A 142,181-nucleotide genomic window follows, 5' to 3' on the forward strand; every position below is an offset into this window, starting at 1 on the left:
TATATTCAGGGAGTACCAGTACCAGATCAATGTGCATCTATATACAGGGAGTACCAGTATCAGATCAATGTGGAGCTATATTCAGGGTGTACCAGTACCAGATCAATGTGCATCTATATTCAGGGAGTACCAGTATCAGATCAATGTGGAGCTATATACAGGGAGTACCAGTACCAGATCAATGTGGAGCTATATACAGGGAGTACCAGTACCAGATCAATGTGGAGCTATATACAGGGAGTACCAGTACCAGATCAATGTGGAGCTATATACAGGGTGTACCAGTACCAGATCAATGTGGAGCTATATACAGGGAGTACCAGTACCAGATCAATGTGGAGCTATATACAGGGAGTACCAGTACCAGATCAATGTGGAGCTATATACAGGGTGTACCAGTACCAGATCAATGTGGAGCTATATACAGGGAGTACCAGTACCAGATCAATGTGCATCTATATACAGGGAGTACCAGTATCAGATCAATGTGGAGCTATATACAGGGAGTACCAGTACCAGATCAATGTGGAGCTATATACAGGGAGTACCAGTACCAGATCAATGTGGAGCTATATACAGGGAGTACCAGTACCAGATCAATGTGGAGCTATATACAGGGAGTACCAGTACCAGATCAATGTGCATCTATATACAGGAGTACCAGTATCAGATCAATGTGCATCTATATACAGGGAGTACCAGTACCAGATCAATGTGGAGCTATATACAGGGAGTACCAGTACCAGATCAATGTGGAGCTATATACAGGGAGTACCAGTACCAGATCAATGTGGAGCTATATACAGGGTGTACCAGTACCAGATCAATGTGCATCTATATACAGGGAGTACCAGTATCAGATCAATGTGGAGCTATAAACAGGGAGTACCAGTACCAGATCAATGTGGAGCTATAAACAGGGTGTACCAGTACCAGATCAATGTGGAGCTCTATTCAGGGAGTACCAGTACCAGATCAATGTGGAGCTATATACAGGGAGTACCAGTATCAGATCCATGTGGAGCTATAAACAGGGAGTACCAGTACCAGATCAATGTGCATCTATATACAGGGAGTACCAGTACCAGATCAAGTTGTAAAGTTGTAAAGAGGGCACGGCAGTGCCTCTTCCTCCTCACGAGGCTAAAAAGATTTAGCATGGATTCTCGGATTCTCAAAAGGTTCTACAGGTGCACCATCAAGAGCATCTTGACTGGCTCCATCATCGCTTGGTATGGAAAATGCACCGCCCTTGATTGCAAAGAGCTACAGAGGGTGATGCGGACAGCCCAGTACATCACTGGGGCCAAACTCCCTGCCATCTGACACAAAACAAATAAATATATATTACACACACTTTTACACTCATCATTTGCTGGTGCTGCTCTGTTCTTAACTTACTCTTATTATCTATCCTGAAGCCTAGTCACTTTACCCTGCCTTCACTTTTGAGCCAGGAGAGGTTGACATGCATATTATTAATATTGGCTCTCTGTGTACATCCAAGGGCCAGCCATGCTGCCCTGTTCTGAGCCAATTGCAATTTTCCTAAGTCCCTCTTTGTGGCACATGACCACATGACTGAACAAAACAAAACTAGAGCCTGTAGGACCTGCCTTGTTGATAGTGCTGTTAAGAAGGTAGAGCAGCGCATTATTATGGACAGACATTCATCTTAGCTACTGTTGTGTCAATATGTTTTGACCATGACAGTTTACAATCCAGGGTTACTCCAAGCAGTTTAGTCACCTCAACTTGCTCAATTTCCACATTATTTATTACAATATTTACTTGAAGTTTAGGGTTTAGTGAATTTGTCCCAAATACAATGCTTTAATTTTTTTATTTTATATTTAGGAACAACTTACCTTGCCACCCATTCAAAACTAATTGCATGTCTTTGTTAAGTGTTGCAGTCATTTCAGTCTCTGCAGTAGCTGACATGTAAGGTGTTGAGTCATTCGCATACATAGACATACTGGCGTTACTGAAAGCCAGTGGCATGTCGTTAGTAAAGATTGAAAAAAGTAAGGGGCCTAGACAGTTGCTCTGGGGAATTCCTGATTCTATCTGGATTATGTTGGAGAGGCTTCCATTAAAGAACACCCTCTGTGTTCTGTTAGACAGGTAACTCTTTATCCACAATATAGCAGGCAGTTTGCTGAACACATCTGCAAGATAGGAAAGGAGGGCTCCCCAATCTGTGTCCTCGAACACAGCCACAAGGGGGTGTGAGTGCTCAGACAGAAAATAACTTATTTTGGCACGCAGCTCAAAAAGCCTCTTTAGCTTTTTCCCTCTTGATAGCCAATGGACATCGGCGTGAAGCAGTAACTGCTGGTGCTCAGTCCCACTGTCATCACAGAGCCTTTCAAACAGTCAGTGATTCAGAGGCCTGGATGAGATAAAGTGAATCACTTTCACTGCGTCATTCAAAACCTAATGTAACCTAGGACTCATTCTCTTGCTAGCCAATTCCTCTCTGTGAATGATACAGTGGGTTTGACCTTTTTGTGGGCAATTAATCATTTCACTCTCCCGTGCATTGATGCAACACGATCGGTGCACACATGAACACAGGATTTCCAATCCTGATTGAACTCTGAGAAAGAGCAGTCAATAACGTGAAACACATCTTCACCTGTCGTTATCTCAGTTAGCTTCTTGCAGAACAGAATGTATTCATTAATTTGCGAAATGTCTCTGTATCGCACAAACGCAATCAACTGGGCTTCCCCACTGACATCAGTTGATTCATCCAACCGCAGAGAAAATGGACAGGATTTTTTTTTTTTTCACCTATTGATCAACAATATCAACGCCCATGACGTCGATCCTATGGCACACCGTGTTATTGGACAATGGTACAGTCTGCAGTGCATCAGGTGCTGTCTTATCATCCATAGTTTCTATAAGGATAACAGCAGCAGGCACTCAAGCGCCCGGAGCAAAGCATCACTTGTGCACTTAGCAGAAGCAGAGGATCAAACATTGAGCCAACGGGCGCGCGCAGAGGCCAGATAGACAGAGCAATGCGCACAGACCAAGACTAAAGTCAAAAAGTAGGCCTATAAATATAAAATAAAACTACAGATTTTACACGAGTGCCCTCAGTAAATGTTTTCCTGACTATTAAAATTGAATTAAATTGAATATATTGTTTGCGGTAATATTTTTCAAAATATTTAGTTTCTTCACATTTTAGAACATTTTCTCAAGTACACCCTGGAGACTGCTTTTTCACCTCCTCTCCTACACCCACTCCTGCCTGTGTGTGCACCTTTGCTGTGACTTCTGTTGCAGAGACAGCTTCCCCACTCTCATTTATGGCACAATTGAGTAGGAAAAGTCGCTAAATGCTACCAAAGCAATAGCAATAATCGGTGTCAAAACTCCACAAAGGCACTGAAAAGTAGATGCATTTGTCGCTTGCCTCTACCAAATAAAGTCGCTGGAGGGGTCTGAACTCAATCCAAAGTCACCCAATTGGAAACACTGGTGACCGTTGGTCAGATTGAGGCATGCTCATGTTTTAAATGTTGATAACGTGTATAATTGCACCGGAGTCAGAACCTATAATGGCATTTTAAGTCAGAACCGTCCAGAGTAGTGATGCTAGTCGGGCGGGCTGGTGCAGGCAGCGATCGGTTGAAGAGCATGCATTTAGTTTTACTAGCATTTAAGAGCAGTTGGAGGCCACGGAAGAAGTGTTGCATGGCATTGAAGCTCGTTTGGAGGTTTGTTAACACAGTGTCCAAAGAAGTGCCAGATGTATACAGAATGGTGTCTTCTGCGTAGAGGTGGATCAAAGAATCACCCGCAGCAAGAGCGACATCATTGATATATACAGAGAAAAGAGTCGGCCCGAGAATTGAACCCTGTGGCACCCTCATAGAGACTGCTAGAGGTCCGGACAACAGGCCCTACAATTTGACACACTAAACTCTACCTGAGAAGTAGTTAGTGAACCAGGCGAGGCAGTCATTAGAGAAACCAAGGCTGTTGAGTCTGCCGATAAGAATACGGTGATTGACAGAGTCGAAAGCCTTGGCCAGGTCGATGAAGACGGCTGCACAGTACAGTCTTTTATCGATGGCGATTATGATATCGTTTAGGACCTTGAGCGTGGCTGAGGTGCACCTGTGACCAGCACAGAAACCGGATTGCATAGCAGAGAAGGTACGGTGGGATTCTAAATGGTCGGTGATCTGTTTGTTAACTTGGCTTTCGAAGACTTTAGAAAGGCAGAATTAGGATGGATGTAGGTCTGTAGCAGTTTGGGTCTAGAGGGTCTCCTCCTTTGAAGAGGGGGATGACCGCGGCCACTTTCCAATCTTTAGTAATCTCAGACGAGCAGTTTCGCTATCCAACAGGCAACACAGCACTTCTACAATAACAGTTTTAGTAAAGAGAGTACAGTATGAAGATGGGCTAAAACTGCTTTTCCAATAGAAATCCCTGATCACACTTGTGGGCGATATCATGGCAATGTTGGCTAGCTAATGCTCAAAACAACTGGGAACTTGGAAATCTCAGACTTCAGTGCCTTCAAGATAACTGGGAACTCGGATTAAAAAAACTAACCCCTCCGACTGGGGAAAATAGTTTTAAAAGGTCATCAAACTCGGGAACTCTGGCCTCTTTTTAGAGCTCGTACTTTCCGACCTGAAGATCACTGACATCATGATTGACCACGTATTTTTCAGAGTTCCCAGAGGTCTAGAACACACCATAAGCTCAAGTGTAGAAATACGTCATTGTGTCTAACAGTAGTGTAGCGCCGAGCTGCACATGTGCAGGCCGTCAAATCAAAGGCACTCCTTCAATATAAAGTTGTTTTTGATGAAAATGAAAATGTGTCAGTTTGTCACATTCGCAAGGTTGGAGTAATAACATGTTCAACTACATAAGACATTGGCTTGAATATAGGTTGTGCCTTTAGATTCAGAGAAAATTAACAACTTAGGAAGAATTCTTCCCTTCTCTCATTGACTTCTCAAACCTTGGCCTGGTTCCCGAAAGGCTTGCGTTGTTCAGTGGTGTAAAGTACTTAATTAAGCAAAAAGTCATTTTTTGGTGGTGTCTGTACTTTACTATTTATATTTTTGACAACTTTTACTTTTACTCCACTACATTCCTTAAGAAAATAATGTACTTATTACTCCATAAATTTTCCCTGACAAAAGTAGTTGTTAAATTTCAAATGCTTAGTAGGACAAGAAATTTGTCCAATTTGTTCAAATTTGTCCAATTCATACACTCACACGCATCCCTGGTCATCCCTACTGCCTTTGATCTGGCAGACTCACTAAGTACAAATGTTTTGTTAGTAAAATATGTCTAAGTGCTGGCTACTTGTACATTTATTTTTGTATTAATAAAATCATTCCATAATATAAGGATTGTGAAATTAGTTATACTTTAACCTTTGATACTTACATTTTTTAAAAACCAAATATTTGTAGACTTTTACTCAAGTAGTATTTTACTGGGTGACTTTCACTTTCACACTTGAGTAATTTTCTATTAAGTTATCTTTACTTTTACTCAAGTATGAAAATTGGGTACTTTTTCCACCACTGGTGTTGTTGCGCTTCTGGGTTTAGAAACTCTGATGGTTCTTTCAAGACAACTGGGAACTCAGGGGGAAAAACATGTCTACTCATGACATCAGCGGTCTTCAGGTCAGATTTTTTTTTTCAGAACTGACCCCAGCTAGACCAGAGCCGGTCGTTTCCAATGGGCGCAAATGAATTATAGTGGACAGAACAAGCACTGTGATTGGCAGAGCCAAGCATGAGCTAGTGACATCCTATTGGCGCGTTCAACCATTTATTTGCATATGTCTGTTAGGGAACGCCTAACAGTGTGCGAGTGTGTAATAACTCAATTTGTCCTTGCACTGCTAAACAATGTCATTTTTAAGAACTTTGACAAAGGGGAAAGTCTACAAATGCAGTCCACTCTGTTTGTTACAGATTGTAGTTTTTGAAACACAAAGGCCAAAATCCATCTCGCTCCATCTTCTCCCACTTCTGGCCACTGGGTTTCCTCTCATCACCATATTTGGCAGTGAGAAGAAAAGCCAAATGGATTTTTCACCTTTATACATCCAGTGAAATATCTAGCTCATTGTTATATCTGTGGTTGGATGAACGTTCAAAATGTTTTTTCTCAGTTGGTGATAGTTTTTTCAGAGTCTCAGTGGTCTTGAAAGCACTGAAATTGGAAATGACAAAATAAACAGACCACAAATTTCCGATTGGCTATACTTAAACTCTTTAACATCATCCGCAGCTCTGGAATTTCCACCAATATTTGGAACCAAGAACTGATTTGACCCCAATAACTACTCATGGTGTAATTGTGATAACTTACAGGAACTTTTGTCCTTTTGTTTACCCAATCTAGAATACCTCACAATCAAATGCCGACCGTATTATCTCCCAAGAGAATTCTCATCGATTATAGCCACGGCTGTGTATATCTCCCCTCAAGCTGATACCATGACAGCCCTCAAAGAACTCCACTGGACTTTATGCAAACTGGAAACCACATATCCTGAGGCCGCATTTATTGTAGCTGGGGATTTTAATAAAGCAAATTTGAGAAAAAGGATGCCGAAGTTCTATCAACATCTATCAACGACTGTAGTACTCTCACTGCAAAAACACTCGAACCACTGTTACTCCAACTTCTGGGATGCCTATAAGGCCCTCCCCCGCCATCCTTTCAGCAAGTCTGACTACGATTCCATTTTGCACCTCCCTCCTCCCTTAACCATGGGAATATGGCAGAAACTCAAACAGGAAGTACCCGTGCTAAGGACTATTCATCGCTGGTCTGACCAATCAGAATCCACACTTCAATATTGTTTTGATCACACGGACTGGGATATGTTCCGGGTAGCTTCCGAGACTGACATTTAAGAATACACTGATTTGGTGACTGAGTTTATCAGGAAGTGTATAGGAGACGTTGTACCCACTGTGACTATTAAAACCTACCCTAACCAAAAACCATGAATAGATGGCAGCATTCACACAAAACTGAAAGTGTGAACCACCTCATTTAACCATGGGAATATGGCAGAATACAAACAGTGTAGTTATTCCCTCCACAAGGCAATCAAACAGGCAACACATCAGTATAGAGACAAAGTGGAGTCGCAATTCAATGGCTCAGACACGAGACATCTGTGGCAGGGTCTACAGACAATCACAGACTACAAAAGGATGACCAGCCACATTGCGGACACCACTGTCTTGCTTCCAGACAAGCTAAACACCTTCTTTGCCCGCTTTGATGATAACACAGTGCCACCGGCGCCAAGGACATTTAAGCGTGTTAAACCTCGCAAGGCTGCCGTGCTAAATGGTATCCCTAGCCGCGTCCCCAGACCAGCTGGCTGTTGCGTTTATGGACATATTCAATCTCTCCCCATCCAAGTCTGCTGTCCCCACATGCTTAAAGATGGCCACCACTGTTTCTGTACCCAAGGGAAAAGGGAAAAACTCCCTAGAAAGTTCGGAACCTAGGAAGAAAACTAGAGAGGAACCAGGCTATGAGGGGTGGCCAGTCCTCTTCTGGCTGTGCCGGGTGGAGATTATGACAGAACATGGCCAAGATGTTCAAATGTTCATAAATGACCAGCAGGGTTAAATAATAATAATCACAGTGGTTGTAAAGGGTGCAACAGGTCAGAACCTCAGGAGTAAATGTCCGTTGGCTTTTCATAGCCAATCATTAAGAGTATCTCTACCGCTCTTGCTGTCTCTAGAGAGTTGAAAACAGCAGGTCTGGGACAGGTAGCATGTCCGGTGAACAGGTCAGGGTTCCATAGCCGCAGGCAGAACAGTTGAAACTGGAGCAGCAGCACGACCAGGTGGACTGGGGACAGCAAGGAGTCATCAAGCCAGGTAGTCCTGAGGCATGGCCCTAGGGCTCAGGTCCTCCGAGAGAGAGAGAGAGAGAGAGAAAGAAAGAAAGAAAGAAAGAAAGAAAGAAAGAAAGAAAGAAAGAAAGAAAGAAAGAAAGAAAGACAGAAAGAAAAAAAGAGAAAAATAATTAGAGAGAGCATAGTTAAAATAAGTTCACACAGGACACCGGATATGGCAGGAGAAATACTCCAGATATAACAGACTGACCCTAGCCCCCCGACGCATAAACTATTGCAGCATAAATACTGGAGGCTGAGACAGGAGGGGTTGGGAGACACTGTGGCCCCGTCCAACGATACCCCCGGACAGGGCCAAACAGGCAGGATATAACCCCACCCACTTTGCCAAAGCATAGCTCCCACACCACTAGAGGGGTATCTTCAACCACCAACTTACCATCCTGAGACAAGGCAGAGTATAGCCCATGAAGATCTCCGCCACGGCACAACCCAAGGGGGGGCGCCAACCCAGACAGGAAGATCACGTCAGTGATTCAACCCACTCAAGTGATGCACCCCTTCTAGGGACGGCATGGAAGAGCACCAGTAAGCCAGTGACTCAGCCCCTGTAATAGGGTTTGAGGCAGAGAATCCCAGTGGAGAGAGGGGAACCGGCCAGGCAGAGACAGCAAGGGCGATTTGTTGCTCCAGTGCCTTTCCGTTCACCTTCACACTCCTGGGCCAGACTACACTCAATCATAGGACCTACTGAAGAGATGAGTCTTCAATAAAAACTTAAAGGTTGAGACCGAGTCTGTGTCTCTCACATGGATAGGCAGACCATTCCATAGAAATGGAGCTCTATAGGAGGAAGCCAAGCCTCCAGCTGTTTGCTGAGAAATTCTAGGGACAGTAAGGAGATCTGAGTCTTGTGACCATAGAGTACGTGTAGGTATGTACGTCAGGACCAAATCGGAAACATAGGTAGGAGCAAGCCCATGTAATGCTTTGTAAGTTAGCAGTAAAACCTTGAAATCAGCTCTTGCCTTAGCAGGAAGGCAGTGTAGAGAGGCTAGAACTGGAGTAATATGATCTTTTTTTTTGGTTCTAGTCAAGATTCTAGCAGCCGTATTTAGATTCATTCAACACCATAGTACCCTCCAAGCTCATGATTAAGCTTGAGGCCCTGGGACTGAACCCCGCCCTGTGCAATTGGGTCCTGGACTTCCTGACGGGCCGCCCCCAGGTGGTGAAGGTAGGAAACAACACCTCAACTTCACTGATCATCAACACTGGGGCCCCACAAGGGGGCTTGCTCAGTCACCTCCTGTACTCCCTGTTCACCCATGACTACGTGGCCAAGCACGCCTCCAACTCAATCATCAAGTTTGCAGATGACTCAACAGTAGGAGGTTTGATTACCGACAATGACAAGACAGCCTACAGGGAGGAGGTGAGGCCCCTGGGAGTGTGGTGCCAGGAAAATAACCTCTCACTCAATGTCAACAAAACAAAGGAGATGATCGTGGACTTCAGGAAACAGCAGAGGGAGCACCCACGATCCACATCGACGGGACCACAGTAGAGAAGGTGGAAAGCTTCAAGTTCCTCGGCGTACACATCACTGACAAACTGAAATGGTCCACTCACAAAGACAGTGTGATGAAGAAGGTGCAACAGCGCCTCTTCAAATTCAGGAGGCTGAAGAAATGTGGCTTATCCCCTAAAACCCTCACAAACATTTACAGATGGACAACCGAGAGCATCCTGTTGGGCTGTATCACCTCCTGGTACAGCAACTGCACCACCTGCAACCGCAAGGCTCTCCAGAGGATGGTGCCCAACACGTGTACCTGTCCTCCAGGACACCTATGTACAGGAAGGCCAAAAAGATCAGGACAACAACCATCCTGTTCACCCCACTATCATCCAGAAGGCGAGGTCAGTACAGGTACATCGGCTGGGACCGAGAGACTGGAAAACAGCCCAAAGTGTAGACTGTTAAATAGCTCACTTGGCTGCTGCCTATATAGTAGACTAAATTCCATTTTAATAAATGGAACACTTTTGTGACAAACTCTCATATCAATTGGGGGAAATACCGTGTGCAATCACAGCAGACCTGTTGCCACAAGAAAAGGGCAACCAGTGAAGAACAAACAGCATTGTAAATACACATTTTTATGGATAATTTCACTTTTGTTTATTATCTATTTCCCTTGCTTTGCCAATGTAAACATGTTTCCCATGACACTAAAGCCCCTTATATTGATTTAATTGATAATCGGAGATTTCCGAGTTCCCAATTGTTTTGGAGACTAATGTGGTTAGCTGATAGGTAAAATAACTATCCAAGCGTTGTAGCTAAGATATTGCATGTAACAGCAACGCCTGGGCAGAGGAACGCAGTTTGGTTTTGACCTTCCAAAGATGGCGTATTTATCATTTCGGCCTTTGCAATTGACGCAATGACGTCCCCCACCGTACAATCAATTCGCGTATGAAAACAATAAACAACCCTGAGAGACGGTGAAACGCGAGATATGCAAGAGGACCTGTCGCCAAGTTTAGACAGAAATACCGTTAAAAGAGGAACTGAAACAACAAGTATAACGTCTTGTAAAACGACGTTGGACTCATCGGTCCTGACACAAAGGATTTCCGAGATACGGGTTACCCCCTTCCTTAGCCACCTACTAGGCTCTAACGTTAGCTAGTAGCTCGTTCTTCGTTAGTACACTTTGTTTGATTTGTTATGCAGTTGTCGGAGGACTATTTTCGCATTCGTTTTCCTCCATCGCCTCATCGCTCCCTCACCCTGAACTCGCTGGCCCTATGTCTCGCTGGCTTTTCCCCTGGTCAGGCTCAATCAAGAAGCGGGCCTGTCGGTACCTCTTACAGCATTACCTCGGTCACTTCTTTCAAGAACGACTGAGTTTGGAACAGCTGAGTTTGGACCTGTACAATGGTAGTGGTGTCATCAAAGAAATCAACATCGATGTTTGGGTGAGTTAGTCAATGTAGTAAGGCAGTTTTAACTGTCAAGGAACAACTGGTCCCTTTTGTGTGTTCCCAAGCACTCCGACCCTCAACTTTTTTGCAATTTCAGGACTTGAGTATAACAACAGTATCAACGCCTCTCGTGAGTTCAAGGAACAGCAGTTCTGATAAATATTTTTGTCAGCATCTGATTGGAAAATAACTCCTCATCCAGTGTCCCTGCAGTTCAGTTGAAATATACTGTATATGACTTAGGTCTCACCAACTGACTCACTTTCAATCTGCACATCAGACAAAACCATTGCCTGATGCCATTTCCACCAGCTGTTTATTGTAGGACAAGGTGTTTCTTTTTCCAACATCTTCCACTCATCTCTATTCATATCTCATCGCCCATTTCCTTCCTTCCCTCCCCCCAGGCGGTCAACGAGCTCTTGGAGTCTCTTGGGGCTCCACTTGAGATTGTGGATGGGTTTGTGAACAGCATAGAGGTGACAATTCCCTGGTCAGCTCTTGTCACTGACCACTGCACCCTCCTCATCTCAGGCCTTCAGATAACATGCAGACCCAAGTACAGGACCAGTAAGTCTCAGTCTGACAGCCAGTCTTACCTTGTTATTGCTCCTGTTCCTGTCACTGCCTCAGGCCTATCAGGTTCAGGAAGGAAGTTGTGGTAACCATTGATTAGCTAGCTACCTTTAGAATGTCATTGTCAACTAAGACAAATACAGTTGTCTAGTACTAGCTAACTCTTTGTTGTAAACCAAGAGAGGATGTGTTGCCCTATCCCAGGCCCAACATTTTTCAGAGCCAGCTACAAACCAATTAACAAAATGACTGTTGCTCAGTCATACAGTATGTCCATGAGTCATCACTTAGCATTGATTACAGTCACTGAATAATGCCTTGTTTTTTTCCGTTTACGTGTAGGTGGGGGTTTGGACTCCCAGGGCTGGTCCACATGCATGACCTCCAGCATGCAGCTGGCCCAGGAGTGCCTAAAGGACCCCCCTGAGGCGTCCGAGGAGCCGCCCGCTCCACTGGAGGGCTTGGAGATGTTTGCACAAACTATTGAGACTGGTGAGTCAATGTGTAGGCCTTGTTTGCACGTGTGCATGGCAGTGAAAAGCACTGTGCCTTTTTGAAGATAACATATTTGTTCAGTTGTTTTCAAACTGCTGAGTCAGTTGTGTACCATCAAGTCCAAGCTTGTGAAATAAGGACTCATATCACATCACTGGTGTCCCTTGTTAGTGTCTTTGTGACCAATATGCTTAGTGATAATGGATGTCCCTTTTTGTGTTGTGTTGCAGTCCTGCGTCGGATAAAAGTCACCCTCCTGGACACCATCGTCCGAATCGAGCACCAGCCCCTAGACATGGAGACGGGCATTGCCTTAGAGGTGCACATCAAACGGTATGTTGGTTCTCACCACACTGACACTCACACTTCCTGTGGTGGTCTGTTCACCTTTGACTGGTTTAGAAGTCAGGATGGAAAGGAGATAAGGCAACACTTGATTCAAACTTGCAATGCCAAACAGTCACTGGATTTGTCTGTAGATCCAAAGAGAACCTTTGAACCTCAGAGAAGCTTCACTATCTTTGGTAGAGCTTGTATGGTGAATGTGTGTGTGGTGGGTGATTTGGCTGAGGTTGAAGGTTATCTAGCATTATTGTGCTGAGTGCTCATCTCTGCCTCCGGTGGCTGTGTGGTGCGCTGTAGGCTGGAGTACTGTGACGAGGCGGTAAGGGACCCCAACCAGACGGTGCCTGTGGACATCCACCAGCCCCCTGCCTTCCTGCACAAAATCCTCCAGCTCAGCTCTGTTCAACTGCTGTACGAGACCACCGGAGGGCCCCAGGTAAGCATACAGTTTCACATTGACCATGGCACTTATCAACCCCCTCATGTACACTGTCACTCTCACATGCATATACTCACATTGGGTCCCAATATAACACACACCTCTTATATAGACGAAATATTCACTTAGAAACTACTCACATACACTCATACAGTATTTCCTCTCGCTCTCCTTCTAGTGTGAGAGGCAATATGAGACTTGGGGCTGACAGACTATCAAGCAGTGGTGCTAAGGGTTAACCCTGGTTATCTTTCTCTCCTCAGGGTCCTTTAAGAGCTGACACCCCTGGCTCAGCCTCAGCCAGCGAAGAGGAAGTTGAGGAGGAGGAGACTGACCCTCCAGCTGCACCCACCTCCCTCCCTCCGGCCACCCAACGGCCCCTCCTCATCGGCAGCTGCTCTGGCTTCATGGAGACCATGGTCAAGATCAAACAGAACGACATGCTGCCTGGACCTAAGGTGTGTGTGTGTGTCTGTCTGTCAGTGTGTTTGCATGGGGTTTGGTTCACTTCCTGTGTGCTTAACCTAGTTTTTAAGAACACAGTTTTGCTTTTGTCTTGTTCTGTCTCTGTTATTACAGCCAATTGTCTCTCCTTATCTTTCAGTTGGAGCTGGATGGGAAGGTGGGTTGCCTCCACCTGCTGCTCTCTCCAGACCAGATCACTCACCTGACTGACCTTCTGTCTGGCCTCTGCATCGACACAGGTGAGGAAAGATGGTGGTTTACTTGTACCTCCCCACCTGCATTCCACCTACACTGAGTATACAAAACATTAGGAACTGTTCTTTTCATGACATAGACTGACCATGTCAATTCAGGTGAGAGCTATGAGCCCTTATTGATGCCCCTTGTTAAATCCACTTCAAGCAGTGTAGATGAAGGGGAGGGGACAGGTTAAAGAATGATTTTTAAGCCTTGAGACAATTGAGACATGGATTGTGTATGTGCCATTCAGACAGTGAATGGGCAAGATAAAATATTTGAAGTGTCTTTGAACTGGGTTTGGTAGTAGGTGCCAGACGCAGCGGTTTGTGTCAAGAACTGCAACGCTGCTGGGTTTTTCATGCTCAACAGTTTCCATGTGTATCAAAGAATGGTCCACCACCCAAATGACATCCAGCCAACTTGACACAACTGTGGGAAGCATTGGAGTCAACATGGGCCAACATCCCTGTGGAACACTTTCGACACCTTGTTGAGTCCATGCTCTGATGAATAGAGGCTGTTCTGAGGGGCGGTGAAACATAATATTAGGAAGGTGTTCTTAATGTTTTATACAGTTAGTGTATGTGTCTTAGTTCCACATCCTAATGTCATTAACAGTGGAACAAAACTCTGCCTTTTAACCATGTACATCTTCATCCACACTGTGTACTGCAGAGCCTGTATGATTCCTCCCTGTCTATCCTACCAGAGTCTGTATGATTCCTCCCTGTCTATCCTACCAGAGCCTGTATGATTCCTCCCTGTCTATCCTACCAGAGCCTGTATGATTCCTCCCTGTCTATACTACCAGAGCCTGTATGTTTCCTCCCTGTCTATCCTACCAGAGCCTGTATGATTCCTCCCTGTCTATCCTACCAGAGCCTGTATGATTCCTCCCTGTCTATCCTACCAGAGCCTGTATGTTTCCTCCCTGTCTATCCCTACCAGAGCCTGTATGATTCCTCCCTGTCTATCCTACCAGAGCCTGTATGTTTCCTCCCTGTCTATCCTACCAGAGCCTGTATGTTTCCTCCCTGTCTATCCTACCAGAGCCTGTATGATTCCTCCCTGTCTATCCTACCAGAGCCTGTATGTTTCCTCCCTGTCTATCCTACCAGAGCCTGTATGTTTCCTCCCTGATTACCAGAGCCTGTATGATTCCTGTCTATCCTACCAGAGCCTGTATGATTCCTCCCTGTCTATCCTACCAGAGCCTGTATGATTCCTCCCTGTCTATCCTACCAGAGCCTGTATGATTCCAGAGCCTGTATGATTCCTCCCTGTCTATCCTACCAGAGCCTGTATGTTTCTCCCTGTCTATCCTACCAGAGCCTGTATGTTTCCTCCCTGTCTATCCTACCTAGAGCCTGTATGATTCCTCCCTGTCTATCCTACCAGAGCCTGTATGATTCCTCCCTGTCTATCCTACCAGAGCCTGTATGATTCCTCCCTGTCTATCCTACCAGAGCCTGTATGATTCCTCCCTGTCTATCCTACCAGAGCCTGTATGTTTCCTCCCTGTCTATCCTACCAGAGCCTGTATGATTCCTCCCTGTCTATCCTACCAGAGCCTGTATGATTCCTCCTCCCTGTCTATCCTACCAGAGCCTGTATGATTCCTCCCTGTCTATCCTACCAGAGCCTGTATGTTTCCTCCCTGTCTATCCTACCAGAGCCTGTATGATTCCTCCCTGTCTATCCTACCAGAGCCTGTATGTTTCCTCCCTGTCTATCCTACCAGAGCCTGTATGATTCCTCCCTGTCTATCCTACCAGAGCCTGTATGATTCCTCCCTGTCTATCCTACCAGAGCCTGTATGATTCCTCCCTGTCTATGTATGTTTCCTACCAGAGCCTGTATGATTCCTCCCTGTCTATCCTACCAGAGCCTGTTCCTCCCTGTCTATCCTACCAGAGCCTTCCTCCCTGAGCCTCTATCCTACCAGAGCCTGTATGATTCCTCCCTGTCTATCCTACCAGAGCCTGTATGATTCCTCCCTGTCTATCCTACCAGAGCCTGTATGATTCCTCCCTGTCTATCCTACCAGAGCCTGTATGATTCCTCCCTGTCTATCCTACCAGAGCCTGTATGATTCCTCCCTGTCTATCCTACCAGAGCCTGTATGATTCCTCCCTGTCTATCCTACCAGAGCCTGTATGATTCCTCCCTGTCTATCCTACCAGAGCCTCTCCCTGTCTATCCTACCAGAGCCTGTATGATTCCTCCTCTATCCTACCAGTCTATTCCTACCAGAGCCTGTATGATTCCTCCCTGTCTATCCTACCAGAGCCTGTATGTTCCTCCCTGTCTATCCTACCAGAGCCTGTATGATTCCTCCCTGTCTATCCTACCAGAGCCTGTATGATTCCTCCCTGTCTATCCTACCAGAGCCTGTATGATTCCTCCCTGTCTATCCTACCAGAGCCTGTATGATTCCTCCCTGTCTATCCTACCAGAGCCTGTATGATTCCTCCCTGTCTATCCTACCAGAGCCTGTATGATTCCTCCCTGTCTATCCTACCAGAGCCTGTATGATTCCTCCCTGTCTATCCTACCAGAGCCTGTATGATTCCTCCCTATCCTACCAGAGCCTGTCTATCCTACCAGAGCCTGTATGATTCCTCCCTATCCTACCAGAGCCTCCTCCCTGTCTATCCTACCAGAGCCTGTATGATTCCTCCCTCTATCCTACCAGAGCCTGTATGATTCCTCCCTGTCTATCCTACCAGAGCCTGTATGATTCCTCCCTGTCTATCCTACCAGAGCCTGTATGATTCCTCCCTCCTACCAGAGCCTGTATGATTCCTATCCTACAGAGCCTGTATGATTCCTCCTATCCTGAGCCTCTCCCTGTCTCCTACCAGAGCCTGTATGATTCCTCCCTGTCTATCCTACCAGAGCCTGTATGATTCCTCCCTGTCTATCCTACCAGAGCCTGTATGATTCCTCCCTGTCTATCCTACCAGAGCCTGTATGATTCCTCCCTGTCTATCCTACCCTGTAGAGAGCCTGTATGATTCCTCCCTGTCTATCCTACCAGAGCCTGTCCCTGTCTATGATTCCTCCCTGTCTATCCTACCAGAGCCTGTATGATTCCTCCCTGTCTATCCTACCAGAGCCTGTATGATTCCTCCCTGTCTATCCAGAGCCTGTATGATTCCTCCCTGTCTATCCTACCAGAGCCTGTATGATTCCTCCCTGTCTATCCTACCAGAGCCTGTATGATTCCTCCCTGTCTATCCTACCAGAGCCTGTATGATTCCTCCCTGTCTATCCTACCAGAGCCTGTATGATTCCTCCCTGTCTATCCTACCAGAGCCTGTATGATTCCTCCCTATCTACCTACCAGAGCCTGTATGATTCCTCCCTGTCTATCCTACCAGAGCCTGTATGATTCCTCCCTGTCTATCCTACCAGAGCCTGTATGATTCCTCCCTGTCTATCCTACCAGAGCCTGTATGATTCCTCCCTCCTACCAGAGCCTGTATGATTCCTCCCTGTCTATCCTACCAGAGCCTGTATGATTCCTCCCTGTCTATCCTACCAGAGCCTGTATGATTCCTCCCTGTCTATCCTACCAGAGCCTGTATGATTCCTCCCTGTCTATCCTACCAGAGCCTGTATGATTCCTCCCTGTCTATCCTACCAGAGCCTGTATGATTCCTCCTGTCTATCCTACCAGAGCCTGTATGATTCCTCCCTGTCTATCCTACCAGAGCCTGTATGATTCCTCCCTGTCTATCCTACCAGAGCCTGTATGATTCCTCCTGTCTATCCTACCAGAGCCTGTATGATTCCTCCCTCCTACCAGAGCCTGTCCTATCCTACCAGAGCCTGTATGATTCCTCCCTGTCTATCCTACCAGAGCCTGTATGATTCCTCCCTGTCTATCCTACCAGAGCCTGTATGATTCCTCCCTGTCTATCCTACCAGAGCCTGTATGATTCCTCCCTGTCTATCCTACCAGAGCCTGTATGATTCCTCCCTGTCTATCCTACCAGAGCCTGTATGATTCCTCCCTGTCTATCCTACCAGAGCCTGTATGATTCCTCCCTGTCTATCCTACCAGAGCCTGTATGATTCCTCCCTGTCTATCCTACCAGAGCCTGAAGCCAGTGGTGCTGGGGTTCACAGCCGTCCCCTGGACTCTGAGGACCTGCGTCTGATAGAGGAGGACTTGAGCAAACAGTTGAGCTCCAGCCCCGGAGATAGAGATCCGGACTGGGATGAAGAGCCTGACATGGAGCCCTACCTCACCGGTCTGGAGAACGGGGGTACGTGGGTTAGTGGAGGGAAGCTATAGTTGGAATGCAATATGGAGGCTAGTGAATTTGAGGTCACATTAGCTTTTGTTTGCTGATGCATAATTTGCGTTCTTGGCATTTCTGTGAGAGATTAGTTGAACTAGACATGTGAAGCATAATGCACCTTTTCTCTGTTTACACTCTGTCTTTCAGATATGTTCTTCTCCATGGGTCCTGGTATGACAAGCAGTGCGACGTCAGCTCTCTCTGGCAGCTCTCTCTCCGACAGCATGGTGTCGTCTACACACAGCCAGGCTAGCTACGCCCAGGGCCTTCCACAGGGTCCCAGGTGTTATCCTGTACCAGGATCACTATCCAGCCTGCCCCAGTGTAGCAGAATACCAGGTAACTCTCACAGCATCTTACTACATTGTTTTGTACACATTTCACAGATAACAAAAACTATATTATACAACCTATCTTCCTGATTCATCTTATTAACCCCTCCTCGTCCAGGGCGAAGTAGCCAATCTGAGCCCCTGAAACCAGAGGCATTGCTCCGCCTCTCGCTTGGCGGGCTCACCCTAACCCTACTGGAGCAGGAACCACACCCCGGGCCGGACGGAGTGTCCTCATTGACCCAGGTGTCTCAGGTGTTCTTCCGGGAGCTGGCCTTCTTCAAAGACAGCATGTTCAGCGAGAGAGACTTCCACCACCTCAGAGCTAGCTTCGCTAAAGCATGCCCGCACTCACACCTAAGGTACAAACACACAATAGTCTCTTCAACATTGGCCACCACTCCTCAGATATACCAACAAACCTGCCTGCCCTACATACCCATAAATAATCACTTGCTCTATCTCTCAGGATGACTGGAGCAGCGGTACAGGTGGCGTGTGAGATGCGCAGTGCGGGTCGCCACTCCCGTGCTGTGACCTCTGACCTATCTTTCAGTAGGCTAGAGCTGCTTGAGTGTCTCTGGGAGCCAGGAAAGCCCCAATACACTGAGGTAGGACAGGGGCTGTTATTTGAGATCATCTGAGGATTTCTACACACCAGTCAACATAAGTGTGCTACAGCATGGGCTAGCATTGCCCAGGATATAACTCTTCACTCCTCTTTCCTCCTCCTCTAGTTGCTCCAGTTCCAGCGTGCTGGGATGTTCACAGTGGGAGATACAGCCAGACCCTGTGCACAGCTACACTACAGTCTCACAGAGAAACACCTGCGCAAGGTAAACCATGACAGTGTCCATGTTGTGTGTTGGCGTCATGTTCAAAAGCTAATATATCATTAATTCAGTCTGTTTTGGTTTCCTCTGTTAACCTGCTACCCCCTCCTCCTGATATGTCAATGTCCCTGTATTGCAGGGGAGGCAGCGTGTGCAGCGTAGAGACAGTGTAGTGAGGGTAGAGTTGGGAGAGCTGAGTGCTGAGTTGGACCTGGACATACTGAGTCGACTGGAGCCTCTGAGCAGAGCCTGCAGCCACTGTCCCACACAGACGGGAGGAGGACCCGTCCACACACAGGTAAACACTTAGCAGGCCACCAGCCAATAAGAGGACCCGTCCACACACAGGTAAACACTTAGCAGGCCACCAGCCAATAAGAGGACCCGTCCACACACAGGTAAACACTTAGCAGGCCACCAGCCAATAAGAGGACCCGTCCACACACAGGTAAACACTTAGCAGGCCACCAGCCAATAAGAGGACCCGTCCACACACAGGTAAACACTTAGCAGGCCACCAGCCAATAAGAGGACCCGTCCACACACAGGTAAACACTTAGCAGGCCACCAGCCAATAAGAGGACCCGTCCACACACAGGTAAACACTTAGCAGGCCACCAGCCAATAAGAGGACCCGTCCACACACAGGTAAACACTTAGCAGGCCACCAGCCAATAAGAGGACCCGTCCACACACAGGTAAACACTTAGCAGGCCACCAGCCAATAAGAGGACCCGTAAACCACACACAGCCAATAAGGTAAACACTTAGCAGGCCACCAGCCAATAAGAGGACCCGTCCACACACAGGTAAACACTTAGCAGGCCACCAGCCACTAAGAGGACCCGTCCACACACAGGTAAACACTTAGCAGGCCACCAGCCAATAAGAGGACCCGTCCACACACAGGTAAACACTTAGCAAGCCACCAGCCACTAAGAGGACCCGTCCACACACAGGTAAACACTTAGCAGGCCACCAGCCACTAAGAGGACCCGTCAGAAAGCCACTAGCCACTAAGATGAGCCATTTGATAATGGTTGATAAGGATTTTGATATGCCTGCCTCACAATGGAAGTTAAATTGCAGGTTTTCTTTGTTTAGATTTTTTTATTTGAATATTCTCCCCTCTTTTTCCTCCAACTCTTCTCCCATCCCTCTCTCAGACCCAGAGCAGTGAGCTGCACTCCTCTCTCTCCCTCCTCTCGCCCCACGCCATCCTTAAGCTCCGCTTCCCCATCCCAGACCTCCGGCCGCTCCCCTTCCGACGCCCGCCTTCCCAGAGAGCCATGCGGCAGGAGACCCTGGTACTGGAGCTGTGTGACCTGGATATCTGCTCCCAGGAGGGCCTTGACCTCCAGCCAGATCACCATGCACCCCCTGGCCCCTCCCACAGCTCCCTCACACAGCTATTGGAGGCCAGCTTCAGTGACATGCACGGTGAGGAACACACACACACTGTCGAATATACATACACACACAGTAACGGTCACATTTTGAGCAATTGTTTGTTCATTGTCTCTCTCAGGAACGTATGAGGGCTGGGAGGGAGGCTCCTTCCCCTGTATCAGAGTCAAGAAGAGTCAAGACTCCATGGCCAAGTGAGTGTGTTTCTGGAACATTTGTTTCAGGAGAGTTTGTTTCACTTGCTGTGTCACTTGAATTGAATGTCTTTCATCAAAAACCTACTGTACACCAATTCCACAGCTGTATAGTATATATCTCCCTGTCTTTCTTTGTCTACCTCCCTCCCTCTCTCCAGATTGTCAGTGCGTGTGAGTGGAGGAGAGGGTCTAGGGTCAGCGTTAGGGGGGGTAGGGGTGGGTCTGATGAGGGACCTGGGGTCCATGTCGTTTGAGAACCCCTGTGAACTCCGAGAGAAGACCAGCTCTCCCTTCTCCTCCAACCGCACCATGTTCGAGACTGAGGAGGTACCGCACCATCCCATCACAAACACCTCTCTCACAACTGGCCATCCCTCTCTCACAACTGGCCATCCCTCTCTCACAACTGGCCATCCCTCTCTCACAACTGGCCATCCCTCTCTCACAACTGGCTATCCCTCTCTCACAACTGGCCATCCCTCTCTCACAACTGGCCATCCCTCTCTCACAACTGGCCATCCCTCTCTCACAACTGGCCATCCCTCTCTCACAACTGGCCATCCCTCTCTCACAACTGGCCATCCCTCTCTCACAACTGGCCATCCCTCTCTCACAACTGGCCATCCCTCTCTCACAACTGGCCATCCCTCTCTCACAACTGGCCATCCCTCTCTCACAACTGGCCATCCCTCTGCATGTAAATCTCTCATGGCTTAAAGTGGAAGAGATTGACTTCATCCATACTTGTTTTTGTAAGAAGTGTTGACAAGCTGAATGCACCGAGCTGTATGCTTAAACTACTAGCACACAGCTCGGACACTCATGCATACCCCACAAGAAATGCCAACAAAGGTCTCTTCACAGTACTACATAGAGCCATGGCTACATTGAACTTTTCCACATCAGGTACTTTTCCACAACTATTCCACATCAGGTAACTGATATAAGCAGTAGAATAAATTTTTTTTTTTAAACTGATCAAAATACACCTTATGGAACAGCAGTGTCTGTGAAGAGACATGCGCGCACACACACACACACACACACACACACACACACACACACACGTAACAGTACCAGTCAAATGTTTGGACACCTACTCATTCAATGGTTTTCTTTATTTTTAGTTGTAAAATAATAGTGATGACATCAACATTATGAAATAATAAATATGGAATCATATATGGAATCATCATATAAACATGTATGGAAATATGGAATCATATATGGAATCATCATATAAACATGTATGGAAATATGGAATCATGTAGTATCATGTAGTAATCAAAATATATTTTAGATTCTTCAAAGTAGCCACCCTTTGCCTTGACAGCTTTGCAAACTTGGCATTCACTCAACCAGCTTCACCTGGAAGGCTTTTCCAACAGTCTAGAAGGAGTTCCCACGTGCTGAAGACATGTTGGCTGCTTTTCCTTCACTCTGCGGTCCAACCCATCCCAAACCATCTCAATTGGATTGAGGTTGGGTGATTGTGGAGGCCAGGTCATCTGATGCAGCACTTCATCACTCTCCTTCTTGGTCAAATAGCCCTTATACAGCCTGGAGGTGTGTTGGGTCATTGTCCTGTTGAAAAACAAATGATAAGTGCAAAACCTAAGTGCAAACCAGATGGGATGGTGTATCACTGCAGAATGCTGTGGTAGCCATGCTGGTTAAGTGTGTCTTGAATTCTTAAATAAATCACCGACAGTGTCACAAGCAAAGCCCCTACACACCACCTCCTCCATGCTTCACAGTGGGAACCACACATGCAGAGATCATCCGTTCACCTACTCTGCATCTCACAAAGAGAACCAAAAATCGCACATTTGGACTCAGACCAAAGGACAGATTTCCATCAGTCTAATATCCATTGTTCATGTTTCTTGGCCCAAGCAAGTTTCTTCTTCTTATTGGTGTCCTTTAGTAGTGGTTTCTTTGGAGCAATTGGACCATGAAGGCCTGATTCACGCAGTCTCCTCTGAACAGTTGTGTTTGTTGCTACATTTATTTGAGCTGTAATCTGAGGTGAGGTTAAGTGTAGGTTAGGTTAGGTGTACTTCGCCAGACTGCCAAGAACCTTGCCCTCATCCAGGCCAAGGTGGCGAGACATGGTAGTGATGACACCATAGGCCTTGTTGATCTGTGCACCAGACAGGATGTTCTTGCCAGCATACTTGGGGTCCAACATGAATGCTGCTGTGTGTACGGGCTTCAGGCAGAAGTCTTCACGCTTTTTGATGTATTTCAGAACTGCAGTTTCCTCTGCTTGGAGCAACAGTGAAGTGGGCAGGGCAGTACAGATTTCTTCTCTTACATCTGCAAGCAGAGTCTGAACCTCAGACAGGATGGCATCAATCTGTGCAATTTAAAAAAATAAAAAATAAAAATGTTTAAACCTTTTAATTAACTAGGCAAGTCAGTTAAGAACAAATTCTTATTTTCAATTATGGCCTAGGAACACTGGGTTAATTGCCTTGTTCAGGGGCAGAACAACCGATTTTTACCGTGTCAGCTTGAGGATTCGATCTTGCAACCTTTCAGTTACTAGTCCAACACTAACCACTAGGCTACCCTGCCGCCCCAATGGCCACTGCTATAGGTTTCGGGAGTTTCAGGCTGCTTACCACTCTCTCCCAAAATGCATCATCCAGGAGGATCCTCTTGATGGCGCTGTCCATATCGGCAGACTGTGATATGGCCATTTCTTGGAGAGACTCCTTCCCCTCCAGGAGACTGTCAAACATGATGACAACACCATCCCAATGGGTGTTGCTGGGCAGCTTCAATGTGGTGCTCTTATTCTTCTCACTTTGGTGAGGTAGATTTCTGCTCTAACTTGATGGCCCTTCACATACCTAACCATTTCCTTGGCTCTCTTGTAGAGTGTATCCATTGCATGAGCAGCACAGCCAATGGGTGAGATGTGAGGGTAGGACTCCTCCACTTTAGACCAAGCAGCCTTCATGTTCGCAGCATTGTCTGTCACCTGTGCAAATACCTTCTGTGGTCCAAGGTCATTGATGACTGCCTTCAGCTCATATGCAATGTAGAGACCAGTGTGTCTGTTGTCCCTTGTGTCTGTGCTCTTTTAGAATACTGGTTGAGTGGTGGAGATGATGTAGTTAATTATTCCTTGCCTGACCATCCCGCTCTCTCACATAATCTCACTCTTCCTGAAGATATTGGGTTTTTATTTGACCCATTTTCCAAAAGTCGCATTCTAATCTTTTCTCATTCTCCCTCTCCTCTTCATCCTTCTGTCTACTTTCATTGCCCCCCCCCCTCTCAGATGGTAATCCCAGCAGACCCAGAGGGGATGCAACAGTTCCAGTCTCAGTGTGTTTCTCAGTGTCAGTGTGTAGTAGATGTCTTTCTGCCCCTGGCCTACATCTTCCTGCCCAGCAAACAGGCCTTCCAGAGCATCTACAACAGGTCTGTGGGTCTCTTTTTCTGCTAGTTTGCTTATTTGTACAAAAAAATCAATGTACAGTTGAAGTCAGAAGTTACACTTAGATTGGAGTCATTAAAACTTGTTTTTCAACCACTCCACAAATTTCTTGTTAACAAACTATAGTTTTGGCAAGTCGGTTAGGACATCTACTTCATGAATGACAAGTAATTTTTCCAACAATTCTTTACAGACAGATTATTTCCCTTATAATTCACTACATCACAATTACAGTGGGTCAGAAGTTTACATGCAGTAAGTTGACTGTGCCTTTAAGCAGCTTGGAAAATTCCAGAAAATGATGTCATGGCTATAGAAGCTTCTGATAGGCTAATTGACATAATTTGAGTGTACCTGTGGATGTATTTCAAGGCCTACCTTCAATCTCAGTGCCTCTTTGCTTTACATCATGGGAAAATCAAAAGAAATAAGCCAAGACCTCCAAAAAAAAGTCTGGTTCATCCTTGGGAGAAATTTCCAAATGCCTGAAGGTACCACGTTCATCTGTACGAACAATAGTACGCAAGTATAACCACCATGGGACCACGCAGCCGTCATACCGCTCAGGAAGGAGACGCGTTCAGTCTCCTAGAGGTGAATGTACTTTGGTGGGGAAAGTTCAAATCAATCCCAGAACAACAGCAAAGGACCCTGTGAAGATGCTGGAGGAAACGGGTACAAAAGTATCTATATGCACAGTAAAACGAGTCCTGTATTGACAACCTGAAAGGCCGCTCAGCAAGGAAGAAGCCACTGCTCCAAAACTGCCGTAAACAAGCCAGACTACGGTTTGCAACTGCACATGGGGACAAAGATTGTACTTTGGTCTGATGAAACAAAAATAGAACTGTTTGGCCATAATGACCATCGTTATGTTTGGATGAAAAAGGGGCAGGCTTGCAAGCCGAAGAACACCATCCCAACCGTGAAGCACAGAGGTGGCAGCATCACGTTGTAGGGGTGCTTTGCTGCAGGAGGGACTGGTGCACTTCACAAAATAGATGGCGTATGAGGGAGTAAAATGATGTGGATATATTGAAGCAACATCTCAAGACATCAGCCAGGAAGTTAAAAGCTTGGTCGCAAATGGGTCTTCCAAATGGACAATGACCCCAAGCATACTTCCAAAGTTGTGTCAAAATGGCTTAAGGACAACAAAGTCTAGGTATTTTGGCAGAACTGAAAAAGTGTGTGCGAGCAAGGAGGCCTTACAAGCCTGTCTCAGTTACACCAGCTCTGTCAGGAGGAATGGGCCAAAATTCACCCAACTTATTGTGGGAAGCTTGTAGAAGGCTACCAAGAACGTTTGACCCAAGTTAAACAATTTAAACAATTTAAACAATTTACAAATTGAGTGTATGAACTTCTGACCCACTGGGAATGTAATGAAAGAAATAAAAGCTGAAATAAATAATTCTCTCTGCTATTATTCTGACATTTCACATTCTTAAAATAAAGTGGTGATCCTAACTGACCTAAAACAGGTATTTTTTACTAGGATTAAATGTCAGGAATTGTGAAACTGAGTTTAAATGTATTTGGCTAAGGAGTATGTAAACTTCCTGCTTCCACTGTATACACTCACTACTGTAAATCTCTCTGAAGAAGAGTGGTCTGCTAAATGACTAACGAGTCAATGTGAACATTTTACAATCTCTCATTCTCTTTTTCTGTCCTTTCCCTCTGTCCTCCTCCTCTCCATCCCTGTAGGATCAATAATGACCTGTTAATGTGGGAAGCCCCTCCCCCCTTAGGTTCTAAGAGCGACCACAGCCCCCTACACCGTCGCCAAGACGATGACAACTTCCAGCTTTGCAAGTCTGCCTTCAGACTAGGTGAGACCCCCATACTGAGACTTGTAAACCACTTCAGACTGGTCAGACACTCATTCAGAATTGGGTAATCCCTGGGTAGCAACTTGTTGACATCTTTAGTTTATTTAAATCTCTGATTTAAGATGGCTTGCCAAGTAGTATGAGTTGAGCATCTCTTTAGTCGGCACACCTGCAGACCATCTGAAATGTGTTGTTGCTCAGCAGTTCTATAACTGTGACATTTCTGGTCTCTCAGACTCTGATTCGGAGGAGGAAGATGCTCAGTTCTACACAGCCGGTGAATCAACCAGACGCAGTCAGTCAGAGCCCCGCCCTAACCACACTCTCAGCCTGCTCTCTCTCACCATTGTCATAGGAAAGGGCCGCCTCCAAGCATTGACGGACAGCAAGGTGAGCCATTGATGAACCAGCTACATCTTACAATGGTTAACTAGGGATAGAGACTGGAGAGATTTTGGATCCTGGTTCAGTTCCTGACTGGACCTTACATAATGAGCGATATTAGAGCAAACATAAATGTAATTTGAATTCAATAGCTTGGAATTTGAATTACAAAAATTGAATGATTTGAATGTATATATACTATGACGCTTCTAAAGAAGACACTTGCTTAAATACATCGTTTTTTTTGTTTCTCCTCTCCTACAGGGAGAGACGGGAAGTCCGGAGGACCGGTGTCATGGTGAGCTCCTATTGGACCTGGAAGGGGGGAAGATGTTCAGTGTGGTGCAGCATCAGAACAACCCCCATCTCAGCTTCCTGTGCCTGGAGAGCAGGAGGGTGAATCTCTACCACAAAGGTGAATGGAATGACCGTGTGATATCAGGCTTTAGGTCTGGTAGTACCAACCTAATCATGTGTAGTAGTGTGATAATCCATGTGTTATCATGTAGATTTTAGTCATGAGCTAATCTCTACTAAATGACTGACAGCCCTTTCCTTTCTGGCCACTAACCCTTTTCCTACCTCTCACAGCTGTAGAGAAGGACTCCCCTGTCCCCGGGCGGTTGGAAATGCCCAGCTTCAATCCCCCAGGACATCTAGACCTTACCATTTACCCCACAGAGGTGGGGCTGAGCAGTGTGAGTGGCAGGGAGACTGAGGTCCAGATGTTATCCACAGCCATCAAAATCACCCTGGACCCTCAGAAGAATGTCAAGGTAACACGCATATCTTCTCAATTATTCTTTGAATGAAATATCACCTTTTGATTGTGCTTGTAGGTTAGCTGTGCTTATGATGAAGAAAGCTTAAGAAATATCATTAACTTTAATTCTCTGTGTGTTTTACAGGAGTTTCTGGTTGCCCTTCGTCTCCATGGTGCCACTATGCGACATCGCATGGCACAGACCAATCACAGCTGGCACGAACAGGTATGGGGGATCCTAATAAATACTAAATCTGAGATGCTTCAGGCACCTAACATGATTTGACTGTTTGGGTGTGTGTTTGGTTCGTGAGTCTTGTTGATTAGTCTGTTTTTCTTCATGACAGCTGGTTGATTTTTTGGATGTCATTGATGACCCGATCCTGGGCTACACATCTCCTGTAGTTATTACCGTCCTACACACACACCTGGCTACCTGCGTCGTGGACTACAGGTACACACACACTCACACACACCAGATTTACGTATGTGGACAAAGGAAGATAATACATTATTAACATAATTATTTTTCACTTCTCCCTTCTCTCCCCTTTCTCTTTCTGTCTTTCAGGCCCCTGTATCTTCCATTGAGGGTGTTGTTCACAGCAGAATCCTTCTCTCTCTCCAGTAACATCATAGTAGACACTGCCACCTTTCACCTCAGGTACAGTAACAGTGAACCTCAAAATATGTTCTTCCTTTAGTTCATTAATGGCCAACTGGTGGCCCCCCTTTTTGTAAGCCCAATTAAAATAAATAATCTATATTTTTTTGGAACTCAGTCGGGGTCTCAACCGACTGTTGAGAGTTAGAATAATAGAATACACAAGGCGCAATTTCGAAATTTGGTTGTGCATCAGCAGTCACTTAATTAGGCCATCAGTTAGTCTAGCAGCCAGCTATCTAAACTTGGAGTAAGCATGCTTGAATTACTGATCGATCGGGTTGCGACCAATTGATCATCAGTTAGTAGCAAAAATTGTATTGCTAGCCTGAGGTAGAGTACTTGATGAAAAGCTGTAGACCACGCCATCTACCAAGAGTTTATCCAAAGTTTTCCTATCTGTCTATTTACCACCACAAACCGATGCTGGCACTAAGACCGCACTCAACAAGCTGTTTAGGGCCATAAGCACACAAGAAAATGGTCATCCAGAAGCGGTGCTCCTAGTGGCCGGGGACTTTAAACCTCTAGTGACACCCCATCCTGTGAACGGGACCGTTATCATCATCTGACACTAATTAGCAGAACGCAACGGAAATAAATCTTCCTAGAAAATATTCCTATTCATGAAAATCACAAGTGAAATATATTGGAACACAGCTTAGCCTTTTGTTAATCACCCTGTCATCTCAGATTTTCAAAATATGCTTTACAGCCAAAGCTAGACAAGCATTTGTGTAAGTTTATCGATAGCCTAGCATAGCATTATGCCCTGCTAGCAGCAGGCAACCTTGTCACGAAAATCAGAAAAGCAATCAAATTAAATCGTTTACCTTTGATGAACTTTGGATGTTTTCACTCACGAGACTCCCAGGTAGATAGCCAAAGTTCATTTTTCCCAAAATATTATTTTTGTAGGCGAAATAGCTCCGTTTGTTCTTCACGTTTGGCTGAGAAATCGACCGGAAATTGCGGTCATGACAACGCTGAAATATATTCCAAATTAGCTCCATAATATCGACAGAAACATGGCAAACGTTGTTTAGAATCAATCCTCAAGGTGTTTTTCAAATATCTATTCGATAATATATCCACCGGGACAATTGGTTTTTCAGTAGGACCAATTGGAATAATGGCTACCTCTGTACTTTACGCAAGGTTTTCTCCGGGAGCATCATGTGACCACTTGCACAATGTAGCCCCCTACGGGTATTCTTCAACATAAATGCGTAAAACTACATCACAATGCTAAGCTGGTTGATGGCACATTCACAGCTCAATAGGGATTTATTGGCACTTCCGGATTGGATTTTTCTCAGGCTTTCGCCTGCAACATCAGTTCTGTTATACTCACAGACAATATCTTTACAGTTTTGGAAACGTTAGTGTTTTCTATCCAAAGCTGTCAATTATATGCATATTCTAGCATCTTGTCCTGACAAAATATCCCGTTTAAAACAGGAATGTTTTTTTTTCCAAAAATGAAAATACTGCCCCTAGAGTCGCAACAGGTTAATGCAGGCAAACTTATATTAGTTTTACCTAATTTCTACCAGCATGTCATGTGTAGCCAGAGGGGGAAAAAAACTCTTGACCATCTTTACTCCGCCAACAAAGCTCTCCCTCACCCTCCATTAGGAAAATATGACCATAATTCTATCCTCCTGATTCCTGCTTACAAGCAAAAACTAAAGCAGGAAGTACCAGTGACATGCTCAATACGGATGTTGTCAGATGACAGATGCTACGCTACAGGACTGTTTTAATATGTTTCGGGATTCATCCAATGGCATTGAGTATACCACCTCAGTCACTGGCTTCATCAATAAGTGCATCGACAGTGATCATACGTACATATCCCAACCAGAATTAATGGGTTACAGGCAACATCCACAGCGAATTAAAGGCTAGAGCTGCCGCTTTCAATGACAGACACTAATCCGGATGCTTATAAGAAATCCCGCGATGCCCTCAGACGAACCATCAAACAGGCATAGCGTCAATACAGGACTAAGATTGAATCCTACTACACCGGCTCTGATGCTCTCCTGGTGTGGCAAGTGACACAAGCCTACCAGACAAGCTAAATTACTTTTTATGCTCGGTTCGAGACAAGCAACACTGAAGCATTCATGAGAACATCAGCTGTTCCGGATGACTGTGTGATCACGCTCTCCGTAACCGATGTGAGCAAGACTTTTTAAACAGGTTAACATTCACAAGGCTGCGGGGCCAGACGGAATACCGGGACGTGTACTCAGACGTGCGTGGACCAATTGGTAAGTGTCTTCACTGACATTTTCAACCTCTCCCTGACCGAGTCTGTAATCCCTACATGTTTCAAGCAGACCACCATAGTCCCTGTGCCCAAGAAAACTAAGGTAAAGTCCTCCCCCTGCAACTGGATCCTGGACTTCTTGACGGGCCGCCCCCAGGTGGTAAGGGTAGTTAACAACACATCTGCGTGCGCTGATCCTCAACACGGGGTCCTCTCAGGAGTGTGTGCTTAGTTCCCTCCTGTACACCCTGTTTACCCACGACTGCGTGGCCAAGCACAATTCCAACACCATCTTTATGTTTGCTGACGACACAACCGTGGTAATCCTGATCACCGACAATGATGAGACGGCCTATAGGGAGGAGGTCAAAGACCTGGCAGTGTGGTGCCAGGAGAACAACCTCTCCCTCAACTTGAGCAAGTCAAAGGAGCTGATCGTGGACTACAGGAAAAGGAGGGCCGAACATGCCCCCATTCACATCGACGGGGCTGTAGTGGGGCAGGTCAAGAGTTTCAAGTTCGTGGTCCAAACACCAAGACAGTCATGAAGACAGCACGACAACACATTTGCCCCCTCAGGAGAAAAATATATATTTGGCATGGGTCCCCGGGTCCCCAGGTCCTCAAAGGTCTACAGCTGCACCATCGAGAGCATCTGACAGGTTGCATCACCTGGTATGGCAACTGCTCGGCATCTGACCGTAAGGCGTTAGAGGGTAGTGCATACGGCCCAGTACATCACTGGGGCCAAGCACAGGACCTATATACAAGGCGGTGTCAGAGGAAGGCCCAAAATATTGTCAAAGACTCCAGTTACCCAAGTCATAGACTGTTCTCTTTGCTACCGCACGGCAAGCGTTAACAGAGCGTCAATTCTAGTTCCAAAAGGCTCCTTAACAACAGCTACTCCCAAGCCATAAGTCTCCTGAACAGCTAATCAAATGGCTACCCGGACTATTTACATTACACTGCTGCTACTCACTGTTTTTATTATCTATGCAAAGTCACTTTACTCCTACCTACATGTACAAATGACCTCGACTGACCTGTACCCCTGCACATTGACTCGGTACCGGTACCCCCGTATATAGCCTCGTTATTTTATTGTGTTACTTTTTATTTCATTTTTTACTTAGTAAATATTTTCTAAACTCTTTCTTGAACTGCATTGTTGGTTAAGGGCTTGTAAGTAAGCATTTCACAGTACTTAGCGCATGTAAAAAAATAATGTTTGATTAGAAATGTGTAGAATTGAGGGACGGGGACGGGGGGGGGTTAGGAATAACCTAATAGTTGGCTATTGAAGTTTGTGATGGTATTTCCTCCTCAGGTTTATCCTGGATGATTCTGCCTTGTTTCTCTCTGATAAGTGTGAAAGTGACGTAGTGGACCTGAGACGAGGTATGACACATAATTAACTGTACCGTGTGTGTACATCTACATCTGAGTGTGTTTACAGTTCTAATGCTCTCTCTTTCTCTCTCTCGCTCTTTCTCTCCTCAGACTATGTGTGTGTTCTGGATATTGATCTGCTAGAGCTGGCCATCACCACATGGAAAGGCAGTGATATAGGGAAACTGGTAAGTTCTTAGCCTGACAATTTTATGTGATTACACATCTGTCGGTGTGTTTGAACTCAAATCTACGGCCTCTTTAGTTCTTACCTCTTCTCCTCGCCAGTGAGATGACGCCGGACGGAGAAGGGTGACATCTTACGAGTTCTAACCAAACTTTGCTAATTAGTTTTATTTTGTTATCTTTTTTTGTACAAAAAGTTCATACTATCACATATCAAATGTTAATATTTACATACACATATTTAGCAGATGTTCTTGCGGGTGTCCCGAAATGCTTGTGGACATCAGATCGACAGTTAGTAACCTCGATTTCGACTTCAAATACAACTTCAACTACCACAGCTCTTCATACCAGACACTGTTCCATGAGCCACCAAAACAATGCAGGAGTCCTGGTGAAATTAAGGTGAAGAGAGAACCGAATGGTGCTCCCCTCCATTCTATTGGCAAATGTCCAGTCACTCGAGAATAAGACCTATGAGCTTTTTTTTGAGAGTTTCCTGTCAGAGCAGAGAGTTTCCTGTCAGAGCAGAGAGTCTCCTGTCAGAGACTTGAAAAGCTGCAATATTATGTCTTACTGGAACGTAGCTGGATGATGACGCAATGCACGTAGTACTCTGTGGATTCTCCATGCAGCGGAAGGATCGGACGGTGCCTTTCTCCATAAATAACAACTTGTGTACTGCTTCCAGTGGGAAGGAAATCTCAAACTTTTGTTCACTTGATATAGAATACCTCATGGTAAGCTGCAGACCCTTTTATCTACCAAGAGTTCTCATTCGTATTACCACGGCTGTCGACATCATGCCCCAAGCAAACACCACTCTGGCCCTCAACAAACTTTATAGGGCCATAAACAAACAAGAAACCGCTCACCCAGAGGCAGCGATTCTGGTGGGTGGAGACTTTAGAATTAAAACTGTCCTACTTCGCTTCTACCAACGTCTCCTGTGCCACTAGGGGCGCTAAAACTCCAGACCACTTTTATTCTACCCAGAGAAACGCATACATGACCCTCCCTCGTCATCCCTTTGGTAAATCTGACCATGATTCCATTCCAGTGATATCAGTGATGCGCTCAATATAGAAATGATTGGATAGCATTGAGGAGTTTACAACAACAGTCACAGGCTACATCAATAAGTGCAAAGACTATGTCGTCCCCACAGTGACTATAAGAACGTATCCAAACCAAAAACTATGGAATACAGGGCCTCCTGGGTGGCGCAGTGGTCTAAGGCACTGCATCGCAGTGCTAGCTGTGCCACCAGAGATTCTGCGTTCGAGCCCAGGCTCTGTCACAGCCGGCTGCGACCGGGAGGTCCATGGGGCAACGCACAATTGGCCCAGCTTGTTACGTGTTAAGGACGTTTCGACTGGCAGGGATATCCTTGTCTCATCGTGCACTAGCGACTCTGTGGCGGGCCGGGTGCAGTGCACGCTGACCAGGTTGCCAGATGTACGGTGTTTCCTCCGACACATTGGTGCGGCTGGCTTCCGGGTTGGATGTGTGTTGTGTCAAGAAGCAGTGCGGTTGGGTTGTGTTTCGGAGGACGCATGACTCTCGACCTTCTCCTCACCCGAGTCTGTGCGGGAGTTGCAGCGATGGATACCACGAAATTGGAGAGATAAAAGTGGTAAAAAAATAAATGAATATACTACTGCGACGCAAACAACAGAGTTACACATGGATTAAACAAACGGACAGTCAATAACACAATAGAAAAATACAGTGTGTGCAAATGAGGTAATATTAGGGAGGTAAGGCAATTAATAGGCCGTGAGGTAAGGCCGTAGTGGCGAAGTAATTACAATTTAGCAATTAAACACTGGTGTAATGGATGTGCAGAAGATGTGCAAGTAGAGATACTGGGGTGCAAAGGAGAAAAAAATAATAACAATATGCGGATGAGGTAGTTGGATGGGCTATTTACAGGTGCAATGATATGTGAGCTGTATGGGGCCATTAAATATACAGTAGGAGGAAGGTGGAACCCGATTACACCGGGTCTGATGCTCGTCATATGTGGCAGGGCTTGCAGACAATAACGAATTACAAAGGCAAACCCACCCATGAGATGTCCTGTGATTTTATTTTTGATTTAACCTTTATTTAACTAGGCAAGTCAGATAAGAACAAAATCTTATCACGGCCTATCGGGGAACAGTGGGTAAACTGCCTTGTTCAGAATGACAGATTTTTACCTTGTCAGCTCGGGGATTCAATCCAGCAACCTTTCGGTTACTGGGCCAACGCTCTAACCACTAGGCTACTTGCTCGCTTCGAGGAATACAACACTGGGTCTCGCTGCCGGGCAAGATGGAATACGAGGTCGCGTTGTCAAAGCATGAGCAGACCAGCTGGCAAGTGATTCATGGACATTTATTTAGATCAATTTCTTTTTGTTCTTTTTTTTTTGTCTTTATTTTTTAAACCCTTTCTTGTGATATCCAATTGCGATCCAATTCCAATCTTGTCTCATCGCTGCAAGTCCCCAACGGTATCGGGAAAGGCGAAGGTCGAGTCATGCATCCTCAGAAACATGACCAGCCAAACCGCGCTTCTTAACACCCGCCCACTTAACTCTGAAGCCAGCTGCACCAAGGAGTCAGCCTGCAGGCGCCCGGCCTTGGCCCTGGATGAGAGCAGTGGTGTAGTTGTTGATATTCTTACGAGACATAACCTCAGACTTTGAAATTACAGAGGAGCTTGCTTCAGTGCAGTCAATGAAGAGCACAACCACAGGGAAAGATTTATTGGAGGAGGTTAATAAGTGTGTGGCAAAGCTGGGACTGAGTTTTGAAAAGTTATCCAGTGTGACCACTGATGGGTGCCCAAACTCGACAGGAAAAAACATTGTCCTTTGAAAAGGATACAAGATCAAGTAGATGAGCTGAACCAGGATCAGAAAATTATTTTCCTGCATTGCATTATTCATGAGCAGGTTCTCTGTAAATGTGTTCTGAAAATGAGCCATGTTGTGGATACAGTCACTAAAGTGGTAAACTTCATAATAGAAATCTTTAAACCACAGGCAGTTTGTCTCTTCTAACAGTGAGACCGAGTCGGGTCATGCAGATCTCCCCTACAACACAAACGTGAGATGGCGAAGGTGCTTAAAAGGGTGTGGGACCTGAAGTCGGAGATTGCTGAGTTTTTGAAAATGAACTGCAAGATAAAGAATGGTTGGCTGATTTTTTTCCTTCGCCGTGGACATCATGGCCCTCATGAATTAACTGAATTCCAAACTACAAGGGAAGGGCCTTTTTTGCACATCAAATGTACAGCCTTGTCAAAGCCTCCAAGGGAAAATTACTCCTCCTGACCCACCAAGTAGAAGCCAACAATCTCACCAACCTTCCGACACTACTAGTCTGTTCCCTAACAGATGACCAGCGGGAGAAGTATACATCACTGCTGTGTGCTTTGAACGGTGAGTTTTCTCGTCGTTTTAAGGATTTCAAAGTGTTGGAAAATGACATGCTGTTGGTTTCCTCTCCTTTCACCTTTAATGTGGATAACGCTCCCACTGACCTGCAACTCGATCTTCTGTCTGATGCTTAGAGAAGTACTCAAAACAATGTCACTGCCGAGGTTCTATGCATCTCTCGATGAACAAAACTTCCCAAGATTAGGAGTTATGTTCAGAAGATGTTTGGTTCAACCCATGTATGTGAAGACATTTTCAGTGATGAAATATAAGTCAAGGCACAGATCATCTCTTACTGACTCTCACCTCTCAGCAATCCTGCGCATAGCAACATCAGAAACTATACTTTCACTGCTCTAGTCAATGTCAATCAGACTTCACTCCTCACACTGATTGAGTAGTTTAAATATAATGTTGAGCTCTCTTTCTTGTCTTTTTGTGCATACCCATTAACAAGAGTTCTGTCTGTGGTGCTGAATGCACAGTGTACTTTTCCTTCAATGTATCTCATTGCATGTTTAATAATGAAAATACCTACCAAAAGGAGAACATGGATGTGGTTTATTTCTGTGCATGTTAAAACATGTAAAAAAAGTACCATATCTGGATGTGATTTACAGTAGATATATCTGTCAACATAGTCATACATATGATGTATAATCCTGTAATATGATTCTGGCCCTCGATGGCAAAAATATATTCTAATGTGGCCCTCCATGGAAAATAATTGCCCAGGCCTGCCCTAGACCCACTTCAATTCGCATACTGCCCCAACAGATCCTCAGATGATGCAATCTCAATTGCACTAAACACTGCCCTCTCCCACCTTGACAAGAGGGGAAGTAACTGTGAGAATCCTGTTCATAGACTACAGCTCAGCATTCAACACTATAGTCCCCTCCAAGCTCATCACCAAGCTAGGGATCCTGAAACTGAACCCCTCCCTCTGCAACTGGATCCTGGACTTCCCGATGGGCCAACGCCAGGTGGTGAGGGTAGGCAACAACACCTCTGCCACGCTGACCCTCAACACGGAGGCCCCTCAGGGGTGTGTATTTAGTCCCCTTCTGTACTCCCTGTTCACCCATGACTGTGTGGCTACGTAGAACTCCAACACCATCAAGTTTGCTAACAACACAAAGGTACTAGGCCTGATCAGCGATGGCGATGAGACAGCCTACAGGGAGGAGGTCAGAGACTTTGCAGTTTGGTGCTGGGACAACAAAACCTCCCTCGACGTCAGCAAGACCAAGGAGCTGAACGTGGACTACAGGAAAAAGAGGGGAGAACCCCATCGACAGGGCTGTTGTGGAGCAGGTCAAGAGCTTAAGTTCCTTTGCGGCCACATCACTAAGAACCTCTCCACAGTCGTGGAGAGGGCACGGCAGTGCCTCATCCCCCTCTGGAGGCTGAAAAGGATTTGGGGTGGGTACTCGGATTCTCAAAAGGTTCTACAGCTGCACCATCAAGAGCATCTTGACTGGCTCCATCACCGCTTGGTATGGAAAATGCACCGCCCTTGACTGCAAAGAGCTACAGAGGGTGATGCGGACAGCCCAGTACATCACTGGGGCCAAGCTCCCTGCCATCCGATACAACACAAATACACATACAGTTGAAGTCGGAAGTTTACATACACTTAGGTTGGCGTCATTAAAACTAGTTTTTCAACCACTCTACAAATGTCTCGTTAACAAACTATAGTTTTGGCAAGTCGTTTAGGACATCTACTTTGTGCATGACACAAGTAATTTTTCTAACAATTGTTTACAGACTGATTATTTCACTTATAACTCACTGTATCACAATTGCAGTGGGTCAGAAGTTTAGATACACTAAGTTGACTGTGCCTTTTAAACAGCTTGGAAAATTCCAGAAAATGATGTCATGGCTTTAGAAGCTTCTGACAGGCTAATTGACATAATTTCAGACAATTGAAGGTGTACCTGTGGATGTATTTTTGTATTTGAAGGCCTACCTTCAAACTCAGTGCCTCTTTTCTTGACATGGTGAAATCAGCCAAGACCTCAGATAAAATATTGGTTCATCCTTGGGAGCAATTTCCAAAATCCTGAAGGTACCACATTCATCTGTACAAACAATTGTACGCAAGTATAAACACCATAGGACCACGCTGCCCTCATACCGCTCAGGAAGGAGACGCGTTCTGTCTCCTAGAGATGAACGTACTTTGGTGTGAAAAGTGCAAATCAATCCCAGAACAACAGCAAATGGACAATGACCCCAAGCATACTTTCAAAGTTATGGCGAAATGGCTCAAGGACAACAAAGTAAAGGTATTAGCGTGGCCAACACAAAGTCCTGACCTCAATCCTATAGAACATTTGTTGGCAGAACTAAAAATGCGTGTGCGAGCAAGGGGACCAACAAACCTGACTGTTATACCAGCTCTGTCAGGAGGATGGGCCAAAATTCACCCAACTTATTGTGGGAAGCTTGTGGAAGGCTACCAGGAACGTTTGACCCAAGTTAAACAATTTTAAGGCAATGCTACCAAATACTAATTGAGTGTATGTAAGCTTCTGACCCACTGGGAACGTGATGAAAGAAATAAAAGCTGAAAGAAATCATTCTCTCTGCTATTATTCTGACATTCCACATTCTTAAAATAAAGTGGTGATCCTAACTTACCTAAGACAGGGAATTTTTACTAGGATTAAATGTGAGGAATTGTGAAAAACTGAGTTTAAATGTATTTGGCTGAGGTGTATGTAAACTTCCGACTTCTATACATACATACATACATACATACATACATACATACATACATACATACATACATACATACATACATACATACATACATACATACACACACACACACTTTTTTACACTCATTTGCTGGTGCTGCTCTGTTCTTAACTTACTCTTATTGTTATCTATCCTGATGCCTAGTCACTTTACCCTGCCTTTACGTACATATCTACCTCAAATACCTTATTATCTATCCTGATGCCTAGTCACTTTATCCTGCCTCAATGTACATAACAATAAGGTATTTGATGTAGATCTCTATCCTGATGCCTAGTCACTTTACCCTGTCTTCATGTATAGTGGGGAGAACAAGTATTTGATACACTGCCGATTTTGCAGGTTTTCCTACTTACAAAGCATGTAGAGGTCTGTAATTTTTTTTATCATAGGTACACTTCAACTGTGAGAGACTGAATCTAAAATAAAAATCCAGAAAATCACATTTGTATGCTTTTTAAGTAATTAATTTGCATTTTAAAATGACAGACTACATTACATTAGGAAACACTGCCGATTTTGCAGGTTATCAAATACTTGTTCTCCCTACTTTAGCTCCACATTGATCTAGTACTTCCTATATAAAGCTCCATTTATGTGCATTTTATTTTATTCCTCATGTTACTATTTTGCTTGTATCATTATTAATGATCTGCAGAATTGGAAAGGCCCCTAAGCAGTGGTGTAAAGTACTTAAGTAATACTTTAAAGTACTACTTAAGCAGTTTTTTGGTGTATCTGTACTTTCATTTACTATTTATATTTTTGACTACTTTTACTTCACTACATTGGTAAAGAAAGTAAGTTTTTACTCTATTTTCTCTGACACCCAAAGTACTCGTTACATTTTGAATGCTTAACAGGACAGGGAAATGGTCCAATACACCTACTTATTACTGCTTCTGGAGGACTTACTAAACACATGCTTTGTTTGTAAATGATGTCTGTGTGCTGTAGTGTGCCGTCTGGTTTGCTTAATATAAGCAATTTGAAATTATGAATACTTTTACTTTTGATACTTAAGTATATTTAAAACAAAATGATTTTACTTTTACTCAAGTAGTATTTTACTGGGGGACTTTCACTTTTACTTGAGTCAATTTCTTTTAAGGGATCTTTACTTTTACTCAATTATGACAATTGGGTACTTTTTCCACAACTGCGTGTAAAAAAAAGTATTTCACGGTAAAGTGTCCACCAGTTGTTTTTGGCGCATGTGACAAAAATGATTTGATTTCTATTCCAATCCCCTCACCTTCTTTCAATCTCTTCCCCTAGTCCCAACCTCTGTTTGAGCTGCGTTGCTCCAACAACGTGGTCCACCTCCACACCTGTGCTGACTCCTGTGCTGCCCTGGTCAACATGCTGCAGTACCTGGTGTCCCTGGGAGACCTGCACCCGCCCCCCCGACACACATCACTCACTGAGATCGCTGGACAGAAGCTGCCGGTAAGACAGACAGGCCAGTAGACCAATAGACTAGTAAACTAGTATAATATTACCTTCTTTAAGGTCTGGAACAGATGTTGTATGTTTGTTCAGATAAACGTTGTGTGAGAACAACTGAAGAAAATGAAACTGGAGCGACTGGAAAGGAGCCTATCTGAACCTCTCAACTATCTGTTGTCTGTCTATATTTGACTTGTTTTAGTTGTCAGAAAGTCCCGCCTCCTTGCCACCCTGCCTTCCAGCTGAGACTGCTGAGATCAACCAGTATGATCTCCTTGATGCTTTGATTGACACAGAGAGGAGCCATCCAGATGAGGATATGGACTCAGGTAAAACGGGGGTATTAAATGATAGTGTAGTTCAATATCTCCAATTATAAATCCCTTCTGTACATTTGATAGATGAAATGGATGCCATTAGCTATTCCTGTGTGTATTTCCTATTTCTAGTGCATATTACTTTTCACTGTAAAAATGGAGTCTTCTAAATTAACATTTCTATGCCTAGGATCTCCCACTGTCCCGCGGGGCTCACCTGTTTCAGTCTACCTGTTTCCTGGGGAGGACCCTAAGCTCCGCCCACCAGTTGTCATTGAGGGGGAGGACTCAAAGCTTGACAGACTGGTAGCGACAGCCACTGAGGTGCAGGTGGATATGATGTCAGAGGAGGGCTCTGATGGTTCAGAGGACAACGAGGACTTCTGTATCCTAGAGGCTCCTGGGATGGGTATACCTGTGAGTCTATCTTTATTTCATTATGTTTCTATACGCTCTCTCTATACGCTCTGTACTCTCGTTCTGTTCTCTCTCGCTCTGTTCTCTCTCGCTCTGTACTCTCTCGCTCTGTACTCTCTCGTTCTGTACTCTCTCGCTCTGTTCTCTCTCGCTCTGTTCTCTCTCGCTCTGTACTCTCTCGCTCTGTACTCTCTCGCTCTGTACTCTCTCGTTCTGTACTCTCTCGCTCTGTTCTCTCTCGCTCTGTACTCTCTCGCTCTGTACTCTCTCGCTCTGTACTCTCTCGCTCTGTACTCTCTCGCTCTGTACTCTCTCGCTCTGTTCTCTCGCTCTGTTCTCTCTCGCTCTGTACTCTCTCGCTCTGTACTCTCTCGCTCTGTACTCTCTCGCTCTGTACTCTCTCGCTCTGTACTCTCTCGCTCTGTACTCTCTCGCTCTGTACTCTCTCGCTCTGTACTCTCTCGCTCTGTACTCTCTCGCTCTGTACTCTCTCGCTCTGTACTCTCTTGCTCTGTACTCTCTTGCTCTGTACTCTCTCGTTCTGTACTCTCTCGCTTCTGTACTCTCTCGCTCTGTACTCTCTCGCTCTGTACTCTCTCGCTCTGTTCTCGCTCTGTACTCTTTCTCTATACTCTTTCTCTATACTCTCCCTATTCCCCCTCCATACTCTCACTCTATATGTGTGTGTGTGTGTGTGTGTATATATATATATATATATATATATAACATTTTTTCACTTAAAATTCACTATCACAATTCCAGTGGGTCAGAAGTTTACATACATACACTAAGTTGACTGTGCCTTTAAACAGCTTGGACAATTCCAGAAAATTATGTCATGGCTTTAAAAGCTTCTGATAGGCTAATTTACATCATTTGAGTCAATTGGAGGTGTACCTGTGGATGTATTTCAAGGCCTACCTTCAATCCCAGTGCCTCTTTGCTTGACATCATGGGAAAATCAAAAGAAATCAGCCAAGACTTCAAAAAAAAAATTGTAGACCTCCACAAGTGTGGTTCATCCTTGGAAGCAATTTCCAAAAGCCTGAAGGTACCACATTCATCTGTACAAGCAATAGTATGCAAGTATAAACACCATGGGACCACGCAGCCGTCATACCTCAATCTCACACAAATTATCAATGAACCTACCAGGTACAATTCCAAATCCGTAAACAACACGGGCCAAATCCGTAAACACGTCATCCTAACTAACTCGCCCTCCAAATACACATCTGCTGTTTTCAATCAAGATCTCAGCGATCACTTTGTAACTTTAGTCCATCCCCTCGCCCATACCTGGGCTCGAACCAGGGACCCTAAGCACACAGACAACAGTCACCCACGAAGCATCGTTACCCATCGCTCCACAAAAGCCGCGGCCCTTGCAGAGCAAGGGGAACCACTACTTCAAGGTCTCAGAGCATGTGACGTCACCGATTGAAATGCTATTAGCGTGCAACACCGCTAACTAGCTAGCCATTTCACATCGGTTACACTTGCATCCGTAATGGGTCTGCGACCAAACGACCACCCCTCATCACTGTCAAACGCTCCCTAAAACACTTCTGCGAGCAGGCCTTTCTAATTCACCTGGCTGGGGTATCCTGGAATGACATTGACCTCATCCCGTCAGCAGATGATGCCTGGCTATTCTTTAAAAGTGCCTTCCTCACCATCTTAAATAAGCATGCCCCATTCAAAAAAATTAGAACTAGGAACAGATATAGTCCTTGGTTCACTCCAGACCTGTCTGCCCTTGACCAGCACAAAACCATCCTGTGGCGTTCTGCATTCGCATCGAATAGCCCCTGTGATATGCAACTTTTCAGGGATGTTAGGAACAAATATACACAGGCAGTTAGGAAAGCTAAGGCTAGCTTTTTCAAACATAAATTTGCATCCTGTAGTACTAACTCAAAAACGTTATGCGACACTAAAGTCCATGGAGAGTAAGAGCACCTCCTCCCAGCTGCCCACTGCTCTGAGGCTAGGAAACACTGTCACCACCAATAAATCCACAAAAATTGAGAATTTCAATAAGCATTTCTCTACGACTGGCCATGCTTTCCACCAGGCTACCCCTACCCCGGTCAACTGCCCGGCACCCTCCACAGCAACCCGCCAAAGCCCCCACCATTTCTCCTTCACCCAAATCCAGATAGCTGATGTTCTGAAAGAGCTGCAAAATCTGGACCTTTACAAATGAGCCGGGCTAGACAATCTGGGCCCTCTCTTTCTAAAATTATCTGCAGAAATTGTTGCAACCCCTATTACTAGCCTGTTCAACCTCTCTTTCATATCGTCTGAGATTCCCAAAGATTGGAAAGTTGCTGCGGTCATCCCCCTCTTCAAAGGGGGTGACTCTAGACCCAAACTGCTACAGACCTATATCTATCCTACCCTGTTTTTCTAAGGTCTTCGAAAGCCAAGTTAACAAACAGATTACCGACCATTTTGAATCCCACCGTACCTTCTCCGCTATGCAATCTGGTTTCAGAGCTGGTCATGGGTGCACCTCAGCCACGCTCAAGGTCCTAATCGACATCATAACCGCCATCAATAAGAGACATTACTGTGCAGCTGTATTCATCGACCTGGCCAAGGCTTTCGACTCTGTCAATCACCACATTCTTATTGGCAGACTCGACAGCCTTGGTTTCTCAAATGATTGCCTCGCTTGGTTTACCAACTACTTCTCTGATAGAGTTCTGTGTGTCAAATCAGAGGGCCTGTTGTCCGGACCTCTGGAAGTCTCTATGGGGGTGCCACAGGGTTCAATACTCGGGCCGACTCTTTTCTCTGTATACATCAATGATGTCGCTCTTGCTGCTGGTGATTCTCTGATACACCTCTACGCAGACTACACCATTCTGTATACTTCTGGCCCCTCTCTGGACCCTGTGTTAACTAGCCTCCAGACGAGCTTCAATGCCATACAACTCTCCTTCCGTGGCCTCCAATTGCTCTTAAATGCAAGTAAAACTAAATGCATGCTATTCAACCGATCACTGCCTCCACCTGCTCGCCCGTCCAGTATCACTACTCTGGACGGCGTTGACTTAAAATACGTGGACAACTACAAATACCTAGGTGTCTGGTTAGACTGTAAACTCTCCTTCCAGACTCACATTAAGCATCTGCAATCCAAAATTAAATCTAGAATCGGCATCCAATTTCGCAACAAAGCATCCTTCACTCATGCTGCCAAACATACCCTCGTAAAACTGACCATCCTACCGATCCTCGACTTCGGTGATGTCATCTATAAAATAGCCTACCACACTCTACTCAACAGACTGGATGCAGTCTATCACAGTGCCATCCGTTTTGTCACCAAAGCCCCATACACTACCCACCATTGCGACCTGTACGCTCTCGTTGGTTGGCCCTCGCTTCATTCTCGTCGCCAAACCCACTGGCTACAGGTTATCTATAAGTCTCTGCTAGGTAAATCCCCACCTTTATCTCAGCTTACTGGTCACCATAGCAGCACCCACTCATACCACGCGCTCCAGCAGGTATATCTCACTGGTCACCCCCAAAGCCAATTCCTCCTTTGGTCGTCTTTCCTTCCAGTTCTCTGCTGCCAATGACTGGAACGAACTGCAAAAATCTCTGAAGCTGGAGACTCATATCTCCCTCACTAGCTTTAAGCATCAGCTGTCAGAGCAGCTCACAGATCACTGCACCTGTACATAGCCCATCTGTAAACAGCCAATCTATCTACCGATCTCATCCCCATACTGTATTTATTTATTTATTTATCTTGCTCCTTTGCACTCCAGTATCTCTACTTGCACATTCACCTTCTGCACATCTACCATTCCAGTGTTTAATTGCTATATTGTAATTACTTTTTTATTGCCTTAACTCTCTAATCTTACCTCGTTTGCACTCACTGTATATAGACTTTTTTTGTTTACCTCTAAGAGTTACACATGGAATAAACATACCCCACTCTTCCACCAAGGCACCTGCAAGTTCACAGACATTTCTGGGGGGAATGGCCCTAGCCCTCACCCTTCGATCCAACAGTTCCCAGACATTTCTGGGGGGAATGGCCCTAGCCCTCACCCTTCGATCCAACAGTTCACAGACATTTCTGGGGGAATGGCCCTAGCCCTCACCCTTCGATCCAACAGTTCACAGACATTTCTGGGGGAATGGCCCTAGCCCTCACCCTTCGATCCAACAGTTCACAGACATTTCTGGGGGAATGGCCCTAGCCCTCACCCTTCGATCCAACAGTTCACAGACATTTCTGGGGGAATGGCCCTAGCCCTCACCCTTCGATCCAACAGTTCACAGACATTTCTGGGGGAATGGCCCTAGCCCTCACCCTTCGATCCAACAGTTCACAGACATTTCTGGGGGAATGGCCCTAGCCCTCACCCTTCGATCCAACAGTTCACAGACATTTCTGGGGGAATGGCCCTAGCCCTCACCCTTCGATCCAACAGTTCACAGACATTTCTGGGGGAATGGCCCTAGCCCTCACCCTTCGATCCAACAGTTCACAGACATTTCTGGGGGAATGGCCCTAGCCCTCACCCTTCGATCCAACAGTTCACAGACATTTCTGGGGGAATGGCCCTAGCCCTCACCCTTCGATCCAACAGTTCACAGACATTTCTGGGGGAATGGCCCTAGCCCTCACCCTTCGATCCAACAGTTCACAGACATTTCTGGGGGAATGGCCCTAGCCCTCACCCTTCGATCCAACAGTTCACAGACATTTCTGGGGGAATGGCCCTAGCCCTCACCCTTCGATCCAACAGTTCACAGACATTTCTGGGGGAATGGCCCTAGCCCTCACCCTTCGATCCAACAGTTCCCAGACATTTCTGGGGGAATGGCCCTAGCCCTCACCCTTCGATCCAACAGTTCCCAGACATTTCTGGGGGAATGGCCCTAGGCCTCACCCTTCGATCCAACAGTTCCCAGACATTTCTGGGGGAATGGCCCTAGCCCTCACCCTTCGATCCAACAGTTCCCAGGCATTTCTGGGGGAATGGCCCTAGCCCTCACCCTTCGATCCAACAGTTCCCAGGCATTTCTGGGGGGAATGGCCCTAGCCCTCACCCTTCGATCCAACAGTTCCCAGACGTGCTCAATGGGATTGAGATTTGGGCTCTTCACTGGCCATGGCGGAACACTGACATTCCTGTCTTGCAGGAAATCACACACAGAAAGAGCAGTATGGCTGGTGGCATTGTCATGCTGGAGGGTCATGTCAGTATGAGCCTGCAGGAAGGGTACCACATGAGGGGGGAGGATGTATTTCCTGTAACGCACAGCTTTAAGATTGCCTGCAATGACAACAAGCTCAGTCTGATGACGTTGTGACACACCGTCCCAGACCATGACGTACCCTCCATCTCCAAATCAATCCCGCTCCAGAGTACAGGCCTTGGTGTAATACTCATTCCTTCAACGATAAATGCAAATATGACCATCGCCCCTTGTGAGACAAAACAGCGACTCGTCAGTGAAGAGCACTTTTTGCCAGTCCTGTCTGGTCCAGCGACGGTGGGTTTGTGCCCATAGGCCACGTTGTTACTGGTGTTGTCTGATGAGGACCTGCCTTACAACAGGCCTACAAGCCCTCAGTCCAGCCTCTCTCAGCCTATTGCGGACAGTCTGAGCACTGATGGAGGGATTGTGTGTTCCTGGTGTAACTCGGGTAGTTGTTGCTATCCTGTACCTGTCCCGCAGGTGTGATGTTCGGATGTACCAATCTTGTGCAGGTGTTACACGTGGTCTGCCACTGCACGGACGATCAGCTCTCCATTCTGTCTCCCTGTAGCGCTGTCTTAGGCGTCTCACAGTACAGACATTGCAATTTATTGCCCTGGCCACATTTGCAGTCCTCATGCCTCCTTGCAGCATGCCTAAGGCACGTACACGCAGATGAGCAGGGACCCTGGGCATCTTTCTTTTGGTGTTTTTGAGAGTCAGTAGTTTTTATTGTCCTAAGTTTTCGTAACTGTGACATTAATTGCCTACCGTCTGTAAGCTGTTAGTGTCTTAATGACCGTTCCACAGGTGCATGTTCATTAATTGTTTATGGTTCATTGAACAAGCATGGGAAACGGTGTTTAAACCCTTTACAATGAAGATCTGTGAAGTTATTTGGATTTTTACAAATTATCTTTGAAAGACAGGGTGCTGAACATTTTATTTTTTTACGATAAAAAAATAAAATAATCCATTGAATAAGTAGGTGTGTCCAAACTTTTGACTGATACTGTATATACTCTCTCTATATATACAGTGAGGTAAACAAGTATTTGATCCCCTACTGATTTTGTACGTTTGCCCACTGACAAAGAAATGATCCGTCTATAATTTTAATGGTAGGTTTATTTGAACAGTGAGAGACAGAATAACAACAACAATATCCTTATATCCTTAACAATATCCTTATGTGCATATTCTTTATCCCCTTACACTGTGTATAAGACAGTAGTTTTTTGGAATTGTTAGTTAGATTACTTGTTCGTTATTACTGCATTGTCGGAACTAGAAGCACAAGCATTTCGCTACACTCGCATTAACATCTGCTAACCATGTGTATGTGACAAATAAAATTTGATTTGATTTGAACAACAAAATCCAGAAAAACACGTCAAAAATGTTATAAATTGATTTGAATTTTAATGAGGGAAATAAGTATTTGACCCCCTCTCAATCAGAAAGATTTCTGGCCCCCAGGTGTCTTTTATACAGGTAACGAGCTGAGATTAGGAGCACACTCTTAAAGGGAGTGCTCCTAATCTCAGTTTGTTACCTGTATAAAAGACACCTGGCCACAGAAGCAATCAATCAATCAATCAGATTCCAAACTCTCTACCATGGCCAAGACCAAAGAGCTTTCCAAGGATGTCAGGGACAAGATTGTTGACCTACACAAGGCTGGAATAGGCTACAAGACCATCGCCAAGCAGCTTGGTGAGAAGGTGACAACAGTTGGTGCGATTATTCGCAAATGGAAGAAACCCAAAAGAACTGTCAATCTCCCTCGACCTCCATGCAAGATCTCACCTTGTGGAGTTGCAATGATCATGAAAATGGTGAGGAATCAGCCCAGAACTACACGGGAGGATCTTGTCAATGATCTCAAGGCAGCTGGGACCATAGTCACCAAGGAAACAATTGGTAACACACTACGTCGCGAAGTACTGAAATCCTGCAGCACCCGCAAGGTCCCCCTGCTCAAGAAAGCACATATACATGTCCATCTGAAGTTTGCCAATGAACATCTGAATGATTCAGAGGACAACTGGGTGAAAGTGTTGTGGTCAGATGAGACCAAAATGGTGCTCTTTGGCATCAACTCGCCGTGTTTGGAGGAGGAATGCTGCCTATGACCCCAAGAACATCATCCCCACCGTCAAACATGGAGGTGGAAACATTATGCTTTGGGGGTGTTTTTCTGCTAAGGGTACAGGACAACTTCACCGCATCAAAGGGACGATGGACGGGGCCATGTACCATCAAATCTTGAGTGAGAACCTCCTTCCCTCAGCCAGGGCATTGAAAATGGGTCATGAATTGGTATTCCAGCATGACAATGACCCAAAACACACAGCCAAGGCAACAAAGGAGTGGCTCAAGAAGAAGCACATTAAGGTCCTGGAGTGGCCTAGCCAGTCTCCAGACCTTAATCCCATAGAAAATCTGAGTTGCCAAACGTCAGCCTCGAAACCTTAATGACTTGGAGAAGATCTGCAAAGAGGAGTGGGACAAAATCTCTCCTGAGATGTGTGCAAACCTGGTGGCCAACTACAAGAAACGTCTGACCTCTGTGATTGCCAACAAGGGTTTTGCCACCAAGTACGAAGTCATGTTTTGCAGAGGGGTCAAATACTTATTTCCCTCATTAAAATGCAAATCAATTTATAACATTTTTTTTCTGGCTTTTTTTGGTGTTCTGTCTCTCACTGATCAAATAAACCTACCATTAAAATTATAGACTGATCATTTCTTTGTCCGTGGGTAAACGTACAAAATCAGCAGGGGATCAAATACTTTTTTCCCTCACTGTAGATATACTCTCTCTCCCTCTATACTCTCTCTATATATAGATATACTCTCTTTCCCTCTACAAACTCTCTTCTTTATCTCCCTCTACTCTCTATATGCTCCTTTTTTATATGCACTCTCCCTCTATACTCTCTTAATACTCTCTCTATACTCTCTCTACACTCTCTCTTAATACTCTCTTTCCTTGTACTCTTTCTCTACTCTCTCTATACTTTCTCTACACTCTCTATACTTTCTCTACACTCTCTTAATACACTCTCCCTCTCTACACTCTCTACTCTCTATTCTCGCTCTCTTTCTCTATACCCTCTTTATACTCTTTCTATATTCTCTCTATACTCTCTCTCTACTCTTGCTTTTTATTTGATATTTTTCTGTCCTCTGTATCTCACTTTTAACTTCCTGTCCCAGTGTTCCTATTAGTTGTAGTTCACATGGAATTTAATTGTGACATAAAGTACTAAACCTGTTCATTAATTCACCCACTCCCCAGCCCAGAGACGGGGAGCCTCTTGTGACAGTACTAGCTGAGGGTCCTATCAGGGTTAGGGAGGGCCACTTCTCCCGGCCGCGGGGCAGCTCTGACCTGCTGCGGGCCCCCAGCCGCTTCCCTGTCCCCGAGAGCAGGGTGGTGCTACGAGAGGTGTCTGTTGTCTGGCATCTGTACGGAGGGAGAGACTTCGGGGGCAAGGCCATGTCTACACACACTCAGCATGGAAACAGGTCCCTATGCACACATGTACACACAACCCAGCAACAGGCACTTGAATTTGGAAGATTTCTCTCTTACTGATCATCAAGCTCCTTTCTCCCTCCCTCTCTCTCTCCTCTCCTCCCCTACCCTCTCGCTCTCTAGGGGTCGCTCTGCCCCTTCTGGGATGCGTGGATCCCCGTCCCGCTCCACTGCTCCGTCCCGGCCTCAGAACTCGTGGCGCTGGGCTGGAGGTGGTGGACGTCAACACAACTTGCTCATGGAGATCCAGCTCACCAAGGTAGGGAGAGTATGTACTCTACATAACAGAAAGTATGTAGACACCTGCTCATCGAACATCTCATTCTAAAATCATGGGCATTAATATGAAGTTGGTCTATAACAGCCTCCACTCTTCTGGGAAGACTTTCCACTAGATGTTGGAACATTGCTGCGGGGACTTTCTTCCATTCAGCCGTGAGGTCGGGCACTGATGTTGGGCGATTAGTCCTGGCTCGCAGTCAGCGTTACAATTAATCTCAAAGGTGTTTGTTGGGATTGAGGTCAGGGCTCTGTGCAGGCCAGTCAAGTTCTTCCACACCGATGTCGACAAACCATTTCTGTACGGACCTCACTTTGTTCACGGGGGCATTGTCACGCTGAAACAGGAAAGGGCCTGCCTCAAACTGTTGCCACAAAGTTGGAAGCACAGAATCGTCTTGAATGTCATTGTATGCTGTAGCATTAAGATTTCCCTTCACTGGAACTAAGGGTTCTAGGCTGAACCATGAAAAACAGCCCCAGACCATTATTCCTCCTCCACCAAACTTTGCAGTTGGCACTATTCATTTGGGCAGGTAGTGTTTACCTGGCATTCACCAAACCCAGATTCGTCCAAACGTGATTCATCACTCCAGAGAACGCATTTCCACTGCTCCAGAATCCAATGGCGGCGAGCTTTAGCATTGTGCATGGTGTTCTGTGAGCTTATGTGGCCTACCACTTCGCGGCTGAGCCGTTGTTGCTCCTAGACATTTCCACTTCACAATAACAGCACTTACAGTTGACTTGGGCAGTTCTAGCAGGGCAAAAAATTTGATGAACTGACTTGTTGGAATGCTTGCATCCTATGACAGTGCCACGTTTAAGTCACTGAGCTCTTCAGTAAGGACATTCTACTGCCAATGTTTGAGTATGGAGATTGCATGGCTGTCTGCACGATTTTATACACCTGCCGACATGCAAAACATGCAAAACATTTTGGGACTATATAAACAATGGACTAACGAAACAAATACCAACATGTTTTTTAGGGTGGAGTTTTCCTTTAACCATAATGTGAGTGTGTGGTAATAAAGACATAAGACCTGAATGTGACAGAGGTGATAGAACATTTATGCCACTGTAGTGGTTGAGGGTTAACTAACCATGTTGTAGTGGTTGAGGGTTAACTAACCATGTTGTAGTGGTTGGGGGTTAACTAACCATGTTGTAGCGGTTGGGGGTTAACTAACCATGTTGTAGCGGTTGGGGGTTAACTAACCATGTTGTGGCGGTTGGGGGTTAACTAACCATGTTGTGGCGGTTGGGGGTTAACTAACCATGTTGTGGCGGTTGGGGGTTAACTAACCATGTTGTGGCGGTTGGGGGTTAACTAACCATGTTGTGGCGGTTGGGGTTAACTAACCATGTTGTGGCGGTTGGGGGTTAACTAACCATGTTGTGGCGGTTGGGGGTTAACTAACCATGTTGTGGCGGTTGGGGGTTAACTAACCATGTTGTGGCGGTTGGGGGTTAACTAACCATGTTGTGGCGGTTGGGGGTTAACTAACCATGTTAGCTCTAGCAGGGCAGAAATTTGACAAACTGACTTGTTGGAAAAGTGGCATCAAATGAAATGTATTTATAAAGCCCTTCTTACATCAGAATCAAATTTATTTATATAGCCCTTCGTACATCAGCTGATATCTCAAAGTGCTGTACAGAAACCCAGCCTAAAACCCCAAACTGCAAGCAATGCAGGTGTAGAAGCACGGTGGCTAGGAAAAACTCCCTAGAAAGGCCAAAACCTAGGAAGAAACCTAGAGAGGAACCAGGCTATGTGGGGTGGCCAGTCCTCTTCTGGCTGTGCCGGGTGGAGATTATAACAGAACATGGCCAAGATGTTCAAATGTTCATAAATGATCAGCATGTTCGAATAATAATAAGGCAGAACAGTTGAAACTGGAGCAGCAGCACGGCCAGGTGGACTGGGGACAGCAAGGAGTCATGTCAGGTAATCCTGGGGCATGGTCCTAGGGCTCAGGTCCTCCGAGAGAGAGAAGGAGAGAATTAGAGAACGCACACTTAGATTCACACAGTACACCAAATAGGACAGGAGAAGTACTCCAGATATAACAAACTGACCCTAGCCCCCCGACACATAAACTACTGCAGCATAAATACTGGAGGCTGAGACAGGAGGGGTCAGGAGACACTGTGGACCCATCCGAGGACACCCCCGGACAGGGCCAAACAGGAAGGATATAACCCCACCCACTTTGCCAAAGCACAGCCCCCACACCACTAGAGGGATATCTTCAACCACCAACTTACCATCCTGAGTCAGGGCCGAGTATAGCCCACAAAGATCTCCACCATGGCACAACCCAAGGGGGGGCGCCAACCCAGACAGGATGACCACATCAGTGAATCAACCCACTCAGGTGACGCACCCCTTCCAGGGACGGCATGAGAGAGCCCCAGTAAGCCAGTGACTCAGCCCCTGTAATAGGGTTAGAGGCAGAGAATCCCAGTGGAAAGAGGGGAACCGGCCAGGCAGAGACAGCAAGGGCGGTTCGTTGCTCCAGAGCCTTTCCGTTCACCTTCCCACTCCTGGGCCAGACTACACTCAATCATATGACCCACTGAAGAGATGAGTCTTCAGTAAAGACTTAAAGGTTGAGACCGAGTTTGCGTCTCTGACATGGGTAGGCAGACCGTTTCATAAAAATGGAGCTCTATAGGAGAAAGCCCTGCCTCCAGCTGTTTGCTTAGAAATTCTAGGGACAATTAGGAGGCCTGCGTCTTGTGACCGTAGTGTACGTGTAGGTATGTACGGCAGGACCAAATCAGAGAGATAGGTAGGAGCAAGCCCATGTAATGCTTTGTAGGTTAGCAGTAAAACCTTGAAATCAGCCCTTGCTTTGACAGGAAGCCAGTGTAGAGAGGCTAGCGCTGAAGTAATATGATCAAATTTTTTGGTTCTAGTCAGGATTCTAGCAGCCGTATTTACCACCAACTGAAGTTTATTTAGTGCTTTATCCGGGTAGCCGGAAAGTAGAGCATTGCAGTAGTCTAACCTAGAAGTGACAAAAGCATGGATTAATATTTCTGCATCATTTTTGGACAGAAAGTTTCTGATTTTTGCAATGTTACGTAGATGGAAAAAAGCTGTCCTTGAAATGGTCTTGATATGTTCTTCAAAAGAGGGATCAGGGTCCAGAGTAATGCCGAGGTCCTTCAGTTTTATTTGAGACGACTGTACAACCATTAAGATTAATTGTCAGATTCAACAGAAGATCTCTTTGTTTCTTGGGACCTAGAACAAGCATCTCTGTTTTGTCCGAGTTTAAAAGTAGAAAGTTTGCAGCCATCCACTTCCTTATGTCTGAAACACATGCTTCTAGCAAGGGCAATTTTGGGGCTTCACCATGTTTCATTGAAATGTACAGCTGTGTGTCATCCGCATAGCAGTGAAAGTTAACATTATGTTTTTGAATAACATCCCCAAGAGGTAAAATATATAGTGAAAACAATAGTGGTCCTAAAACGGAACTTTGAGGAACACCGAAATTTACAGTTGATTTGTCAGAGGACAAACCATTCACAGAGACAAACTGATATCTTTCCGACAGAGAAGATCTAAACCAGGCCAGAACTTGTCCGTGTAGACCAATTTGGGTTTCCAATCTCTCCAAAAGAATGTGGTGATCGATGGTATCAAAAGCAGCACTAAGGTCTAGGAGCACGAGGACAGATGCAGAGCCTCGGTCCGATGCCATTAAAATGTCATTTACCACCTTCACAAGTGCCGTCTCAGTGCTATGATGGGGTCTAAAACCAGACTGAAGCATTTTGTATACATTGTTTGTCTTCAGGAAGGCAGTGAGTTGCTGCGCAACAGCCTTTTCTAAAATTTGAGAGGAATGGAAGATTCGATATAGGCCAATAGTTTTTTATATTTTCTGGATCAAGGTTTGGCTTTTTCAAGAGAGGCTTTATTACTGCCACTTTTAGTGAGTTTGGTACACATCCGGTGGATAGAGAGCCGTTTATTATGTTCAACATAGGAGGGCCAAGCACAGGAAGCAGCTTTTTCAGTAGTTTAGTTGGAATAGGGTCCAGTATGCAGCTTGAAGGTTTAGAGGCCATGATTATTTTCATCATTGTGTCAAGAGATATATTACTAAAACACTTGAGCGTCTCTCTTGATCCTAGGTCCTGGGAGAGTTGTGCAGACTCAGGACAACTGAGCTTCGAAGGAATACGCAGATTTAAAGAGGAGTCCGTAATTTGCTTTCTAATAATCATAATCTTTTCCTCAAAGAAGTTCATGAATTTATCACTGATGTCAGCTGATGTCTCAAAGTGCTGTACAGAAACCCAGCCTAAAACCCCAAATGGCAACAATGCAGGTGTAGAAGCACCTGCATTCTATGACGGTGCCACCTTGAAAGTAACTGAGCTTTTCAGTAAGGATGACGGTGCCACCTTGAAAGTCACTGAGCTTTTCAGTAAGGATGACGGTGCCACCTTGAGAGTCATTGAGCTCTTCAGTAAGGCCATTCTACTGCCAATGTTTGTCTTTGGAGATTGCATGGCTGTGTGCTCGATTTTACACACCTGTCAGCAACGGGTGTGGCTGAAATAGCTGAATCCACTCATTTGAAGGGATGTCCTATATATACAAAAGTATGTGTGTGCAAGGTGTGTCCGTCCTTACAGTACTTGCCTTTGATTCTTTTCTCCGTACAAACTAGAAAGCTAATTCATTTTCCCCATCATAAGGATATGTTCAGTTCAAGTGTAGCATAAGTGTCAACCAGTCCTTTTGTGGAGACCGCAAAAAGCCACATAACAAACGCAAAAAGCTCCACTAGTTGTTTACAACCATTTAGTTAAATATGTCATTCCTGTTCCAGGTGAGCTTCCAACACGAGTCCTACCCAGTGGTGGTGTCTGCGTCTGGTCCGGCTCTGGAGGGAGAGGGGCCTGGGGTCGGGGCTGTGGGGGAACAGCCTCTGTCCCGCCAGGTGTTCATTGTTCAGGAGCTGGAGGTACGCGACCGCCTGGCTTCGTCCCAGCTTAACAAGTTCCTCTACCTGTACACCAGCGAGAGCATGCCACGCAGGACACACTCCAACATGGTGAGAGAAGAGGCTTTTTAAAGCCATTTATCATTATTTCCTTTCCGTTGTGAAAATCTGTTCTTATTAATGATTCTCATTTCCAAGGGAATTCTAAAGTTTTCTATGAGATTGGTTTGTTGTAATCCTATCTAATGTGTTGTCTGTGTGTCCCAGTTAACAGTGAAGGCCCTGCAGGTGTGTCCAGACTCTGGTGTAGGTGGTCCAGAGTCTTGTTTAAGAGTGAGCCTACTCCCCCTCCGACTCAACATCGACCAGGATGCCTTGTTCTTCCTGAAGGATTTCTTCAGTAGTCTGGCTGCTGGAGTTAACCCCTACCTGCCTGTGGACCCTGTAGCTGAGAGTGAGCACATTCACTGTGTTCTCTGTACGCTACATAATAAGTAGAGTCACATGGATCAGGAAGAACATCATACATGGTGCTCTGTGTCATGTATCTCCTCCTCACCCACTTGATACTTTCTCCCGTTTTCTTAATTTTCTCTTTTCTCTCTTTCCTCTCACAGTGAAGACAGACCCTTCCCAGAAGCCCGCTGAGGATGGGGTCAGTGGCACGGAGACCACTGCTGGTCTGGGTCCTGACCTCACCACTTCTGTAGAAACCACCTATAGCGAGCAGAGCTCCTCGTCCGCTGGCTCCACCTCTTCCACTGATCAGCCAATCTACTTCCGGTAATTAACTTCATCCTCCCAAAGAGTAAATCTACAGTCTATTTAGAATGTGTGGACATTATGTATACGTTGTCTTTCCTTCTCTTTGGAAGGGAGTTCCGTTTCACCTCTGAAGTGCCCATCTGGCTGGACTACCAGGGCAAGCATGTGGTCATTGAGCAGGTGAAAGGACAAAGAACATTTAACTACGAACACAGTGAACTCATCTCTGTGGTTATATTTTGTTATGTCACACACGTGACATTTGCTATGTGATTGTTTCCTAGGGGACGTTTGCTGGGATTCTTATTGGTCTGGCCCAGCTGAACTGCTCTGAGCTGAAGCTGAAGAGACTCTGCTGCCGACACGGGTACAACAACACGAACTCTGTTTCTCTCTAGTCTGAAGCAAGTGTCTTTTTCATAACGCTTTTCTCTAATATCTCTTCCTTACAGACTTCTAGGTGTAGATAAGGTGATTCAGTACGCTGTCACTGAGTGGCTGACAGACATCAGGAAGAACCAGCTGCCGGGCATTCTGGGAGGTCTAGGCCCCATGCACTCTGTAGTTCAGCTGTGTAAGTACAGGACAGGACGTCACTTGTTTGGTGATCTTTGTTTCTTGGCTTCTTTGCTATTGTCCCTTTAGTAGTTCCTGAGTAATAGAATTGTTCTCTTGCAGTGTGGTTATAGCTAGCATACTCTCACAACCTCATTTAGTGTTGATCTCATTTGTTTTTTGTGTAACTTTCTCTCTCTAGTCCACGGAGTGAGGGACTTGTTCTGGATGCCCATAGAGCAGTACAGGCGGGACGGCCGCATTATCCGGGGCCTCCAGCGGGGGGCAGCGTCCTTCGGCACCTCCACTGCTTCTGCTGCTCTGGAGCTCAGCAACAGACTGGTGCAGGCCATACAGGTACTACTGACCTCTGAACTCTAACCACAGACAGATCAGCTGGCTACAGACTGTTGAAACAATGCATCCTATGTACCACACCCTATACACTAACCTTACAGTCACATGTCATAGATTGTGGCCAAAAGGTTAGCATACCTACCTCATGTAGGAAAGAACTGAATGACTAGTAGCAACCGTATGGGTAGAAGCCACTGGGACCAGTAATACAGGTTCCTCCATTGCTATGATGTGCCTTACTCTCCTGAAGTGCTGTAATATTCCTGCGGTTTCTCCTCTAGGCCACAGCGGAGACGGTGTACGACATCCTGTCCCCAACGCCCCCCCTGAACCGTTACATCACAGAGGGCCGACCGCCCTCCAACCGGCCGCGCCGCGCCCACCAGCCTGCCGACCTCAGAGAGGGCGTAGCTAAGGCCTATGACACCGTCAGAGAAGTACGTGTTCTACTGATCAACAAATCAATCAATAAAAGTGAATTTAAGTCAACCCCTGTAGGATAATAGCAACAACAAAAGGCTTAGCACTTTCATTTGAAAACGTATCTTCCTCTTATCTTACCTCTTGTCTGCCTGTTTCCAAGGGCATGATGGACACAGCTCAGACGCTATGTGATGTGGCGTCTCGCGGGCATGAGCAGAAAGGCCTGCCTGGTGCTGTGGGCGGAGTCCTGCGGCAGATCCCGCCCACCGTGGTCCGTCCCCTAATAGTGGCCTCTGAAGCAACGTCCAACCTACTGGGGGGCATCCGGAACCAGATCAAGCCAGATGCACGGAAGGAGGACTTCTTAAAATGGCGCTCTGAAGAAGGCCAAGAATGATGATTCTGGGGGATGAAAGGTTAAAGATATGGGGGTGAAATTGTTATGTGTGTGAACAGATGAAAGGAATGAATGTGTGAAAACGTGAGTTTTAATTTAAAAAAAGAACTACTGCAGAGCGATTGACACCCAGTATTTTATGTGGTTCCATATGGATCAAGATAAAACAATTGTATCTCTTTCTTCAATGCAATCAAATAGAGCTCAGTTCAGTTCACTATCCTTGCAGCAGTGCGTACATGATGAGGATACTCTACCTTTCTTAGTATGTCAACATATCACTGTCACTCTGGGTTGTCTTCATCTTTAGATGTCAACGCTGTCAAAGGGCATACAGGGCTCTAGTCTAGCATAAGGTCTGTTGTCGTGGTAGGTGGGATTAAACATGTTAATCAGTAGCTCTCGCAATCTTCTGTCGATCAGACTATGGGCCGGTTTCCCAGTTTGAGATTACACCTATTCCTGGACCAAGAAGCACCTTGAATGGCGATCCTTAATTGATTGAGCATGCATTTTAGGAGTAGGCTTAATCTGAGTCTGGGAAATCATTCTATTGAGCCCAAATCAGTGTCCACAGGGATTGGATGGTAATATCCGTCTCTCCTGTAGTCATGGAGACTGAAAGACTGATATAGTGGCCTTAGCTGAGATCCTTACAGATAGCTGAGATCCCTTACAGATAGCTGTTAATCAAAACCTAAAACACAATTCTGGGATTGTTCCATCCTAGCCAGCACACATCCCCAGCGTTGTTTGTGCCATACGTTTGTTCAATGATGGGTTCCCTGGCCTCTCCTCCTTTGGTTTTAAACCAGTGTGTTTTTAGTTTTATCACCTTCCTGAAACCTATACTCATCTCTCTGTATGCTTACTTGTTCATATTTGACCTGTGATAACAATGACCCGGGCCTGGCTGTGTTAACAATGACCCGGGCCTGGCTGTGTTAACAATGACCCGGGCCTGGCTGTGTTAACAATGACCCGGGCCTGGCTGTGTTAACTAAATGACCCGGGCCTGGCTGTGTTAACTAAATGACCCGGGCCTGGCTGTGTTAACTAAATGACCTGGGGGGCCTGGTTGTGTTAACACAACCAGGCCCGGGTCATTTAGTTAACTAAATGCAGTCATGGGAGAATTTGGATGATGAACTGAATGAACTAAAGAAACGTCCTTTCCTCTCTGTCAAATGGCTTCGCTTGAGTTTAATGCTTGCCAGCGCTTGGTCATCTGATTTGTACTTTCTCCAAGGAGGTCGCCCTCAGGGCCTTGGACCTTATCGCCAGTCTGGTTCCTTCCTCTCAACAGAACAATTGCTTGACTCGTCTCATTAGTTGCCTTCCTCCATTTTTTTTAATTTGTATTTTCTAATTATGTTAAACACTAGTATTATCATATTATTTTTCAAAATAAGTGTTGGTGGGATGTGTCTAGAGGGTTAAGATGGGGGGGGATTGTGGTAAAACATGTAACATTATTTTTTGTTCAATACGTTTAAATTGTGTGTGTGTGTGAGTGTGTGTGTGTGTAATGCATGTTTGTGGGTTAGTGGTTTCTTGTGAGGGTGACCCGTGGGTTGTATTGGTCACAGGTCTGTAATTACCATTTACCTGTATGGGGCCTCCCGGGTGGTGCTGTAGTGCCACCAGAGACTCTGGTGGCAGACTCTGGGTTCGCGCCCAGGCTCTGTCGTAACCGGCCGCGACCGGGAGGTCCGTGGGGCGACACACAATTGGCCTAGCGTCGTCCGGGTTAGGGAGGGTTTGGCCGGTAGTGATATCCTTGTCTCATCGCGCACCAGGGACTCCTGTGGCGGGCCGGGCGCAGTGCGCGCTGTGTTAAGAAGCAGTGCGGCTTGGTTGGGTATCGGAGGACGCATAACTTTCAACCTTCGTCTCTCCCGAGCCCGTATGGGTGTTGTAGCGATGAGACAAGATAGTAGCTACTAAACAATTGGATACCACGAAATTGGGGAGAAAAAGGGGTAAAATTCACACAAAAAAGAGAAAAAAAGAATGACCTGTATAATACCAAGACAATGAGTACAAAAAAATAAAACAATATAAAAAAAACGTAACTTCTCGGTTTTTGTGATTTTTGGAGGGGACAGTTTACAAAATAGTTTGTACTGCTAGGAAGATGTTTTAGGATTATTGATGTTTGGGGGAAACTATTCACATCGACATTTGCGATCCACATGTAAAAGCATTGTTTTTAGTTTGCACAGTAGAGAATCATAGATATTGTAGTTAGTTCTCTCACTTTCCCCATCAGAAAGCAGATTCGTCAAAAGTGTTTCACAGGGATGCTGGCCCATGTTGACTCCCAATGATTCCCACAGTTGTCAAATTGCCTGGATGTTTTAATTGTCTCAAGACTTTAAAATCACTTTAATCTGTCTCCTCCCCTTCATCTACACCGATTTAAAGTGGATTTAACAAGTGTCATCAATAAGGGATCATAGCTTTCTTCTGGTCAGTTTATCATGGAAAGAGCTAGTGCTCTTTTATGCTTTTTTAAAAATCAGTTTTTTGCGGATCCCAGGCAATGGGGTTGAGTGAGGTGGAGATTGTAGACATCCACAGGTCTGGTTCATCATTGGAAGCAATTTCCAAACGCCTGAAGGTACCACGTTCATCTGTACAAACAATTGTACGCAAGTATAAACACAATGGGACCAAGCAGCCACCATACCATTCAGGAAGGACACGCGTTCAGTCTCCTAGAGATGAACGTACTTTGGTGGGAAAAGTGCAAATCAATCCCACAACAACCGCAAAGGGCCGTGTGGAGATGGAGGAAACTGGAGGAAACCGGTACAAAAATATCTATATCCACAGTAAAACAAGTCCTATATCGACATAACCTGAAAGGCCGCTCCGCAAGGAAGAAGCCACGGCTCCAAAACTGCCATAAAAAAGCCAGACTACAGTTTGCAACTGCACATGGGGACAAAGATGGTACTTTTTGGAGAAATGTCCTCTGGTCTGATGAAACAAAAATAGAACTGTTTGGCCATAATGACCATTGTTATGTTTGGAGGAAAAGGGGGAGGCTTGCAAGCCAAAGAACACCATCCTAACCATGAAGCATGGGGGTGGCAGCATCATGTTTTGGGTGTACTTTGCTGCAGGAGGGACTGGTGCACTTCACAAAATAATCATGAGGAAGGAAATTTATGTGGATATATTGAAGCAACATCTCAAGACATCAGTCAGGAAGTTAAAGCTTGGTCACAAATGGGTCTTCCAAATGGACAAAGACCCTAAGCATACTTCCAAATTTGTGGCAAAATGGCTTAAGGACAACAAAGTCAAGCTATTGGAGTGGCCATCACAAAGCCCTGACCTCAATCCCATAGAATATTTGTGGGCAGAAAAAGTGTGTGTGAGCAAGGAGGTCTACACACCAGTTCTGTCAGGAGGTAGGGGCAAAAATTCACTCAAATTATTGTGGGAAGCTTGTGGAAGGCTACCTGAAACATTTGACCCAAGTTAAACAACTTAAAGTCAATGCTACCAAATACTAATTGAGTGTATGTAAACTTCTGACCCACTGGGAATGTGATGAAAGAAATAAAAGCTGAAATAAATAATTGTCTCTACTATTATTCTGACATTTCACATTCTTAAAATAAGGTGGTGATCCTAACTGACCTAAAACAGGGATTTTTTACTAGGATTAAATGTCAGGAATTGTGAAAAACTGAGTTTAAATGTATTTGGCTAAGGTGTATGTAAACTTCTGACTTCAACTGTACATGTAGGCAGAGTTATTAAAGTGACTATGCATAGATAATAACAGAGAGTGGCAGCAGTGTAGAGGGGGGGTCAATGCAAATCGTCTGGGGTGGCCATTTGATTAACTGTTCAGGCTTGGGGGTAGATCCTGTTTAGAAGCCTCTTGGACCTAGACTTGGCGCTCCGGTACCGCTTACAATGCGGTAGCAGAGAGAACAGTCTATCACTAGGGTGGCTGGAGTCTTTGACAATTTTTAGGGCCTTCCTCTGACCGGTGATGTACTGGGCCGTACGTACTACCCTCTGTAGTGTCTTGCGGTCAGAGGCCGAGCTGTTGCCGTACCAGGCAGTGATGCAACCCGTCAGGATGCTCTCAATGCTGCAGCTGTAAAACCTTTTGAGGATCTGGGGAGCCATGCCAAATCTTTTCAGTCTCCTGAGGGGGAATAGGTTTTGTCGTGCCCTCTTCATGACTGTCTTGATGTGCTTGGACCATATTAGTTTGTTAGTGATGTGGACGCCAAGGAACTTGACGCTCTCAAACTGCTCCACTACAGCCCCGTCGATGAGAATGTGGGCTTGCTCGGTGCTCTTTTTCCTGTAGTCCACAAGGGGGCAATGTTCTGGTCTAGAAGCACAGTTTCGACTGCTCCTACAGTTTTGCTTCAGTACTGCAGTTTACCTGACACGGCCCAGAAAGACAATGTTCATACATTGCCACATAGAGAAGTCAGATTTGAACATTCCAAATAAAACATTGTGCTCAAAACATCCATTGAATAATTCAAATAATTGTCGCTTAGGCTGATTTTGTTTTCTCCATCACTTACAGCTGAAGATACTAACATTTTATATTCATCAAATATCTGCCATGTTTTAAGATGACGTGATGTCATCGCTGCTCCCTGTGCACATTGAGTGCTATTGAGCGTGTAATGTTGGTCCGTATAAACCGGATAGAGATGTTCAATGAATCGGCGTATGCAAACATGAGTAGATCACCTTTTAAACAATGGTCAGACATCTTTGATGCAGTCTCCAGTTATTATTATACCTCAGTGGTGACAGCATGGGCAGTGCCATTGAGGCTATCTCCATTGTAAAGTAGTCTATTTTATTCTTCACTATTGGATGATTCCTCCTGATGACCCAGTTGGACATGACTACAACAGGAGGGATTAGCCAATGAAATTGGAAGTCCCACCCAGTTGACTTCATTAAAATGTTGGATGCCCTCAATTGTTTTGTCTACGCTAAGACGGCCTTTTGGCCACTAGATGCATCTATCATTCTCTATGGTCCCTTCCTGTTTTGTTCCGTTTGCTCTGTTTACTACCGTTTGGTTCTTAAACTGAGTCATTTAAAGCTACTGTATCCAACAGAGGTAGAATAGTTAACTAGTCTTGCAGCTATTCTTTGGTCTAACTAATACAGATAAGTTTGACCTAAATTCTAAGTCTTTATTCTTGTTCTAGTGATTGTGGTTGTATGGCAATATTACTGTCTTATACTAATTCCTAACTGTGGTCTTTCTCCAGCTGGGTCTTCTCCAGGGCTCACCTGCAGAACTGGTCACAGACTATGAGAAGAATGAAGACTTCCTGTGTAAAATACACAGGGTTTTGCTGGATGTGAGGTTCACCATAAATAATAACCTGATATTGGTCTTCATTACTTGAGTCATAGTTATATCAACTCCTATTTTGGTGAATCGGCTGCACACTGCTTTTATTACAAGGGGAATATGAGGACATCTAGTGGTCAGGTTAGGTAGAGTCCCAGTCACATTCTCTCTGGCTGTTTCAGTCTGCTTGATAAATTGTAGGTTGTGTGATTGTAGGTTTCCATTCTTTTCCTATTCCATTCCTATGCACAGTGTATTGTGTAACCTATAACCCTATTGTCACTAGGGCTGTGACAATACCAGTATCGCAAGATGTTTTCCATGGCAAAACTAAAAACATGAAGCAGACCAAACTCTTTGGTCCCTTAAAAACCTGCTGTATGTAAAATAGTGTGTGCTATAGCTTGGAAATAAATACATGTGACTCTAGATGATGACATAATGATGTTTGTTTCCAACATTAGGGGCTGTTTTCCTAAAGAAGTTAAATCCGCTTTGTGTTTTGTTTCCTTGCCATGATACTAACGAGTATCTTCCTGGCCCTAATTGGCACACACACACAAAGAGTAACCACAGGTGATCTGAAGTGTATCTGTCTCTCTTCTGTCCAGGTGAAGGTGCTGGAGGGCTCTCTGCAGTGCCCAGAGTCTGGCCATGAGTTCCCCATCTCCCAGGGGGTCCCCAACATGCTGCTGAATGAGGATGAGGCATAGAGGAGAGTGGTTGGGGGGGGTTGGTTACCCCCAACATGCTGCTGAATGAGGATGAGGCATAGAGGAGAGTGGTTGGGGGGGTTGGTTACCCCCAACATGCTGCTGAATGAGGATGAGGCATAGAGGAGAGTGGTAGGGGGGTTGGTTACCCCCAACATGGGCTCTTAGATGTACAGAGAGAAATACACCACTTATCCATACGGTAACCCCCATTCGCCCATCTCCACCATCTCACACCAACCATTCATTGTATGGGACTGCTGGCATTAGAAGTGAGGGGAAAAAATGGAATCCTGTTTAAGACTGTATAGGAAGAAATATATGTTGAAGTGGTTATATAGTACATGTGGCAATGGGATGTGAATACACCGCTGCCCCCAGAAAACCACAGAACGGATCTGAATGCTTCTATGTTGTCCAATATCTGGGAGATGATTTTGTTTAATTTATTCATTTAATACAAAGTATAATTCCTTGGTTTCCTTGACACCCTAAAATACTTTCCCTTGTAATTAAGTTACACAGATAAATAAATCCAGGTTCAGACCTACAATACAGTTAAACATGCATACCGGTAGTATATCCACTCATGAATGAAAGGTAATGTCAAATTGTGATAAATCACCAAACCATGTCCTTGAGTTTGTTGTCGCAGGTCAGGAGAACTGCTGAGAGCTAGATGACGTGGCAATCCATGACTATATTTTGGACTGAGGGAAAGAGAAAAAGCTCCAGCCAGGGATAAGTTGTTTTAGAGGAAGTATTTTTCTACCCACGCATTGCAATACCACAACTAACCACTAGGCCCCTTTGATCCATTCACACCCAGGTCAGACAGTCACTGGCTGTTGCCAAGCAACCCTAGATCCACATAGGAAAAATTTGCTCTGAGCGGCTATGGAGGGGCACACTGTCTGAAGCTTTGGGGCACAGCATTAACGTTCATGTTGAAACAACAAAGTGTTCCCAATCTTCCCATGCAGTGTTATCATTTTCAGAAACCTTGCCAGGAGAGAAAAAAGCCTGTCCGCCCGCCACAAGCTTTTGGGCTGACTGCGTCTCATTCTCCCTCTCTCTCTCCCTCCATCCCTCTCTCTCTCTCTTTTTTTCTTTTTATCTCTCAAGGAATTAGCAAACTCCATCTATCACTTTTTTGCTTTTCAATAGCGACTGGGTATGAAACGGTGGTTTAATATGTTTGAACAGGATACTTACCTGAGGATAGAAGGGAGGCCTGTACAAACATTTTTGTGGTGGGGAAAATCTCCAGAAATATGTATTTGTGTGTGTGTACTGAATTTATGAGGGAGATGTCCAATAACACACACCCATCACTGTGGTGGCACACCACCCACTAGCTCTCACATGCCACCTCTCTCTCTCTCTCTCTCACACACACACACACACACACACACACACACACACACACTGCATTGCACACTGAAGTTACTGTCCCAAGGCTCTGGATAATATTTTTCTTGCCAAGGAATGAAAGAATGGCATCAGACCTTTTTGCTATAGTGGACGTTTTTCCCTCTGATACCCATATAAAAATAATCAAAAGGATGATTCATTTTCTAAGGATGGGATTGTACCAAAGCCTACCTTTAAATATATTATAGATTTTCACTGTTCTGGAGGAGTTGTCTATCGGTGTGCAAATACCTCTTTCATAGAGGATTTTATTATATTAGAACTTTTATGTAGTGTGAGAATTTGAGTAGCCAACCATGCTGCTTGGTTTACATCTCAACATTTTCTCAAAATTGTATCAGGAATCTCTATAGCATTCAATTCTTAGACTTTTGAAGGAACACGTATGGACAGTCATTATTTTCTATATGCTCAGAAATGGCTCTCGGGGAAAATGATCAAATAAACACTTTTGAAATAATTGTAACCAACTTTATGCTAATACGCCATAGGCTGAGCTCCTCTATTCTAGCTGTATTTGTTTTATACTATTATTTGCCTATTATTTTTACAAACGTTGGATATTTTCTTTAAAAGTGTATTTTTGGGGGTTGATAGACAGTCGCCAGGATAGCAGAGTAACAGGTCCTTATTGCGTATTGAACTGCACCGGACACTACACAGACTGAAAGATTCCTAAAGATTTGGAGTCGAGTGAACCCCTTCATCCATCTAACCACCGGACTATGTGGTTTACCCACCTCGCCCTGCTGCTGCTCCGGCTGGCGGTGTCCACCGAGGGGCTCTCCACCTGCAAGTCTTTCAGCCTGGATGATCAGAAACCCAAGTGCATCGAGGCCGTCCGCGGCCAGATCCTCAGCAAACTCCGCTACCGGAGCCCACAGCCCGAGGCCGTACCCGCCGAGGTGATGCTACTCTACAACAGCACCAAAGAGCTGTTGAAGGAGCGTGCGCGTCAGTCCGATTCCGCGTGCGACCGAGAGAGCAGCGAGGAGGATTATTATGTAAAAGAGGTTCAGCGCATAGACATGCGTAAGCAGCGCACGGACACAAGTGAGTGGAGTCTTAATATCAACATAATTTAATGGAATTTTTATACTTTACTGTTATGCATGCGTTAAGGTCTCCAACTACCTGGCCAAATTGTCAGATACCTCTATTACTGTCGTAACTGTGTGTTTGTCACATTATTTAGTATATGTTGCAATTTTATTGATACCTCTCCACTTCTGTAGATGCAGTGAACCCTCCCGTCCCCAGCCCGTATTACAGACTGGTGGGGTTCGATGTGAGTGTTGTGGACAGGAACTCCAGCACCCTGGTCAAAGCTGAGTTCAGAATCTACAGGACACCAAACCCCCAGACCCGCACCTCAGAGCAGAGAGTAGAGATCTATCAGGTACAGGATCAGTTGGGTGTATTCATGGGAGCCAAGGGAAGCCAGGCTTCCCCAAAGTATTTGACAAAGAAAAAAAATATTAAATGTATATTTTGTCTCTCTGTTTCATAAATGTCCTTCAATTTGCAAGAGGCTGAATGTTTCTCATCAGAGAAAGCATTTGATGCTGTCTGGTCCAAAGGAGTATGACATTGTTTCCGCTAGTAGCATTGAATGCAAGGGAATCCAGCTAGCATTTGATCTCCCTTGATAAAAAATATTAAATGATAACCAATCAGCGTTGAGCTAAACTGAGCTCAGCTGTGAAGGGTCATGGCCTGTCAAGGGCATCCGATTTGGATTCAGACCAATAAAATTAGAAGCTAAACATCATTATTGACAGAAAAAAAATTGAATTGTTGTATCTCTGTGTTGTTCGGCCCTTTCCTAAACTAGCCACCTATGGATATGGACTTATGGTTTATATTTAATTATCTGTACTGGCCTACTACACCGGCTCTGACGCTCATCGGATGTGGCAGGGCTTGCAAACTATTACAGATTACAAAGAGAAACCCAGCCTCGTGCTGCCCAGTGACTCAAGCCTACCAGACGAGCTAAATGCCTTCTATGCTCGGTTCGAGGAAAGCAACACTAAACCATGCATGGGAGAACCACCTGTTCCGGACGACTGTGATCAAGCTCTCTGTATCCGATGTAAGACCTTTAACAGATCAACATTCACAAGGCCACAGGGCCAGACGTGTACTCAGAGCATGCGCTGACCAACTGGCATGTGTCTTCACTGACATTTTCAACCTCACCCTGACTGAATCTGTCATACTTACAAGTTTCAAGCAGACCACCAAAGTCCCTGTGCCCAAGAACGCCAAGGCGGTGTCAGAGGAAAGCCCAAAAAATTGTCAAAAGACTCCAGTCACCCAAGTCAGACTGTTCTTTCTGCTACCGCATGGCAAGTGGTACCGGAGCGCAAAGTCTAGGACCAAAATGCTCTTTAACAGCTTCTACCCCCAAGCCATAAGACTAGTTGTTCAGCAATCAAATGGCCACCCGAACAATCTACATTGACCCCCCCCATTCCTGCTACTCCCTGTTTATTATCTATGCATAGACACTCCACTGCAGCATTGAAGGTCCCCAAGAACAGAGTGGCCTCCATCATTCTTAAATGGAAGAAGTTTGGAATCACCATGACTCTTCCTAGAACTGGCCGCCCGGCCAAACTGAGCAATCGGGGGCCTTGGTCAGGAGGTGACCAAGAACCAAATGGTCACTCTGACAGAGCTTCTTTGTGGAGATGAACCTTCCAGAAGGACAACCATCTCTGCAGAACTCCATCAATCAGGCCTTTATGGTAGAGTGGTCAGGCGGAAGCCACTCCTCAGTAAAAGGCACATGACAGCCCACTTGGAGTTTGCCAAAAGGCCCCTAAAGAATCTCAGTCCATGAGAAACAAGATTCTCTGGTCTGATGAAACCAAGATTGAACACACGGTTGTGGTAGAATCGTGCTGTGGGGATGTTTTTCAGCAGCAAGGACTGGGAGACTAGTCAGGAGAGGGAAAGATGAATGGAGAAAAGTATAGAGAGAGATCCTTGATGAAAACCTGATCCAGAGCACTCTGGACCTCCGACTGGTGCGAAGGTCCACCTTCCAACAGGACAACGACCCTAAGTACACAGCCAAGACAATGCAGGAGTGGCTTCGGGACAAGTTTCTGAATGACCTTGAGTGGCCCAGCCAGAGCCCAGGTCTGAATACTTATGTAAATGTGATATTTCGTTTTTTTATTTGTAATAAATGTGCAACATTTTCTAAACTGTTTTTACTTTCTCATTATGGGTTATTGTGTGTAGATGAGGGGGGGGGGATGATTTCAATACATTTTAGAATAAGGTTGTAACCTAACAAAATGTGGAAAAAGTCAAGGGGTCTGAATAGTTTCCGAATGCACTGTATATATCACGGTTTCAAAGCATAGGAAGCAAATAGAGCAAACAACGCAATTGTCAGAACATATAAGTTGTAATATGGCCTTTTTCCTGGATGAGCTTCCCCAGTGATTTAACCCACCCACCGATACTGTATGGTATATCATATTACACTATTACATTGCCTGTGCCAGGTATTACAGTATTACTTTCCTGTACAAAGGGTTACAACAACATCATATACTTCATGAACCCATGTCAGAATCAATCAATTTGTTGTTACAATATCGCAGAACTTCACTGGGATCACAGTTTGCTGGAGTTGTGAACTGATGCTTCTCTCCGGTTCTCCCTCTGTCTCTGACAGGTGAAAAAGCAGAAGAGGCAACCGGTCCTTCGCAGAGATACATCCACTCCAGAACGGTTCGCCCACGGACCAAGGGGGCGTGGCTCTCGGTGGATGTCAGACACTGTGACGGACTGGCTGGCTCAGAGGTAAGTTGACAAGCCCATCACACGGCTCTTTAACCCTTTATCTACTTCACAGCATTTGAGGTGTAAATTGGATGAATGTTTCAGATTTTGCTCTACACATCATTTAGAGGTTAATACTGTATCTGTTTTCTCCTCTCACAGTCTCTCTACCCCTACTCCGTCATCTCATCCTCCATATCACTCTTTCAGAGAGGAACCTGGGGTTGAAGCTGGGTGTTCACTGTCCGTGCTGCACCTTCGTTCCCTCCACCAACAGCATGGTGTTCAATAAGAGCGAGGAGCTGGATGCCGCGTCACTGGTCTGCTGTTTAAGTTATGTAACAGATGTCCGTGCTGCACCTTCGTTCCCTCCACCAACAGCATGGTGTTCAATAAGAGCGAGGAGCTGGATGCCGCGTCGCTGGTCTGCTGTTTGTTATGTAACAGATGTCCGTGCTGCACCTTCGTTCCCTCCACCAACAGCATGGTGTTCAATAAGAGCGAGGAGCTGGATGCCGCGTCGCTGGTCTGCTGTTTGTTATGTAACAGATGTCCGTGCTGCACCTTCGTTCCCTCCACCAACAGCATGGTGTTCAATAAGAGCGAGGAGCTGGATGCCGCGTCGCTGGTCTGCTGTTTGTTATGTAACAGATGTCCGTGCTGCACCTTCGTTCCCTCCACCAACAGCATGGTGTTCAATAAGAGCGAGGAGCTGGATGCCGCGTCGCTGGTCTGCTGTTTGTTATGTAACAGATGTCCGTGCTGCACCTTCGTTCCCTCCACCAACAGCATGGTGTTCAATAAGAGCGAGGAGCTGGATGCCGCGTCGCTGGTCTGCTGTTTGTTATGTAACAGATGTTCGTGCTGCACCTTCGTTCCCTCCACCAACAGCATGGTCTTCAATAAGAGCGAGGAGCTGGATGCCGCGTCGCTGGTCTGCTGTTTGTTATGTAACAGATGTCCGTGCTGCACCTTCGTTCCCTCCACCAACAGCATGGTGTTCAATAAGAGCGAGGAGCTGGATGCCGCGTCGCTGGTCTGCTGTTTGTTATGTAACAGATGTTCGTGCTGCACCTTCGTTCCCTCCACCAACAGCATGGTCTTCAATAAGAGCGAGGAGCTGGATGCCGCGTCGCTGGTCTGCTGTTTATGTTATGTAACAGATGTCCGTGCTGCACCTTCGTTCCCTCCACCAACAGCATGGTGTTCAATAAGAGCGAGGAGCTGGATGCCGCGTCGCTGGTCTGCTGTTTGTTATGTAACAGATGTCCGTGCTGCACCTTCGTTCCCTCCACCAACAGCATGGTGATCAATAAGAGCGAGGAGCTGGATGCCGCATCGCTGGTCTGCTGTTTAAGTTATGTAACTGACGCATACCTCCTTTTAATTCATGATTGAACTTCTCAACTCACACACAGCTGTCGTGTCTCTGACTATTATAAAATTATGACATGCTATTTTATCAATTCGATTACCTAACTTAATTAGACGTGATTGAATTAAACCATAAAACAATTAAACCATTAATAAGCTGGGGCACCACGGAAGCCTTCATCAATATATAGCAGTTATCTTCCGAATCCACTCTCTAAAAGATCTGAAGATCTTTAATATCAATAGCAGTCAATTATTAATCGTCACCTCGATCGGTCTCATTCTGATTGTCGTAGGTACTTGGTTATCTGCACAAACCCTAGCTAATGAGTTGAATCAGCAATACACAATTTGGCTTTATTTATTTACTAAAATACCTAAATATTCACACAGAATTACAAAAACACATACATACACAGGATAGATCACACATCAGTTACTAATCATGTCATCAAAAGCCCCTAGTGGACTAACCAGATATGACGGCTGGTTACATAAAGGAAGGGGGTTGGGTTTGAATGAAAGAGCGGGAAGACTGAGGGACAAAGGGATTGAGTCTATCGGACCTTGAGAAAGTATGCATTCTAATAACCGCCAATTCGGAAAATAAAAATAAAATGCAAGATATATACAGTTGAAGTCGGAAGTTTACATACACTTAGGCTGGAGTCATTAAAACTTGTTTTTCAACCACTCCACATTTCTTGTTAGCAAACTAAGGTTTTGGCAAGTCGGTTAGGACAGCTACTTTGTGCATAACACAAGTCATTTTTCCAACAATTGTTTATAGCCAGATTATTTCACTGTATCACAATTCCAGTGGGTCAGAAGTTTACATACACTAAGTTGACTGTGCCTTTAAACAGCTTTGAAAATTCCAGAAAATTATGTCATTGCTTTAGAAGCTTCTGATGGGCTAATTGACATCATGAGTCAATTGGAGGTGTACCTGTGGATGTATTTCAAGGCCTACCTTCAATCTCAGTGCCTCTGCTTGACGTCATGGGGAAATCAGCCAAGACCTCAGAAAAAATTGTAGACCTACACAACTCTAGTTCATCCTTGGGAGCAATTTCCAAACACCTTAAGGTACCACGTTCATCTGTACAAACAATGCAAGTATAAACACCATGGGACCACGCAGCCATCATACCGCTCAGGAAGGAGACGCGTTCTGTCTCCTCGAGATGAACGTACTTTTGTGCAAAAAGTGCAAATAAATCCCAGAACATCAGCAAAGGACCCTGTGAAGATGCTGGAGGAAGCAGGTATAAAAGTATCTATATCCACAGTAAAACATGTCCTATAACTCGACATAACCAGAAAGGCCACTCAGCAAGGAAGAAGCCACTGCTCCAAAACCGCCATAAAAAGCCAGACTACGTTTTGCATCTGCTTTACTGCAGGATGGACTGGTGCACTTCACAAAATAGATGGCATCATGAGGCTGGAAAAGGATGTGGATATATTGAAGCAATATCTCAAGACATCAGTCAGCAAGTTAAAGTTTGGTCGCAAATGTGTCTTCCAAATGGACAATGACCCCAAGTACACTTCCTAAGTTGTGTCAAAATGGCTTAAACCCTGACCTCAATCCCATAGAACATTTGTTGGCAGAACTGAAAAAGCGTGTGCGAGCAAGGAGGCCTACAAACCTGACTCGGTTACACCAGCTCTGTCAGGAGGAATGGGGCAAAATTCACCCCACTTATTGTGGGTAGCATGTGGAAGGCTACTCGAAATGTTTGACCCAAGTTAAACAATTTAAAGGCAAAACACTCAATTAGTATTTGGTAGCATGTAAACTTCTGACCCCCTGGGAATGTGAAGAAAGAAATACAAGCTGAAATAAATAATTCCCTCTACTATTATTCTGACATTTCACATTCTTAAAATAAAGTGGTGATCCTAACTGACCTAAAATAGGGAATTTTTACTAGGATTAAATGTCAGGAATTGTGACAAACTGAGTTTAAATGTATTTGGCTAAGGTGCATGTAAACTTCTGACTTTAACTGTATATTTACACTGAGCTGCACTTCGATACATGGGTCAAAGATGGAAGACTGGTTAACCCAGCAGTGATTGCCATTGTCCTTTGAAGAATCGTTCTGGTCGTAGTGTTGCAGAGCGGATACATTAAAGTACCCTGTCGTTCTTCTGAGATTAGCTGTCCTTTCCTAGGCCACGTGCATTTACAGCTGCTGTTGATAACTCCACGTCTAGGAGGTTTCACTTCTTCTTTAGTGAAAAGTCGTTCAAAGTTCATACCAAGTTGCCATTGTTACGCACGCCTCTATGAAGAGGGAACGCAACACCCTGCTACAACTAAACTCTCAGTGAAGCGAAAAAGGTATGGACTGTAGATGCGAGTAAAAATGACAAGCAGAATGTGGTACCGTTTACAAGGACTTTATTCCTTTACACGGTAATATGGGGAAAAGGGGGCTGGACGGAACCAAAGCAAAGAAAGTAAATCTCAAAGCCCCCCCTTCTCCTATCTTACCTGCCTACCCACTACTTACCTAATTTAGCACCACCTGGTGCCCTAACCAAAATACAAGGGGTGGTCCGCCCAGGTCTTACCTAGTGTGCCTAGACAGCGAATATGCTACGGGTATATGTATGCCCGCGGGCCTCTTGCCTAAGCACTCCCTAGGTGCCTTCCCCTTCCCCCCTGGGAACAAATGAAACAGAATATTAAACAATTTCACAAACAAACTAAGAGACAAAGGACATCAAATAAGTTCTATCTGAGCAACAAACTCACAAAACATACCAACTCTCAGCAATGAACTCTCAGCAATGAACTCTCAGCAATGAACTCTCAGCAATGAACTCTCAGCAATGAACTCTCAGCAATGAACTCTCAGCAATGAACTCTCAGCAATGAACTCTCAGCAATGAACTCTCAGCAATGAACTCTCAGCAATGAACTCTCAGCAATGAACTCTCAGCAATGAACTCTCAGCAATGAACTCTCAGCAATGAACTCTCAGCAATGAACTCTCAGCAATGAACTCTCAGCAATGAACTCCCTGCAAAATCAACCTCTAGCAAAATCGCTCTACAAAAAAAAGATCTTCCTCCTGAACAGAACACTGGCTTTTATATAGCTTCTGAAGGAATGGGTAATTGGAGACAGCTGTGTCTTGACGAGGGGGCGGGGTCAGCTCTCCAATTAGCCCTGGAGTCGACCAATCAGCTGCTTGAGGGATTTCAGGAAGCCATTTCCTGAAATAAACACATGCAAATACACAAACTACAACACATAATCTGGGGAACGTAACAGCCATAATCAGCTCGCACTGTATTCTGGCTGGTCAGGTCGGAATTCACCATTCCAGCGTGGTGATCATCACCTCCACATTAAAATTCACCATTCCAGCGTGGTGATCATCACCTCCACGTTAAAATTCACCCTTTTAAACATTTGGACAGCAGTCCTAACTTTTCTGGAAGAAAATATGCACTGCAAAAAAAGTCCCTTTCTCTCTCCCTCCTTGACCGCTCTCCCTCCTCCTCTCCCCCCACTTCCGCTCCCTTCCCTGTCCCTCCATGTCCTACTCTGTTCTTCCTCAGGTCTGGATGATGAGCTGCTTCAGCAGCAGTTGCGGAGGCCAGGGTCAGGGCTGGCTAAGGGCCAGGTAGATTTTAGTACCAAGACCCCCCACGTCATCCTCACCTTAAGGCCCAGCGACAGGGTCGACAACCCAGGCAAGATGACCCGCAAGAAGAGGGCCACCGCAGACACCACCACCTGCTCCAGGTAGGGTAAGCACCTCAGATCCAGATATCAAAAACTTAATGTTATCTACAACCATACAAGATACGAGGTTTCTCTTTATTTTGGTCTTTGATATACAGAATTACTACACATTTGTTCATAACAATATTACAATCATCAATAATGTTGCAATCAATCTATTGGAGGCTTATAGTCCTGAATTGGATAAAGTGCCTGCGTGGATCAGAATGAGAGAGTGTTTTCTCTCCATGTATTCTAACTGTTTTAGGAACTCTGACGTGGACTGCTGTCTGCGATCTCTCTACATCGACTTCCGCCAGGACCTGGACTGGAAGTGGATCCATGAGCCGAAGGGCTACAAGGGCTGCCCATACCTCTGGAGTGCTGACAACCACTACAACATGGTTAGTTAACCCCCAACCACTACAACATGGTTAGTTAACCCCCAACCACTACAACATGGTTAGTTAACCCCCAACCACTACAACATGGTTAGTTAACCCCCAACCACTACAACATGGTTAGTTAACCCCCAACCACTACAGTGGCATAAATGTTCTATCACCTCTGTCACATTCAGGTCTTATGTCTTTATTACCACAACTCACATTATGGTTAAAGGAAAACTCCACCCTAAAAAACATTTTGGTATTTGTTTCGTTAGTCCATTGATTATATAGTCCCAAAATGTTTTGCATGTCTGCAATCAAGTTTAAGATTTATAACTTTCAGAACACAGAAATAGAGCTTATATGATGCAAAACACAGCATCATTCTGGCTGTGTTTTTCAAGATATATATATATATACACACACACACACACACACACACGTATGTGGAGACCCCTTCAAATGAGTGGATTCAGCTATTTCAGCCACACCCGTTGCTGACAGGTGTGTAAAATCGAGCACACAGCCATGCAATCTCCATCGACAAACATTGGCAGTAGAATGGCCTTACTGAAGAGCTCAACGTGGCACCATCATAGGATGCCAGCTTTCCAACAGTTCATCAAATGTTTGCCCTGCTAGAGCTGCCCCAGTCAACTGTAAGTGCTGTTATTGGGAAGTTGAAATGTCTAGGAGCAACAATGACTCACCTGCGAAGTGGTAGGCCACACAAGCTCACAGAACGGGACTGCCAAGTACTGAAGTGCATAAAAATGGTATGTTCTCTGTTGCAAACCTCACTACCGAGTTCCAAACTGCCTCTGCAAGCAACGTCAGCACAAGAACTGTTCATCGGCAGCTTCATGAAATGGGTTTCCATGGCCGAGCAGCCACACACAAGCCTAAGATCACCATGCACAATGCCAAGTGTCGGTTGGAGTGGTGTAAAGCTCGCCGCCATTGGACTCTGGAGCACTGGAAACGCGTTCTCTGGAGTGTTGAATCACGCTTCACCATCTGGCAGTCCAATTGATGAATATGGCTTTGGCGGATGACAGTTTTTCATGGTTCGGGCCCCTTAGTTCCAGTGATGGGAAATCTTAACGCTACAGCATACAATGGAAAGGAAACCACTGTAATTTGTTTAAGCTATTCCTTTAAGTAGTGTTTTCAGTACTTATCATTGTTTTTTTATGTGATATTTCATGTGGTACTTTCTCTTGCCCTCACACACAGATCCTGCCGCTGTTTAACAAGCTGAACCCTGAGGCGTCGGCATCTCCGTGCTGCGTACCTCAGGACCTGGAGCCTCTGACCATCGTGTACATCATGGGCCGAACGCCCAAGGTAAAGCAGCTCTCCAACATGGTGGTCAGGTCCTGCAGGTGCCGCTGACGCAGGAGCCCAGCGGCGGGCCAGGAGGAGGGACATTGACCAAAACTAACTACCACTTTTGGTCCTCAAACAAAAAGGACATACTGACCATCTCTAGATAGTCAACCCTTCATTTCACTATGACACATTTTACACAGTCTGGCACAGATTATTTGTTTTTTCACACGCATGAAACTCTGAAAATCGTCATCAGCAATGGGTCTTTTCCCCACTGTCATAAAGGTAGAGAATATTGTAAATATTGAATTCCTTAGCTTTCAAAATCTGATAAAGTTTTTCGATTGGAAATATGTGTTCTTGTTGCAGAAGACTCTGATCTCTACCAAGTTGACTGAAGGGCCCAGTAACTCTGTCACTTAAGATCTGTGCATATATACTGAAGGGAGATGATTTTGATTTGAAATAGATTTCCTTTGGTCTGAAAGAAAGAGAAGCAGAGGGAGAGAAGGGTCTGGGAGGGAGGTGAAGAGAGGCTGAGAGAGGAGGCTGAGAGAAAGAGGAGAGAGGGAAAGTGAAAGGAAAGTAGGGTAGAGTGTGAGGTTGTGTGTCCAGGCAGTAGGGGCCTCCAGCCAGCTCTGCGGTCGAGGGCTGACATCTGCCGCTGTAAACAGGATGAGAAAGATTTCCAGACAGCGACCACTCACGCCAAATTTAAACCCATTTGTGGAGGGAGCAGAGGAGAGAGGGAATAAAACAGAAAGAGGCTTTGAAGGTAGAGACGGGGGCTCATAGGCTCAATTTGGAACACATCAGCTTTGGGCGGGGATAGCTATTTTGCAGCCTTAGCAAATTTGTAACAATCAGGTCTGTCGTAATTGGGCTTTTCACAGCTATAACCACACTTATCTGCCAAGTACATTTACGTCTTACTTGATTGCAGTTGCATGTACAATATGTTAGAGCGTGTTAACATTGATCCAGTCTTCGAAGTTTGGCCACATTAATCATTTTTGATAAGAGGGCTCAACTCAAAATAAGTCCACCCTGAGGCTCAACTTATATTTGAGCGGTTGACACTGAACCTAGTGAGAAACAGAGTAGGTCGGCTGTCGGGCCACCAAGTCGGTCCGTTTTATGTGCCAAACACAGAAAGGTGATGAAAATAAGATAATGCCTAGAGAGTTGGACATTGAGTTTGAAAAAGTAACCAAACTGGGCTTCCATGAATCCTCTCATCCTCCTCCCTCAGTCCCTCAGCCTTTCTGGGGAAAGGACGTGTGGCCTCTGTAGGGGGAGGAGGACGTTAGGGTTGCTGCAGTGAGGTCTCGCTCCCCCCCAGCATCTGTTAGTCCTTTCCACCTAACCACCCCTTACTATATTCAACCTGCACTTATCTCACATTAACACTCCTCTGGGTGTCTGAGTGTGTGTGTGTCTGACTCAGTGACATTGAGAGCATGTGTAGTGTGTGTGTGCTTTTGTAGTTTGTTTGCTGTGTGTGTGTGCTGTACACGTACGATCTGACATCCCTTCCACCCCACGTCTCCCCAAAGCCTCTCCATGTATTATGTCATCTCGGGTAGGTTTGATGGGACTTCCCTTTATATTCCGAGAAACAGAATGCTGTCAAAACAAAATGTATGGGTCATTCCACGAATTGAATCCCTTTGATATTTTAAAAAGGCCCAATGCAGCTGCTTTTCTCAATATCAAATCATTTCTGTGTAACAATTACGTACCTTATTGTGATTGTTTCTTTTTGACCATTTTGATTGACAACAAACAGCTTTTTAGCAAAGAGCAAATGTCCTAGCAAGAATTTTGCTAGGACTATCTGAGTGGTCTGAGTGGGGAGGGGAAAACTAGCCGTTATTGGTAGAAAGGTTTGGAACTTTCTTATTGGTCTATTAACTAATTTACCGACTGGTGTTGTCACCAAACAGGCCAAAACTCTATCCCACCAAAACAGGCAAAAATGTCACATTTATTTTCAAACAGCTCTTGCACTAAAAGGGCATTATCATCATGTTAGTGTGGAAATATCTATACAACTTTTTGGGAAGTTTCTATTCAATTGCCCCTGCCTGCTGCACACAAAAACATACATACCTAATCCAGTCAGTGAGGATTTAGTTATTTAAGATGAAATGGTCAACCCTGTTACTTTATTTGGCACTTAAAGTATTTTTTTTAATTTAACCTCTTGAAAATCATGTTTTTTATTAAGTTGAACTCTGTGCTTTTTATGACAGAAGGTTAAAATTATGTAAAGTAAAATGTTTTGCACCAAATGACACTTCCCAAAAGGGATTCCTGTTGTGGAACGGCCCTTATTCAACCAGAGCACTATATATCCCACATGCTGAAGAACACTGGGATATACAGAGAAATGGATGTCTGAAGCCAGATCTAACATGGTTATTCAAAAAAGTCCTTTAGTCAGTGATTTAAAAACCATGGCTGAGGTTTGGGCTGAGCTCCAGTAGCGGACAGCACAGCAGGCTACACCTTCGCAGAGGAGTTGTACTACACTTACCAGCCAGGAGATGGTGCTATTTCTCAACCCAGTGAGTCTTACTTGACTGAGCTTAGACAGTTTATATATTCTATATCTGTGCTGCTGAATACATGCATTCATTTTCATACAAATATATCTCAATGGCGACTATGGTCCTCAGTCAGTGAGATCTAGTATATTGTTGGCCTTTATCCCCAGTACATAATATAAGTACATCTGAGCTTTGAGGTCTGCTTCTCCTGTGAACACTAGTAATAAAGACCAGCCTTACTCTCCCCCTTCATGACCTGTGCCTGTCAGACTGTTCATCAGTCTCTGAGATGGGAGAGAGGGGGTTGGAGGGGGACTGCATGTCACTGTCAGTCTCTGAGATGGGAAAGAGGGGGAGGTGTCGGGGGGTTGGAGGGGGGCTGCATGTCACTGTCCCTCTCCTTCAGGGTGCTCCGGTGGGGCAGCTGCCTCCTTATGCTCCTCCTGCGGGGCTTACGGGGGCGAGGACTGACAGCCCCCTCAACGGGCTGGTTCCTGTCACTCAACGTGTCCGACGACTCGTCAATGTAGGCCAAGTTCTCCCCGAAGAAATCTAGCATTTTGCAGCCTGGCGGGGTGGGCATGGGGAGCGGCATGGGGAGCGGCATGGGGAGCGGCATGGGGAGCGGCATGGGTTTCACAGAGAATATGGGCGACATGGGGATGGGCTTGGTGGGGTTGTGAGACTTGGGGAGCTGCTGGAGAGGCACAGGGAACCGGATATCCTCCTGGAAAAATACCTGTCTGGATCCTCCCTGGCTTCCCCTCTCCCCAGTACAGAGAGACCCACTGGCGTCAAAACTGGCAAAAGTTATCCCCTGCCCTGGTGTACACATGTCAGAGGTGTGAGAGTCAGAGGAGGAGACTTCTGATCTGGAGTCAGACTCTGGAGACTCGGACAGTGACTTGGACTCAAACGCAGACTCCCCTTGCAGCATCATCATAGCAACAGGATCACGGACATAATCTAACTCCATAACAGAGCGCGCCGCAGGCATCGACAGCGACCTCGCCAGCGTCCGGCCCAACGACCTGCCCTCTGACCTCGCACTGACTCTGGAATCCGCCCCTGGTCCTAACCTCGTCCCCTCATTCCTAACCTCCAGACGGGTCATGGAGCGGGTGTGGGAGACCCACCTATTGGGCAGATGTCCGTTCTCCCCTATGACGCCCTGCCTGCCGTGGTGCCCCAGCGCCCCCCTGCGGACCCGCCGCCGGGTGCTGCGTTTCCAGCGGCGCCGCTGCAGCAGGAAGGGGTCGTTGAGGTCCAGAGGGTTGGGGATCCGGAAGTCCATGGACATATTCTGGATGTTCTGGGTCCAGTCTGTAGCATGGGCCCTCAACTCCTCCATCTGAGAGACAGGGGGAGACGGGAAAAGGGTGAGAGGCAAAGAGAGGCGAGAGAGGCAAAGAGAGGCGAGAGAGAGAGGCGCAAAGAGAGGCAAAGAGAGGCGAGAGAGAGAGGCAAAGAGAGGCGAGAGAGAGAGGCAAAGAGAGGCGAGAGAGAGAGGCAAAGAGAGGCGAGAGAGAGAGGCAAAGAGAGGCGAGAGAGAGAGGCAAAGAGAGGCGAGAGAGAGAGGCAAAGAGAGGCGAGAGAGAGAGGCAAAGAGAGGCGAGAGAGAGAGGCAAAGAGGCGAGAGAGAGAGGCAAAGAGGCGAGAGAGAGAGGCAAAGAGAGGCAAAGAGAGGCGAGAGAGAGAGGCGAGAGAGAGGCAAAGAGAGGCGTGTGAGAGGCAAAGAGGTGTGAGAGAGGCGTGTGAGAGGCAAAGAGAGGCGTGTGAGAGGCAAAGAGAGGCGTGTGAGAGGCAAAGAGGTGTGAGAGAGGCGTGTGAGAGGCAAAGAGAGGCGTGTGAGAGGCAAAGAGGTGTGAGAGAGGCGTGTGAGAGGCAAAGATGCAAAGAGGTGTGAGAGAGACAGCTGCATGTGAGCTCCCACGTTTTTCAGCATGTTTTTACTAAAAAGTAGATTTAGATAAACATAGATTTTTTTGGCAGGGACATATACAGGATACTAAACTCCACAACATAACCTTCACTCCAAATCAAAACTCCTAACCTACAACCTGGTTTTGGATGGAATTACCTGGAAGGATTCCTACTACCGAAGATGATTATTTCCAAGCTATACAGCAAATGCTCTGGAAAACAAACAGAAACCTGAAAACACCATCCAACCTGGAACTGAGGGTCATGTTTAGTCTGAAGCTACTTTTTATTTTCAAAAGCCAAGAAGAAAAATACATTACAATGATATATTTTACTTTATAAGGACTGAATGCTAAGTTAAGGCTACCAAGCTTGCTAGGACAGAACAGATACAACTTCAATTAGCACTGAGGTGTGAAGTGAGAGGTGTCAAAGGCCTTGAGCCCAACAATGGCAGGAGAGTCGCACAGCCTACCCACCCAAAGGCAGAGGCCTTAGAAGCCCCCTCCCACTGCTCAGAGGTAATTACAATACAGTACCCTCCGTACATAAAAAATATAAGGCATGAAAAGAGTACAAATTGAAGCTCCTTATGGAAAATCAAGAAACACTTTTTGCTCCCATTATAAAAATGGGAATATAAGCAACTTAATCTTCCACACAGAACATCCAGTGCTATATTAACACTGCTCCTCTGTTAAGAAGGGGGGGGTTAGCGATGGGTGGAAACTCAGGATATTAGACAATGAAGACTGAGTCAACCAATGTGAACTTTTACTGTTCCAGATTTGTACAGTAATGGTACAGGGCAAACAATTTCAGCTCAACTTTCACATCAAAGAGATATCTTATCCTGCTGAGCTCTCTCTTGAGAAAGATACCCAGAGCGTGTCAGACCAGACCTCTTCATTATACAACCCCACAGATGAGCAACCCGTAAAGGTTGACAGGAAAGTCAACCTCCCAGCACAGAGTACTACTCCCTCGTTGAAGTTAAGGATAAATTCACCCAGCTGGAGGTAAGGCAGGTGGAGCTGGAACACACTCCAGTCAGCACAACAACAACAAAATAGTCCAGCTCAACACCTCCTCAACCAGACACTGGGAGCTGGAGGTGGAGAGAGACATCTGCACTCTGGACTGTGGTGAGACAACATGAACAGGAGAAAGAGCAGGAGCAGAACAGAGCACTAGGAGAGGACCAGAATGTTGGAGGAGAGGGAGAGGGTGAGGGTGATGGTGTGTGAAAGAGAACAACCCATTAAAGGAGGTGGCCACCCCAGCAGAGAAGACAGCAGAACAACCCATCTCATTCCCCGACAAAAGTCTTGACACCACAGGAGAACAGGCAATCCCAGACACTGACCATAGCGTCGACATCACAGCAGGACAGACAAATATAGAACCCCAAGCCCAGGGGATCCCCACCCACTCTGAGCACCCCCCGTCAGCCACACACACACACACACAGTACTCCTTATGGACTCAAACAGGAAATATATACAAGAAAATAAGCTTTTTCCGAAACAGTGCCTAAACTCCGGTGTCCAAACACCCAGCGCGCCATAGACCAACTAGAGTCACCCAGTCACATAATACACACAGACCTGAGAACACAGCAGGAAAGGGTGGCTACAGCACTCAAGGGAGTGATTAAAAAATGGATTCTACTTTCCAACGCACAAGTAGCCATCTCCACCTTGATACCACGAACGACTTCCACCCTGCTACCATACAGCAGGTAAACGTAAGTGCTTCCCATGACTGTGCATCAAAACCAAATGTTTACCTGCCCACCACTCCACCCTGGACTAGAACAGCCTTTATGACCAGGTCCACCTATACAAGGCAGCCCATCTTCACCCTCAAACACAGCCCTAACCCTTCACACAGGAGCAACAGATCACTACACACTCCATGTACTACCTATATCCCCCACCAGAAAACTCCATCATTTAATGAAGACATCTTCTCCATCCTGGAAGGGGAAATCAATCCTTTTCAGGCCCAGGAACATGTACTAGTCTGTGGCAACCCATTGTAAATGCCAGAACTGGACAAGAACCTGACACCCTCAGCACACAGGTGAACAAACACCTACCTGGAGGTGACAGCATTCCCTCCCCCATATGTCCCCCTAGACACAACTACGACAACATAACCACCAAAAATGGGTCACAACTCCTGCAGCTCACTCTAGTCAATGGTAGGCTTCGAGGTGACTCCTATGGTAGGTACTCCTATGGTAGGTACACCTATAGTGCATCTCTTGGCGGTAGTACTGTACACTACTTTATCACTGACCTCAACAGTCTCTCAGCATGTTCACAGTCAGCCCACTGACAACCCTATCAGATCACAGCAAAAACACAGTCTACTTGAACAGAGCAACACTCAATCATGAGGCATCAAAGCCAAAATAATCTAACCACTTCTGGGAAAATTGGAACACACGAAACAAACACGAAAAGTTATCTATCCAGAATGGAGATGTATGGATAAACCACTTCTCCAATCTTTTTGGCTCTATAACAAAGAACAAACAGCAAAATCATATACATGATCAATTACATGTCTTAGAATAATCGATTAAAGACTACCAGAACCCACTGGATTATCCAATGCCATTGAATGAACTACAGGACAAAATACAAACCCTCCAACCCAAAAAGGCCTGTGGTTTTGATGGTATTCTACATGAAATGATAAAATACAGACAACAAATTCCAATTAACTATACTAACATCATTCATCATTCTCAGCTCTGGCATCTTCTCCAATATTTGGAACCAAGGACTGATCACCCCAAACCACAAAAGTGGAGACAAATTTGACCCCAATAACTACCGTGGGATACGCATCAACAGCAACCTTGAGAAAATCCTCTGCATTATCATTAATAGCAGACTTGTGAAAGCAATGTACTGAGCAAATGTCAAATTGGCTTTTTACCAAATTACCAGAAAGACCACGTATTCCTCCTGCACACGCTAATTGACAAACAAACAAACCAACCAAAACAAAGACAAAGTATTCTTGTGCTTTGTTGAATGCAAACAAGCTTTTGACTCAATTTGGCATGAAGGTCTGCTATACAAATTGATGGAAAGTGGTGTTGGGGGAAAAACATACATGACAAAATCTATGTACACAAACAACAAGTGTGCTGTTAAAACTGGCACACAAAAAAAAACACCCACTTCAACATATATATCAACACATTGGCAAAGGCACTATTACAGTCTGCAGCACCCAGCCTCACCCTACTAGAATCTGAAATCAAATGGACTGTTTGCTGATGATCTGGTGCTTCTGTCCCCAACCAAGGAGGGCCTATAGCAGCACCTAGATCTTCTGCAAAGATTCTGTCAGACCTGGGCCCTGACAGTAAATCTCAGTAAGCCAAAATTAATGGTGTTCCAAAAAAGGTCCAGTTGCCAGGACCACAATACATATTCCATCTAAACACCGTTGCCCGAGAGCACACAAAAAACTATACATACATCGGCTTAAAAATCAGAGCCACAGTTAACTTCCACAAAGCTGTGAATGATCTGAGAGACAAGGGCCTTCTATGCCATCAAAAGGAACATAAAATTCAACATACCAATTAGGGTCTGGCTAAAAATACTTGAACCAGTTATAGAACCCAAGAATTCACCAAACGGAACAAACACGAAATTGAGACTGCATGCAGAATTCTGCAAAAATATCCTTTGTTTACAAGAATTATACCCGCTAATGATCAAAATCCAGAAAAGTGACGTTAAATTCTACAACCACCTAAAAGGAAGCGATTCCCAAACCTTCCATAACAAAGCCATCACCTACAGAGAGATTAACCTGGAGAAGAGTCCCATAAGCAAACTGGTCCTGGGGCTCAAGAGTGGTGCAGCGGTCTAAAGCTCTGCATCTCAGTGCAAGAGGAATCACTACAGTCCCTGGTGAAAATCCAGGCTGTATCACAGACCCCACACAGCCCCAGGACAGCAACACAATTAGACCCAACCAAACCATGAGAAAACAAAAAGACACATTGGAAAGAATTAACAAAAAAACTAGAATGCTATTTGTCCCTAAACAGAGAGGAGACAGTGGAAGAATACCTGACCACTGTGACTGACCCAAAATTAAGGAAAGCTTTGACTATTTACAGACTATTGAGAAAGGTCACCATGGGCAGACCTGTCTCAAGTGTCGCAGCGCTCTAAAGCACTGTATCTTGGTGCAAGAGGTGTCACTACAGTCCCTGGTTCAAATCCAGGCTGTATCACATCCGGCTGTGATTGGGAGTATCATAGGGCGGCACACAATTGGCCCAGCATTGTCCAGGTTTGGCCGGGGTAAGCAGTCATTGTAAATAAGAATTTGTTCTTAACCGACTTGCCTAGTTAAACAAAAGGTTAAATAAATATATTACAAAAATAAAATAAAAAGAGAGTAGACAGGCTATGTGCTCACTGCCCACAAAATGTGGTGGAAACTGAGCTGCACTTCCTACCCTCCTGCCAAATGTATGACCATATTAGAGACACATATTTCCCTCAGATTACACAGACACAAAGAATTCAAAAACAAATCTAATTTTAATAAACTCCCATATCTTTTGGGTAAAATACCAGTGTGCAATCACAGCAGCAAGATTTGTGACCTTTTGCCACAGAATAACAAACACCATTGTAAATACAACCTATATTTGTTTATTTTCCCTTTTGTACTTTAACTAATTTGCAACACTGTATAGACATGATATTACATTTGAAATGTCTATTATTTTGGAACTTGTTTGAGTAATATTTACTGATCACATTTTGTTTATTTCACTTTTGTTTCACTTGCTTTGGCAATGTATACATACGTTACCCATGCCAATAAAGCCCCTTGAATTGAATTTAGAGAGAGAGAAAGGTGAGAGAGAGAGAGAGAGAGAGAGAAAGAAAGAGGTGAGACAGAGTGAAAGAAACCCAGAGACAGAGAGAAAGACAGAGGGATAAAGGATAAGTAAATATTGACAGTTAAAATCCAAAGTGCCCCCAGTAAATCCTTGTCCAGCCTTTCACTTGGTTTGTGTCCCACTCACTACCACTCACCTCAGCACGTGTTTTCTTGGACAGCACCCGCAGCCAGTTCCCGATCATGGTGAGTATGGAGGCAAAGTAAGCCAGGCCAAACACTATCCAGAGCCACACCAGGGGCTTAAACAGATCTCCATCCCTCCGGTTAGCACCTAAGCACAGGGACATTTACGCATTGATGCATGCACGTGCACACACAAACAAAGGACCTTCGATAGGTACCCATGAAATATGATTTGGATCTTTCATAGCGTGTATCCTGAAAGGGATGTGTAGAGTATGTACTCTCCAGATTCTATACTGTCCAAAGTGTGTACAGTTCACTTCACACCTGCTACGTAGTCTCCAAAGCCGACCGTGGTGAGGGTGATGACCACAAAGTAGAGCGCCTCCAGAAAGGACCAGTCCTCCACTTCCTTAAAAACCAGCGTTGGCACGGCGAGGAAGATCAGACAGCCAATCAGGATGGATAGAACAGCAGACATGATCCGTACATAGGTGGGACTGACCCGCCGCTTCTGAGAGAGGGGCAGAGAGTGAGAGGGACACAAAATAAGGGAAAGAGTGAGGTGGATGGAGAGGGTAAGATCTTCCTCAAGACTCTAATAATGTGCCTTTTCTTTGATAAACAGTATTACAAAAAAATGTGCAAAGTTTCATTGGGAAGTAGCTAACAACTGACTGAATGTCAGATTCTATTCTACTTGTGTGTAAACATGTTTCAAGTGCTAGAGTCCAAGACGGCGGCCTCTTCTGTTTACAGCACAGTGACATCACTTAAGCAGCCCCTGAGATAGGCAAGTACAATGAGATGACATCCTAAAAATGAAGCAGCCCCGAGACAAGACAGTCTCACCAGGAAGAGTGTCTCCATCTTCCACACGGCCTTCCTCAGCCCCGTCCCCATGTGGTCCCCGACACCAGCCAGCAGGAAACCAAACATGGGAATCCCTACCAGGGCATAACACACGCAGAACAGCTGGCCCCATTTGGTCCTGGGAGAAAGGTTACCAAACCCTGAGGACAAAGGGAAACCATACACATTCACCTATATGTTAATCTATATCTTTAAAAAAAAAAACAATTTCACCAGCAACCCACTGGGCACAGACGTCAATTCAACGTCTATTCTATGTTGGTTCAACGTATTTTCATTGAAACAACGTTGATTCAACCAGCGTGTGCTCTTGAGGTTTACTGTATTTTCCAAGATGGGATTATTTATTTTCTGTCAAATTCCAAATGCACATCTGGCTGATTAGGTTGTTACCAAATGGTTTGCAGGAGGGAAAAAATGAACAAAGGCTCACCAATGGTGGTGATGATGGTACCACAGAAGAAGAAGGCACTGGCCAGGTCCCACCTGCTAGTGAAGTTGGTGGAGCTGTGTTTTACGTCCAGGCCTGCCTCCACCGCCTTCACCACACTCTGACAGTACAGAGACAGAACAGAGGTTGGCTTTATCTACACCTGCTCATTACCCGTCTTAGGCTGGGTCCATCTACACCTGCTCATTACCAGTCTTAGGCTGGGTCCATCTACACCTGCTCATTACCAGTCTTAGGCTGGGTCCATCTACACCTGCTCATTACCAGTCTTAGGCTGGGTCCATCTACACCTGCTCATTACCCGTCATGGCTGGGTCTACATCTGGGGTGTGTTCTTTTTAGGATTTTAGTTTTTGATCAAAAAAGACTAAAATCACCAGGAAGTCTGCTAAGTATTCAACAAAAAAACAACTGACGTGATCGTGTAATGTAATTGTCAAAGCCCTTTTGGTGCTTAATTTACCAATTACCATCCGCGTCGACAAAAGTTATCCTGTTGCTGAATCTAGTTGCCTACCCCTGGCTACACTTTCTCAGGTGGGGCTCTACACCGATCTTAGTCTGTTTAGATTCTTCTCAGATGTGTTTAAACTCATCTTCCCGGTCTGTGAAATGTGTGTGTGCTATGGTGTGGGTTACCTTTATGAGGTCGCTGAGGTTCTGTGCAGTGACACATGAGTGGTTTCCGAGGAAGTCACGTGTGGTGCAGAGCAGCTTCTCATGCTCCTTGCTCTCCATGGGGCTTTCCCAGTACCGGAACACCAACGCCCCCATCACCAGGTACAGCATGACCCCCGCCAGCAGGGCCAGCAGGGTGGGGCAGCGCATTGCCCCGAACTCACCCCCCACACCACAGGGGTCAGGGGTTAGGGTTCGCCAGAATCTGCTCTACGACCTCTTCCACGATACACACGGTGGCACAGCTAGACACACAGGCACCATTCTTAGAACTGTACGTGTGTATGGGCTTTTGCTATCATTGTGGGGACCAGAAGTCCCCACAAGGATAGTACAACAAGGAACATTCAGACAAGTGGGGACATTTCGCCAGTCCCCACTAGGAAAGGCTATTTTAGGGGTTAGGATTATGGTTAGAATTAGGGTTACGTTTAGGTAAAATAGGATTTTTAATGTGTGTTAGTGCTGAGCGATTAACCGAAATTACCAACATCCGTTCAATTATTTGAATTCCATTTCATAATTTTTTTCCCCCCTGCGAGCTCGCGCGATATGCAGTGTCTGAAGAGATAAATCAGATCAACCCAGAACTGTGTGAGGTACACTGAAAGAAAATATAAACGCAACATGTGTTGGTCACATGTTTCATGAACTGAAATAAAAGATACCATAAATGTTCCATGTGCACAAAAAGGTTCTTCATCTCAGATTATGTTCACATTCCTGTTAGTGAGCATTTCTCCTTTGCCAAGATAATCCATTCACTTGACAGGCATATCAAGAAGCTGTTTAAACAGCATGACCTTGTACTGGGGACAATAAAAAGGCCACTCAAATGTGCAGTTTTTTTCCCACAACACAATGCCAGAGAAGTCTCAAGTTGAGGGAGCGTGCAATTGGCATACTGACTGCAGGAATGTTCACCAGAGCCGTTGCCAGAGAATTTAATGTTCATTTCTCTACCATAAACTGCCTCCAATGTCGTTTTAGAGAATTTGGCAGTACATCCAACCGGTCACACAACCACAGGCCACGTATAACCATGCCAGCCCAGGACCACCACATCAGACTTCTTCACCTGTGGGATCGTCCGAGACCAGCCAACTAGACAGCTGATGAAACTGTGGGTTTGCACAACAAAGAATTTCTGCATACACTGTCAGAAACAGTCTCAGGGAAGGTCATCTGTGTGCTCGTTGTCCTCACGAGGGTCTTGACCTGACTGCAGTTCGACGTGAGAACCGATTTCAGTGGGAATATGCTCTCCTTCGATGGCCACTGCGATGCTGGGTAAGTGTTTTGTTCACGGAGGAATCCCAGTTTCAACTATACCGGACAGATAGAGTGTATGGTGTTGGCGAGTGGTGTACTGATGTCAACGTTGTGAACAGAGTGCCCCATGGTGGCGATGGGGTTATGGTATGGGCAGTCATAATCTACGGACAATGAACAATTGCATTTTATCGATGGCAAATTGAATGCACAGAGATACCATGACGACATCCTGAGGCCTATTGTTGTGCCATTCATCCGCTGTCATCACCTTATGTTTCAGCACGATAAAGCACAGCCCCATGTCGCAAGGATCTGTACACAATTCCTGGAAGCTGGAAATGTGTCGTGCTGCATGAGTCAAATGGTGGTCACACCAGATAGTGACTGGTTTTCTGATCCACGCTCCAATCACTACCATCATTGGGCTTGTATTTCTTATTTTATTCAGTGTTATTACAGCAGTCAACCCACATTAATGGGTTAGTGCATTGATTGTAAAACATTTTTTTTACAAAACCATGATTCTTTTATTAATCATTTAAACAAAACCGAACAGACCTCAAAAAGCACTAATTGCTCAGCACTAATGTGTGTGTATATTCAATGATGATGATCCCTTTATGTAAATTAGATCGCAGCAACAACGTTGATAATGGGGATTATTTACATCAAGGAAATAGCACAGAGCTGGGTCGTTCTCTGGTCATTTCCGGAACATGAAAGTAAGTGTGAGACAAGATATGAAGCTCTTCTCCAATAGGAATTGAATCACTTTTTGACAGCATCCCTTTTGATTTAAACACTTTCCATACGTTTGCCCATGGAAGAAGAGCGCAGAACAGGACTTTTTGGACTGGAATTCACAAACATTCAAGAGATAAAGGTGCTCAAAGTTGACCCATTTTGCATACCCTGCAACAAGTCTTCATTACTGGGAAAGATAAGCAGTTGAGTTTGATATAATTTAAACGCTTACTAACAGGGTTGTCAAACTACTTGATAATTTCATGGGGGGGAAAAAGTTGCATAAAAACAGTTTTTTTCTTAATATTTGCATATGGTGTAGCTCAGACCCTACTCTATATTTGAGATTTTGGTGTCTGCCATCGGTTGAGCAGCAACCAGTCAGCCAGAGGTTGAAACATAACATGGTGAGTGTCATAGAATGGACCTTTCCCTTCAGACCACTGCAAATTAGCTGGTACACCATTGACATTGTTAAGTTGTATTGACATTTTAACTTCTAATTATTGTAGATTTCAAAAGATACTGCACACAAAACCATGAAAATGAATAAGAGGCCAATATGCAAAACAAATAATGTACGTAATGTGATTCATGCTCAAAAGACAAAAAGTGAAAGTGCAAAGACAGCCCATACGTTTCGGCCTTGTCTTCATCAGTACTGTACAAACAAATTAGGAAGACACGTACTTTAAGAGCCAATTTATGCTTGATCTGAAAATGTGATCGGAGACGCCGTATGCATGGTGTAACGCAATTGCGAAGCCTCTGGAGGCACACAGCCAAATTGAGCTCTGTACTACATCGCCATGCGCCTCAGGTTTTGTAACAATGTGGAGGGCTCCGTATAGCCCCGCATTGACATAATTGGTTGACGGTAGGTGAGGACGGGAGGTCCTGTATAAACACAAACTCACTTCCTTGAAAACTCCGTCACAACAGCTCTGCGCTGCTCGGCCAAGTATGAATGGCCCGACTTCTGCAGAGACGATATCACCGTAAATGCTGCACGGCCAATGCAGACATCAGATTGACCATGAAGCGCCTTTGGGAAACATCTGCTGTGCTTAACAGGCGCAAGCAGCTAGTTGATTAGACTCTGGTGAATAGGGAGTCAATGCATATTATCAAGGAATATGTAGAAAAATATTTAAGACATTTGCAATTCAAATGTCGCATTTAATTGAAAATCGAAAACGATCTAGGCTGCGACAGATAGCCTTGCGGTTAGAGCGTTGGGCCAGTAACCGAAAGGTAGCAAGATCGAATCCCCGAACTGACAAGGTAATAACCCCCTGTTTCTAGGCCGTCATTGTAAATAAGTTGTTCTTAACTGACTTGCCTAGTTAAATAAAGGTTTAAAAAGTATGTAGCAATATCAGAAGCGATAGATATGAAATACATAGCTGCTAATATGATGAGGATGAAGCAGCTGTGCTTAACAAGGGACTTTCCTTGTTCCCTACACCGAGACCCAACCCCTTCCAAACCAAGGGAGAACGTTTTTTCATTCAGGAACTAGTCTACCTCGAGGTGTGTGATGCCAATGAGGATAATCGTCGAGGATTCAGATCTAAGAGCACATTCTGCCCCCTTGTAAATAACGCAGCGATTGACACGCTTTGCAAGCTTGTGGCGAGAGATGTTGATAATTTGTTTGTTGGTAATGACAAGAAAATAGCTTCCAACTCTTGCAAAGACACAAAGAGACATGTTTTATTCCATCTAAAAAAAATCAAAACCTTATCTTCAAGACCTGTGATAAGGGAGGTGGCTTGGCATGCATGAATATATCTGTCTATGATATAAATCCATAGACAATTGTCTGACAGACTCCTACTGCAAACTCTGCCTCTGCCGAGGCAGTTTACCTGACTGACAAGGAGCGGGGCTACCTCCTCAACAAGCAGCCCACCACAGCCGTTGTGTATATTTTCACCAAAAACGCACAATGATTACCAGAAGTTACCCCTGGACGTTTGACTGGGACAAGTAATGACTAACCGAGTCTTTGTCTAATTTCCATATCAGACCTCTTTACTAAACTACCATCCTAATGAAGAGACACAGGCGACTTCAATTATCTGAACTATGATAGGCCTACCTTTCTTGTAACTATGGACAACTAGTTTGTACACCAACATTCCCCACAACATTGGACTGGAGGCTTTACGTTGCTCTTTAGACTCCAGAGCGGGCTCTTCTACTCCAACCCAAATGGCTGAGTTGGTACAAAGAACTGTGTTTTGTTTGGAGAGGATCATCTGTAATCCCGAGGCACTTCGATGGGCCCCTGAGTATGCCAGCACATACGGGCCTCATGATAAATTCCAATTCTAATCATTCTTTTTCTGATAACACTGTTCTACAAAACGCTATATTTATGTTTTTATCACACGAACATGCACCAAAAACGGAACTGGACTCGTTCCATTAGTATACATTTTATAGACAAATGATTTTGACAATTCGTTCTGCCGTCTGTCAAACCGAAAGCCTTCTTCACGCATCAAGTTAACATCTGACTGAGTAGGGGCTTGAGGTACAGCCAATTCTGATTCAGACGCTCACTCGCTGCACTCGAAATTAGGATTTTATTATTGAATAAAATTGTACTCGAATTTCCGTCAGGTTACCTCACAGAAAGTTTGGACTCTGCTCTCAATAAAGGCTATGGACAAACGTGACACATTACAAGGCAAACACAACAAATAATTTTCTGTGGTGTGCTGTACCACACACTCATTACGGACCTGACATTAAAAATATTATTAGACAACACTGGCATGGATTGCAAACTGTGGGCTCAGATGCGTTTCATGATGTTCCCCTGTTCACTCACTCCACGTCCGGCTACCTGGGACATGCTGGCTCGCGCAGACACTTGAAGCATTGAACGTCTGGATGAAGCGGATGATTTCTTCCCCTGCCGCAATTGTGCGGCCTGTACAGGTATTCTACAGTGCAACAGTTTCAGATCTTTCGTCACAAATAAAGAATACACCAATATATTCCTTAACTGTGGATCTAGCAATGTAGTGTATCTATGCTCTTTCCCATGTGGCTTGCAAACACTGCCATTACCCGAAGAGAACTACGGTTACGCATCAACGAGCACCGCAGTGCCATCCAAAGAAATGACCCGAAATCACCAGTGGCTAAATATTTCCTGAGGCTAATCATGCTGTGACTGATCTGTGCCGTCTCTCTCCCACGGCACTCTGAGCTTTTTAGCATACTTGAGTATTTCATATATATTGCTTCTGATAGTTATGTAGCCTAGACGTTTTATTTAGTCAATTGTGACGTTTTAATTGTTATATATATACTTCTACATATTCCTTGCTAAATAGGCATCTAATCAACTATTTGCTTGCGCCTGTTATGGACAGCAATCTTCCTAATTGGTTTGTACTGCACTGATGAAGACGAGGCCGAAACATATGCTCCGTTTTATAGCACCTTTCCCTTTTTTGTATTATTTTGAGCTTGTATTAAATTAAGTATATTATTTGTAATCTCTGTCTCATTGGCGTATTATTTTTCATGGTTATGAGTGCGAATACCTTTCGAACTCTACATACTTAATAATTATTACCACAACGATGGTCGCCGGTACACCTGCCGTCGAATGTAAAATTAAATGCTAATGTATCTATATTTCAATAGGTTTCCTATGGAGGATTGACAGTATAATTTAAAACAGATATCCAAGTCAACATACTGTGTGGACCTCCAACAATCTTTGCGGTACCATTTGAAAGTTAAATATACATTTAATTCCAATTAACAGCCAAAACACGACAACCATTCTTTATTCAAGAGCAGCTTTGCTCAAACGATGGCGGTCACAACACAATGTCAGATGACGTAAAATAGGGTCTAAGCAACAACATATGCCGATGTGAAAAAAATCTGACGTTTAAGGTAAAAAAAAAAGTTAAAAAGTTAGTACTTTTATTTATAAACAATTATAAAATAGTTTGACAAACTTGTTCCTAAACTTTTTGAATTATATTCTCAACTGTATATTTTCCAGTGAAGACCTGGATGTCTCACGGTATGCAAAAAGGTCAACATTTTAAATCAAATCTAATTTTATTTGTCACATAAGTCTAATACAACAGGTGTAGACTTTACCGTGAAATACTTATGAGCCCTTTCCCAACAATGCAGAGTTAAAAAAGAAAACGGTAACAAAGCCTGGTCACACAGCCTGGTAACACAGTCTCATAGACATAACATAGTAAATAAATCTGAGACTCAAATTAGCAAGAGGGTGCTTGGTCGGTGAATGGGTGGGCATATAATGAGGATGTCTAGCAACCCAAAGGTTGTGTGTTTGAATCTCATCATGGACAACTGTAGCATTTTAGCTAGTTAGCAACTTTTCATCTACATTTCTGCTACTTTAACTACTTAGCACGTTACCTAACCCTAACTCCGAACCTTAACCCTTAGCCTAGCTAACATTATAACAAGTTGGAATTCGTAACATACATTTTGCAAATTCGCAAACACATTGTACGTTTCACAAATTCATAACATGTCCATCCGTTTCGTATGATATCCACAAATTAATACATACCATACGAAACGTAACATATCATACTAAATGGAGAGTATCAGATTTACAGTGGGGCAAAAAAGTATTTAGTCAGCCACCAATTGTGCAAGTTCTCCCACTTAAAAAGATTAGAGAGGCCTGCAATTTCCATCATAGGTACACTTCAACTATGACAGACAAAATGAGAAAAAAAATCCAGAAAATCACATTGTAGGATTTTTTATGAATTGATTTGCAAATCATGGTGGATAATAAGTATTTGGTCAATAACAAAAGTTTCTCAATACTTTGTTATATACCCTTTGTTTGGCAATGACAGAGGTCAAACGTTTTCTGTAAGTCTTCACAAGGTTTTCACACACTGTTGCTGGTATTTTGGCCCATTCCTCCATGCAGATCTCTAGAGCAGTGGTGTTTTGGGGCTGTTGCTGGGCAACACGGACTTTCAACTCCCTCCAAAGATTTTCTATGGGGTTGAGATCTGGAGACTGGCTAGGCCACTCCAGGACCTTGAAATGCTTCTTACGAAGCCACTCCATTGCCCGGGCGGTGTGTTTGGGATCATTGTCATGCTGAAAGACCCAGCCACGTTGCATCTTCAATGCCCTTGCGGATGGAATGAGGTTCACACTCAAAATTTCACGATACATGGCCCCATTCATTCTTTCCTTTACACGGATCAGTCGTCCTGGTCCCTTTGCAGAAAAACAGCCCCAAAGCATGATGTTTCCAACCCCATGCTTCACAGTAGGTATGGTGTTCTTTGGATGCAACTCAGCATTCTTTGTCCTCCAAACACGACGAGTTGAGTTTTTACCAAAAAAAGTTATATTTTGGTTTCATCTGACCATATGACATTCTCCCAATCTTCTTCTGGATCATCCAAATGCTCTCTAGCAAACTTCAGACGGGCCTGGACATGTACTGTCTTAAGCAGGGGAACATGTCTGGCACTGCAGGATTTGAGTCCCTGGCGGCGTAGTGTGTTACTGATGGTAGGCTTTGTTATTTTGGTACCAGCTCTCTGCAGGTCAATCACTAGGTCCCCCCATGTGGTTCTGGGATTTTTGCTCACCGTTCTTGTGATCATTTTGACCCCACGGGGTGAGATCTTGCGTGGAGCCCCAGATCGAGGGAGATTATCAGTGGTCTTGTATGTCTTCCATTTCCTAATAATTGCTCCCACAGTTGATTTCTTCAAACCAAGCTGCTTACCTATTGCAGATTCAGTCTTCCCAGCCTGGTGCAGGTCTACAATTTTGTTTCTGGTGTCCTTTGACAGCTCTTTGGTCTTGGCCATAGTGGAGTTTGGAGTGTGACTGTTTGAGGTTGTGGACAGGTGTCTTTTATACTGATAACAAGTTCAAACAGGTGCCATTAATACAGGTAACGAGTGGAGGACAGAGGAGCCTATTAAAGAAGAAGTTACAGGTCTGTGTGAGCCAGAAATCTTGCTTGTTTGTAGGTGACCAAATACTTAATTTCCACCATAATTTGCAAATCAATTCATTAAAAATCCTACAATGTGATTCTGGATTTTTCCCCCCCTCATTTTGTCTGTCATAGTTGAAGTGTACCTATGATGAAAATTACAGGCCTCTCATCTTTTTAAGTGGGAGAACTTGCACAATTGGTGGCTGACTAAATGTTTTTTTGCCCCACTGTATGTACCGGATAATATGAAACGGTCAGACTAGGAGTACCATCCCTTGAATGTTTCGGCATTCAGGTCCAAAAAGTCATTTTCGGAGCACTTCTATAGTAGGCAAATATGTATGGAAGGTTTTACTCAAATCAAAAGTGGTGCAGTCAAAAAGTGAATTCAAATAGATATACCCATAGAGGAACGTATGACCTTACTACCGTTAAGACATTGTGCTCTAAGCCACCTCACTCGTCCACGTTTTATTCATCCTGAAGATCTGGTGATGGAGAGATCTCTCCTCGATCTCTCCCTCTCCTCTCTACCAGGCCCAGGGCTAAAAGGGGGAATAGTAGGAGGGTTCAGACCAGCGTCCACGTTAGGGCCAGTCATAATAACACATGGAGACACACACCAGACTACCCTGGATATCAGCTGGCTAAAGTTTAAACGATTAACCTCTGCCAACCTGCTAAACATACGTCTCGCTGTTAATCTAAGTATGTTTAGGGTGCTTATCTTTATTTAGTGTAAACGGTTTTCTTTAATTAAATGATATTCACCTCCCATCTACACAGGTACTGTGTCATGAGAGTGCCGGTTCAAAGGCAGCCAATTGGGGAAGAGAACCAGAAGATGGCCATGGTGTTCCAAAGAACTTGTGTCAACGTTGTGATATTTCCCAGAGTTCTCTGTTAGCATTCTGATCTAATGGACTGCATTGGTTTGTATGGACGTTCTCGCCCTCTGCCTTGGCTGAAAAGGGATTATTTGTTATCGTTGTCTAAACCGATCTTGACATATTTTGATATTTTTGTAAGACATGACTGACCTAACCCAAAAAAGCAAACGTGTGTTTGCTGTGTTGTGAAATATCCCAGCTCAAACAGTCTGACATATGTTGTAATAAATCATTATGTTTCCAAAATATTGCAATTAAAAACAAAAAGGAGTACCGAACTGCCAAGGAGATATTTGGCTTTGGAACAAGTCTCCACCTAGCTCATAAGATTACTGCAGATATGGCCAAGTTTATATTTGTCTAACAATTCATTTTAAGATACATTGGTCATTAAATAAAATGTAATGTTATGAGTAATTTATATTGAGGGATTAAAGTTAAATCTAAGAATGTTTCCAACATTTCCCTCAGCATTTGATATTGCCCAAATCACTGACTGAAAGCTATGAAACAGTATTTGAGGAGAAAAACACAATCGAGCACGCAGTCAAGCAAGTAAGTAAATAATTAAATGAAACAATAATTCACAAAAACAGATACGGATGACCCCACCAGAACCAACACTTGAGAACAGAAAAACATTTTATCCATACAACGATGCTGGTTAGTTGTCCCTTGCAATCAACACAAACAAGTATATAAATATATTCAGACAGTACTGTAGATGACAATGGTAAACAAACATCTGAACAAAGTATTTCCAAAGCAAGTAACTTTAAGTCCTACCTGATTTCAGGAGAAACTGAAGTACCGGTATGCGCTTCACGGTGTCAAGGCTCTTCTCACCATCAAACGCTCTGTGAGTAGGAGTGCATCCACATGCTCAAAGAGTAGAAGAGTGTGTGTGTCGACTGAGTAAGAGTGTGTGTCCAGTGGTGAGAAGGTGTTTCCCCATACTCAGGACTCTACAGCACTGTGATGGAGGAGAAGGGGGATTCTAGGAGGAGTGTGTGTGTGTGCATGTGTATCTTAGGGCCTGGAGTTTTGGGGCACTTTTTAAGCACTGTTGTCTGACACCAGCCTCTCCGAAGCTCGCTGTGGAGTCAGCCAAGCAAGCAGCACTGTGCTTTTACCAGTATTTCCAGCATTGTCAATTAGTTGCTGCAGGTAGGAAATTCTAGGAAATATTCTGTAATTGATACAAGCTGTCTCCAATCAATCAATCAATCAATCAATCAATCAATGTCTGGTTGTGCGTGTGTTTAGCAGAGGGAATTGCCTAATCCAGGGGAGGCGTAGCTCTGCGAATCTTAATCGCACAAAACCTATTATTTGGCAAGGAATACTACTTGTAGATTAGTGATTCTACACCTCAATTTGCTCAAGCCTCTCCAACAGACTCAGAAGTTGTAGCTAAAAATAGGTCATATAGTGGCAAGAAAAAGTATGTGAACCCTTTGGAATTACCTGGATTTCTGCATAGATTTGACATTTGATCTGATGTTCATCTAAGTCACAACAATAGACAAACACAGCGTGCTTAAACTAATAACACCCAAATTATTGTATTTTCTTCTCTATATTGAATACATCATTTAAACATTCACAGTTTAGGTTGGGAAAGTATGTGAACCCCTAGGCTAATGACTTCTCCAAAAGATAATTGGAGTCAGGAGTCAGCTAACCCGGAGTCCAATCAATGAGATGAGATTGGAGATGTTGGTTAAAGCTGCCTTGCCCTATAAGAAACACTCACACATTTTGAGTTTGCTATTCACAAGAAGCATTGCCTCAAACATAAAGAGATCTCAGAAGATCTAAGACTTTTTGACTTGCATAAAGCTGGAAAGGGTTACAAAAGTATCTCTAAAAGCCTTGATGTTCATCGGTCGATGGTAAGACAAATTGTCTATAAATGGAGAAAGTTCAGCACTGTTGCTACTCTCCCTAGGAGTGGCCATACTGCAAAGATGACTGCAAGAGCACAGCGCAGAATGCTCAATGAGGTTAAGAAGAATCCTAGAGTGTCAGCTAAAGACTTACAGAAATTTCTGGAAGATGCTAACATCTCTGCTGATGAGCCTACAATATGTAAAACACGAAACAATCATGGTGTTCATGGGAGAACATGGAAGAAGCCACTGCTGTCCAAAAAACCCCATTGCTGCACGTCTGAAGTTCACAAAAGAGCACCTGGATATTCCACAGCACTACTGGCAAAATATTCTGTGGACAGATGAAACTAAAGGTGTGTTGTTTGGAAGGAAAACACAACACTATGTGTGGAGGAAAAAAGGCACAGCACACCAACATCAAAACCTCATCCCAACTGTAAAGTATGGTGGAGGGAGCATCATGGTTTGGGGCTGCTTTGAGCCTCAGGGCCTGGACAGCTTGCTATCATCGATGGAAAAAATGAATTCCCAAGTTTATCAAGACATTTTGCAGGAGAATGTAAGGCTGTCCGCCAATTGAAGCTCAACAGAAGTTAGGTGAGATGCAACAGAACACCAACCCATTAGACAGAAGTAAATCAACAGAATGGCTTGAACAGAAGACAATACACCTTCTGGAGTGGCCCAGTCAGTCCTGATCACCACCTGATTGAGATGCTGTGGCATGACCTCAAGAAAGCGAGTCACATCAGACACCAATAATATTGTGGAACTGAAAGTTTTGTAAAGAGGAATGGTCCAACATTCCTCCTGACCATTGTGCAGGTCTGATCCACAACTACAGAAAACATTTGTTTGAGGTTATTGCTGCCAAAGGAGGGTAAACCTGTTATTAAATCCAAGGGTTCACGTACTTATTTCAACCTGGACTGTGAATGTTTACACTGTGTTCAATAAAGACATGAAACAATTGTTTGTTATTAGTTTAAGCAGACTGTCTATTGTGGTGACAGATGAAGATCAGAGCAAATTGTATGATCAACTTAGGCAGAAATCCAGGTAATTCTAAAGGTTTCACATACTTTTCCTTCTCACTGTAGGCCTGGACCTCTTGGCGTAATGGTTAAGGTGTTGGCTTGACAGTTGTTGGACCTGGGTTCAAGTCCCAGGTGGGGCTACCCCCAAATTCTTTACAACATACTTCAATGGATGGTTTCATTGACACTGCCCCTAATTAGCCTATTTTTAATTACAACTTCCTAGTCTGAGGATCATCTTGACTTGTAGAATCACTGTTAATTGCAATGTATTCCAGGTGACTACCTCATGAAGCTGGTTGAGAGAATGCCAAGTGTGTGCAAAATGAAGGGTGGCTACTTTGAAGAATCTAACATTTATTTTGATTCGTTTAATATTTTTTGGGTTACATGATTCCATGTGTTATTTCATCATTTTGATGTCTTCACTATTATTCTACAATGTAGAAAATAGTAAAAATAAAAACCCTTGAGTGGGTGTATTTGTGTATATATATTCCGGACTCTGACATTGCTCGTACTGATTTAACTTTTTGTATTGTTAGGTATTACTACACTGTTGGCGCTAGAAACAAGCATTTCAGTGCGACATCTGCAAATCTGTGTACGCGACCAATAAACGTTGATTTGATATTTGGCTTAGGCATTCCCCCCCAAATGATTGATTGGACACAGCTTGCATCAATAATAGAACACTTCCTACCTGCAGCAACACTAGTGGATAATGCTGGAAATACAGGTAGAAGCACAGCCCCAAAATTCCTGGCCCTATACCATAGTCATTACTGTGAGCATGAGAAAGCTATGGGCTGGAGTAAGAGCATAGCCCCTGTTTGTTTCCTGATGTCCATTTAGAGGGGCTTAGATTTTTAAACCCATACATTCCTAACTACAGTGAGTTTGAATGAGAATACAGACAGAGGTGTCTTGAGCAATGTTAAGTTATCACAATGTAATCCACTCATATTTATCCAGTCATCAAACTCAAGTCTCTCGAGGTGACTGGAAAATAGACTGTGGTGTAGTATAAATAGGAGATCTAACTACTACGCTAGGATGAGTACCTGAGACATTGAATTCACTTTCCCAGTCCTTTCATGTTACCCTGTATACCCGTCTGTATGTGCCATCATGCCACTCATTGTCATGCCAACCATGTCTGGCTTGTCAATGAGCAAGCGAATTGGCAAGAGCACAAAGAGATCTGGGACCAGGCTACTTTCAAGTAAGCAGTGAATGGAAAAAATGATTTCAGTTGGACTCTGATGTCAGGACTGATTGCCAGTTACCTTACTGGGTACCCCATTAGTGACCTCTAGACTAGAGGGTACTATTTGGAATGCAACTCTAACCTAGAGAGAGAATAAAGAGAGAGATGGAAATAAATACAGCTGTGTTCCTCATAAAATATTAGCTCAAAAGTATTGTGGAGCTCCAAAATATAAGCAGTACCGGCACCCAAAATGAATACCAGCACCTATTACATTCTGAGTTAAGCACTGATGGTACTGTAACAGCCCATATAGTTATGTGTGTTCTAGAACACATGCCAGGCTTCTAGAATCTAAAGACATGGCTGTTGAAAGAGGCTACATGTATTATGTCTGTAGTGACAGAAAGAATGTGTAGCTAACTATGTACAGTGCATTTGGAACGTATTCAGACCCCTCTTGACTTTTTCAACATTTTGTTACGTTACATCCTTATTCTAAAATAGATTAAATACATTTTTTCCTCATCAATCGACACATAATACCCCATAATGACAAAGCGAAAACAGGTTACATTTTCAGACACTTTGCTATGAGACTCAAAATTGAGCTCAGGTGCATCCTGTTTCCATTGATTATCCTTGAGATGTTTCTACAACTTGATTGGAGTACACCTGTGGTAAATTCAACTGATTGGACATGATTTGGAAAGGTACACACCTGTCTATATAAGGTCCCAAAGTTGGCAGTGATTGACAGAGCAAAAACCAAGCCATGAGGTCGAAGGAATTGTCTGTAGAGCTCCGAGACAGGATTGTGTCGAGGCACAGATCTGGGGAAGGGTACCAAAAAATGTCTGCAGCATTCTTAAAATGGAAGCTCCAGAGGAAGCTCCAGAGTCCCTCTGTGGAGATGGGAGAACCTTCCAGAACAAAATGTGGAAAAATTAAAGGGGTCTGAATACTTTCCAAATGCAGTGTACATCAAGTTCAAAATGTGAGAGAAATTAAAATAATTCCACAACTAATGAATCTACTTCTATCAGCTCCAATGCCTGTTAATTTATTTAGCTGTGTTAAAAACAAATAGGAGTGGTTTTGAGATTTTTAGATCACAACAAAAACAAATGATAACTCCGATTGATCTAAGTAACATTGTAATAAACCTCAGCTCTGAAAGGTGGTTGGGAGTATAGTGGATTTGTAATGGAGGAAGGTTTCATTCACACTAAACACTCACATATACAAGTACACACTTGTACATCGAGGGTGGCAGAAACAGAAATACATTTAAGATGTTATAAATTGTTCTGATATACAATCTCTTAACTGAATATTGTTTCAAACCAGGGCGGTTTGTTCCAACTGAAAATCTAGAAGCCTAAGGCACAATAATTAACGTGTGCAAAAATATCTATCAAAAAAGTTCAAATATTAAAACATTTTTATTTTTAAAGACTAAAACTGCACAATTTAAATAAAGCGTATCAACAAAAGAAAATAGCCATCATAAGTGTCTGGCACTTGCGTAAATTTAAGAACACGGTGTGAGGGTGCGAGTTTGAAAAGGTTTCTAAGTGGAAGGAAAGAAAAGGGGAGGAAGAAAGGGAGGGGAAGGGAGGAAGGGGAAGAGAGGGAGCGCTCCCAGTGGATTGCCATACAAGGAGAGGAAACAAGCTCAGGTTAGGTTGAGTCATACACAGGCACACGCTAACATTGAGAAAACATAACGACCCACACATCATCCTACACATGCAGTACGTACTCAGCCTTGTACACACAGTTTTGTACAAACCAACACACCCACTCCCTAAAAATGTACACCAACTGCTTATAAAAGCCGCACATACACACTGACACATTCAACAGACTATAAATAAGGCAACTCAAACAAAAATTCATGTTTTTAGTTTTTACAACTTACCACTGACCATGGCCTAACCCATAAGATAAATCATAACCTTGGCGTCAAGCACTATTTCTAATTAACAGCACATCAAGGAAATCTTTATCAGTAGATTTGTTAAGAACAGTACTGTGGTAGGTGCTGAGAAACCAATGACCCGTGGTTAAACAGATTTGTTAAGAACAGTACTGTGGTAGGTGCTGAGAAACCAATGACCTGTGGTTAAACAGATTTGTTAAGAACAGTACTGTGGTAGGTGCTGAGAAACCAATGAGCTGTGGTTAAACTCAATAAAAGGCCTCTTCTGAAACGTCAGTAGGTGAAAGTTGGTGTCCCTCTTCAGGTCTAGGTGTTTCAGTAGACAGAGATGAAAGGAGTTTTGTTTGATCTCTATGTTCCAGTACCACGGGTCAGTACATCAGGTCAGGAGGTGGTATGCAGTAGGTCCAGTGAAATGGACTCTCTCTGACGGTCTCCCAGTGGATCTGTACAAACACACACACACACAACGAATATTAAGAAGAGCGTAAGGTGGAGAGCCATTGTGGACCCCTACACTCGCAAGGAGGCCAAGAGGATAAAATCAAGTCCTAAAGACGACACAATCCTTTTGTTCTCCTGAATTGGAACAGAATTTGTATCCACTATCACGTTCAGTAGCTACATAAGTTTAGATTATGACTATATAGACTCTGTGATAGACGTGAAATATGTGCCGAACGTAATGATGACGCAGCGGTCATGTGTGTGATGACGCAGAGGTCATGTGTGTGATGACGCAGAGGTCATGTGTGTGATGACGCAGAGGTCATGTGTGTGATGACGCAGAGGTCATGTGTGTGATGACGCAGAGGTCATGTGTGTGATGACGCAGAGGTCATGTGTGTGATGACGCAGAGGTCATGTGTGTGATGACGCAGAGGTCATGTGTGTGATGACGCAGAGGTCATGTGTGTGATGACGCAGCGGTCATGTGTGTGATGATGCAGAGGTCATGATGCAGAGGTCATGTGTGTGATGATGCATTAGAAGACATCCTAAATGGCTCCCAGTCTTCAGATGTCAACTAAACAGCTAACAGGCCTAACTTGCACTGGATATGTTAAAATGTCAGTTTCCATTTAACCCATCTAAGCAGTAGGCTACAGTTCAATTGACATGCCATCGGCCTATTTGAAGTCCCGTCTTGTGACTGTCAAATTTGTATAGCGCCTCACAATCATCACACCTAAAATAACCGCCACCATTTTCTTTTACCACTTCACCAAATATTTTCCAAAAATTACTTTTCTTTATCTTCAACTCTCCTTTTGCAACTTTTGTCATATTGAATTGAACTTCGAAAATGTCTGCACATTCCTAAAATCATTATTTGGCGATTGGCTGTGTAGGCTATTTGGCGCTCGTACAGTTAAACCCGAAGCTTAAGCTTATGTGTAATACCAGATAGTCTAAACATAATGAAAGAAAAACCTCAATGTAGCCTTTATAAATTGCCTTTTTTTAAAGGTATTGCTTCCCTTTATTCAACCCGCCCGACACCCACCCGCCCTTCAGCCACACAAACCCGTTATGAGTCAACCGCGCATCACTAGTGTAGATGTTATGTTCTAAGGGGATAAATTCTTCACCTGTTGGGGGTTAATCAGGGTCCTCCTGCCCCCCCCCCCCTCCCTCTGGCCAGGGTCTCTCCGAGGGAGGGGCATAGCATCAGTATCCAGGAGCCCCCTCCTCACGATGTACGGACAGGCTGTACCACTGGAGATGTCAGCAAAACCTGAAGATGGGTGGGGGGGAAGAAGCTATGTAAACATGTATCACTGTCCATACAGAGCCTACAGAAAGTATTCACACCCCTCGACTTTTTCCACATTTTGTTGAGTTACAGTCTGAATTTAAAATAGATTGAGATGTGTCACTGGCCTACACAAAATACCCCATAATGTTAAAGCGGAATTTTGATGGCGTATCAATACACTTTTTTACACTTTCGATGGTGTATCACCCAGTCACTACAAAGGGACCTTCCTAACTCAGTTTCCGAAGGAAACAGCTCAGAGATATCACCATGAGGCCAATGGTGACTTTAAAACAGTTAGAGTGTAATGGCTGTGATGGGAGAAAACTGAAGATGGATCAACAACATTGTAGTTACTCCACAATTACTAACCTACAGTTGAAGTCGGAAGTTTACAATGACCTTAGCCAAATACAGTTGGGCAACAAAGTATTTAGTCAGCCACCAATTGTGGCTGACTAGGGTAGCGGCAGGGTAGCTTAGTGGTTAGAACGTTGGACTAGTAACCGGAAGGTTGCAAGTTCAAATCCTCCGAGCTGACAAAGTACAAATCTGTCATTCTGCCCCTGAACAGGCAGTTAACCCACTGTTCCTTTTGTCATTGTAAATAAGAATTTGTTCTTAACTGACTTGCAAAGTTAAATAAATGTCAAATATTTTCTTTTTTTAAGTTCTCCCACTTAAAAAGATGAGAGAGGCCTGTAATTTTCATCATAGGTACACTTCAACTATGGACAGACAAAATGAGAAAAAAAAAATCCAGAAAATCACATCGTTGGATTTTTAATGAATTTATTTGCAAATTATGGTGGATAAATAAGTATTTGGTCAATAACAAAGGTTTATCTCAATACTTTGTTAAATACCCTTTGTTGGCAATGACAGAGGTCAAACGTTTTCTGTAAGTATTCACAAGGTTTTCACACACTGTTGCTGGTATTTTGGCCCATTCCTCCATGCAGATCTCCTCTAGAGCAGTGATGTTTTGGGGCTGTTGCTGGGCAACACAGACTTTCAACACCCTCCAAAGATTTTCTATGGGGTTGAGATCTGGAGACTGGCTAGGCAACTCCAGGACCTTGAAATGCTTCTTACGAAGCCACTCCTTCGTTGCCCGGGCGGTGTGTTTGGGATCATTGTCATGCTGAAAGACCCAGCCACGTTTCATCTTCAATAACCTTGCTGATGGAAGGAGGTTTTCCCTCAAAATCTCACGATACATGGCCCCATTCATTCTTTCCTTCACACAGATCAGTCGCCCTGGTCCCTTTGCAGAAAAACAGCCCCAAAGCATGATGTTTCCAACCCCATGCTTCACAGTAGGTATGGTGTTTTTTGGATGCAACTCAGCATTCTTTGTCCTCCAAACACGACCAAACACGACGAGTTGAGTTTTTACCAAAAAAAGTTATATTTTGGTTTCATCTGACCATATGACATTCTCCCAATCTTCTTCTCTAGCAAACTTCAGACAGGCCTGGACATGTACTGTCTTAAGCAGGGGGACACATCTGGCACTGCAGGATTTGAGTCCCTGGCGGCGTAGTGTGTTACTGATGGTAGGCTTTGTTACTTTGGTCCCAGCTCTCTGCAGGTCAATCACTAGGTCCCCCCATGTGGTTCTGGGATTTTTGCTCACCGTTCTTGTGATCATTTTGACCCCACGGGGTGAGATCTTGCGTGGGGCCCCAGATCGAGGGAGATTATCAGTGGTCTTGTATGTCTTCCATTTCCTAATAATTGCTCCCACAGTTGATTTCTTCAAACCAAGCTGCTTACCTATTGCAGATTCAGTCTTCCCAGCCTGGTGCAGGTCTACAATTTTGTTTCTGGTGTCCTTTGACAGCTCTTTGGTCTTGGCCATAGTGGATTATTCCCCCTCATTTTGTCTGTCATAGTTGAAGTGTACCTATGATGAAAATTACAGGCCTCTCTCATCTTTTTAAGTGGGAGAACTTGCACAATTGGTGGCTGACAATACTTTTTTGCCCCACTGTGTATTTAAACTCAGTTTCACAATTCCTGACATTTAATCTTGTAAAATGTCCCTGTCTTAGGTCAGTTAGAATCACCACTTTATTTTAAGAATGTGAAATGTCAGAATAATAGTAGAGACAATTATTTATTTAAGCTTTTATTTATTTCATCACATTCCCAGTGGGTCAGAAGTTTACATACACTCAATTAGTATTTGGTAGCATTGCCTTAAAATTGTTTTACTTGGGTCAAATGTTTCGGGTAGCCTTCCACAAGCTTCCAACAATATGTTGGGTAAATTTTGGCCCTTTCCTCCTGACAGAGCTGGTGTAACAGAGTCAGGTTTGTAGGCCTCCTTGCTCACACACGCTTTTTCAGTTCTGCCAACACATTTTCTATGGGATTGAGTTCAGGGCCTTGTGATGGCCACTCCAGTACCTTGACTTTGTTGTCCTTAAGCCATTTTGACAACTTTGGAAGTATGCTTGGGGTCATTGTCCATTTGGAAGACCCATTTGCGACCAAGCTTTAACTTCCTGACTAATGTCTTGAGATGTTGCTTCAATATATCCACATAATTTTACTTCCTCATGATTCCATCTATTTTGTGAAGTGCACCAGTCCCTCCTGCAGCAAAGCACCCCCACAACATGATGCTGCCACCTGTGCTTCATGTTTGGGATGGTGTTCTTCGGCTTGCAACGTTGGTCTGACCAATCGGAATCTATGCTTCAAGATTGTTTTGATCAATCACCACACTCTGAAATGTTCCGGGCTGCCTCTGAGAATAGTATTGACATATACACTGGCCGTGTCCGAATACACATACTAGTGTACTACATACATAAACACATTTTGCCTGTACCATACAGCTGTACCAAAACGAATGGCGGAAGTTAACGCAATCGCGCATTAGATGAGTACTATTTTTGAAACTTCACATACTATAAAACTTTGTTTTTCACATACTGTTTAGTACGCTAGTATGGGTATTCGGCCATTGACTCTGTGACTGAGTTAATCAGTGCATAGAGGATGTTGTTCCCACTGACTATTAGAACCAAAAACCATCTATAGATTGTCGGCATTCACTGACGCCTTGTCTCGGACAAGCTATACAACTTCACCCACTGAGGAAAACACAGAGCTGCCGACGTGGGCCACCTCCGCACAAAGACCATGAGCTCTCGTTCTCCATGGCCGACCTGAGTAAGAAATGTAAGGTAAGCATGTTATCCCTCGCAGGGCTGCTGGCCCAGACGGCATCCCAAGCCGCATCCTCAGAGCATGTGCAGACCAGCTGGACGACACAGCCTACAAGGAGGTGGTCAGGCCCTGGCTACTGTAAGTCGCTCTGGATAAGAACATCTGCTAAATTACAAAATTCTACAAATAAATAAAACTGAAATGGTCAATCCACACAGACAGTGTAGTGGAGGAGGCGCAACAGCATCTCTTCAACCTCAAAAGGCTAAAGTAATTTGGCTTGGCCCCTAAGACCCTCACCTTCTACAGATGCACCATTGAGAGCATCCTGTCGGGCTGTACCACCGCCTGGTACAGCATTTGCACCGTCCGCAACCACAGGGCTCTACAGAGGGCGGTGCGGTCAGTCCAACGCAGCACCGAGGGTAGGGAACACTGCCTGTCCTCCAAGACATCTACAGCATCTGGTGTCACAGAAAGGCCATGACAATCATCAAGGATTTCAACCACCCGAGCCACAGCCTCTTCACCCCACTTCCATCTAGAAGGCGGAGACATAACAGGTGCATCAAAACTGCAACTGAAAGACTGAAAAACAGCTTCCATCTCTAGGCCGTCAGACTGTAAAATAGTCAACACTAGTACCCTGCACTGAACTTAGTCACAGTTACTAGCCGGCTAACACCCGGTACTCTACCCTGCAACTTAGAGACTGCTGCTCTATGTAAATAGGAATTGAACACCGGTCACTTTAATTATATTTACGTACAGTTTTACCCTCTTCATATGTATATACTGTATTCTACTCAAGGCTCATCATATACTGTCCATACACACCATAATATACAGTGCATTCGGAAAGCATCCAGACCCCTTGACTTTTTCCACATTTTGTTAAATTACAGCCTTATTCTAAAATGGATTAAATGAATCTACACACAATACCCCATAATGACAAAGCAAAAACAGTTTGACATTTTGGCAAATAGATAACATTTGATCACATTTGAAATACAGTACCAGTGAAAAGTTTGGACACACCTACTCATTCAAGGGTTTTCTTTCTATTTTAGATTCTTCAAAGTAGCCACCTTTTGCCTTGACATTTTTGCACACTCTTGGAATTCTTACAACCAGCTTCACCTAGAATGCTTTTCCAACAGTCTTGAAGGAGCTCCCATATATACTGAGCACTTGTTGGCTGCTTTTCCTTCACTCTGAGGTCCAACTCATCCAAAACCATCTCAATTGGGTTGAGGTCAGATGATTGCGGAGGCCAGGTCATCTGATGCAGCCCTCCATCACTCTCCTTCTTGGTCAAATAGGCCTGGAGGTGTCCTCGGTCATTGTCCTGTTGAAAAACAAATGATAGTCCCACTAAGCGCAAACTAGATGTGATGGCATATCGCTGCATAATGCTGTGGTAGCCATGCAGGTTAAGTGTGCCTTGAATTCTAAATAAATCGCTGACAGTGTCACCAGCAAAGCACCCCCACGCCATTACACCTCCTCCATGCTTCACGGTGGGAACCACACATGCAGAGATCATCCATTCCCCTACTCTGCGTCTCACAAAGACACAAAAATCGAACGTTTGGACTCATCAGAACAAAGGACAGATTTCTACCGGTCTAATGTACTGCACTTGAAGAAACGTTCAAAGTTCCTGAAATTTTCCAGACTGACTGACCTTCATATCTTAAAGTAAGGATGGACTGTCGTTTCTCTTTGCTTATTTGAGCTGTTCTTGCCATAATATGGATCTGGTCTTTTACCAGATGGGGCTATCTTCTGTGTACCACCCCTACCTTGTCACAACACAACTGATGATTGGCTCAAACACATTAAGAAAACAAAATCCACAAATTTACTTTTAACAAGGGACACCTGTTCATTGAAATATGCATTCCAGGTGAAGTGTGCAAATTTGTCATCAAGGCAAAGGGTGGCTACTTTTAAGAATTTCAAATTTAATCATATATTTTGATTTGTTTAACAGTTTTTTGGTTACTACATGATTCCAAATGTGATATTTCATAGTTTTGATGTCTTCACTACTATTCTACAATGTAGAAAATAGAAAAATAATGAGTAGGTGTGTCCAAACTTTTGACTGGTACTGTAAGTATTCAGACCCTTTACTCAGTACTTTGTTGAAGACTCCATGACTATTTCCACGTTGTTACATTACAGACTTATTCTAAAATGGATACAATAAAAACAATCCTGAAATATCTACACACAATAGCCCATAATGACAACGCAAAAACAGATTTAGACAATTTTGCAAATGTATTAAAAATGAAAACATGTCAGAGCAAAAACCAAGCCATGAGGTCAAAGGAATTGTCTGTAGAGCTACGAGACAGGATGGTGTCTTGCAGCATTGAAGATCCCCAAGAACACAGTGGCCTCCATCATTCTTAAATGGAAGAAGTTGGGAACCATCAAGACTCTTCCTAGAGCTGGCCGCCCAGACAAACTGAGCAATCAGGAGAGAAGGGCCTTGGTCAGGGATGTGACCAAGAACCCATTTGGTCACTCTGACAGAGCTCTGGAGTTCCTCTGTGGAGATTGGAGAACCTTCCAGAAGCACAACCATCTCTGCAGCACTCCACCAATCAGGCCTTTATGGAAGAGTGACCAGACCTAAAGACTCTCAGACCATGAGAAACACGATTCTCTGGTCTGATGAAACCAACTCCTTGGCCTGAATGCCAACTGGAGGAATCCCTACCATCCCTACTGTGAAGCATGGTGGTGGCAGCATAATGCTGTGGGGATGTTTTTCAGCGGCAGGGACTGGGAGACTATTCAGGATCGAGGCAAAAATGTATGAGATTCTTGATGAAAACCTGCTCCAGAGCGCTCAGGTCCTCAGACTGGGGCGAAGGTTCACCTTCCAACAGGAAAACGACCCTAAGCACACAGCCAAAACACAGGAGTGGCTTCGGGACAAGTCTCTGAATGTCCTTGAGTGGCCCTGCCAGAGCCCGGACTTGACACTGAACATCTCGGAAGAGACTTGAAAATAGCGGTGCAGTGACGCTCCTCATCCAACCTGACAGAGCTTGAAAGGATCTGCAGAGAAGAATGGGAGAAACTCGCCAAATACAGGTGTGCCAAGCTTGTGGCGTCATACCCAAGAAGACTCGAGGCTGTAATCACTGCCAAAGGTGCTTCAACAAAGTACTGAGTTAAGGGTCTGAATACTTATGGAAATGTCATATTTCCGCTTGTAATTTTTTATACATGTGAAAATAAAAAATAAAATAAAACGTTATTTTGTCACTATGGGGTATTGTGTGTAGATTGATGAGGGGAATTTTAAAAATCCATTTTAGAATAAGGCTGTAACGTAACAAAATGTGGAAAAAGCCAAGGGGCCTGAACACTTTCCGAAGGCACTGTATTTATACACCGAACTGATATTCCTGAATTTCTTTCTTTTCATTTCTTTGGATTTGTATGTATTGCTTTGTAATGTTAGGTATTACTGCACTGTTGGAGCTAGAAACATAAGCATGCAGGATTTCACAGTAGCATAACATCTGCAAAATATATGTAAACGATCAAAACATTTTTATTTGAATTGATGAAATGATTGTAACAGTATTTTAGGATCATAAAATACATTGGCTTTACCTCTGGCCAACAGTAACAACCCCCATTATTTTATTTAACCTTTATTTAACCAGGAAGGGCTCATTGAGATTAAAATTTATTTTTCAAGAGCGCCCTGGTCAAGATAGGCAGCACCAAGTCATTACAAAAAAATGACAGACAGACAACATGAAAAACTAGTAAAAACCATTGAATTCACAAGAGTATAAAACAGCAAATTAAAAACATTGACAGGTCAGGCAATCAGCCTCAAAATCCTTCATCAGTGATTTAAAAACACCAATCGGGACAAGTTCTTCCAGTTTAAAAGTATTTTGTAAGGTGTTCCAAGACGATGGCGCAGAGTACATAAATGCCCTTTTACCAAATTCAGTTCGGAGTACCCACCACATTTCTGAACAATAAAAATGCACAAATAAAAAGGTAGTAAACCCAAAATGGCTTTGTAAATAAAAGTCTACCAGTGACTGATTCTACGAGTGACTAGAGAAGGCCAGCCAACCCTGGTATACAAAGTGCAGTGTTGCGTAAGGGTTTTGCAGTTTAAAATAAATCTCAAAGTGCCATGGTAAAGAGTGTCAATTGATCTCAAACACTGAGCGGAAGCATTCATATATAAAATATCCCCATAGTATAGTAAAGGCATAAATGTAGCTGATACTAGCCTAGATACTAAACACCATTAGTTTAGTTTTGCAGCATTGAGGATAAGCTGCAATTGACACAAGGTATGTTGAACAGTATAAAAAGCAGTTTGCATGTTCTGGAAAGCTTTTGTAAGAGACGAGGCACAACAGTAAATAACAGTATCATCAGCATAAAAATGAAGTTCTGCATTTTGGACATTTTTGTCTAAATCATTTATATAAATAGTGAATAAGAGAGGACCAAGTACAGAGCCTTGGGGCACACCATTCAAGACAGACAATTTAACAGACATATACCCATCAAATTGAGTGCACTGAGTTCTATCAGACAGATAGTTAGCAAACCATGCAACTGCATCCCCCGAAAGACCTACACTCAACAATCTCTGCCTTAGTATAGCATGATCAACTGTATCAAAAGCCTTAGAGAGATCAATAAAAAGTGAGGCACAGTGCTGTTTTTTGTCAATGGTTTCAGTGATATCATTTAAAACCTTCATGGCTGCTGTAATTGTGCTATGCTTCTTCCTGAAGCCCGATTGGTACATTGATCAAATAGAGTTAGCTGTGACATTCAAATATAGCATCAGTCTACTGTGCCTTATTGTTAAAACACAACATCCCCTCTCTCCTCACCTTTCATGACCACCTCAGGCAGGCCATAGGGTTCGTACTCCGTGTCGTCGTACGCTGCAGACATCTGACACCGGTTACGACGGAAACGCTCCGCAAGGCGGGCCGGGTCGGCTGGGATCGGGAATGAACCGGAAAACAACATCCTGTCCCCCTCTGCCTTCGACACCCAGACTGGTGACATAGGGGGAGATTCTGTGGGTACTTCATCCTCCTCGTCTGTGTGTATACCTGGTGTGTTTCTGGTGGAGTGGCTGGAGTAGGCGGCTGTGTCGGTGTCCAGACTCCTGTTGCTCCCCCCTCTGTCTGAGAGCTGGTGCTCCTAACCTCTAACCCTTGGTCTCCACTATCGTTCTCTCAGTTTGCCACTCTGATGTAGTGGTTGTGGTGGTGACTTTTCTACAGAACGAGCAGTGATTTTTATTTTCAATCCCAGTGGAGATTGGTTCCTCTTGATGGTGACTGGGATGGTTGGTTTCCAGGCCTGTGCTTCAGTGGATTGAGCCTCAGCGAGAGATGGAGTGGGGAACTCTCTGAGGTCATTTAGTTCTATGATGTCTAGATGGTGCCTTGAGACGATTTCTTTGGTCTGGGTCTCATCTGTTGCTCTGGATGTATGGATGGATCTGGTGTATGGATTGGTCTTGTTTTCTGGTTCATCTTGGTTAGTGTGCTCTGTTGCCTTGTTCTGGAGCTCTGAGGTTTGGTAAACATTGTTGGTGATGTCTGCTTCTTCATCTCTATGTTCAGTGGTCGGTTTTTCTGTCTCTTGGTGATATGTCGATTTGTTCTTTCTGGGTGAGTTTTGGATACTCTTTGGTTCAAGAGAATTGCAGTGCTGCAGTCTGGACCCCCCAAAAAATGTAAAGAAGAAAATGTAACATTTCAAGATACCAACACATTGTAGATAAGATAAGTACAAACACCCCATTCAGATTGACATACAGAGCATTCAGAACGTATTCAGACCCTTTGACTTTTTCCACATTTTGTTACATTACAGCCTTATTCTAAAATTGATTAAATTGTTTTTCCCCCACAATACCCCATAATGACAAAGCAAAATACATTTTTGCAAATGTATTAAAAATAAAAAACGAAAACATTACATTTACATAAGTATTCAGTATTTTACATTAGGCATTTGTTGAAAACAATGTATTCAACTGAAATGTGTCTTCCGCATTTAACCCAACCCCTCTGAATCAGAGAGGTGCGGGGGGCTGCCTTAATCGACATCCAAGTCTTCGAGGCCCGGTGAACACTGGGTTAACTGCCTTGCTCAGGGGCAGAAAGACAGATTTTTACCTTGTCAGCTCAGGGATTCGATCCAGAAACCTTCCGGTTACTGGCCCAACGCTCTAACCAATAGGCCACCTGCCGCCGCACCTTTGGCAGCAATTACAGCCAAGTCTTCTTGGGTATGACGCTACAGGAAGAGTCTTGGTGGTTCCAAACTTCTTCCATTTAAGAATGATGGAGGCCACTGTGTTCTTGGGGACCTTCAATGCTGCAGAAAATGATTGGTACCCTTCCCCAGATCTGTGCCTCGACACGATCCTGTCTCTACGGACAATTCCTTCGACCTCATGGCTTGGTTTCTGCTCTGACATGCACTATCATCTGAGGGACCTTATACAGACAGGTATGTGCCTTTCCAAATCATGTCCAATCAATTGAGTTTACCACAGGTGGACTCCAATCAAGTTGTAGAAACATATTAAGGATGATCAATGGAAGCAGGATGTACTTGAACTCAATTTCAAGTCTCATAAAGGGTCTGAATACTTATGTAAATAAGACATCGTTTTTTCATTTTTAATACAGTTGCAAAAATGTATAAAAACCTGTTGACTTTGTTATTATGGGGTTTTGTGTGTAGATTAATGAGGACTTTGTTATTATGGGGTATTGTGTGTAGATTAATGAGGACTTTGTTATTATGGGGTATTGTGTGTAGATTAATGAGGACTTTGTTATTATGGGGTTTTGTGTGTAGATTAATGAGGACTTTGTTATTATGGGGTATTGTGTGTAGATTAATGAGGACTTTGTTATTATGGGGTATTGTGTGTAGATTAATGAGGACTTTGTTATTATGGGGTATTGTGTGTAGATTAATGAGGACTTTGTTATTATGGGGTATTGTGTGTAGATTAATGAGGACTTTGTTATTATGGGGTTTTGTGTGTAGATTAATGAGGACTTTGTTATTATGGGGTATTGTGTGTAGATTAATGAGGACTTTGTTATTATGGGGTATTGTGTGTAGATTAATGAGGACTTTGTTATTATGGGGTATTGTGTGTAGATTAATGAGGACTTTGTTATTATGGGGTTTTGTGTGTAGATTAATGAGGACTTTGTTATTATGGGGTATTGTGTGTAGATTAATGAGGACTTTGTTATTATGGGGTATTGTGTGTAGATTAATGAGGACTTTGTTATTATGGGGTATTGTGTGTAGATTAATGAGGACTTTGTTATTATGGGGTATTGTGTGTAGATTAATGAGGACTTTGTTATTATGGGGTATTGTGTGTAGATTAATGAGGACTTTGTTATTATGGGGTATTGTGTGTAGATTAATGAGGACTTTGTTATTATGGGGTATTGTGTGTAGATTAATGAGGACTTTGTTATTATGGGGTATTGTGTGTAGATTAATGAGGACTTTGTTATTATGGGGTATTGTGTGTAGATTAATGAGGACTTTGTTATTATGGGGTATTGTGTGTAGATTAATGAGGACTTTTTTTATTGAATACATTTTAGAATAAGGCTGTAACGTAACAAAATGTGGAAAAAGTGAAGGGGTCTGAATACTTTCCGAATGCACTGTTTATATTTGATATATAAGCAGTATATGAAAAGCATTATTGTCACCACATGTTTCCTACAAGTGCTAAATGTACCATTACCTTGAGGCCAGGGTCCTCCCATAGAGTCTATAGGAGGTGCAGTAGAGAAACAGCTCATCCTCCCTGATCCCAGTCACAGTGTTGTGTACCGGGCTGAGGGGAGCAGTGTTATGTACCGAGCTGAGGGGAGCAGTGTTGTATACCGGGCTGAGGGGAGCAGTGTTGTGTACCGGGCTGAGGGGAGCAGTGTTATGTACCGAGCTGAGGGGAGCAGTGTTGTGTACCGGGCTGAGGGGAGCAGTGTTGTGTACCGGGCTGAGGGGAGCAGTGTTATGTACCGAGCTGAGGGTAGCAGTGTTGTGTCCAGGCCTGAGGGGAGCAGTGTTGTGTACCGGGCTGAGGGGAGCAGTGTTGTGTCCAGGCCTGAGGGGAGCAGGGCTGAGGGTAGCAGTGTTGTGTCCAGGCCTGAGGGGAGCAGTGTTGTGTCCAGGCCTGAGGGTAGCAGTGTTGTGTCCAGGCCTGAGGGGAGCGGTGTTGTGTCCAGGCCTGAGGGGAGCAGTGTTGTGTACCGGGCTGAGGGGAGCAGTGTTGTCTATCGGGCCTGAGGGGAGCAGTGTTGTGTACCGGGCTGAGGGGAGCAGTGTTGTGTACCGGGCTGAGGGGAGCAGGGCTGAGGGGAGCAGTGTTGTGTCCAGGCCTGAGGGTAGCAGTGTTGTGTACTGGGCTGAGGGTAGCAGTGTTGTGTACTGGGCTGAGGGGAGCAGTGTTGTGTCCAGGCCTGAGGGGAGCAGTGTTGTGTACCGGGCTGAGGGGAGCAGTGTTGTGTACCGGGCTGAGGGGAGCAGGGCTGAGGGTAGCAGCGATGGGGTCCTCTGGGTCCAGACAGGGGGTCTGGGCCGTCAGCCTCCACACTGCCAGCTCCTCAGCCCGTCTCTGGTTCTCCTCAGAGAGAGACTGCAGTTCAGCCTGCAGCGCCACCACCTGGACAGGAGGGGAGAGAGCGAGAGAGACAAAATAACATTCAGGATTTATTCAAAATACATTTATTCAAAATAGCTAGCTCGAATAAAGCCTTCTGTAGTAGGGTTTTTGGACAACCACATGCTTAAGATATGGGGGGAAATTGTGGTATTTATGGTAACTTTGATAACTACATTCACAGTAGGATTTAGAGTATAGAAACCTACCTGCTTCTCTAGGCAGGTGATCTGGAGTGGAGCCAGTGGAGTAGTGTCTAATAGAGTCTCATATCCAGCTCCTCTCTCCCTCTCTACTCCCCCGCTCCCATCACCCCTAGCTCCTCTCTCCCCCTCTCCTTCCCCTCTCCTCTCATGCCTAGCTCCTCTCTCCCCCTCTCCTTCCCCTCTCTTTCCTTCAGACTCTACTTCCCCTCTCCTCATCTTTGGGTTTCCCTCCATCCTGCAGTGTGGCCTCCAGTCCTGAGGTGATGATGTCACTGATTTGCTCTAGCTCTCCAGAGGTGGAGATAACTTCCTGTCCTCCTCGCTGGGTCTTTCTTTTCCTTCTCTTTCCATTTCTTTCAGCCTGGTCTTCACAGGTGGCTGGTAGTGTTCTGACAAAACTAATTTCTCTGTCTGTGGTTGCAACATCTTGAAGTTTGAGTTCCAGTTGTTCGTTCTTCTGTTTTAGAGACCGCAGCTCTTCAGCCAGACTCTCTTCTCGACCCTGTCCACTGGTGTACTGTTGTTTGTTGGTAGGACCGGAAGCTTTCTCCAGCTCTACAGTAAGATGTGTGTTCTCAGTCCTGGTTAGACTCAGGTCTCTCTGGGATAGCTGGAACTCTTCAGTAGCTCTCCTGAAGGCAGGGCTGTACATGGTGTGTCCGTCACTACGGACGTGTTGCTGTTGGAGCCCAGAAACCTCAGGATGTTCCATCTGCTCCTCAGAACGTGTGACAGTTAAATGGTCCGATTTGAATTTCTCTGTGTTTTCAACTCTCTCTTCACTCCTGCTTGGCTGAGCAGAAGCCTTAGAATCCACCATCTTCGCGGCCTCATTTTCAACAGGATGGTTGCTCAGAGTGGTAGTGCTGTCGTTTACATAATATAATTATGTGACACAATTTTTCTGTGGAGTGGGCAGCTGACCTCCCTCATCACAAAGTGCAGAGGAAGCCTGGGTAGTGTTCAGTGGTTTTATTGTTATGTCTGTACTCTCTTCTATCCCAGAGGCAGACTCATTCTGAGTGTTATGGGGGATCTGATGTACATCTGTGTAATGGTCAACCTGCTGAGGGGTTATTGTGACCCTACTTTCCTTGAGCTCCTCCTTCTGTCTCTCTTCCTCCAGTCTCTCCTTCTCCTCTCTGAGCATGGCCAGTTCATCTCTACAGTGCTGCAGTTCCTGTCCCTGCCTGACGCCGCTGCCCTCCTTCTCCTGCAGCTCTGCCAGCAGCTCCTGGATGTGTCTGCTCTGGTGGTCGAAGGCCAGGGTCAGCTGCTGGGTCTGCCTGGTTACCTGGCTCTGTCGAACCACCAGCTTGGCCTGGGTCTGTCTGGCTCGCCCAGCCTCCTCTCCCCACCCAGATGCTCCACCTCCTGGGCTAGCTCTGAGGCAGAGAGACCTCTACTCTGGAGCTCCATGGTGGTTTCAGCCTGGTCTGAGGGAGACACACCCCTCTGGGCCTCCACAATGGTCTCTCCCTCAATAATAGGTCTGGAGAGATCTGGAGCTTTGGTCAGAGTTCCATATTCCTGGATCAGATCAGCTGTTGTTGCTGTTGCCTGGGAGACAACAGTGTTCTGTGGGTTGGGATTCTCACACAGGAGATGGTAGTAGCTTGTAGTCAGGGACAACGGTGTTGTTGTTGCAGTTAGAGGTGATGTCATGGTGCAGGGTGAGATATGTCAGAGAGGTGTTTTTATCTACCATGTTCTTCACTTCAAGACGTCCATGGTTCTTCAGTTCCTTCAACTCTGCCTGGAGCTCTTCCAGCTTCACAGTAAGTTCAATCGTTCCTTCGATCCCTTTGTTTTTCAATCTCTTCCTCTCCTCCTCCTTTTCACTTTCTCTCTCCTCCCGTTCTATCAAGAGCTTTGTCTTCAACTCAGCCAGCTGCTTTTTTAGCGGGAGGTTCAGCAGCATGCTTTCAGACTCCCTGTCCTCTCTCTCCCTCTCTTTCCTGTCCTCCTTCTCTCTCTCCCCTCTCCCTGTCCTCTCTCCCCTCTCCCTGTCCTCTCCCACCTCTCCCTGTCCTCTCCCCCTCTCCCCCTATCCCTGTCCTCTCCCCCTCTCCCTGTCCTCTCTCTCCCTCTCTTTCCCGTCCTCCTTCTCTCTCTCCCCCCCTCTCCCTGTCCTCTCCCCCTCTCCCTGTCCTCTCTCCACTCTCCCTGTCCTCTCCCCCTCTCCCTGTCCTCTCCCCCTCTCCCTGTCCTCTCTCTCCCTCTCTTTCCTTTCCTCCTTCTCTCTCTCCCCCTCTCCCTGTCCTTTCCATCTCTCCTGACCTTTATCTCAAGTTCAGCCAGTGCCTCCTTCAACCTCCCGTCTCTGCTCTCTCCTCTAACTCCCCCTCCTCTCCTTCTCTCTGGAGGTCTCAGCCTGGGAGGCGTGTTTGCGGCTGAGCTGCTTGAGCCTGGTCCTGGCCTCGGCCTCCGCTCTGCGCTGGGTCTCCAGATCCTCCAGTCTCCTTTGTAACTCATCCTTAACATCCTGCAACTCTGAACGTAGCTCTCTGTTCTCCCTCTGTAGGTCTCCCTCAGCCCCGGTGGTCTGGGCTCGGGGTTTGGAGTGGCTGGACAGGGTCTCGCTCTCGTAGTCTGTGTCGGAGCCAGCGGACCTGGTGAGGTGGGGACTGTGGTCTGTGTCAGAAAGAGAGCTCTGTGTGCTGAGTGAGTTTATGTCCTTGGTGGAAGCATCCTTTCCAGGGATGCAACCATCTACTACCGACTCTACCTCGTCTTGTCTCTCATTCTTTCGTTTCCTCTCCTCCCCTTTCCCCCTTTCTCCTGCCCTCTTTGTTTTGTCAGAGTCTGTGGATCCAAATGGAGTGATGTGCTCTGAGTCAATGCCCTCGCCAGGCTCTCGCTCTGTGGGGTACTTTGCTCTCTGTCCCTCGTTCCCTCTCTCCTCTCGCTCCTCCCTCGCTTGTTCCCCTCTAGCAGGTCTGTTGGTCTGAGCCGAGGGTGTGCGTGGGGTGGTGTGGCCATGTCGTGGTTGTGAGACCGGGGCAAAGCTCTGTCCGGCAGGGCTAAACGGGACTGGAGCCATTGGAGCAGCAGTGGATTGGACCGTCTTCTGATCTGGAAAGAGGAATAGGGAAACAAACAAGAGAAAGAAGAAATGATCAACAAAATGACTTATTATCATTCAAACTGCCATGTTAATTCAACAAAATGTTAATCATTTGGATAATCAACCAAATAGCCAAGTGTAATACCGCTGAAAGTCAACAGGTGGCAGCAGTAACAAGAATAATAGCTTGTGCAGCTCAAAGGAAATGAGTGACAACAGTTTGGTGTAGGAATGATGTCACTTTTGTTAAGTCAAACACGTCCTGTTCAAATTTCCTAACATTGAACAGACAACAGCACTGTCTATCGTCTCTAGTCATAAATGATAAACAACCCATTATCAACAACAGTCCTCTTTCGTCCCACCTCCTCACCTTCTAGTTCTTTGATGCATCTGAGGGCCTCTGCCAGCTTCTTCACCTCCTCCTCCAGTCCTGTCTCTCTCCTCCTGTTCTGCTCCAGTGTTACATTCAGCCCCTCCCTCTCACCCAGTGACTCCTATAGGACAGCAACAGGAGAGAAACAGCACATATTCATGAAGTCAATAACTATGTAATAACTATGTAATAACTATGCAATATCAAGTACATAAATGTTTAATAACCAACCTATTCTTTATATAACAGCAGACAATTCTATAGCAATAACCTATGGACTAAATGATTCAGTGACTTCATAATGCGGCCACAGCCTAGTTCATGCATAATAGATTGACATGTCCAGACCAAGGACACAAGAGTCTGTCCGTCTGTAGCTCATAATTGTATGTGTATACCGTTAGTTTGGTTTGTATTTGGGCCTCTTTCCTCTGGCTCTCCTTCAGTTCACCCTCAGTCCATTTGACTTTCTCTTTCAAAGCGTCTGTATCCCTCTCCAATGCCTGCTTCTGAAGGGTCAGCTGGTAGAGAGACAGGAACTCCATCATGGAGGAAGGAAGCACTAAGGAAAAGGTGGGGACCGGGGAGGACTCTGAGAAGATCACATATAACAGGAAGTTGAAAAATGGACTCTTGAGAAAAGGGAAGGGTGGGAGGGGAGTAGACGCGGGAAAGCAACAAACAGGGTCTCTATCTAAAGGACAGGTCCTGTCGTAAACATCTGTCTGATGATTCAGCCACGCCACATGCAGTTACCTACACAGCAGAGACAGAAGGGGAAACTATCCAACCCATCAGATACAGTACATATTAAACATGATCAAATCTTTTTTGCTTCCATGAGGTAACACATTCAAACATTTGGATACACTTCCATGCCATGAATAAAAACAACAGATGAAATCCCCTACAAATTGATCACCCAATTTGAGGTTAATCAATTTGTGCAATGTCATTGTTTTCGCATGCACTGGTCTTAAAGCAACTATTCCCTGTTCATCTCCATGCTGTGAACACAAAGCCCTGAAGTCACAGACCTTCCAGCTTGGTACGTTTAACTCTCAAAGTGGCCACTTTAAAAGCAACGTGAAAGCATATTAAAAAGCTTATCAGTAATTAAACATGATGTCAATCTGATTTGAGGCAGCTAGCGAAACCATATGTACTGTGGCTCTATTGTGTCTATTGGAGAGAAAGGAAGAGAATGGACGCTTCCCAAATGGCATCCTATTCCCCATCTATGGGTCCTGGTCAAAAGTAGTGCACTATATAAGGGGAATAGGGTGCCATTTGGGATGAAACCAATGAATGCCTTATCAGATTGAACTAGATTAGATACAGTGCATTTACAGCCTTATTCTAAAATGGATTATATATATTTTTTCCCATCATCAATCTACACACAATACCCAAAAATGACACCTTAAAAAATAAAATAAAAATACAAAGTTATTACATTGGAGCAAATTCATTAAAGAGAAAAAAAATGAAATATCACATTTACAATAGCATTCAGACCCTTTACTCAGTACTTTGTTGAAGCACCTTTGGCTGCTTCAAGTCTTGTTTGGTATGACACAACAAGCTTGGCACACCTGTATTTGGAGAGCTTCTCCCATTCTTTTATGCAGATCCTCTAAAGCTCTGTCAGGTTGGATGGGGAGCGTCGCTGCACAGCTATTTTCAGGTCTCTCCAGAGATGGTCATTCGGAGACATGTCCCGAAGCCACTTCTGCATTGCCTTGGCTGTGTGCTTAGGGTCGTTGTCCTGTTGGAAGGTGAACCTTCGCCCCAGCAGGTTTTCATCAAGGATCTCTCTATACTTTGCTCCGTTCATCTTTCCCTCGATCCTAACTAGTCTCCCAGTCCCTGCCACTGAAAAACATGCCCACAGCATGATGCTGCCACCACTATGCTTCAGCGCAGGGATGGTGTCAGGTTTCCTCCAGACATGACACTTGGCATTCATGCCAAATGGTTGAATCTTGGTTTCATCAGACCAGAGAATCTTGTTTCTCATGGTCTGATGGTCTTTAGATGCCTTTTGGCACACTCCAAGCTGGCTGTCATGTACCTTTTACTGAGGAATGGCTTCTGTCTGGCCACTCTACCATAAAGGCCTGATTGGTGGAGCGCTGCAGAGATGGTTGTCCTTCTGGAAGGTTCTTCCATCTCCACAGAGGAACTCTGGAGCTCTGTCAGAGTGAACACGGGTTCATGGTCACCTCCCTGACCAAGGCCCTTCTCTCCTGATTGCTCAGTTTGGCTGGGCGACCAGCTCTAGGAAGAGTCTTGGTGGTTCCAAACTTCTTCCAGATAAGAATGATGGAGGACACTGTGTTCTTGGGGACCTTCAATGCTACAGAAATGTTTTGGTACCCTTCCCCAGATCTGTGCCTCGACACAATCCTGTCTCGGAGCTCTATAGACAATTCCTTTGACCTCATGGCTTGGTTTTGCTCTGACATCCACTGTCAACAGTGGGACCTTACATAGACAGTTGTGTGCCTTTCCAAATCATGTTCAACCAATTTAATTTACTACAGGTGGAATCCAATCAAGTTGTAGAAACATCTCAAGGATGATCAATGAAAACAGGATGTACCTGAGCTCAATTTCAAGTCTCATAGCAAAGGGTCTGAATACTTAAGTATTACTGTTTTTTTTTGTTAATACATTTGGTAAACTGTCTAAAAACCTGTTTTTTCTTTGTCATTATGGGGTATTGTGTGTAGATTGATGAGGGAAAACATTTAGAATAAGGCTGTAACATTTTTTAAAAAGTGGGAAAAGGGAATGGGTCTGAATACTTTGAATGCACTGTCTTTATTGAAAATATCTGTCTTACTTTTTAAACTCTGCATTGTTGGGAACAGGCTTGTAAGTGCGCATGTAAACCATTTTTAAATTTTACTTGATTTTACACTAGACTTTTTACAGATCACCTTACACACCATCACACCTGGGTGTGTAGCTACATGGGGATATGAGACCCCCCCACCCACACCCTTTGGTTGTCCTTCTCCAGATCATCTAACGCACAGTGGAGGGGTGCATGCAACCCTCAGACACACCCACCCCCCCCTAACCCTCTGGTGTTGCTTGTCCAGGTCTCTGGTGCGTTGCTGGTGCTGCAGGCGGCTGCTCTCAGTGTTCTGTCTCTGACACTTCAGTTCCTCCTGCAGCTGCTTCCCACGCTGCTCCAACGACTGGGCCTGGAGAGGAGACACACAGTATAACTGAATGTGTGATAGATGTGACTGTGTCCCTCTGCCTTGCCGTCACACTCGTGTCTGTGTTTGGCAGTCACTCCCGCTGTGTGTTTCATACAGTGTGTGTGCATCCATACCCGATCGCTCCCCTGTGAGATGCGCATGTGAGCGAGGCTCAGTTCGTCCTTGGCCCTCTGTAGACTCTGTTCTCTGGTGGTCAGGTCTCTCCTGGCGTTGGCTAGAGCATCCTGGGACTGTCTGAACCGCTCACACTCAGCCTCCATCTCCCCTTGTAGGCCACACATACGCTCCTGCAGCTCGGCTACACACCCGGACACTGGGAGAGATGGGGAGAGAGAGAGAGAGAGAGACAGATATACATGTTTAATATCATATTGAGAGAGGGGAGCAGAGATAGGAGAGAACATGTTCCCTGTTTGCTTTGGTAAGTTCTTTCTAAAAGGGTCTTGAATTTAATGACATGTATTTGAGCGAGAGTGTTAGTGATTCATGGTAGATACGTTGTGGATGTTGTTATATGTTGAGAATGTAAACAGGGAAGTGACTGATTTATCAGATAGCTTTCAGATTGATTGTCAGAACGACTAACACATTGATTAGCACTGTCACTGTCTGGTCTATCCAAAATCACAACCAACTGATTACAGCATTACCGCAAAAATGGAGGAGGCCGGTGGAAGAAGATAAAGAACTTGTTTGTCTGCCCTTTATTAAACACCAACATTGTCAACAAAAAAACATTCATCTCAATTTTAAAAAAATATCAGTTTTACTTGAGGGCCAAAATGTTGACCAAAATAGTTGGGAAGAGATTTGAGATGTGCCGATTCCGTGGCACATGGTTTATGAAATGATACGCAAAACAACGCTTGAATCAAAAAATGTTTTTCAATTTAAACTGGGGGCTCCAGTTCGAATCCAGGCTGCAACACATCGTGATTGGGAGTCCCCAGTTTAAATTGAAAAACGCACAATTGTCCCAGCGTCGTCTGGGTTTGGCCTTCATTGTAAATAAGAATTTGTTCTTAACTGACTTGCCTAATTAAATAAATAAAAAACTATTGTGCAAAAATTCTTGCCACAAACATAATGTTATGTATATGGGGCATATTCAGTACCTTGCAAAAATATTCAAATATTCAAACCCCTTGGCGTTTTTCCTATTTTGTTGAATTACAACCTGTAATTTAAATTGATTTTTATTTGGATTTCATGTAATGGACAAACACAAAATAGTCCAAATTGGTCAAGTGAAATGGAAAAATGTATTTGTTTAAAAAGATTCTAAAAAATCAAAAACAGGAAAGTGGTGCGTGCGTATATGTATTCACCCTCTTTGCTATGAAGCCCCTAAATAAGATCTGGTGCAACCAATTACCTTCAGAAGTCACATAATTAGTTAAATAAAGTCCACCTGTGTGCAATCTAAGTGTCACATGATCTCAGTAAATATACACATGTTCTGAAATGCCCCAGTCTGCAACACCACTAATCAAGGGGCACCACCAAGAAAGCGGCACTATGAAGACCAAGGAGCTCTCCAACAGATCAGGGTTGGGTTATAAAACAATAAGAAACTTTGAACATCCGACAGAGTACCATTAAATCCATTATTTAAAAAAAAAATGGAAAGAATATGGCACCACAACAAACCTGCCAAGAGAGAGCCGCCCACCAAAATTAATGGACCAGTGTCGTGGCATTTTTCTGCTTTACCAAATGAGGAGAGTTACAAACTACACACCAGTCAGAGTTACACTTAAACTACATCTTTTTTTAATAAGAGCTTTGCAATAGCCTTTTTGACTTTCAATGATGTGTCATCTCTAATGAACCACTGAAAAGTACCAACAGAAAAGTATAAAGGTCTTTAATAGCCAAGATACACCCCTCTCAACTTACACTGACGAACCACAGATTTTAGGAACAGTTCACAAAGGTTAAGATTTGTATGAAAGATATCTATAAAACACAGCAGACAGTTATGCTGTGTCAACAGCTCTCATTGTAAAGACCAGTGTCTGTCCACCTGACTCCAAAAGGGAACCTGTCTCTCCATGGTACGGCATAGAACAGAACCATTAGCTCATGTTATCTGGAATGCTCTTTAGGCTTTATTACCCAAAGACATCGTAAATCTCCTCTGTCAGTGCTATCTCATAGAGGCCCATCCTCAGTGGAACACGCACACATAATACTCTATTCTGTCGAATGTAACAACTATTATAATGTAATACAAGCATTAAACATAATCTTGCAATTTTCCACAACACCAGGCAAGGAGGGCATTAATCAGAAAGACAGCAAAGAGACCAAAGATAATACTGAAGGAGCTGCAAGGCTTCAGAGCGGAGATTGGAGTATCTGTCCATAGGACTACCTTAAGCCGTACACGCCACAGAGCTGGGCTTTACGGAAGAGTGGCCAGAAAAAAATAAGCAAACATGTTTGGTGTTCGCCAAAAGGCATGTGGGAGACTCCCCAAACATACGGAAGAAGGTACTCTGGTCAGATGAGACTAAAATTGAGCTTTTTGCCCATCAAGGAAAACCCCGTCTGGTGCAAACCCAACACCTCTCATCAACCCGAGAACATCATCTCACAGTGAACACAGTGAAGCATGGTGGTGGCAGCATCATGCTGTGGGGATGTTTTTCAACGGCAGGGACTGGGAAACTGGTCAGTATTGAAGGAACGATGGATGGCGCTAAATACAGGGAAATTCTTGAGGGAAACCTGTTTCAGTCATCCAGAGATTTGAGACTGGGACGGAGGTCCACCTTCCAGCAGGACAATGACCCTAAGCATACTGCTAAAGCAACACTCGAATGGTTTAAGGGGAAACATTTAAATGTCTTGGAATGGCCTAGTCAAAGCCCAGACCTCAATCCAGTTGAGAATCCATGGTATGACTTAAAGATTGCTGTACACCAGCGGAACCCATCCTACTTGAAGGAGCTGGAGCAGTTTTGCCTTGAAGAATGGGCAAAAATCCCTGTGGCTAGATGTGCCAAGCTTATAGAGACATACCCCAAGAGACTTTCAGCTGTAATTGCTGCAGAAGGTGGCTCTACAAAGTATTGACTTTGGGGGGGTGAATACTTATGTACGCTCAAGTTAGGTTTTTTGTCTTATTTCTTGTTTGTTTCACAATCCAAAATATTTTCCATCTTCAAAGTGGTAGGCATGTTGTGTAAATCAAATGATACAAACCCCCCAAAAATCCATTTGAATTCCAGGTTGTAAGACAACAAAATAGGAAAAATGCCAAAAGGGGTGAATACTTTCACCATCCACTGTAACTATCTCAGCTCTGCAGATGTTCTACCATAGAGACAGCATCAATAGATGACTTATTCTGGTATTGCCCCATGTAGCTTGTTTCTGGTCACAGGTTCAAGAAAAGCAACAAACAAACAAAAACATTTATTTAAAATGAACCTTACAAATTGCAATAGTCAATTGATCAACAATATAATAATACTATTAGTAAAAATATTTATCTTTAACTTACAAGTTGTAGATACTATGCGATTAAACCGGTTCAGAATTTATGTGAAACAGCACAGTTGGAAAAAAATATGTCCCATGGAAATCAGAAGAGGGCAGGTTTATAGAGATAGGTGGGATGGACAGAGTAGCTGAGGGGTGGGTTTATAGAGATAGGTGGGATGGACAGAGTAGCTGAGGGGTGGGTTTATAGAGATAGGTGGGATGGACAGAGTAGCTGAGGGTTGGGTTTATAGAGATAGGTGGGATGGACAGAGTAGCTGAGGGTTGGGTTTATAGAGATAGGTGGGATGGACAGCGTAGCTGAGGGGTGGGTTTATAGAGATAGGTGGGATGGACAGCGTAGCTGAGGGGTGGGTTTATAGAGATAGGTGGGATGGACAGAGTAGCTGAGGGTTGGGTTTACGGAGATAGGTGGGATGGACAGAGTAGCTGAGGGGTGGGTTATGGAGATAGGTGGGATGGACAGAGTAGCTGAGGGTTGGGTTTACGGAGATAGGTGGGATGGACAGAGTAGCTGAGGGGTGGGTTATGGAGATAGGTGGGATGGACAGATTAGCTGAGGAGTGGGTTATGGAGATAGGTGGGATGGCCTGAGAGTAGCTGAGGGGTGGGTTATGGAGATAGGTGGGATGGACAGAGTAGCTGAGGGGTGGGTTATGGAGATAGGTGGGATGGACAGAGTAGCTGAGGGGTGGGTTATGGAGATAGGTGGGATGGACAGAGTAGCTGAGGGTTGGGTTTACGGAGATAGGTGGGATGGACAGAGTAGCTGAGGGGTGGGTTATGGAGATAGGTGGGATGGACTGAGAGTAGCTGAGGGGTGGGTTATGGAGATAGGTGGGATGGACAGAGTAGCTGAGGGGTGGGTTATGGAGATAGGTGGGATGGACTGAGAGTAGCTGAGGGGTGGGTTATGGAGATAGGTGGGATGGACAGAGTAGCTGAGGGGTGGGTTATGGAGATAGGTGGGATGGACTGAGAGTAGCTGAGGGGTGGGTTATGGAGATAGGTGGGATGGACAGAGTAGCTGAGGGTTGGGTTTACAGAGATAGGTGGGATGGACAGAGTAGCTGAGGGGTGGGTTATGGAGATAGGTGGGATGGACAGAGTAGCTGAGGGGTGGGTTATGGAGATAGGTGGGATGGACTGAGAGTAGCTGAGGGGTGGGTTATGGAGATAGGTGGGATGGACAGAGTAGCTGAGGGGTGGATTATGGAGATAGGTGGGATGGACTGAGAGTAGCTGAGGGGTGGGTTATGGAGATAGGTGGGATGGACAGAGTAGCTGAGGGTTGGGTTTACGGAGATAGGTGGGATGGACAGAGTAGCTGAGGGGTGGGTTATGGAGAAAGGTGGGATGGACTGAGAGTAGCTGAGGGGTGGGTTATGGAGATAGGTGGGATGGACAGAGTAGCTGAGGGTTGGGTTTACGGAGATAGGTGGGATGGACAGAGTAGCTGAGGGGTGGGTTATGGAGATAGGTGGGATGGACAGAGTAGCTGAGGGGTGGGTTATGGAGATAGGTGGGATGGACAGAGTAGCTGAGGGTGGGATATGAAGATAGGTGGGATGGACAGAGAGTAGCTGAGGGGTGGGATATGAAGATAGGTGGGATGGACAGAGTAGCTGAGGGGTGGGTTATGGAGATAGGTGGGATGGACAGAGAGTAGCTGAGGGGTGGGATATGAAGATAGATGGGATGGACAGAGTAGCTGAGGGGTGGGTTATGGAGATAGGTGGGATGGACAGAGTAGCTGAGGGGTGGGTTATGGAGATAGGTGGGATGGACTGAGAGTAGCTGAGGGGTGGGATATGAAGATAGGTGGGATGGACAGAGTAGCTGAGGGGTGGGTTATGGAGATAGGTGGGATGGACAGAGTAGCTGAGGGGTGGGTTATGGAGATAGGTGGGATGGACAGAGTAGCTGAGGGGTGGGTTATGGAGATAGGTGGGATGGACAGAGTAGCTGAGGGTGGGTTATGGAGATAGGTGGGATGGACAGAGAGTAGCTGAGGGGTGGGATATGAAGATAGATGGGATGGACAGAGTAGCTGAGGGGTGGGTTATGGAGATAGGTGGGATGGACAGAGTAGCTGAGGGGTGGGTTATGGAGATAGGTGGGATGGACTGAGAGTAGCTGAGGGGTGGGATATGAAGATAGGTGGGATGGACAGAGTAGCTGAGGGGTGGGTTATGGAGATAGGTGGGATGGACAGAGTAGCTGAGGGGTGGGTTATGGAGATAGGTGGGATGGACAGAGTAGCTGAGGGGTGGGTTATGGAGATAGGTGGGATGGACAGAGTAGCTGAGGGGATGCTCTAAAAGCTCATGTTCTACAATAGTTATGACTGAAAACATAATGTATATCAAAATGTCAAATTACTTTATTCTTGCTATGTAACTACTGTAAAAAAATATATTAAAAAATAAAAGGGCCATGTACATAAAATGTGTGTAGACTGTACATGTAACAACAAAAGAATAAGCTGTAAAAACAAGGTTTATTTTGTTCTCTGAACAGTGGTGGTGGATGGGCCAAAAACAACAACACCACTGTAGCTACTGTTGGTGATTGTGAAAGTAGGACAATCCATACAGATGTCCTAAGGGGAGTCGGTCAACTGTCAATCAGCTCTGTTTCTCAAATTACTTTGGGGTTTCACAATTCCAATGGATTCCAAGTCATGTGAAATCCATTTTGAGCTAATTTCACAGTACATTTGAGCAGTCTTGTCTCCTCTGTTGAGGAACGCAGTGTCTGTACTGAAAGGCCAGTAATTCAATGTGTCTGGAGCCATACAGGATGACACAAAGCCCATCACTGCAGCCAGCTGTCAGCCGACTAGCAGGGAAGTGAATGGGGGGTATTCAGGCTAAACACACTCTCTATGACTCACACCTAAAGCAAACATTGGACTGTGTCTCCCTCTGCCCTCCTGCTGTCAAAAGGAAGCTAGCTGTCTTTACTGGTTGAACTTTAACTGCATCCTTCCTGCTCCAAACCAGCACTCAAAAAACAAATACAACCCATTTATTATTGCCCTACTAATGGAAACAAATACAACCCATATATTATTGCCCTACTAAGGGAAACAAATACAACCCATATATTATTGCCCTACTAAGGGAAACAAATACAACCCATATTATTGCCCTACTAAGGGAAACAAATACAACCCATATATTATTGCCCTACTAAGGGAAACAAATACAACCCATATATTATTGCCCTACTAAGGGAAACAAATACAACCCATATTATTGCCCTACTAATGGAAACAAATACAACCCATATTATTGCCCTAATAATGGAAACAAATCCTCAGATCATTGGAAATACTAGAGAGAGATTTGAAGCCAGACATCAGAATGTATCAAATATATGATGTTGGGACATACAGTATATGATAAACCAAGATGCTTGGAGTGGAGTCTGATGTCCTCGTCTGATGACATTGCTGGAGGGGAGAGGGGGAGATGGAGGAGGAGCGAGTCGTCCCCTGGTGGAAGGCTTTTGGTCGTCCCGTTCCCACAGAAACACAGCCGAGGGAGTGGAGGAGTCTGATTGGTGGGACGGACACCGGTGGGGCGTGCCCTTGGCTTGTTGTTGTGGGAACATGGGCGCGGGCGAGACGCCAGGGTCTGAGAACTTGAGCTGTTGCTGAAGGTGGGATGAAAAAGGTGGGATGAGAAAAGAGGAATGAAAACAAGTGCAGCTACAACACTGGGTTATAGAACTGGGAACACATATGGTAGGATGACAGAGAATACAGTGTGGTCAGAACATGTGTGGCTGGTTGAACTGAGAAGGCCTCAGTTTTAGGTATTGAACTCACTCTGACGTGTAGTGCTTTATTGTCCCCCTCGCCTCTGTATCCCTGCCTCCCACCTACAGTTATTCTAACATGTTCAAAGTGCACATCAGAATTCGGTAAAAAGGACAGAACATCATTGCATCCTCGACTTGCATGTTCTGTTAATATGAATTACCATATTATAAACCTTATTTCTGTCATTCAGAGCACTGTGGGTGGAAGCCCTAATCAGGTTACTGGACCAAATGCATATGGGTCCAGTAAATAGAAATGTTGCATGTCAAATGTCCAGTAAATCAAAATGTTGCATGTCAAATGTCCAGTAAATCAAAATGTTGCATGTCAAATGTCCAGTAAATTAAAATGTTGCATGTCAAATGTCCAGTAAATTAAAATGTTGCATGTCAAATGTCCAGTATATTAAAATGTTGCATGTCAAATGTCCGGTAAATTAAAATGTTGCATGTCAAATGTCCAGTAAATTAAAAAGCTGCATGTCAAATGTCCGGTAAATTAAAATGTTGCATGTCAAATGTCCAGTAAATTAAAATGTTGCATGTCAAATGTCCATAGCTGCTGCTACTCACCTTTTCACCTCCTTTTCGAGGGTGTGTGTGAGAGTTCGTGCCGAGCCCAGCTGTCCCTCCAGTGATCACACCTGGGTCTGTTTCACTTGGAGATCCTGAGAGAGATGCTCCCGCACACAGACACCTGCCTGCACCTCCTCACGAGCCCCCTGTAATTCCCTCTGTACACACTGCAGCTCCCTGCGCACCTCCTCATACTGAAGAAGAGAGGAGAGGTACAGAGCAGATGGGCAGACAGAAGAGGGGAGAGAAGAGGAGAGAGGAGAGGAGAGGTAAAGGAGACGGGCAGACGGAGAGAGGAGGAGAAAGCAAAAGAGAGATGGAAAGGAGAGATGGAGATGTAAAAAAGACGGGCAGACGGAGAGAGGAGGAGAAAGGAAAGGAGAGATGGAGAGGAGAGAGAGAGGTAAAGGAGACGGGCAGACGGAGAGAGGAGGAGAAAGGAAAGGAGAGATGGAGAGGAGAGAGAGAGGTAAAGGAGATGGGCAGAAGGAGAGAGGAGGAGAAAGGAAAGGAGAGATGGAGAGGAGAGAGAGGTAAAGGAGACGGGCAGACGGAGAGAGGAGGAGAAAGGAAAGGAGAGATGGAGAGGAGAGAGAGAGGTAAAGGAGTGTGGCAGATGGAGAGAGGAGGAGAAAGGAAAGGAGAGATGGAGAGGAGAGAGAGAGGTAAAGGAGACGGGCAGACGGAGAGAGGAGGAGAAAGGAAAGGAGAGTTGGAGAGGAGAGGTAAAGGAGGCGGGCAGATGGAGAGAGGAGGAGAAAGGAAAGGAGAGATGGAGAGGAGAGAGAGAGAGGTAAAGGAGACGGGCAGACGGAAAGAGGAGAAGAAAGGAAAGGAGAGATGGAGAGGAGAGAGAGAGAGGTAAAGGAGACGGGCAGACGGAGAGAGGAGGAGAAAGGAAAGGAGAGATGGAGAGGAGAGAGAGGTAAAGGAGACGGGCAGATGGAGAGAGGAGGAGAAAGGAAAGGAGAGATGGAGAGGAGAGAGGGGTAAAGGAGACGGGCAGACGGAGAGAGGAGGAGAAAGGAAAGGAGAGATGGAGAGAGAGAGAGAGAGAGAGAGAGAGAGGTAAAGGAGATGGGCAGATGGTGAGAGGAGGAGAAAGGAAAGGAGAGATGGAGAGGAGAGAGAGAGGTACAGTGCCTTGCGAAAGTATTCAGCCCCCTTGAACTTTGCGACCTTTTGCCACATTTCAGGCTTCAAACATAAAGATATAAAACTGTATTTTTTTGTGAAGAATCAACAACAAGTGGGACACAATCATGAAGTGGAACGACATTTATTGGATATTTCAAACTTTTTTTACAAATCAAAAACTGAAAAATTGGGCGTGCAAAATTATTCAGCCCCTTTACTTTCAGTGCAGCAAACTCTCTCCAGAAGTTCAGTGAGGATCTCTGAATGATCCAATGTTGACCTAAATGACTAATGATGATAAATACAATCCACCTGTGTGTAATCAAGTCTCCGTATAAATGCACCTGCACTGTGATAGTCTCAGAGGTCCGTTAAAAGCGCAGAGAGCATCATGAAGAACAAGGAACACACCAGGCAGGTCCGAGATACTGTTGTGAAGAAGTTTAAAACCGGATTTGGATACAAAAAGATTTCACAAGCTTTAAACATCTCAAGGAGCACTGTGCAAGCAATAATATTGAAATGGAAGGAGTATCAGACCACTGCAAATCTACCAAGACCTGGCCGTCCCTCTAAACTTTCAGCTCATACAAGGAGAAGACTGATCAGAGATGCAGCCAAGAGGCACATGATCACTCTGGGTGAACTGCAGAGATCTACTGCTGAGGTGGGAGACTCTGTCCTTAGGACAACAATCAGTCGTATATTGCACAAATCTGGCCTTTATGGAAGAGTGGCAAGAAGAAAGCCATTTCTTAAAGATATCCATAAAAAGTGTTGTTTAAAGTTTGCCACAAGCCACCTGGGAGACACACCAAACATGTGGAAGAAGGTGCTCTGGTCAGATGAAACCAAAATTGAACTTTTTGGCAACAATGCAAAACGTTATGTTTGGCGTAAAAGCAACACAGCTCATCACCCTGAACACACCATCCCCACTGTCAAACATGGTGGTGGCAGCATCATGGTTTGGGCCTGCTTTTCTTCAGCAGGGACAGGGAAGATGGTTAAATTGATGAGAAGATGGATGGAGCCAAATACAGGACCATTCTGGAAGAAAACCTGATGGAGTCTGCAAAAGACCTGAGACTGGGATGGAGATTTGTCTTCCAACAAGACAATGATCCAAAACATAAAGCAAAATCTACAATGGAATGGTTCAAAAATAAACATATCCAGGTGTTAGAATGGCCAAGTCAAAGTCCAGACCTGAATCCAATCGAGAATCTGTGGAAAGAACTGAAAACTGCTGTTCACAAATGCTCTCCACCCAACCTCACTGAGCTCGAGCTGTTTTGCAAGGAGGAATGGGAAAAAAGTTCAGTCTCTCGATGTGCAAAACTGATAGAGACATACCCCAAGCGACTTACAGCTGTAATCGCAGCAAAAGGTGGCGCTACAAAGTATTAATTTAAGGGGGCTGAATAATTTTGCACGCCCAATTTTTCAGTTTTTGATTTGTTAAAAAAGTTTGAAATATCCAATAAATGTCGTTCCACTTCATGATTGTGTCCCACTTGTTGTTGATTCTTCACAAAAAAATACAGTTTTATATCTTTATGTTTGAAGCCTGAAATGTGGCAAAAGGTCGCAAAGTTCAAGGGGGCCGAATACTTTCGCAAGGCACTGTAAAGGAGACGGGCAGACAGAGAGAGGAGGAGAAAGGAAAGGAGAGATGGAGAGGAAAGGTAAAGGAGATGGGCAGATGGAGAGAGGAGGAGAAAGGAAAGGGGAGATGGAGAGGAGAGAGAGAGAGAGAGAGGTAAAGGAGGCGGGCAGATGGAGAGAGGAGGAGAAAGGAAAGGAGAGATGGAGAGGAGAGAGAGAGAGAGGTAAAGGAGACGGGCAGACGGAGAGAGGAGGAGAAAGGAAAGGAGAGATGGAGAGGAGAGAGAGAGGTAAAGGAGACGGGCAGACGGAGAGATGAGGAGAAAGGAAAGGAGAGATGGAGAGGAGAGAGAGGTAAAGGAGACGGGCAGATGGAGAGAGGAGGAGAAAGGAAAGGAGAAATGGAGAGGAGAGAGAGGTAAAGGAGACGGACAGATGGAGAGAGGAGGAGAAAGGAAAGGAGAGATGGAGAGGAGAGGTAAAGGAGACGGGCAGACGGAGAGAGGAGGAGAAAGGAAAGGAGAGATGGAGAGGAGAGAGAGAGGTAAAGGAGACAGGCAGACAGAGAGAGGAGAAGAAAGGAAAGGAGAGATGGAGAGGAGAGAGAGAGGTAAAGGGAGACGGGCAGACGGAGAGAGGAGAAGAAAGGAAAGGAGAGATGGAGAGGAGAGAGAGAGGTAAAGGAGACGGGCAGACGGAGAGAGGAGGAGAAAGGAAAGGAGAGATGGAGAGGAGAGAGGAGAGGAGACAGGCAGACGGAGAGAGGAGAAGAAAGGAAAGGAGAGATGGAGAGGAGAGAGAGAGAGAGCGGTAAAGGAGACGGGCAGATGGAGAGAGGAGGAGAAAGAAAAGGAGAGATGGAGAGGAGAACGAGAGGTAACGGAGACGGGCAGACGGAGAGAGGAGGAGAAAGGAAAGGAGAGATGGAGAGGAGAGAGAGGTAAAGGAGACGGGCAGACGGAGAGAGGAGGAGAAAGGAAAGGAGAGATGGAGAGGAGAGAGAGGTAAAGGAGACGGGCAGACGGAGAGAGGAGGAGAAAGGAAAGGACAGATGGAGAGGAGAGAGAGGTAAAGGAGACGGGCAGACGGAGAGGAGGGAGGAGAAAGGAAAGGACAGATGGAGGAGGAGAAAGGAGATGGAAAGGAGACGGGCAGACGGAGAGAGGAGGAGAAAGGAAAGGAGAGATGGAGAAGGGAAAGGAGAGATGGAGAGGAGAGAGAGAGGTAAAGGAGACGGGCAGACGGAGAGAGGAGGAGAAAGGAAAGGACAGATGGAGAGGAGAGAGAGGTAAAGGAGTGTGGCAGACGGAGAGAAGAGGCAAGGGAGAAGAGCAGACAGAGAGAGGGTAGATATCAGCTCAATAATGTCAGGAAACCAGGAAATAACAATTTAAAGAAGACACCAGAAAAACACCATTTACTTCCTGACATAGTAGTAGTACACACTAGTCTAGGTGCCAGTCTGTTCTTGCTTTAACCAAATTGGCATGACAACAACATAGCATTTGGCTAAAATCAACAACAGACAGGTGTTTAGGCTACAGCATGAGAGGAAAAGTATGTTAAGAGTATTAAACCAGCTGAGCAAAGTACTGCATTGTTGTTGTTTTACAGCTCAATATCCTTTCTCTACAGTAATCATCACCTAACTCAGATCACAACTTTGTCTGCCTCGTGAACTGAACACAATACCTTAACTTAACACAGGCTTCGTACCTTGACAGTCTGTTTGTTGAGGGAGGTCTGCGTTCTGTCCAGCTGCAGCTGTTTCTACTGCCTCTCTCTGTTCAGCCTCTCCTGCTGGACCTGCAGCTCCTTGACCTTCTGCAAGGCCCGGCCAGGCAGGCCCACCGTCCAGACCTCCTCTGCCCAGCTCATCCCCTCCCGATCAGGGTAGATCTCTCAGACACCAGGGTTGGTACACTGGAGAACCAGCCTGGTAAGACCAATATGCCCCAGGAAGTTAAGGCTGGAACAGAAAGAGACAGTGATGTTGAATAAAGTAGAAAAAATAGGACGAAGAAACAAAATACTTCAATCTATCTCACAGCTTGCTTTAGTTTGAATTGCGTAACCAAGCTTGTCAGTTTCCACCAGCACATTAACACAACACAGACAGCCTTCTTCAGGGACAAGCCACTTTTCAGGAGGCATGCTGGATTCAAATCCAACTTAAATGAGTGTTTAGTCTTATGTTTATTGTTCTACACAACACCGTGTGCATGTTTTCACTTTTGGAGGAGCCTAGGTTGAGACAGCTCCTCTGGCTTATGTATGGCTGGCATTGCAAAAACTATTGTTTCAGTCTTTCTCTAGTGTGACAACAATCACATTGTGGTTAGAATGAAAGGTATGCCAAGTAACATGCTGTTTTTAAACCTTCCTTCATTCTAGGTAGAGGCCATAGTGCAATTCACAGCTCAAAGTTCAAAACTGTTTACAGTATTTAGCTACAACTGATCATAACAACAAAGTTACTTGGAAATACTGTGAAATAACGTGTTTTGGAGACAGCAGTGGCAACGTCCCTCAGACGAACAAGACAGGAAAATATTCAGAATCGGTCTCTAGCCAGGATTGTCACGCTCGTCTTCAACCACCACTTGGATGAAATCAGGACTGTGGAGTAAGACAATATTGTTGTCTGTTTGATTCACTGAAACACACCATGTAACACTCAATGGCATTGTTTTGAATATTCAAATAGTAAGCTAGCTAGCTAGTATCAATGTATATTTACTTTAGCTAGATATGTAATGACAGTAGAAAGAAAGGAAAAAACGTTAGCCACCTAGACAGTATTGACAATTCTACACTGGGTTATCTTGCCAGCCAGCTAGTTAAAATTAGCCAATCCAGACGAACCATTAGACAGGTAGACATGAGTTACCATTTACAATGGGGCAAAAAAGTATTTAGTCAACCACCAATTGTGCAAGTTCTCCCGCTTAAAAAGATGAGAGAGGCCTGTAATTGTCATCATAGATACACTTCAACTATGACAGACAAAATGAGAAAAAAAAATCCAGAAAATCACATTGTAGGATTTTTCATGAATTTATTTGCAAATTATGGTGGAAAATAAGTATTTGGTCACTACAAACAAGCAAGATTTCTGGCTCTCACAGACCTGTAACTTCTTTAAGAGGCTCCTCTGTCCTCCACTCGTTACCTGTATTAATGGGACCTGTTTGAACTTGTTATCAGTATAAAAGACACCTGTCCACAACCTCAAACAGTCACACTCCAAACTCCACTATGGCCAAGACCAAAGAGCTGTCAAAGGACACCAGAAACAAAATTGTAGACCTGCACCAGGCTGGGAAGACTGAATCTGCAATAGGTAAGCAGCTTAGTTTGAAGAAATCAACTGTGGGAGCAATTATTAGGAAATGGAAGACATACAAGACCACTGATAATCTCCCTCGATCTGGGGCTCCACGCAAGATCTCACCCCGTGGGGTCAAAATGATCACAAGAACGGTGAGCAAAAATCCCAGGACCACACGGGGGGACCTAGTGAATGACCTGCAGAGAGCTAGGACCAAAGTAACAAAGCCTACCATCAGTAACACACTACGCCGCCAGCGACTCAAATCCTGCAGTTCCAGACGTGTCCCCCTGCTTAAGCCAGTACATGTCCAGGCCCGTCTGAAGTTTGCTAGAGAGCATTTGGATGATCCAGAAGAAGATTGAGAGAATGTCATATGGTCAGATGAAACCAAAATAGAACTTTTTGGTAAAAACTCAACTCGTCGTGTTTGGAGGACAAAGAATGCTGAGTTGCATCCAAAGAACACCATACCTACTGTGAAGCATGGAAACATCATGCTTTGGGGCTGTTTTTCTGCAAAGTGACCAGGACGACTGATCCGTGTAAAGCAAAGAATGAATGGGGCCATGTATCGTGAGATTTTGAGTGAAAACCTCCTTCCATCAGCAAGGGCATTGACGATGAAACGTGGCTGGGTCTTTCAGCATGACAATGATCCCAAACACAACGAAGGAGTGGCTTCGTAAGAAGCATTTCAAGGTCTTGGAGTGGCCTTGCCAGTCTCCAGATCTCAACCCCATAGAAAATCTTTGGAGGGAGTTGAAAGTCAGTGTTGCCCAGCAACAGCCCCAAAACATCACTGCTCTAGAGGAGATCTGCATGGAGGAATGGGCCAAAATACCAGCAACAGTGTGTGAAAACCTTGTGAAGACTTACAGAAAACTTTGACCTCTGTCATTGCCAATAAAGGGTATATAAGTATTGAGATAAAATTTTGTCATTGACCAAATACTTATTTTCCACCATAATTTGCAAATAAATTCATAAAAAATCCTACAATATGATTTGGGGGATTTTTTTTCTTCTCATTTTGTCTGTCCATAGTTTATGTGTACCTATGATGAAAATTACAGGTCTCTCTCATCTTTTTAAGAGGGAGAACTTGCACAATTGGTGGCTGACTAAATACTTTTTTGCCCCACTATATGTCCAGATCCAGTTTATACTGATGTAAAATCCAAATGCTCCAACGCGACGTCAGACCCACTCATATTTGTTCCTTCACAGGTGGCAGCAGAATATAGGTTTAATGGAAGTATTTCTGCAGCAGCGTGACTGGTGATGGCTTCAAAATCTGCTAGCGTTTCAACTCAACAACTGCATGCTAAAAAAAAATGCGAGTCTCGTGCAGCCCAAGCCAACACAAAACGATTTGACACGAGGCGGCGGTCAGTGACGCGTGGTCCGAATGGAGGAGGAAATGAAGACCTCTTGGATGACACCTAGCGATGAAAGATTGTATGTATGATGAAACTATAAATAACAGAGAAAGATATTCAAGAGGGGGTTTTAAGCTTTTCTTTAGTCTTCGACCACAAGTTATTATATTATCAATCATTTCAGACATTATAATCATTGCAGAAATATGAAGAGATCCTTCATTATCTCTGGATACAGATTCTGTCCATGTTATGTCATATTGTAATATTAGGCCCACTGACTAGTTTGTGAAACAGATACATATTGAGAAATTGCCAAGGTCAAGGACAACACATTTTTGAACATTTGATATGAAGACACAAGCATCTGAAATAAATGTTCAGACTATAACAATCATGTCCCGATTACATAACATGACTGTGTCATCCAGTATATGCCATCTAAGTGATGCTCCCCCCTACCCCCATTCACCCACCCATCCAACTCAGTCTCACTCATTAGTAGGCTACAGCAATCTCATCCACCAGCCGTCACTCTCTTCCTCACTCTTTCTTTCTCTCTCTTCCTCTCTCTGTCCCCCCCCTTTTTTTCTCTCTCTCTCTCTTTCGCTCTCCCTCCTTTTCTGCCTCTCTCTCTCTCTCTCTCTCTCTCTCTCTCTCTCTCTCTCTCTCTCTCTCTCTCTCTCTCTCTCTCTCTCTCTCTCTCTCTCTCTCTCTCTCTCTCTCTCTCTCTCTCTCTCTCTCTCTCTCTCTCTATATATATATATATATATATATATATATATATATATATATATATATGGGGATATGGTTACTTCTCTAACCCCCCTTGGTTTCCACACTACTCAGCATTGAGGCGGCTTTACCTCACGCGCAGACCTAATCTCAGATTACGCTCAAATCCAGGCGACGATACCTGGAACTGCATCGGAGTTATTAGGACGATGATCATGATCTAAATATAATAGTTTTTGATGTTACTTTTGTCCCTAATGAGGTAGTTTTCCTATATGGACCTAGGTCTTCCAGGAAGAGTAGAAATACCTTGCCAATGTCACACTCAGCTCACTATCGGTCTAGGGGTTCTATAAACATTTATCTGAGGTTTATCATTTCAATTTAATCAAATGCAGGTATCATTGACAAAACCCACACCATTCCTTTACCAACCCGCATCTAAGTAGAGTCAATAATCAGGATTCCTCGCTGAAGATATTGCTTGTGTTTTACTGTATATTTAAGGTCCAGTGTCTCTGTTTTGATTCACAGATGACAGATGCTTACTGAACAAAACTGCTGGTGACCCTGCTGCTACGCTGCTATAGTTGGCTGACTGGATATGTACAGACTGACACGTCTAGCAACACCTCCATGTGTGCTTATGAGGTTAGTCCTTTTGTGAGGTAAAATACCTGTCAATCACTCTGTATTTTAATACAGGATTACATTCATTGTCAATCCCGAACAAACACACACACCTATCTGCCACGGACCTTCGAGGTAGCAAGGTGGTCAGTTAGTAGTGTGTAGGAGTGTGAAAGAGTTTACATTTTTAGATTTTCTTTTTAACAGTACATTTTTTCCAGTTGCATACCAAAGACAACAGAAACATATTTTTTATACTGTGAAATGATGTCATTGTCTGCATATTGATAAGAAGAGGATTTGTAACAAACAAAGAGCCTATTCAATAATTGACTCATAGAATTTTGTAAAGGTAAGCTATCAAACTTCTGTTTGACTACAGGTAAATGTACTTTTACATGGTGTCTTGAAAAGGGCAGGACATCTTAAGACAAAATTACATTGTTGCAGTGATTCTAATTACCTGTAGTTGCAGTTCTCTCAATCAAGTATCCCCAGGTATGTTTCTTTACCGAATGAAGCACTTATCTGATTAAGATTTAAGAACAAATTTAAACAATTAAGATGCATAAAACATTTACTTCAAAAATGTTTTGTATTAATATCCTGTATCGTATAGCATGAATTTTTAGCATGAAAACAGTTTCAAGAACTTGTATTGGTCCCATCCCTAGATGTTCCCCTGGTCAGCAGTGTTTTCTCTGGAGCCGAAGGTGCCTGGACAGCGTACAGCAGAAGAACTAGTCACCAATACTCTGATGCTGGAGCTGGGTGCCATGGTGAAGCGCACCGAACGTATCCGCCTGGAGAGGGTGACACAAGAGGGCCGGCGCCGACGCAGCTCCTCCTCTGCTGATTATAGATGGCTGGCCACTGCCCCCACCCACCAACCCTACGAGCTGACCCCCCGAGATCTGATAGAACTGCAGGACCTGTGTGCCAGGGTGCCACCATCTCAGTGTGGCCCTGTCATTGTCAGGTGGGACTTTGTACCTTATTAGTGTCAGAGAGGTGTATGTACACTACACATCAAATCAAATTGTATTTGTCACATGCGCCAAATAAAACAGGTGTAGACCTTACAGTGAAACGCTTACTTACAAGCCTTAAACCAACAATGCAGTTTTAAGAAAAATAAGTGTGAAGAAAGTATTTAAAATAAACTGAAGTAAAAAAGAAAAGAAGAAAAGAAAGAAAAATAGAAAACAGCAAATAATTAAGGAGCAACAATAAAATAACAGTAGCGAGGCTATATACAGGTGGTACCGGTACAGAGTCAATGTGCAGGGGCATCGGTTAGTCGAGGTAATATGTACATGTAGATAGAAGTAAAGTGACTATGCATAGATAATAGAGAGTAGCAGCAGCATAAAAATGGGGGTGGGGGGGTTCAGTGCAAATAGTCCGGGTAGCCATTTGATTAGCTATTCAGGAGTATTATGGCTTGGGGGTAGAAGCAGTTTAGAAGCCTTTTGGACCTAGACTTGGTGCTCCGGTACCACTTGCCGTGCGGTAGCAGAGAGAACAGTCTATTTTTAGGGCCTTCCTCTGACACCGCCTGGTATAGAGGTTCTGGATGGCAGGAAGCTTGGCCCCAGTGATGTACTGGGGTGTACGCACTACCCTATGTACTGCCTTGCGGTCGGAGGCCGAGCAGTTGCCATACCAGGCATTGATACAACCAGTCTGGATGCTCTCAATGGTGCATCTGTAGAATATTTTGAGGATCTGAGGACCAATGCCAAATCTTTTCAGTCTTCTGAGGGGGAATAGGCGTTGTTGTGCCCTCTTCACGACTGTCTTTGTGTGTTAGTTTGTTGGTGATGTGGACACCAAGGAACTTGAAGCTCTCAACCTGCTCCACTACAACCCATCGATGAGAATGGGGACATGCTCGGTCCTCCTTTTCCTGTAATCCACAATCATCTCCATTGTCTTGATCACATTGAAGGAGAGGTGGTTATCCTGGCACCACACTGCCAGGACTCTGACCTCCTCCCTATAGGCTGTCTCATCGTTGTCGGTGATCAGGCCTACCACTGTTGCGTCGTCGGCAAACTTAATGATGGTGTTGGAGTCGTGCTTGGCCATGCAGTCATGGGTGAACAGGGAGTTCAGGAGGGGACTGAGCACGCACCCCTGAGGGGCCCCCGTGTTGAGGATCAGCGTGGCGGATGCGTTGTTACCTACCCTTACCACCTGGGGGCGGCCCGTCAGGAAGTCCAGAATCCAGTTGCAGAGGGGGGTGTTTATCACTATGGTGTTGAACACTGAGCTGTAGTCAATGAATAGCATTCTCACATAGGTGTTCCTTTTGTACAGGTGGGAAAGGGCAGTGTGGAGTGCAATAGAGATTGCATCATATGTGGATCTGTTGGGGCAGTATGAAAATTGGAGTGGGTCTAGGGTTTCTGGGATAATGGTGTTGATGTGAGCCATGACCAGCCTTTCAAAGCACTTCATGTCTACAGACGTGAGTGCTACTGGTTGGTAGTCATTTAGGCAGGTTACCTTGGTGTTCTTGGGCACAGGGACTATGGTGGTCTGCTTGAAACATGTTGGTATTACAGACTCGGTCAGGAACAGGTTGAAAATGTCAGTGAAGACACTTGCCAGTTGGCCAGAGCATGCTCAGGGTACACGTCCTGGTAATCCATCTGGCCCGGCGGCCTTGTGAATGTTGACCTGTTTAAAGGTCTTACTAACATCGGCTACGGAGAGCGTGATCACACAGTTGTCAGGAAAAGCTGATGCTCTCATGCATGCTTCAGTGTTGCTTGCCTCGAAGTGAGTATAGAAGTTATTTAGCTCGTCTGGTAGGCTTGTATCACTGGGCAGCTCATGGCTGTGCTTCCCTTTGTAGTTCGTAATTGTTTGCAAACCCTGCCACATCCGACGAACATCGGAGTCGGTGTAGTACGATTCAATCTTAGTCCTGTAGACGCTTTGCCTGTTTGATGATTCATCGGAGGGCATAGCGGGATCAATGCCATACTTCTCAATGCCATGGGAAGAATTCCGGAACATATTCCAGTCTGTGCTAGAAAAACAGTCCTGTAGTTTAGCATCTGCGGCATTTGTCCACTTATCCTGAATGTCTCAGGTAGATAATGGAGATGGATTAATCATCATTCTCAACAGGTCCACCTTTATCTCTCTATCAACATCAAACAAACTCCTTTTTTACCTTTGTCCTCTACCCAGGTTCAGGAATCTGGTGACAAAGACCGAGCCGGAAGTTTACGAGGTGGCTCGTCTGTTCCGCACGGTTCTACGTGACTGTGTGGAGGGAGAAGAGGAGAACGAGGAGATGAGGATGAGGTCAGCCGGCTGGGACAAACAACGCAGCAAGAGCCTCTCCTTTGTAACCTTCCGCTCCAAGTTCCGCCCCGCACCCTTCAGGGGCGGGGGCCTGGGCGGGTCGCGCGGCAACCTGCAGGAGGAGTCCAGCTGGTACGAGGAAGAGGTGGAGGAGCAGGAGGGAGCAGCGAATGTGGCGAGAGCGGCCAGGAAGGGGAGGAGCATGAGCATGCCTGATATCACCCCCATCGAACGGAGTGCACTTGGCTGAGAAAGGGAGGGACAATTGCTGATGTAAAAAGGGCTTTATAAAATACATCTGATTGATTGAGGAAGGGAGGAATGGGACAAAGAAAGGAATGTCGAGAAGTCAAATATGTCTCAAGGTGAGACATGCAACATTGACAGCTCACACCTCAGCAGATTTCCACTTACTCTTTAGACAAAAAGATGCAGCTGTATT

The 142,181-nt window shown here is 44.8% G+C and overlaps 8 protein-coding genes across 12 annotated transcripts in view; 4 read left to right on the forward strand and 4 right to left on the reverse strand.

Annotated features, from left to right (window-relative positions):
• The first annotated feature begins 10,342 nt into the window (after positions 1-10,342).
• Positions 10,343-57,430, forward strand: LOC112255918 (autophagy-related protein 2 homolog A). Of its 2 annotated transcripts, none has more exons than XM_042325938.1 (40): positions 10,343-10,885; positions 11,299-11,461; positions 11,810-11,959; positions 12,193-12,295; positions 12,605-12,743; positions 13,010-13,204; positions 13,351-13,450; positions 17,555-17,725; positions 17,909-18,100; positions 18,212-18,455; positions 18,563-18,704; positions 18,831-18,950; positions 19,066-19,224; positions 20,093-20,366; positions 20,455-20,527; positions 20,689-20,857; positions 23,823-23,965; positions 25,692-25,816; positions 26,052-26,206; positions 26,465-26,615; positions 26,792-26,976; positions 27,109-27,189; positions 27,311-27,417; positions 27,535-27,627; positions 31,236-31,306; positions 31,409-31,485; positions 38,964-39,134; positions 39,337-39,463; positions 39,642-39,868; positions 48,411-48,640; positions 48,774-48,909; positions 53,792-54,016; positions 54,173-54,359; positions 54,523-54,688; positions 54,781-54,850; positions 54,955-55,037; positions 55,123-55,244; positions 55,428-55,582; positions 55,864-56,019; positions 56,166-57,430. In XM_042325938.1, exons 1-40 carry the CDS (start codon positions 10,715-10,717, stop codon positions 56,400-56,402), a joined length of 6,045 nt encoding a protein of 2,014 aa, XP_042181872.1. In that variant the 5' UTR covers positions 10,343-10,714; the 3' UTR covers positions 56,403-57,430. The 2 variants fall into 2 exon arrangements, with proteins under 2 accessions (XP_042181872.1, XP_042181873.1); XM_042325939.1 differs by having other exon boundaries at positions 10,344-10,885; positions 18,831-18,929.
• A 6,856-nt stretch (positions 57,431-64,286) lies between these two features.
• LOC112255920 (transforming growth factor beta-2 proprotein-like) lies at positions 64,287-67,740 on the forward strand. Its single transcript, XM_042326314.1, has 3 exons — positions 64,287-64,964; positions 65,147-65,310; positions 67,609-67,740. The coding sequence occupies exons 1-3, from the start codon at positions 64,637-64,639 to the stop codon at positions 67,738-67,740; spliced, it is 624 nt and encodes a 207-aa protein (XP_042182248.1). The 5' UTR covers positions 64,287-64,636.
• Positions 67,741-72,324: 4,584 nt separating this feature from the next.
• On the forward strand, positions 72,325-75,022 carry LOC121846928 (transforming growth factor beta-3 proprotein-like). The gene is made up of 3 exons (XM_042325940.1): positions 72,325-72,858; positions 73,106-73,241; positions 74,463-75,022. The coding sequence occupies exons 1-3, from the start codon at positions 72,557-72,559 to the stop codon at positions 74,619-74,621; spliced, it is 597 nt and encodes a 198-aa protein (XP_042181874.1). The 5' UTR covers positions 72,325-72,556; the 3' UTR covers positions 74,622-75,022.
• Positions 75,023-75,045: 23 nt separating this feature from the next.
• LOC112255919 (potassium channel subfamily K member 4) lies at positions 75,046-96,152 on the reverse strand. Of its 3 annotated transcripts, none has more exons than XM_024428761.2 (8): positions 95,811-96,152; positions 94,564-94,679; positions 86,076-86,359; positions 85,419-85,536; positions 84,965-85,125; positions 84,440-84,626; positions 84,124-84,260; positions 75,046-78,461 (listed from the first exon to the last, which is right to left on the reverse strand). In XM_024428761.2, the coding sequence occupies exons 3-8, from the start codon at positions 86,262-86,264 to the stop codon at positions 77,439-77,441; spliced, it is 1,815 nt and encodes a 604-aa protein (XP_024284529.1). In that variant the 5' UTR covers positions 86,265-86,359; positions 94,564-94,679; positions 95,811-96,152; the 3' UTR covers positions 75,046-77,438. The 3 variants fall into 3 exon arrangements, with proteins under 3 accessions (XP_024284529.1, XP_024284530.1, XP_024284532.1); XM_024428762.2 differs by having other exon boundaries at positions 94,561-94,679; XM_024428764.2 differs by lacking the exon at positions 94,564-94,679.
• Positions 96,153-110,814: 14,662 nt separating this feature from the next.
• Positions 110,815-116,999, reverse strand: LOC112255921 (histone-lysine N-methyltransferase 2D-like). Its single transcript, XM_042325941.1, has 3 exons — positions 115,006-116,999; positions 113,879-114,799; positions 110,815-111,802 (listed from the first exon to the last, which is right to left on the reverse strand). Exons 1-2 carry the CDS (start codon positions 115,234-115,236, stop codon positions 114,149-114,151), a joined length of 882 nt encoding a protein of 293 aa, XP_042181875.1. The 5' UTR covers positions 115,237-116,999; the 3' UTR covers positions 110,815-111,802; positions 113,879-114,148.
• A 245-nt stretch (positions 117,000-117,244) lies between these two features.
• LOC112257017 (zinc finger protein DZIP1L-like) lies at positions 117,245-118,990 on the reverse strand. Its single transcript, XM_042326315.1, has 3 exons — positions 118,844-118,990; positions 118,443-118,566; positions 117,245-118,077 (listed from the first exon to the last, which is right to left on the reverse strand). Exons 1-3 carry the CDS (start codon positions 118,988-118,990, stop codon positions 117,338-117,340), a joined length of 1,011 nt encoding a protein of 336 aa, XP_042182249.1. The 3' UTR covers positions 117,245-117,337.
• Positions 118,991-121,467: 2,477 nt separating this feature from the next.
• On the reverse strand, positions 121,468-121,988 carry LOC121847002 (centromere protein F-like). The gene is made up of 2 exons (XM_042326268.1): positions 121,795-121,988; positions 121,468-121,660 (listed from the first exon to the last, which is right to left on the reverse strand). The coding sequence occupies exons 1-2, from the start codon at positions 121,960-121,962 to the stop codon at positions 121,475-121,477; spliced, it is 354 nt and encodes a 117-aa protein (XP_042182202.1). The 5' UTR covers positions 121,963-121,988; the 3' UTR covers positions 121,468-121,474.
• A 14,833-nt stretch (positions 121,989-136,821) lies between these two features.
• LOC112255923 (protein RD3-like) overlaps positions 136,822-142,181 on the forward strand; it is a 5,523-nt gene continuing 163 nt past the window's right edge. Inside the window, exons 1-4 of one of the 2 annotated variants that reach the window (XM_024428769.2) lie at positions 136,822-137,132; positions 138,323-138,439; positions 139,093-139,397; positions 141,623-142,181. The exon at positions 141,623-142,181 is cut by the window's right edge and continues 163 nt beyond it. In XM_024428769.2, the coding sequence (XP_024284537.1) occupies positions 138,425-138,439; positions 139,093-139,397; positions 141,623-141,989 (687 nt within the window). In that variant the 5' untranslated portion in view covers positions 136,822-137,132; positions 138,323-138,424 and the 3' untranslated portion in view covers positions 141,990-142,181. Of the gene's footprint in view, positions 137,133-138,322; positions 138,440-138,514; positions 138,771-139,092; positions 139,398-141,622 lie in introns of those variants that run through there. The other variant, XM_024428770.2, reaches the window with a different exon arrangement.

The sequence above is a fragment of the Oncorhynchus tshawytscha genome, linkage group LG08, assembly GCF_018296145.1.
Source record: "Oncorhynchus tshawytscha isolate Ot180627B linkage group LG08, Otsh_v2.0, whole genome shotgun sequence".
Classification (NCBI taxonomy): Eukaryota; Metazoa; Chordata; class Actinopteri; order Salmoniformes; family Salmonidae; genus Oncorhynchus; species Oncorhynchus tshawytscha.

What these genes read in the sequence shown, in the direction of transcription:
- LOC112257017 (XM_042326315.1), bottom strand. Translation starts at nt 118,990, where the DNA reads ATGGAGTTCCTGTCTCTCTACCAGCTGACCCTTCAGAAGCAGGCATTG. An exon ending in AAATACAAACCAAACTAACG is followed by an intron (nt 118,567 to 118,843) that starts GTATACACATAC and finishes GCTGTCCTATAG; the next exon opens with GAGTCACTGGGTGAGAGGGA. An exon ending in ATGCATCAAAGAACTAGAAG is followed by an intron (nt 118,078 to 118,442) that starts GTGAGGAGGTGG and finishes TCCTCTTTCCAG; the next exon opens with ATCAGAAGACGGTCCAATCC.
- LOC112255920 (XM_042326314.1), top strand. Translation starts at nt 64,637, where the DNA reads ATGTGGTTTACCCACCTCGCCCTGCTGCTGCTCCGGCTGGCGGTGTCC. An exon ending in TAAGCAGCGCACGGACACAA is followed by an intron (nt 64,965 to 65,146) that starts GTGAGTGGAGTC and finishes CCACTTCTGTAG; the next exon opens with ATGCAGTGAACCCTCCCGTC. An exon ending in AGAGAGTAGAGATCTATCAG is followed by an intron (nt 65,311 to 67,608) that starts GTACAGGATCAG and finishes TGTCTCTGACAG; the next exon opens with GTGAAAAAGCAGAAGAGGCA.
- LOC112255918 (XM_042325938.1), top strand. Translation starts at nt 10,715, where the DNA reads ATGTCTCGCTGGCTTTTCCCCTGGTCAGGCTCAATCAAGAAGCGGGCC. An exon ending in GAGGACCCGTCCACACACAG is followed by an intron (nt 19,225 to 20,092) that starts GTAAACACTTAG and finishes TCCCTCTCTCAG; the next exon opens with ACCCAGAGCAGTGAGCTGCA. An exon ending in ATCACAGCTGGCACGAACAG is followed by an intron (nt 27,190 to 27,310) that starts GTATGGGGGATC and finishes TCTTCATGACAG; the next exon opens with CTGGTTGATTTTTTGGATGT.
- LOC121846928 (XM_042325940.1), top strand. Translation starts at nt 72,557, where the DNA reads ATGCACTGCAAAAAAAGTCCCTTTCTCTCTCCCTCCTTGACCGCTCTC. An exon ending in GACACCACCACCTGCTCCAG is followed by an intron (nt 72,859 to 73,105) that starts GTAGGGTAAGCA and finishes TAACTGTTTTAG; the next exon opens with GAACTCTGACGTGGACTGCT. An exon ending in CTGACAACCACTACAACATG is followed by an intron (nt 73,242 to 74,462) that starts GTTAGTTAACCC and finishes CCTCACACACAG; the next exon opens with ATCCTGCCGCTGTTTAACAA.
- LOC112255919 (XM_024428764.2), bottom strand. Translation starts at nt 86,264, where the DNA reads ATGCGCTGCCCCACCCTGCTGGCCCTGCTGGCGGGGGTCATGCTGTAC. An exon ending in CTTTGGAGACTACGTAGCAG is followed by an intron (nt 84,261 to 84,439) that starts GTGTGAAGTGAA and finishes CCCTGTGCTTAG; the next exon opens with GTGCTAACCGGAGGGATGGA. An exon ending in CCAAGAAAACACGTGCTGAG is followed by an intron (nt 78,462 to 84,123) that starts GTGAGTGGTAGT and finishes CCTGTCTCTCAG; the next exon opens with ATGGAGGAGTTGAGGGCCCA.
- LOC112255921 (XM_042325941.1), bottom strand. Translation starts at nt 115,236, where the DNA reads ATGGAGGGAAACCCAAAGATGAGGAGAGGGGAAGTAGAGTCTGAAGGA. An exon ending in TCACCTGCCTAGAGAAGCAG is followed by an intron (nt 114,800 to 115,005) that starts GTAGGTTTCTAT and finishes CCTCCTGTCCAG; the next exon opens with GTGGTGGCGCTGCAGGCTGA.
- LOC121847002 (XM_042326268.1), bottom strand. Translation starts at nt 121,962, where the DNA reads ATGTGTGGCCTACAAGGGGAGATGGAGGCTGAGTGTGAGCGGTTCAGA. An exon ending in TCTCACAGGGGAGCGATCGG is followed by an intron (nt 121,661 to 121,794) that starts GTATGGATGCAC and finishes TCTCCTCTCCAG; the next exon opens with GCCCAGTCGTTGGAGCAGCG.